Source organism: Ammodytes marinus, assembly GCF_949987685.1.
Source record: "Ammodytes marinus genome assembly, chromosome: 10".
NCBI lineage: Eukaryota > Metazoa > Chordata > Actinopteri > Uranoscopiformes > Ammodytidae > Ammodytes > Ammodytes marinus.
The window spans coordinates 12,594,689-12,736,465 of record NC_137214.1 but is presented as its reverse complement, the minus strand read 5'-3'; the positions used below and the strand labels follow the sequence as shown (position 1 = coordinate 12,736,465).

The window sequence follows — 141,777 nt, the reverse complement described above, 5'->3', positions numbered from 1 at the left end:
TTATGAGGTTTTGGAACAGTGAAAATGGAGATACGTGTTTTTTCCGTCAGCGGTTAGGCAGTAACGGCCTCATTGGAGACTGAGTGCGGCGCTCTCTCTGGTAGACAGACGGGCAGAGGAAGAGAGAGAGCGCACTTTAGTTTAAATGTTTTTTATTTTATATAGGCCTACTATTGAGTGATCGTCACTGAATGTATAAGCCTGACAACATCTAACTCCCTGTCCTTAACAGCCAGCATGTCAGACGTGTTTTACTTGCGTGTCTCGGACAAAAACTGCAGCTGACTGGGGCTCGCGCCTCAGCTGTGTCACACGGCAACGCAACCTGAATTGTGTGATTTGTGTCAGTACAGTAACCTCATCATCAGCGGGCGGGTTGTGGGTCAGAACCATATTTTACAAGATTAAGTGCTATAAACAGGCTATTAAAGACAGTAGGTTATTGGCTGTGACTAGACGGCAAAAACTAGACAAAACTGCACTCCAACCTACCGTGGTTTGGTTTGCCTGCACTCTTCTCTACGTCTCAGGCCTATAGATACATTCAAACTAGACTTTAAATAGCTTACATAATGTTTCTTGAGTAAATACAATGCTGTAGGCCTACTCAATCAGGTTATTTATTTACTTGCATTCAAACAACAAGATAGGCTAATGTCTCCATACTACTGTTCTATAGGCTACTGTTCCCTACTGGAGGATGCACACAACTGAATGCATGACTATTTATACAATTATGTTTCAATTTTTACAGACTCATGTTGCAGAAAACATACAGAATATTACTAAAAGAAGGACAATAAATAATGTAAACATTTCATGTGCATCTATTAAGAATGATACTTGTTCAAAATGTGTGTAATAAATAAGAATGGCACACCAACAATAAATAAATAGCATATAAACACAAAGTAAGTAGATCAATAATGATAACAGGTTGTAGATAAATATACAGGACATTACTATATACATTACTATAAAAAGCACAATAAATCTAAACATTTCACGTCTAAAAACACATCTATTACGAATGATACTTGTGGAAAATGTGCACAATAAATAAGAATGGCACACCAATAAATAAATGCCATTTAAATACAAACTAAGTTGATCAATAATAGAAAGATGAATTATAAATACATTAGCATTAATAGATAAATACATTAACTCTATACTAATAATACATAGATAAATAATAGCAATACATATGAATTCCTTATATTTTAATGTTAGATGTATCTGTCACGATGTGTGTGTGTTTGTTTCCTAGTGACTATTGACTATAGCTCAGCATTCAATACTATAGTGCCCTCTAAACTCATCACCAAGCTCATGGACCTGGGACTGAACACAGCCCTATGCAGCTGGATTCTGGATTTCCTGACGGGCAGACCCCAGGCTGTGAGGATAGGCAACAACACCTCCTCCACCTTGACTCTCAGTACTGGAGCACCGCAGGGCTGCGTGCTCAGTCCTCTCCTCTACTCACTGTTTACGCACGACTGTATGGCCACACACAGCTCAAATAAAATAATTAAGTTCGCTGACGACACCACAGTCATTGGTTTAATCTCCAACAATAACGAGACAGCCTACAGGGAGGAGGTGAGGGCCTTGTCAACATGGTGCCATGACAACAACCTCCACCTCAACGTCACCAAAACAAAGGAGCTCATAGTGGACCATAGGAAGCTGCAGGGAGGAGAGCACACCCCCATCCACATAGATGGGGCTGCAGTAGAGAGAGTCAGCAGCTTCAGGTTCCTTGGCGTACACATCACTGAGGACCTGTCCTGGTCACACCACACTGACACTGTTGTTAAGGCAGCAAGACAGCGGCTCTTCTTCCTCCGCAGACTGAGAAGGTTCGGTATGGGCTCCAGAATACTCTGCAACTTTTACCAATGCACCATCGAGAGCATCCTGACCGGCTGTATCACCAGCTGGTATGGAAACTGCAACGACCGCGACCGTAAAGCTCTGCAGAGGGTTGTGAAAACCGCTCAGCACATCACCAGGTCTGATCTGCCATCCATACATGACCTCTACACCCGAAGATGTCGGAGAAAAGCACAGCGCATCCTCAACGACCACAGCCACCCTAGCCAGGAACTGTTCACTCTGCTACCGTCAGGCAGACGGTATCGGAGCATCAAAACCAGAACCACCAGGTTCAAGAACAGCTTTTTTCCGAGCAGCACAAGAATGTTGAACTCCGCAAGTCCCTTAACTGCTGTCTGAGACACTTATATATATGTGTATATGTATTCTTTACATACATGTTTACATGTTGTGTGTGTGTGTGTGTATGTGTATATATATATATATATATATGTATATATATGTATATATATATGTGTGTATGTGTGTGTATATATATGTATATATACTGTACATATATTCTAGGTTTATTTTATCTAAAATTTGGTTCTTATTGCACTATACGTTGATACTCTTTTACTCTATACTATTTTTAAATTTTTTATTGTTGCATTATTGAGGAGAGCTTGGAACACAAAAATTTCATTGCCAGCTATGACTGCTTGCCTGTTATGTTGTGCATTTGACGAATAAACTAACTAACTAACTAACTAACTAGTGTTTTAGACTCTGTGTAGAGTGGCGTGACTGCAGGCATGTCGAAGGTGGTGTGTCGGAGCAGGTGCTGGATTTTGAAGTCCATCGTCCCACTGATGTTGTACCTAATAACATACAAAATAAATCATAATGTAAAAATCATAATTTTACATAGGATCATCAAACACTTAACATACAATACACAGTATCATTTTACGTATATTTAACAGTAATTAAATGTGCAACATATTTATTTTTGACCTGGACTGGTGAGAGATTGAAAGTCCTCCAAGCATCACTGTAATACAAGTACAGAGGCAGACAGGGAGAAGATGTTTAAACCTTTTGGGAGAACATGATCTGGGAGGAGAAAAGAATGTATGTGCGGGGTTTGATTGATGTCACTCCAGTACAGAGGAGAAGGGGGTTGGAAAATTCAAGGAGGTCAACTACACTGATTTTCTTTTTAAATGTTGATGGGCAGAGAAGAAGGGTGTGCAGGAGATTGTTTTTGGCTATGCTTGGCATTGGGAGTGGTCTGTGCTCAACTGGGTACAAGACGCCGGCAAAAAGCCGAAGAATACTACAGCACGACACAGAGGTGAAGCTCAGGATTTTATGCACAGATTTCTGCTGGATCTCCCTAAGCTGCCCTCCCACTACTGTCGGTCTTCATCATCCAAAAAATACCTGGAGCCTGTCTTCCAGACAATGGCAGATCTACATGGTGTGTACCGCCGTGCTGCTGAGGAGAAGATGGTCAAACCATTATCGAGGCAGGTGTTCACCGACGATTTCAGGAGGCCGAATCTGGGTCTTTACCATCCTAAGAAGGACCAATGTGACACCTGCTGCTCCTACAAGGCTGGCAACTTGCCAGATGACGAGTGGCAGGATCACGTACTCAAGAAAGAAGAGGCCCGTGATTCCGTGAAGCAAAATCCTATGACAAAAATCATGTAAACAACAAGTCCATGGTTGTCTATATGGATCTGCAAGCCGTCCTCCTCTCCCCAAGATTGAAAGCATCAGCTCTCTATTATAAAACTAAACTTGCAGTGCACAACTTTACCATCTATGACATGTCTGCACACAATGCCACGTGTTATGTCTGGCATGAAGGTGAGGGAGCTCTGTCTGCCAGTGAGTTCGCATCTCATTCTGTGGAGCGATGGTTGTGGCTACCAGAACCGCACCTTCTTCAGTTTGCAACCGAGAAGAAAGTGGTCGCCATGCAGAAGTTCCTAGAGAAGGGGCACACACAGATGGAGTGTGACTCGGTGCACAGTGTCAGTGAGAGGCGTCTGAGGAATCAGGGCATCTATGACCCAGCCGAATATGTGGCCTTAATGAAGAGAGCGCGGTCCCATGTAGCACTGTCCCCTCTTCTTCCAGTTTTCAACCTTCTTGCGCTTTCTTCCTCCAACTTCGTCCTCCTCAGCTCCATCATCTTAAAAAATTCAACAACAAAAAAGCATTAGTGTTATCCACTGTAATTACTGCTGTGAAATGTGCCCATCTGAGCATTCGTAAATTGTTAAAGCAATTCCTTTACAACCAGTGACGTGCAAAAAAATACAGTAAAAAAATACAAATAAAAAATAAATACAATTATTTAATTTTATTAACTTCTATTTGTATTACTACTGTTAGTTCTTGCAATTTTTAAATATAGGTTGAGATAAATCTGGCTTTCAGAACTCAGTGCCTACCCACTCACTGACCTCACCGCACGTCAAATGAGACCTTAACCATCTCACACATTTCCTCCAGGGACAGACATTGCTACTATAAAAAAAAACAAGAAAAAAAACGTTGCTATAATCAGCTCAGTTTGCTTCAACAGGTTAGGCTACAGTAGCATCATGTTTAGGCAAGAAATTGGATATAGATAAATAGATGACAAATCTGTAATCTTGTAATTTATAGAGGTGTTACTTCTAAACATAAACACTAAACATTTAGTATAATTGCCTGGCGTTTAAACATTAACTATGCTTTATTTTACATCGTATGATAGCCTAACGTGCTTCTATCTGCACAAAGCCACAGTTGTTGAGTAGGCCTAAATGTACATTTTTTGACAATGAGTTGGTTTATGACGAGCCGTTGGAAATAAAACACCCGACAGTGACATTAAGTAGCCTAATGCTACACCAGCTGATTGTCTGTTTACAGAAACAGCCCGTGAAGTTTTGCGGCGCAGCTGGAGAGAGGCTGAAGTAGGCAAAAGGTGTGCTACTGTAACAAAGTTAACATTGAAGATGACAGACGAGGCAACGCACGTCTCCGTCATGACAACTGTTTTCGCTCTTATCTCAACAGCCGACTAAATGTGTTTGGACGCATTATCATCAGCCTGGGACAGGCGCGATACCCCCCACGTGCTTAGCTTTTGAAACGTTTGTAAACATTACCGGGGCACGTTAAACGGCCCGACATTTAGGCTAAATGTTTAGCAATTTGGTCAGTTTTTTCCCCCCGACCACCTACTTGTAACCTTTGTTTTGTGTATTTCCAACAAGGTTTGCCGGTGTGAGCTACATCAATAGGCTACTATAGGCTAAACTAACATCTGTCTACATAGGGCTAACGGGACATTGATAGACAGGGAAATTAATAAAACACACACACACACACAAACCTCCCCCCGTCCCTTCAAATAAATCACGTCTAAGTTGTGACTGATTTAATGATAGGTTAACATTAGCCTGATGAGTTTTGGCTAACGTAACTTTTATAGCCCAAAGTTAACCGTTTGGCTAGGCTACTTTCATTTAGTCAATAATCGCCGTTTCAATAACGAACAGTTTTTACTGAGTTTTCTAAAATCACAATGTTAACTTCAGAGCTACATTAATGAATAGTTGTTACTGAGTTTGCTACCAACTGGCTCATTTGAAAACATTGTGTCTTTATAAAGAGCTCTGCTTACCTGATCGATTACCAAATCGCCTCGTCAAGTAGGCAAACTGACGGCTCGAGCTCAGCTACCGGTAGGCTACTTCATTCCGAATGGGAAGGGGGTGGAGTTACGAGGTTTTGCCGTCAGTTTGAGGATCCAATGGAGTTACGAGGTTTATGCTCAACCTCTTTTTAGTACTTTTAATTGGTTAAAACTTTATAAAACCCACACACAGACGTGAAGCGTGACCAATAAGTGTAATTTATGAAAAAAAAAATATATATCAAAAAATGCAGATACGAGGTTTCCGCCCGACAGCGACGATATGCTTTTATTTTGACAATGTCCTTGCCCGGATGTTTGTGACACCATTTCCGCCCGACCGCAGCAGGCTTTTCACGCTTGTTATGATTATCAAAGTTCATTTCGGACACTGAAACCATCGGTAACAGATAGGGGCGTAACGGTACACTAAAGTCACGGTTCGGTACGTACCTCGGTTTTGAAGTCACGGTACGGTACAGTACGGTACGGTTCATAGTTAAGGGAGAATGAACAGCTTTAGCTGTCAGTAACTAGCTGACAGTATGTAACATACAAATAAAATGCATAACAAATATAAAAATACTGCTGCAATTCTCCAATAAATAAAATACTTATTAAATACTAGTGTAGGTGCAGTAACTAAAATTGCAATGAAAAAATATACAGTAGGCTATTAATGGGCCTTTTTGACTTTAAAAAAATAAAATATTGAGGCAGCTCTCTTAACCCATTGATGACTATTGCAATCTAGGATGCATGTCCTTAATGCCTGAGGGTTTTCTGAAAAAATAGTACAAATTGTCAAGTCTACCAAAACCTTAATATCTAAGCCTGCGTAGCACATAGAAACATGAAATAAAATACATTTAAAAGTTAAGGTTCACAGGTTTTATTTAAACATGCTCCCTTAGCGCTTACAGACCAACACAGTTTTCTAAAAATCGTCAAAATTAGATGGGGGAGAAAATAAATAAATAATATAAAATATTTAAAAATAATGTGCTAAATGAGGTTATACTCCTGCTTCCTTTTAGCATGGATAGTAGTGACTGTGAGTGTGCAGTGGAGGGATAAAGATAGACAGATATAGGAAGGAGAAGATCGCTTTATTTTATCATTTAGTTCAGTTATCACTGGCACCATAAATCCGACTTCCCAGTAGGCTACAACTGGAACGCAGACTGACTCCTGCTGTCGGGAGCCGATCAGCTGGTCCAAACGGCTGTATACCACGGAGATGAAAACGAAACTGAAACTTAACTATCGCCTGGCTGGGCTGAATTTGAGTTGGAGCAGCAAAATATAGCCTAAATTCATAAATATTGTTAATAAATAGATGCAATGTGTTGTGTGATTTTCGTCAGTAGCCTATAGTAGACCTAGATGCTGCGCTCCGAACGCCACAAACTGTTCTGTAATACACTATTGCCCCGTATTTTTTTTATTATTATTTATTTGTTTTTAATTTTTTTGATTGGCGTGATTTTCGGCAAACCACACAACTTTTGGGTGATGGTCAAGTGGTCTTAAAAAATCAACAAAACCCACCTCACCAGTGATGGTGCACTCTATGTTGTGCACGCCATGAAAATTAGATAAAGTAACAATACTGCGTTACACAGCATCAGGCAGGAGATACAATGTGGCATCATTTTTTCTTCACAGTAACGGTGATAGTAACACCTGGATGTTGCCTTCTAAAATGCGCATGCATGTTCGACGTGTTGCCGCATAGGCGATCGCAGTGAAACAATGCCCCTTCTGCCGACATTGTTCCAAACGTCTAACACTGTTTTCATAATTCACCTGGAATCTTAAATTATCTCTCAAACGGGATTTGAATAACAGGGGGACGCCTCCAAGCTCCGGTTTCCTGTTGACTTTCGTCATGCAGTTCGCTCTCTGTTCGATAGCACTGTATAACATCTTTATTTGCACTACTGATAGACTGTAAACGAGGGGGGAACGCTGCTACAACTGCTAGTAGGGATGCAAACGGAACACTAGAGCGGAGATCTGTTTAGACTATCTCTTGCTCTGACCGCAGCTGGGAGGGACTGCTGCGTGAAAACTCGGCCGCCTGTCAGTGCTCTGGGACGGGGGGAGTGGCCGCGGAGTCACTCGCTGATCGTTTAGAAGTTAAGAGCGATACATGCTTTAGCGACAGCCAGGGTCTCCAAAAGTCACCAATAACACCAGAAGAAGCGGCTAGATTGGTCGCTTTTTTTGAAAAAAGAGTCGCCAGAGGGGTCTGAAAAGTCGCTAAATATAGCGACAAAGTTGCTAAGTTAGCAACACTGCCTGACCCTCATGCTCACCATGGAGATAAGAGACTCTCATTCGCTGGCTGCTACTGCGCACGTGCGAGCCGAGCCGGAGGCTAAATGGTCCGGGGGGAACTCCGACGACAAGTTTTAAGTTCCACACAGCAAAACAAGCCTGTACATTCGCCATATAACGCTATGTACGCCACGAACGGACCGCGGTCCACCTCTGTAACACCAAATACGTGCCTGTACCGTCACGGTACGGTACAAATACATGTACCGTTACACCCCTAGTAACAGACCTGTCGGTGTTTGCACCATGGGCAGAGGATCATATATCCCCGCTGACAGAGCAGTCGAGCCGGCGCTTACCGGGGCAGCGCGCCGCTCGACAGGCTCGCGGGGTTAGCAGCTGAGCTAGCGGGGCATTCGGCTGTTATCCCCGCGGGCTGTCCAGCACAGCGCTGCCCGGCTCGCAGTGTAAAGTTCCAAGAATGCGCGGCTCGGCTGCTCTCTCAGCGGTGAGAAGCTCCTGCGCTCCCCGGGGCGGTCACCCTCTCCCCGGGGTGAATTTACAAGCCACCGCAGCCTCAGCTAAAGAGGATAGCTCTATTAGGCTAATGAGCTAAGCTAGCGAGGAATCCACCAATTCAGTCCTGTGCCCTGAAACCCTACACGGCCCAAAACTACTCAAATGTCACTCCAAGCATTGTTTACTGCCACTACACCTTAAGATATGAATAATAGTAAGAGATTGAACTATATTAATCTTATGAAAGATATTAATCTTATGAATGATATTAAGCTTATGAAAGATATTAATCTTTCAATCAAATAATTCAAGCTAATATTTTTTAGCTGTATTTTACATAGAGGTATGTTATAAGGAAGTCCCCTTGACATTAAATAAAATGTCATCAAAAAGAGGGAAATAGCCGAGGTAGCAGCTTAAATTTGTTGTTTATCCTGTTAATTTCAAGATCTTTAGTGTTCAGAATGCATACAATGGATTAAAATTATACAAACATTTAAGAAGGCTATTCTATTATCAACATGTATTGTTAGATAACGAGATAGGCCATCTTGTGTTAAATGGGCATATAATATCGTCTCATATCGATCGCAGGCCCCTGAATCGAATCGAAATCGTATCGCAGCAGATTTTAGATATCGGCAAATATCATATCGTTGTCTAATGAATCGATTTAATATCGTATCGTGATGAAAGCAGCGATTTACACCCCTACCTGCAGTAAAGGTCCACGAGTCGGATTTGAACCCGCGACCACTGCAACGAAGGCCTGAGCCAATATGGTACGCGCTCTATCCACTACGCCACTGGAGCAACCGATCCAATAGTTTTAAACTTCAACAGACACCCGCCTCCAAGTGAGTGAATGTTTGCCAATTACAGCAGTTCCAGACCTTCTGTACAAATGAAATGAAGTACGATGGTCTGGTAGTACCAGGCTAATTCTATGGTACCTGTTTGAGGAACATGTTAGACAAATATTGTGCATGCCCATCTTAAAGTCTGTGCTGTTGCTTGCGTTCTGATCTAATCACAAAGCAACTTCTACCGTTGAATGCCCATGCAGAGGGGGTCACAAGTATGCACTGACCTTATACTGTATACTGCCAACTCTTGTGAATGCGCATCAGAAAGGGATTTTTGAAGAGTGCCATGTCAACATAATATGATGTAGAGTGCAGAGGTATCTGCACGAACTGCAAAGCATCAAGATGGTGTTTCTTCATTGAAATAAAATAAATAGACTTGAAGCGTGAAAAGAAAAGGAAATCATGGGGGTTTGCAGTCAGTATTGTTACATTGCTTATCTGTTTGTGACACAATAAGCCACAGACAAAATATTGCAAAGTCCACTCTGTTGCTGCATTGGTTTTGAAACTTGTTAACTTCTGCTCGGAGGAAGATCATTACATTCCAGTTCTAGGGCTGGCCCGAATTATTCAAATATTCGAGTATTCTTTTGTTACTGACATTTCAAAGTGCAACCGGTGATATCAGCTGTAGGCTAGCTGAAGTTGTCAGAGCGAGGCAAACAAAAAGCGGCACCAAGCGCAGTGGGGAGAGAGAGATGGAGGAAGAATGGATATTGTTTTACCTTTTAACTCTATACCACAACATTAGTGCGAGTTCTGAAGGAAAAGTAATGCTTGGCGAAATGCTAACGTTAGCTAAGCTTAGCTGTTAGTGTAGGCTACGTTCGCTATGCAGCGCTGCTACTGCCCATCATCAACAGTGACTGGCTAGCATCATCATGGGAATACCCTGTCAATAATGGATATACTATGGACACCAAAGACTATCAATATTGGATCTTTCTTTGTATGGATTTATAAGTCCCCAAAAAAGATGCACTTTCCTTGATGAATTGAAAAGCTCCTGTAAGGGTTACGATGGCACAGAGGCCAGTTGATTTGAAACGGAACAACAACTGTTCGCTTCCACAACGAAAACGTAAGGAACTCCGACGTAGGGCTACTTACCGTTCAAAAGTTATTAAATCATCAACAAACTACTCAGATTACTGTCTCGTGCCACAAACTCAGTTTCAGGGAGTAGCTACATTGGGATTATTCATGTTGTTTTTAATGGTGTGTTTTTTTAGAACGAGTATTCGAATACTCGCTCGGAAAAAACAACAGGGATTCAGGGTTTTTCCTGGCTCAGAATGGGCCTTTGGGGGGTCAGTACGCGACCTACTTTTTTTGGGGTCGCGACAGTAAAGGCAAACGGTTTGTGTATTTTAAGAGGGGTGTTGGGTTGGGAGAGGGGAGTTTCTGTCCAGCTCAAGAGCATTTCAGTCAGCCTGTCAATCACTGTGTTACCATGGAGCTCACTGACGCTTATGAAATCACAATAAACAACCTATATATGAAGTCAAAATACTAATAATGACTAGGCCTACCTATTTAGGCCTAATTCTTTAATTGTTTCTAATTGATCTAAACCATGGAAGAAGGTAGGGCTGCTCGATTATGAAAAAATCATAATCATGATTATTTTGAGTAATCACATTGTGTTATCACGATTATTAAAGACAGTTAATCATTGATTTAAGAACATTATGCATTTATTTTGCTTTTAACAAGGTTTTTTTCTAATAACACCATGACTTTGGACTTTAAACAAAGGCCTAATTGAACTGAAAACAGAGAATAGAAATAGGCTAAATAAGTGGAACATATTTTTAATAATTTAAAAAAAAATATGTCAAAATAAAAATAACCAGTTGTAAATGGTGTTGATAGGGCACGTCTTTTGCTAGCATTGAATGTAAGGGCATGATTTATTTATGTCATGGAGCTGGCTGGATAGGCAGTTGCATTGTAGTGTTGACAGTTGTGGTGGCAGGAGTCAAGGAGCTTTAAACTTCCTGTGTTTTTATTCATTGATTGCTTGGTCATAGACCACTATGACTCGACTTAAAGTGAATAAACAAATTGGTCGGGATGTTTAGAGGTGCAGATCAGGTCGTAGGCTATATCACTTTTCTTTCTCTCTCTCTCTCTCTGTCTCTCTCTCTCGGTCGCGTATGTCACGTTACTCGCGTGTGACAAATCTTGCACATTATTTTAGTCTGTTGTGAGTCTGAAGTGTTTTCAGACAACACAATTAGTTTTACCTTTATTCTCGTCATCTAGAAGTTTTTCAAAACACCCGGCAATGCGCAACATCTCCCTCCTACTCTGGACGAGCCGATAGCTAAACTCAGGTGAGGGAGGGGCCGAGCGGAGCTCACGGCTGAAAGGGTGCGCTGCATTTATAAGCCTGCATGCCCCGGCGAGCGGAACAATGATAGTTTAATAACGATTATCCCCGACCTGATTTATTTTTTTACAACTGAGATTGCAAGTAATATGACTGGAATGGCGCGGAAATGGAAACACATTTGGAGCCGTTTTAAGTAGATTTTTATTTATTTATCTATATATATAAAAAAAAAAACACTTTGGCGCTGAGGATTTTCCTTTGGCGGGCGCTAAAATTCCTTTGGCGGGCGCCAAAATTTTTTGAATGCAGGAAAAACCCTGGGATTATTCAAAGCCTGTAAAATGGTATTCGGGGCAGCCCTATCCAGGTCAAGTAAATTGTATCCATCAGACTGTCGGCATGGGGGGTTTGGTGAAAGGACAGCCCTTCCTGCAGCATTCCATACTGGATGATAAGGAATTGTCTGCTGATTAGTTTTTCTGACCCTCAATGGGGATTGCCCTTGGTCATTGAGGTATTTTCAAAAGAGCCCTTTGAGCACATTTGGTACATTTCTCAAGTCACTGGTAATGAAGATGATGTAACTACTAACTTTGACCGGAACAAAAAAGAGTGAGTGGTTTGTGCATCTTTAGATAAACCTGAGCTGCATATTCATTAAAGTGTGTCTGAGTGGTGCTACAAACAGGATCCATCCCTCTTGCCTGAAAACATTTAGTTCTAATGCATCAGCTCATTGCACTCAATCCTCCCACTTGTAAAGTAAGGAAGCAGGGACAGTAACAGAGAGGTTGAATAATTTGTCCCTGGAAGATGCAGTATCGAAATGGGATCCTCCTACAGCCCAGTGCAAATTCCTTGAGTATTGTTCAGGCATCAAGCCTTGTTCAAGTCAGCCTGTCTGGAACAGATGTGTGGTTGATTCCGCTGTCCATTCATCATGTTTACAGTCTGAAAGTTTCCGGGTCTGTCTTCAGAGGTGTGCTTTGCATTAAAGGATGTGAGTGAGGAACTTGTGTAGAGTCTTGGGGCCCACTCACACTAGGGCCGTTTGCCTGTTCCGTGCTGCAGGAAGATTCAGCACGATTCCCCCTCCCCCCCCCCCCCCCCTCCCCACTCCCCCCGCTGGCCCGTGGTCACACTGCTCGTGGCCTGGGCACGATTGCACTTTGCCTACGTCACCATGCGCGTTTAGGATTCGGAGCGTAGTCTACTTGTAGGCTATACGACTGTTTGTGAATATTTTCATCCGGCCAAATTTGCATCAAATATTCCACTTCCAAATTAGAGCAACGAGAATCCTTAAGCTATTGTTTTTTTTTAAATGTAGCCTTGACGTAATAGGTCGCGATGGACAGTCTCATATTTGTGCAGCACGCTGTTTATTATTAATATAACGGCCAGACCATACGTACCGGATGGTTTTATACACATCGATCGCTCCATCAAGTAATCCAAGTCAGAACTTTTTGTATGGGCAGAGATCGTTTTTTTAAGTGTCTTTATAACGTTTCTTGTTAAACCTTAGTGTAGGCTACTGTTTCCTTATCACCGGGCCGCGGAGTCCCGTTGTGTGTTGTTTTGTGTTCGTCTCCACCGCCATGCGTAAAGGCAGTATTATGACAGCTGACGGGAGGAAAAAGAAAAAAATCATCTGACGACCGTGAGTAAACACGAAAACCTTTTTGCTTTGCTTTCTGCGCTCACCTATTTAGCTCTCTCCCTCTTTTATTAGCCCACACCTAGGCCTACACACACGTTAATTCTCACACATTTTATGTAGCTATAGTCCAAGTGGTGGGCAATTCTGGTGCCTACTAGAAAGGCAGCGGACGTTAACGGACAATGCATCCTTAATAAATTCACGTCAGGAACGCCGCCTGTGCGCTTGCTTGTGCGCGTGTCATCTCATTAGCATCTGTACAAGTGTGCGGTGGCCAAGGGGCTGTTCCGTGCTGTAATATGGATGGCGTGGTCACACTAGCCAAACGTTTTAGACTTTACTATGCAAATGAGCTCGGGCACGGGGCCGCGGCCCTAGTGAGTGGCCCCTTACAGTGTTTATACACAGTTAGGAGCTCCACGTTTTGTCTATTGCTGGGGATCTTACATTCAACACAAGGGTCACCTTGTTCTTGGCTAGCTCCTGCTAATGATATAATATTAGCATATCATTACTGGCCAACCTGTTGCACTGTGAAAATAACAGTGTGTGGTGTTGGGCAGCCCCCGCAGGTATGGCAGTATAGATAGATGCAGCAGGGTATGTAACCAATGGTCTTAGCCTGTTAAACAAGTTCCCACAGCCCAATGGTCCCGGCCCCACAGCCCTATCATTAAATTGGCTATTAGGTTCAGGCATCACAGCTGGGTGGTTTAGGTTAGGGTGAAAGGGGACAGGGAGAGGTTAGAATAGGAGTGAGACCGACACACACACACACACACACAGACAGACACACTATTCTCTATTATATAGTTAGATCATTAAAAAATGTGGGAACATCAAGCTTTGGGAAGATAGGCACAATCCAGCTCTTAAGATGTGATTTGGGCTAAGGCACATGTATATATATATATATATATATATATATATATATATATATATATATATATATATATTTTTTTTTTTTTTTTTTTTTTTTTTTTTTTTTTAAATTCTACTCATTATACCCCATTATGACAACTTAAAAAAATGGGATACAAGTCTGGGCTCTGGCTGGGCCACACTAGGACATACACACAGTTGTCCTGACGCCACTCCTACGATATATTGTGCTTAGGGTTGTTGTCCTGTTGAAAGATGTACTGTTGCCCCAGTCTGAGGTCAAGAGCGCTCTTGAGCAGGTTTTTCTTCCAGGATGTCTGTGTACATTGCTGCATTCATCTTTCCCTCAATCCTGACTAGTTTCCCAGTTACTGCCGCTGAACTTCCCCACAGCATGATGCTGCCACCACCATGCTTCACTGTAGGGATGGTATTGGCCAGGTGATGAGCGGTGCCTGATGTCTTCCAAACATAACGCTTGGCATTCACTGCAAAGAGTTTAATCTTTGTCCCATAAGACCAGAACATTTTGTTTCTAATGGTCTGAGAGTCTTTCAGGTGCCTTTTGGCAAACTCGAGATGGGCTGTGGCTTCAGTCTGGCCACTCTGCCATACAGTGCCTGATTGGTGGAGTCCTGCAGCGATGGTCGTCCTTCTGGAAGGTTTTCTTATCTCCACAGAGGAACCCTGGAGCTCTGTCAGAGTGACCATCGGGTTATTGGGCACCTCCCTAACTAAAGCCCTTCTCCCCCAATCACTCAGTTTAGAGGGACAGCCAGCTCTAGGAAGAGTACTGGCTGACTGACAAACTTCTTCCATTTACGGAGATGGAGGCCACTGTGCTCATTGGGAACTTTAACGCAGCAGAAATGTTTCTGTACCCTTCCCCAGATCTGTGACTAGAGACAATCCTGTCTCTGAGGTCTACAGACATTACTTTGTAGACCTCAGAACCTTAGGGTTCGATCCCCCGTCTCCCCTCCACATGTCGAAGTGTCCCTGGGCAAGACACTTAACCCCGAATTGCTCCCGATAGTTAGCTTAGTTAGCTTAGCACCCTAGTGCTAAGCCTACCCTGCGTGGTAGCTGCTGCTATCGGTGTATGAATGTGTGTGTGACTGGGTGAATGTGTACAAAACCAATGTAAAGCGCTTTGAGTCTGTGATAAACGGAGATATAGCGCTATACAAGTCCATTTACCATTTACCATTACTTCGACTTCATGCTTGTTTTGTGGTCTGACATGACATTAGCTGTGGGACCTTATACTGTATAGACAGGTGTGTGTCTTTCCAAATCATGACCAAAAAGCTGAATTTACCACAGATGGACTCTAATTTAGCTGTAGAAATATCTCAATGATGATCAGTGGAAACAGAGTGGACCTGAGCTCAATTTTGAGCTTGATCGCAAAGGCTGTGAATACTTAATAATAATAATGGATTGGATTTATATAGCGCTTTATTTCTATGTGACTCAAAGCGCTTACAGGGTTCCAGGTTCCATTCATTCACACACAGTCATACCGGTGGTGGTAAACTACCATAGTAGCCACAGCTGCCCTGGGGCAGACTGACAGAAGCGAGGCTGCCATTCAGCGCCATCGGCCCCTCCGACCACCACCTCAAACATACAGCAGTCATACACATTCACACGAGGCAAGGTGGGTGAAGTGTCTTGCCCAGGGACACAACGACCATGACACAAGTGGCCGGGCTGGGATCGAACCGCCAACCCTAGGATCATTGGCCAACCAGCTTAACCACCTGAGCCACGGTCGCCCTTATTTACAAGTGATTTCTTTGTATTTTTATTTAAATAAATATACATATAAGGTATAACTGTGTTTAAAGCTGCAGACATTAAAGTAGTCTATCCCTATACACTCCTGAACCAAATCTTAAGACCAGGTGAAAACAGCAAGTATTTTTATTTTGCAGTGGTTGATCGTAAACAAGTTGTAAGTAGAGCTTCAAGATGAAACAGGAGCAAGAGTCACAAATAAATGACTGTCTTACTGCCTCTACCTCTGCAGCGATTGCGCGTTGCGAGAGGCCTTGCTTGTTCAGCTATTCGCCATCAGGAGGTCATGGCAGTGTGAATGTCTGACAGAAAATGACATGAAAGCTAGCCTGGAAATCCAGACCCACATCTAGAACAATATACGTAGGGTCTGGCCTTGATCAATAAACCTTCCAAACTCAAGGGACGTGCATTTCAAATATCACTGCACGCAATTGGATAGCACTACGACCAATCAGAGCAATGAACAAGGTGATGTATTAAGCCCCGTCTGTTTAGGGAATAGCGGGGTTAACTGGTAAATAAAAGGTTTTGCCGTGGTCGGTCGGCAAAAGAAAATTCTTCTTTCTGGCTAATTTTGAGATTTGAGTGCCGTCTTCCAAAACGCTAAGTGTCAGGCCAAAGCCGTTTCAAACAAACAATTTATCCGCATGCATCTTTGTTGTTTTCATGCCCAGCACTGTCGTCATATGGTTACGTCCGCCCAAGAGCCCCATACACAGGGCTCTGGCCTGCAATATCAGATAGAACAATTTGATTGGTAAGTCAGAACTTTCAGACATATTTAATGAGGTCCAATGGATTGTGTCCAGACCAAGAAGCTGACCATTTTTTTTTGCCAGCGGCAGGTCTGAATTTCCAGGCTACATGTAAGCCAGATGTTGGCACAATTTTTTTAGTTTTTTAAGGCTATGGTCTTTTGATCAGATGATGAACAGCCTGTTTGAGTTTGAATTCAGTTTTCAATAAATTGCCTATTTTTTATTTTTTTACCTCTTTTGCTCCCGTTTGCATTTTGAAGCTCAACTTACAACTTGGTTATGATCAACCACCGCAAAATGAAAATACTTGCTATTTTACCCCGGTCTTAAGATTTTGTTCAGGAGTGTATTTTAACTTAGCACTATTTAGTATTTTGTCTTAGACTCTCTTTCCAACATGATCTCCCTTATTGTTAAGCATATTTGGAGGGAGCCTCAGAACAAATAGTTGTATTGCAAACAACTAATTAAGTACAGGCCTTAAGTTGCGAACACACCAAACGCGTTGGGTGCGGTGGCAAAAGCGCCCAACGCACCTGATCTGGCGCTTGGTCATTTTGTGTCAAAAAATGGTTAAACGCGCCCAACGCTACGCAGCTAGCAACTTTGGTCTCCCCCCGATATATTTATTCCCCTAATCAAGCATGGCTGCGAGCAGACCCGACCCGACACAACAGCGTTCATGTCCGCACAAAAACAACAACAACACGGCCAACAATTGTGCCAAAAGACAAATAAACAGCAACTGAACGGAACAAATAGCCTTAAAACAGCTTACAGATTCACGCCACTCGGAAATGAACACAAACAGCAAGGCAGCACCATACCAAACACATTTACAGCAGCATTGTGCGCAGGGCAGTAGAAAATAAAGGCAAGTAGCCTACATTACCCTACCTGGCTGTGACGGTCCCGTGGCTGGCGTAGATATAGGCATACACACCGGTGCTTCGCTGTACTCGTTGTGAAAGTTTCCCGGACTTAGCCGTTATGTTTGGGTTCATTATATGGAGGTGGTGGCCGCACACAACCGGGTGAGTAACGCTATCCGACCGGTGCTAACTTGGATTATCGGCTAAAGCACAGCCGTACATTAATTCACTGAATTAACCAGGAAGCCCATTCTCCTGGCTCACTTTCCCCACATCTTCTAACCCAACCCCGAGCGGCTTCATATCACCAGCTAGCAGCAAATACATTTCCTCCTCGGTGTTTCTCAGCCTCTGTGTTGTCCTCCCACCTTGCCGATGTCCGTGACGTCGGGTCAAGCTCACCGCTGATTGGCCAACGCGGCTAAACGTCACGCGATGGAGCTTTAAAAGTAAAAAATGTTGAACTCGCGCGGTGGTGCGATGGTGCGGTGACGCTTTGGTAACGCGGCTACCGCACCCAAAGCGCCGCTTTACCGCGCCCAACGCATCATCGCGCCTAAACCAATGGTTCCCTATGCAAAAATAGGATTTTTCAACGCCGCCACAGCACCCAACGCGTTTGGTGTGTTCGCACCTTTAGAGATGTAAAAATTTCAAAGAACGTGCGTGCCCACTCCACGGGGAGTGCTATTATTCTGTTTTTTTATTTTCCACAAGGGGGCACTGTTATTAAGCCCCGACTGAAAAAACTCCGTAAATCTGATTGATTTGAAATTTCTCACACAGGTGTACTTAAGGGTGCTCTACAAAAAAGCCTCTGGGACCATAAAAGTCAACCTGGAAATATTTTTCACTGATTAGCATAAACAAAAAAATAGGTTTTTAACCACAACTTTCTCAAATGGAAATATGTTTCACGAATTAGCATAAACTAAAAAAATAGGTTTTTAACCATGCACAACTTTCTCAAATGTTATTGTATCGACGCAATTTCTCACAAAGCCTCGGGGGAGGCTTTGTGAGAAAAAGATTAGTAGGCTAGCTTGAAAAACATGGCCACCATTGACCAGAACGTGTATGCATGGGCAGGGCTTAGCAGCTAATTGGCCATAACTCATTGACCATAGGTCTGATCATCATAAAACTTTCTGGATATGTGCAAAAGACGTGTGGTAGCATGTCCCCCAAGCCTCGTCAAGATGAACTCATAGTGGGCGCCACAAATGCAAAAACCATAGCTCAAATGCAATGTTTGACAGGCCACGTCCCTCGCCCCCTGACTCCGACTTGAAATTTCTTACACAATGATGCGATGCGGGGCTGGTGATCGGCCCAGGGGGGCCTGTACTTTTAAAATCCCCGCAGGATTTTCTAGTTCAGTAATAGTACTTGTATTGTCATATTGCATGATAATTCTTTAAATGTGGACTTCAAAACATTCAATTGCATCATATTCATTAATACCTCTGGTCTTGTGCCTGTAAACAATATCCTTCCAGAGGGTCAGTCTCAGCCTTAATGTATCTCTTAACCCGAGTTCTTATATTCCAAGTTAGTCCTTCGGACGAATAAAAATAAACTATAGTCTTTTCTGATTTCCACACACTTATATAATCCTCTGCTGTTGTTTTTTGCATCACAAGCCAACACGCTTGGTGTGTGCATCTCCTTTTATCTATCTCTGTCTCTCTCAACTCGTATTCTCCACCTTGTCGTCTCCTTTTACTCACCCTCTCTGTGCTGGATCATCAGTTGTCTAGGTCCTCTCCCTCCCCTCTCTATCGGAACCACATACAGACACTTGGATCTGGACCATTATCCCCCAGGACATTTAAACTCTACTCTTTTCGCCTCTCTGTGCATTTTACCCTGTCCTTCTCTCCCTCTGTTTGTTTGTTTTTGTCTCTACATCTGTGTGAATGTGTTGCTTGCCTCTCTTGTGGTTGTGTGGCCCTGCCTCGTTACTACATCTCCATGGTGGAGAGAAGGTCTTGTGGTTCAGGTCCTATCTACCTGGCGACACCTTGAGTTGTTAAATGTCCTCCTGCATCCATATAATTCATGTTTTAAAATATACATGATTTTTTGACATGACATGACACATTTGTTGCACTTCTTTCATCATACAAATGTGGAAAAGCTGATGAAAAAATCTTCAATACCACATAATGTAGAGCTTTATATTGTCTATTGCTGTTCAAACACCATTACATCAAACTATGAAAAGGCTAGTCTTTGCCTTGCAGTACATAAGTAGGCTGTAATCCATTTGAAATAATACTACATCATAAGACAGTATTTTCAAAAAGACGCAAACAAAAGCTTTAGTTGAAAATGTAAAGTACTTTATGATAACAAAGCTTATAATTCTTAGTGTGTGGCAAACCATTCTCTTTCTTCCATTTGGTTCTCCATCATAGTCAAGCAAAAACACAGTTATCTTGATCACACTGTCTTTTCCACCAACTGTACACGTACAAAGCAGATCTTTATTCTCTTAGGGGGATAGAGATGTGCTGTCAGAGACTTTGATGCTATAACCCTACAATATAATGGTTACCTGATGCACAAGCTCTATTGTGTTAAAACCATTCACACAAGGCAGCGAAAATTATACTCAGTTAATGGAATGGCAATGTTCGATTAACTCAAAGGAGACACAGCAATTGAGTCAAAATGTGTTACTTTTTAGCAGCTGTACATCCGACCAGAAGCACTCGTAGCTTGAAGTGGGCTTAGTGCCACTGCCAATTTTGAAATGAATACCCTCTCTTAGCGTCCGATACCAACATTAGCAGGCAATTGGCTAGAGAAAATGGGAAAATGGATAAACATTATCTATCACTTTATGTAAACATAAACAGTCTGTTCACATTAGGTCTACTGATACAATATTTAATAATATTACAGCTCATCTCAGAGTAACACCTTTGCATATTAAAAAAGGCACCAATGGACAAAAAAACATGATCATTTAAATCAAAATGTTGTGTTTAGCTATTGCTACGACATTGAATGGCACTTGTTTCTGAATGGTCAATGTCAAGTAAACAAAAGGAAATTAATATGATAAATAGGCAGGATGATTATGGCAGCACATGATTTCCTCTAAAAACTAAAGCTTTGGTTTCTCTCCAGGGTTTGATTAAACCTGGTTGCCCTGTATGCATATTAATGGGATAAAAGTGGCCAAAAGTGTTTATCGTTGATTACTATACGTATTTTTGATTGTCATTACTTTTGATAGGTTGGCTTTTGCAACTGAAGGGAGGAAGTCAAGTTTGACACATAGTTATCTTATGTTTGGTAGTAAACACTTAAAATTGTACGGAGACCATTTTGGAAGGATCTGAAATAGCCAAGAGTGCCCAGGGAAACAAAACAAATAGTCCTAATTCTAACAAATTGTTGCGACGAACTGGGCTCCCCTCCCAGTGGTTATTTTATAAATTGGGACATAATGCAGCAGTAAGTCAAAGCATCCCTCATTTATGGGACAAACTCGGTGCTCTGTGTGCCAAGACACACACAAGTATGTTCAGACTCTCACAGGCACATACGGACACTTCACCTGCAGTATTGTAGGTCTTGCTAGCTGGCCATAGTGGGAGGGGATATAAATGGCCTGTAGCGGAACCATTCCCAGCGGGTAGATAGCAATAGTCAAGCAAGTTCAAGGTATAATCTCTGTTGGCCCATGAGGGGGACTAATGAGTGACTGGAAGAAGGGGGAGGATGATGATTATACTTTACATACTAACCTTGGCAACTGGGCCTGTCCTTTAATGACGGCATAATTCAGCGTTCACCTTGGGAGACTGCCATGGGTTTTGGTTTATGAGGTCACCCAGCTAACCTCAATCATTCAAGTGCATGCTCTGTTTTTGCTTCAGTGACTTCCTTTAGTGCACACACACAAGCACACACACTGCCCCCGTGTTACAGAGGCTGCCTTCCTCAACCACGACCAACAGCAGAGCAGGTCAGATCACAATCTTACTTTACTATCCCTCCCCGTTTGAGACACTTGTGCTGGGCTGACTCCTAGTCATGAGCGGATTGATAGATGTTCATATAACGCAAAATGAATCTCCCAGTTTGAGGAACAAGGCAGAATATTGATTTTTTATATGGATTGTATAAATAACCTATTCAATAATTGTCATTGAGCGTTGTTCCAATTCCACAAGATAAGTATATTTTGTCATCCAGTGATACTGTGTTTTCTCAACAAAAAAAATAGTTTTTGAATTAAAAGAAAGCTCATATAGAGTAAGGAATAACCATTGTGCAAGCAAAGGCCCTGTGACTGTGAATAAACCCAATAGTTTTAATTACTGGACTTATTGCTGTGCCTGCAATCATTTTGTCACTTTTGGCTCACCTGCTCAGTAGTTATGTTCATGTCTGCATGCACTGCAGACATAATTCCTTTGATCAATAGCGTGGATATAGCTGAGCCACAACATAATGACGCAGTAAATCTAAAGATTTCAATATTCCGGCTTCAAAATGGTACTTCTAAACATTATTGTGTGAATTGTTTATTCCTGATGCTGCAGTGTTTTTACTGTTGTCTTACTTACCTTTAGAGTTGTCATTTTTCAGCTGCTAAATCTCTACCCTCAACCATCACTAATTGATACTAGATCTTATTACATATTGATCAAAAACAGGCTGAGCCACGTCCGAGAACATCGTCTAATTAGATGATGTATATTTCATATGGCTCTTTTGCAATACAATACAACAGGCTGATGTATTAAAATATTCATTATTCATTCAGAACGCCAATACATCTGACATATTTATTTTTCAGTCTGCTTTGGCGGCCAAGCTATTTCAGAAGATGCATGCATTTGACCATAATTTTTGGATGCATTGTGCGGGTAGGGCAAAGTGGTTCTCTTGTCTACATTATTAAAGGCCTCAGATGTGTTTTTCTTGTTTTCAGCTGATGGAAATGTATTATGAAGCTGTGAAGAGCTGGAGCAGCACAGCAATGTATTAACAGCCTCTGACTTGCTCTGGTGCAAAGTACAGGATGAGTATGCTTGACTCTACAAATATTGCCTCTGCTCTGCGTGTATACAGCGGAGGCAAAGCTTGTGTCCGTGTGGTGATTGGAGCAGAGTTTATATTTCAAGTGTATGGAAGCATCATTCACACTTGCGACCTTAACTCTAAAATTATTATATATAGCTTCACATGACCAGAGGATTAGAAAATGGAACCGGGAAAAAATACATCAAATTAGAGTAGTTAAATAAGGGATTAACAAATGTATATTTGTCAAGTTACAAAGGAGTGTCCAGATGGCAAACAAAAGGTGTCCTTCAGTAGCCATTGTTATTTCTAAAGTTTCATAAGGCATTTCATAATGTAAAATGACACTGATTTCATCAGGCTCCTCACAAACTGAGGCTGCATTAGAGAACACAGTCCCATCATCCCTAATTGAAAAAACATCGATTCGGCTCATATTTACTCTAATGAAATTCTGGGGCTGTGAGGAATATTTGTTTAGCAACCAGACCTAACCAGCAGGTCTTTTTGTACATTTCCCAGCCTATTTCTATACAGCTTGTGAAATAATAAATATGTTGACTTTGTTTACTGATGTGCTTTTACAGATTTTGTTAATTAACTTGTACTTTTCAAACAGCTATGTCTAGCTGCAGTTATGAGCAGTCTAGAAACAAAGTTACTGATGGCATATTTTACTCTTAAAATGGAAACATGTAACCATGAATCAAGACCAACAGGATGTACCGACAGTGAATTTTGGAAGAAATTACAGCTATTCTATCACTCAATCTCTTGCCATGCCAATTACATTCAGTACTTAGTCTTGTCAGATTCAGCCATGCAAAGTCTCTTTAATGGCAACTTCTACAATTTACTGAGAGCTTTGATGTGAGTTGCCAACTTGGGTTGCATTCAAGCACCTGTCACTTTTCCACATTCAAAAGATGGGGAGACTCAGAGTGAGAGAGAGAAAGAAAGAAAGAAAGAGAGAGAGAGAGAGAGAGAGAGAGAGAGAGAGAGAGAGAGTGACCAGAAGGTGTGTGTGCTAAGTCTAGCAGTGTTCACAATATACTGTACGCACACGACAGAAAACAGATCCAGGCAGTCATCGACAGAGATGCTGTTAACATTATTGCAGGGTGCTACTCCTCAACCAGAAGACACACTTTTATTTGGCAAAGGTTTGGGCAAAACAGTGGAATTGATCTGGAATTGATCAAAACGCCAGTATGGCTCCCTCATCTAAAGGGGATTTCATTGATCTGCCCTAGTCCTTTGCTATAATTGCTTCAGTGAAGTGTAGGAACAGCAGTTTCAGGTGGGTAGGTATCAGAGGAAGGAACACAGCTTGGACAATTTACAGATCCTTCAAGTAAAAAGAGCATCTTATTCCTCACCGCCCAGACCCTTAGCTACAAGTGCATCAACAAGCACAGTAAACTATTAAAAGGAAATACAACTGATTAACATAGTCAGTAGCTTCCTGCATGTATTGAACTTCTAAATAAAACTAAGTTATTTTATCAAACCAAACATCAAATAATATATTCTGATACGGCTGTAAAACACCCAACTCTTGTTAATCCATATTATCGGCCCATCTCTCTGTTGATGTATGCATGCAGGATAATGTCAGCCAAAAGGTTTTATGTTACTAGACTGCCACCTAGTGAATGCTCCTAAAACATCCCCATCTGGTTTCCACTTGGGAAGCCACTGGTAGATGCAGCTGCGTTGAGCGAGGTGTCTAAGCTTGTCATCCACAGACCCCTTTTCATGGAAACACACTTAGACTGTTGCCATTAGTAACACAGAAAAATGTATTGTAAAAGAAAAGGTGAAAAAAAAATCACTAGGGAATCCAAACAATTTTCCAAGAGATGTTTGAATGCTGGATATTGTATTAATTATTAAATGTAAAGTGGAAGATTTTTCTGTCGTTTTAGAATACTCATAATATAAGCTTAAAATGCAGAAACTTGTATTTCTTTAGCAGGATTCTGTATCTGTCCCATCTGTCAACCTCAACATCTCTCTTTTCCTGTTTTGCTCTTTCTTCTTCACTCAATCCTATCAAGGAAAAGGCAAACGTACACTCCCCATTAATCCAATCCACAGCAAGGGAAAGTTGTCTAATGTAAAAAGCAGATGCAGTTGCTATTGTTTGGCCTTCAGAGGAATTAAATTACTCAGCATAGCTTTTATTGGGTACTTAAACCACAGTGAGTTGGCCCCTTGGTGTGTCTGACAGAGACTCGTAATAATGGTCAAAACACAAAAAGGAAGAGATTTACCGGGATATATAAAAGGAGGCAATGTACATAAACTGGATAGAGGAATAATATCCAAAAGGTCAGAAATACCAAGTCAACCAGTAAAATAACTGTTACCCCTCCAGTTAACTGGAGCATTTTTTAATCTCGTACCAAAACAAAAAATACATGTATAATTTTTAAAAACTAAGATAGTTAGTACAACTTATTTTCTATCCAAAAAGCCAGAAAATCAATACGCAAAATAAATTTAAGCGACATATTGTGAGGATTTTTTTTTTCAGCCTGTCCCTGCCACTTTGCAGTCCATCAAAGATTTTGTTTTTTGTGGCCAACATCTGAGCTTAACTTGACAAGCACAAACGGAAATGAATAATATGTGGCTTCAATAAGAAAGCTAAACCATTTTCAGTTAGTTTTGATGAATTTGTATATTTTTATGTCTCTTTTTCATCATCAGGAGACATTGGATTTGGATCTTTTTTTCATTAGACAGTACATTATGTTTCCCAAATATGTAAAAAATAGCAGTCACTATCTTGTAGAACTGAATAATGAGTAGCCCGGGTAAGTATTGTTAAGGGAATGTTGCAGCAAACCCAATGAATTGCACAGCGGGGGCTAATTGAGAGAGAGCGACTGAGGCATGATTGTGGCATTCTCCAGAGATGGCTTTGTCTGAGGCCAGACGAAGGGGATCGTTGCCTTATCTATGCTGTGATTAAGATGGGTCAAAAAAAATCAGATTACACTCATAAGGATTGCTAGGATACAACATTATCTATAAATAGCAACACGGCTTGGCAACTGGATTACTCTCTCTTTTATATTAATCAGATTTCTTATTCATTCACTATTCATTTCAGATTCTAAAAGGGATCTTAATAATAGATGAGCTATAGAACAACAGAAAGAAAGAGAGGATAACACTTGAATATCATGCCGATTCAGGTTCTTAATGTGCTGAAGTTTGGGGGGTTGTGCAGGCTTAAATCAGGGATAGATTACCCAGAATTTTATTTTAAGCATATATTCTGGCAATCTGTTGAACAATGGCATTTGTAAAGACATACTTTGATGAACAGCTGGTTTTCTGAGGATGCCTAATGATTTCCCATTCATCTTCCTCTAAATGGCTAAAGTGCAAGCAATTAAGTTTTTAATTAGCTGTGAATATGTTTCTGTCAATTGGAGTGATTCATCTCTTAACACGAAATGTATCACATGATTCCAGAAAGGGCGTTATTGGTTTTGATTTTTGGAACAAGTGTATGCCTCCTGGTTTGAAAGTTCTGTCATTAAAATATAGGTCTCGCTGAAAGAAAATGTTAATAATACTTGATATTGCTTTGTTCACCTCAGAAGACAACTGGATTATCTTAAAGCAATATTCATTCCTTCCCAATTGACAACATAACAAATTTAATGACGGAACACAAATGTATTTAATCATTGAGCCCCAGCCCAGCCGTTAAAACCCTGCTGTCTGCCACTCAAAGCAAATAAAGAAAATCTCAAGGTCCCTAATGAATAGTGTTTGGCACTTCCCAGTCTCCCAGACCTTTTGGACTCCTCGATGCGGTGCTGACAGTCATTTCTTCTGGCCCAATCACTAATTCCTCATTAGAAATGATGAGCTTCTTCATCACCTCTCTTTGGAAAAGGTTAGGCCTGGGCCCAGAGGAGAGCTAGGGAGTCCTTCACTTCAGACCTGACGGAAGATTCACAGGCCTGCTGCTATTGATTGGGTGCTTCAGGTTGCTTCTCCACCAATATAGGGGTCTGCACTGCAGCATACTAAGCTGATGTGTAATCAATGACTCATACCACAGCCGGCCTGTGCACAGACCCGTCAAATTATACAGTAGCCATCCAATATCTGACATAGTGTGTTTTTAAAACCTGCCTTCCGCACGAATGACACACACTGTGAACCCACGCCAACGCGCAGGTAAATACACTCTGGAGCGCTCACAAGCTAAACAACGGTATACAAGGACGTGCAAACATGTGAGAAACCTTGCCGATTTTCAAAGAAAACCCATATATACGCCCATGTACACACTCACTCACAGACTTGCTCAAACAACCACAGGGTCCTGAAGGGCTGCTTTGATTTTTTCCCCTCTGTCCAGATGAAATGTTTATCATCTCAAATATTGCAAGGGGAAAAAAACTAGTTATAAAACCCAATCCCTCTTAGAAACGGTTGCCTTTGGAGTCCAGCAACAGCAGCTGTGAGACGTGGCCTATCCGTGCACTTGGACTGGCAGCAGCTCCAACGTGCCCTCCTCCTCTTCATGGGGCTTAATGATATGCACAAGCACACTCCGGGGCCAGTTTCCCAGAGCATTTAATCCACAGAAATATGATACTATGCAGGATGTTGTGTCATTCATCACAATTTCTCTCTTCTTTCTCCCTCTATAACATCGTACCGTGGTCACATTGTTTGATTGGGTGCTCTGTCATCTACTTTTTTTGTCTGACTAACCATCTCATCTGTCTACTTTTAATTGATTAAGTTATCCCCATACTTTTAACGTTTAAATCTTATGACATTGCCAAAAAGGGTTTTTATAATATTTATTCGTGCTAAGAGAAATTGCTCTGCTTTCCGTATACTACGCTCCTTATTAATATTGTCTACATTCAAACAGTACGATTAGTTATTTTGCATCTTTTTACTTTCTCTTATGAAAATGCAAATCATTACCTTCTACGGACAGGACATGTAAAAGCTTTAACAAGATTCAAGATTCAAGATTACTTTATTTTGTCCCGAAGGAGATTTGTCTTAGACGTACAGACTGCTGCATAACACATAACACAACAAGACAGTAGAAAAATAGAATACTATATAGAAAAATACAGTGCCTAGCACACAAGTGCTGACAGTGCAATGATAAAGTGCATACATACATACAGACATACATACATACATACATACATACAGATCCACAAATGGCATTCTACTAACGGCCTGAGTTCAACAGAGTAACGGATAGTGGAATGAATGAAAATTTATACCTGTTCACTATCGTATAATGTACATGTAAATGTACTCGTAACAGGTATCAAAACACACGTGAGTTTTCATTCAAATGTAACAGATTACCACCGTAGGTTGATGCAAAAAGTTTGAGCTATTGTTGTATGAATCACACAAACCGCATTAGTGTTTCATGGGGAAATGTTTTTTGCATCAATATAAATTTTCCAAAACAATTGTGTTAAGTCAACACATGCCAATCGATACAATCCTTTATCCATTACACTGTCCCTACGGCTTCCCGACAAGCCGTTAGGTAACAAAATCTGGAGAAGGAAACCTAATATTTAACATTGGAGGGCAGGTCAGTTTGGAGCCTTCATCCCGATACGTTTCACCACCTTCCTCTGGCTTTTACTGCACCGTATGGAAGACAAATGGATGGCCATTAGTGGTGTATTAATTACATGTAGAGAATTACTTTGTTCATCAATCAAGCAATTTCTTCCTCTACTTGTCAAGAGCAATTTGGTAAAACAATGAACAAAACCTGGTAGGTCTGTTCTGTTCTGATCTCTGATGTTAACAGGCTGTGTAGTGTTGACAGACTGGAAGACTGAATGCATCTGCCTCTTGTTTCTTCTACAGACGAACACCGCCGTGCCATCCCGCTGAGCAAGGGTTCACAAAAACACCTCAAATAGAACTGACGAAAATGATCATGTCAAGATAGATTAATTGCAAAGATCGCTGAAAGTCTAATGATTACCACTGTCAGAATGCAAAGATGGCCAGACACAGCATCATAACCGCTTTTACTGGGTATCATATACAATTATCTGTTCTTCTCTGCAAGAATGAATGTCAAAGTAGCGAGGCAGCCGAAGCCAAATACCACAAATGATTAGGATGTGTAGACTTTGAGCCATCATTACAGAATAATGGGACTCTGGTGGTGAACTACTTCTAAGCTCTTTAATAATATAGTCCCACAATGATTTACTGGTTCAATGAGAGATGTAATGCATCATCCGTTTGTACATTAACACACCATTATGTTCCAAAACTGATAAGTTGCACTACGGATGGGCATGATTAATCGATGATCGATATTAAAGAATTTTGTCGATGGGGAATTTTTATCAATATAATAAAGGGTGTGTGAATCTTGAAGTAATGCAATGAATTTCACTATGTGGCAGCAATGAGAAAAATCTACCAGCAGGGGCAATATTAAACTAGTTTAGGAGACTTAGTAAATGGAACAGTCTACTCCGCTGCCACAGATATCAAACGTAAACAAGACTAATGCTGTGTCTGAAATCGCGCACTTAGGTAAGTGCACTTACATTGAGTGCACTTTATTATCCCTACAGTACACTTACTTATAGACGCAGTGCTCTCATTTATACAGTGCACTGTCCCAACTGCCGTCGCGCACCTTCCGGAAATGACTTTGCATTTTGACGGTTCTTCTTCGGTGGTATTTTTTTCTGCTTGCGTTACTGATAGCCAAAACAGGCACATTAGTCGCGGAAAAACAAAACAAATGTGTAATTTAACTTTTGTAGAGCGTTTCCTTCTCAACAGTTGCTTCAAGCTCCTCTATTTTGATTAGAATGTCCCGCCCCTCTCCGCTACGTAGGCAAGATGGCGGCCGTTGAGTGTGGAAAGTGTCCATCGCTCCACACTCAAGTTTTAGACCGTTTTGAGTGCACGACCGAGGAACTTACAGTGCACTGCGTTTTGGCACACTCTCCGGTTTTGCGCACAGTGCACTCAAAAAAGTAAGTGTAAGTACAGAAGTGCGCGATTTCAGACACAGCATAGGTCATGGCTAGGGACCATTTTGAACCAAAAGGTTACCACGTATCCATTTCAAGGTACCTCACTGTATACTCTACTCCAGGGGTGTCAAACTCATTTTGGTTCGAGGGCCACATACAGCCTCTCTGATCTCAAGTGGGCCGGACCAGTAAAATAATGGCAAAATAACGTACATATGTCAACTCCAAATCTTTAGCTTTGTTTTTCAGTAATATGCTTTATCATTTAGCCTACATATGTAACCTATATTATCACGGATCACAAGGGATCTCTGTACCCCCCAGGAAATGTCTTAGTAAAGGTTGCTGCTGGCCAAGGGAATAGGAGGTGTGGCGCGGAGCGCCACAGGAAAAATTTGGGGGATATTTTTTGACACAATCAATCATCAATATTAGCATGCTATTTAGCCACATATATTGGCCTATTTACAGCCCTCAGAAAACTGACAGCTCTTCTTAGACGCAAGTTCATCAATTCATGGCTTAAAATCCTGAGCTGTAGAACGTTCAGCAGACATTCCTAGCTGTAAGCCATGTAAGTTTCCTAACAGTTGGGAGTGTATGCGACGTGCGGATATGGCACAGGCTCCATGAAGAATTAATTTATTTTTTTTTATTTTTTATTTCCCAGAATTGATTCAAATCGGCCGAATTGATTCGCGGGCCAGATCAAAACGTGTTGCGGGCCGGCCTTAAGTTTGACACATGTGCTCTACTCTCTTTGGTATTGGGTACTTTTCTGAAGGTTGCTTTCCATTCACAGATAGTACCATAGGATAGGCAGGCCCCTGTGTTGATTATTGCACATTTTATTTTTTGGATGAAGTAATGTTAGGTCCGTTACCAATCAGAAAAACGCCGTGTCATAAGAGGCTCAATTGTGTTTAAGAGTGCTGTAGCGTTGGCTAATTGTTTGGATAAGAGGCTGTGCCTATCTGTTAATTTTGCCAATGACAGATCAAGAATTTTTTTTTAAAATGCCTGTCCCTTATTTCCACATTTCGGAATGTCTCTGCCTACTTCACACTTACAGCTCTTACTCTGAAATAACTTCAGTAGACATGTCTCTCTATCGTCGTATTTAAAATATATATATATATATATATATATATATTTCATATTATTATTTCTGCTTATGTTGATCGTTATGAACCATCATACCACAGCAACCTTGTATGTGTAAATGTACCTGGCAATACTTATTGTTTGATTCTGAATTTGATTGCATTAGGAAATTATTCAAATATATCTGAACACAAAGCATTTCTCCGTCATATAAAGCCATTATCACTCATTATCACAGTGATATAGGCCAAAGTGCCTGTAACTCAACATTAATGGGTACGTAATTTTTAGAACATTTACATAATGTAAGACCTTATACAAAATATTCACGTATAATTGACTTCATGTATAACACATGTTGACAATACTATTACTTAGTAGCAATATGACTGGGCTATTTCTATTCAATACATCAAGAATTGCGTCATTTCTATACATATGGTTACTTTTAGTATTTGCAGAATAGTAAGCAGAATATTGGATTGTCTCTGCAGAGGTATGAGGAACTCCCTGCGTGCCCTGAGGCACAAGTATGACAACAGAGGTAAGAACAAACATTTTACCTCCAGTGAGCCTCTGCACTGCAGCCTTGGCCGGTTTATTGCATACAGGGCCCCCTGCAAATACAGCGTGTGATACCATTGACACAGATTATGGATTTTACCTTCTTAAAAATATGCTATGTGGGAGTGTGGAAATGTCAGGGAAGGCACCCAGGCTCTGAGATTTACTGGGAATTTATAGATCACTAAAGGCTGCTCTATGATGAGACAGAGAGGGAAAGTCCATGCAGGAGGCTCGTCAGAATGCAACCACTGTTTCCTATTTCACCCCGAGCAAGAACTGATATCTGGCAAATTTGCATATACATGTATTTGCACAGATCCAATCAAACGTCAAGGTGCCGACACAATTCCAGGATTCAAAGTAGAATACCAACCAGTGTTTCAGCTGTAACTAATACCCGCAGCCCAAGGATGTAGAGGGGAGGGAGATTTATCTCTGGAGCCGATAACATTTAAACCACGGAGGAGTTTTAAGCAGACAGCATAGCAGCACAGGCCAGGTCACTCACTTGCTCTTGTTACAGCTGGAGTGTATCACGCAAGAAGAATGGATTAAGGGTGGACAAGCTATGCTGTCATGTTCCATTCAGTTCAATAGGGCATCTGTTTATGTATAGTGTTAAATGATTAATTATTTGTGGAAAGCATCACATGTCTGTGCGGTATATGCCTACTGAACAGGATTTTAACACACTTTCAATGGTCGATGTGGGAACGGTTTTAGATCATATCAAGATTACCTTGCATAAACATATGGCCGTATTGTTACTATATATCTTCGCAATAAATCTACAAACCTTCTACTGCTTATTTTGTGTTATTGTGCTGTTTCAGAGAATACTTTCTAGGTTTATTTTAGAGTAAGTGACCACATACTACAAAACCAAATAGCATTGCTTGTTAAAATCCTATCAAATCGAAGTGTGACGATTATTCAAATCTTCTTAAAATAAAAGCAATGAAACCTGGAAAACACATTGTAGGAAGGGAAATGGAACAGAGGTGAGTGAAAGAATGCATTAAAGCCCGAATGCAGAGATAGAGGAGAAATATTCCTCATACGCAGCCTTCAGAATGTGTTATTAGGGAATGATTTCAACAGGCTCTTAGTAGCTCTCATTAGATGGTGTATCAAACCAGAACAAAACTCACTTCTCCTAACTATGTGGAGGAAGTGGATTGGAAAATTAAATGGGGAAAAGGAGAGTGAGGGAGCAGTCTCTGCCACGCTCTTGTCACCGTGGCCCTGCTCCCACTAACAAGTCTGCTCAGTCGACTCGCACTGAAAGTCATTCACATGGTCTTTAATTTCACTTCATTGATTGGAATTTAAAGCCCCTAGAATATAGCAAGGAAGACATTAAGATTATCTATTCCCTAAACCGTGCGCAGTACATTTGTTTTTAAATTGCAGTACAGTAGCTATGGCTGAAACCTTGTTTTTTAAGTTTGCAGTTTTTAAAACTTTACAAACTCGGCTTGCACACGCTGCTGGGTACTGTGTGATTGCCGGCAATTTCTAAAGAAGTATATATTTATATACACTGCATGCTGTAGATCAATAAAAGTAACATTTCATTAATCTTGACATGCTGTTCCTGCTTGATGCCAGATGCTGGGGACACAAGCTGTCGAAACAAAAGACATGCTCTTCAGTGCTTACATTCCCAGTCCCCGTTTTTCTTTGTTTGCATTTCCAAAGACAGCATTACATCTGTCAGCAAAATATGATTTACATAAACATCAAACTGTTCTTATGAGTATCTGTCGAGGAAACTTGTGAGACTTGCAAAATATTAGCATTTCAAGGTTTCATTTACAGTATTTTCATTGCTATTTTGCATGTACTATTTTTGTCTGATTTTAATACAATTATATGGTTGCTTATGCTGACCAAAGCCAAAAAATTCACTTGGTCAACCAATAGCAATGTTACTTTTGAGTCCGTGAAACAAACAAGCATGGCCTTAAATACTGGATATAAAACAGTCCAAATATTGGCATCTTGTGTGGTACGACCCAAGAATTTTTTTTTTTTAAATCATGCCGTATCTAGCTGGCGATAAGTAAATCAATTTGAGAAAAGACATATAAACAGAATGACAATTCACTTCACTCCGCAACTGCATGCAATCACATATCAAATGGAAATTACATCTTCTACAAGTGCACGGCCATTTCATGGATTACCTTTTTCCACTGATTGTATACCACTCATGTAGTCTGATGGTTTCTGCATGACGGAATTGCTTTTAACGACAACTGGAAGTTGTGTGATGTTATGTCTCAAGTATGCATTGTTCATACAGTATGTTTGTGTTGGTTTTGTGTAGATGGGTAAATGCCTGTGTTGTGTGGGCACAGAGTGTAACCTTTGAAAGAGACAAAAGTGGCCCTCTAGAAGTCATTTGCATGATTAGATGTTATTGCTAAACAGGACTGAGCAGGGGACTGGAATTACAGTTTCACAGAGATGGCGAAATGACCAGCTAACGTAAACTCTTAAAAGTAAAAAAATATATATATATATTTAATAACTCATCTAGTTAGCTGTGAACACCTACTCTATGCCTATTTAGATATGCATTGTTCTTGCTTTTTTGTTATCTAGATCTACTTCAGTGCTCAACAACCTTTTTCTCTACTTGCTGTTGTACAGGTAAAACGATTCAGGGCGCACTCACACTAGGCAAGTTTGCCTGTTCCGTGCTGCAGGACGATTCCCCCCCCTCCCCACTCTCCCGCTGGCCTGTGCTCACACTGCTCCCAAAGGCTGTGGCCTGAGCACGATTGCTCCTTCATACATACGCCATCACGTCGTAATACGATACATATGTTATCACCAAGCGTACTCGCTGCCAGAGTTAGTAGAACAACAATGGAGAACAACAACACAGAGAACAATACTGCTGCATCTCGCGTTTTTTTGGCCACACATAGAACGTCTCAACCGTCTCAACTGCTCCTGTTGCTGCAGCGCTGCTTCTAAGGACTTCATCCAGCTCACGTTGCGTATCCGTGCGTGTGCGCATGTCATCTCATTAGCATCTGTGCCGTGCCTGGGCACACCTCTCCCAAGCGTTCCATGGCCAAGGAAGTGTTCCGTGCTGGAATATGGATGGCGTGCTCACACTAGCCAAACAATCTAGACTTTAGTATGCAAATGAGCTTGGGCACGGAACAAATGGCCTTTTGTGAGTGCGCCCTCAAAAACACTTGGATGTAGCCTACACACAGCCCTAGCACCTTAACTTTTCCCTTTATCTCCTCTGTCTACTGAAAAAGCCGTTCAGCACAGAGGTTAAGAGGGCGTGGGCATCACATGAGTAATGGCTGAGTCCAGAGCAGACCTCCTCTTGGTCCAACAATGTGTGGTGTTCTAAAATGATATCTTAAACATTATACTTCAGGTACTGTACACATCAATATTGCCTTTATATGTGGTGTTTTACTTTGCTTGAGTGTAAGGATCGATACTCTATGAATTTTTAAGTGCATTCTAGCTCCGGGGATAGCCTGTAACCTGTGGCACTGACAATCTCATCTGTGCCTTCAGTCCCCTTCAAAGCCCTACACTAAGTTTGAAGTAGCAAACTTATGCTGAGAAGACTTGATATTGTTGTGTTCAGTAATATCTAATTATATTGTTAAAACACCATTGAAATGATCAAAGAAATTAAAAGCATATTTCTTCTTTGTACTCCTGACCTTACTACTGGTTTAAAACTAAACTGTATTCTGTAGATGGGAACATGTAAACCACTTTTCCACAAATGCAAACCAGGTTCTAGTTCCAGGCCGGTCTTCATGCCGGTTCACAATTGGTTCAACTGAACCTTTTCCGTAGGCTAGAGAGACACGTCATAACGTCACTGTATACATCTGTATGTGTTGCCGCTCTACAAGCAAATGCTAGCACTAACTTTAAGCACAACAACAATAGCAGCGGATACATCATAATTGTGTTGCTTCTGGCTCTGCTTTGGTAGCCTACACAAACATCCAAACACGACAGCATATTTTTGCTATGCGTGATTGCTATAGACAGCAATTATGTTTCGATCATGTGTCATATCGCTGTTTAACTTTTTAAAGTTTTAGTTGGTGTGTCATGAGAATCCTGCCACCAGCCTGTGACGGAACTATTAGTGAAATGAACAGGGAACAGTAATCAAATGCAGGGTTAAGCTTGTAGCAGTATCACAATAAGGTAGGATTGCAGAACAGACTGCAGGTTAAATCTTCTGTTGAACCTGTTCCACTGCTGACCACTTCACATGTGTATTGACATGAACTTTATGTGTGAACAGTTAACACAACAACAACTGGCATGTTTGTGATGTATTTTCGACAAACACCAACTCACACAGACTACATAATTGGCTGCTTTACATTTCCTGGAGCTATTTAGAGTTGACATACTAGGGAAAATACAGAATCGTCCCATATTTGGAAAGTAGAAGACCCATTCCTTTGCTGTTCTCATTGATAAAATGTTGTCAGTGTTGCTTAGATACTCCTTCGATGCAAGTTTCAAAAACATGGCTGATGGGACTGAGTTAATCAAGTTGGCTGCTGGCATAAAATAAGAAACAGTTAAAGGAATACAGAACAGAATGGAAAAAGACCCCTTTTCCCGGGACCCCTAAAAATAAGTGTAAGAAGAAAGAAGGTCTGTGTTTGACTAGTAGCTAGTAGTAGGGAAGTATTGCAAAATGCCCTCAATGTCTGTGCTGATTTTAAAAACCTCAATGGTCATTAAAAAAGAGATGCCAATGTGAAGAGTAAGCAAGATTTGCACTGACTAAAAGAAATTACTGAATGATACATGCTCAAAAAAATGAAAGTCATTCAATTCAGATTTGTGTAGGCCTATTTATGCTTTGGCCTGTATATATGGGATGAATAAGACTTCTTACAACCGAGGATATTATATATTTATTTAGATACAGTAAGTGTTATAATAATGGTCAAACATGTGAGTGTGTTGCTGATTTATTCATTCAAACTGATGAAGGCTAGGCTATACCACCGAATAGAAACGCAGACCTCAGATGCACGCCCATCTACAAACCAATCGATACCCAGTATAGGGGGACGCATCCCACGTGGGTGATAAATCAGATGTATGTCATCAGATGTTCTTTAGTGCGCTAGCAAAACTGCAATGTGAAACCAAACCTAAGCGGATCAAATCTATACAGTCCTTGGTAAAAATGAGTCCTTGGTTCGGACCTTTGTGCAGACTTTTAGGTGTGAAAGCCCCCTCGTTCAGCGACAACACTAAACAAACCAACCAGGACAAAAAAAGATCAAAAATTGCAGGCAGGCGCTCTGCACAAGGTACAAATCGCCACACACAGTCAACAACTGACTAAACAACCAATAAATGCTCAATTAGATAAATTAGCCACAGTGGGCTTCTTCTTCCCAACTGTAAGCGCGTGCTTGAATGCGTGCGTGTGTGTGGGTGCGTTATGACAGCGGGAGTGACACAACATTTTCAGTGTTGCGCCAAACAACATAGAATACAATGCATAATATCACTTCACACAGCAGCAAAAAGTTAAATACACACCACAGAGAGAAAGTTAGCTGCCAGGAAACAAGCTAGCAGTTAAAAAAAGAGAAGGGGAAAAGAGACGGACAAACAGAGAGTTTCTGACTCACCGTTTTGAAGTCTTCTTTCCTTTCTTCCGTGAAGATGAAGTTTCCATGTTACATGTCCCGCTGCAGCATTTGACCTTTTAGATAGTCCTGTTTAAATGTGAAAACTTACCGTCTTTTTCTTTAGGGAAAAGGTAGTGAAAACAAAAGAAAGAAAAAAATACATATACACAAATCTCAATGTTTCACATTTATTCTTTCCCCCAACGTATTGTGTGTGTGTGTGTGTGTGTGTGTGTGTGTGTGTGTGTGTGTGTGTATACATGTGCACGTGTGCGTGCGTAAAAAGATGGCAGTAACACAGTGTCCAGCCATACAAGATACAATGCAAAATATTACTCAGCAAGAAGTCTTGGGTGTATTTACACACAAAGCCATCAGGAAACAAAACAGCTGACAAAAGAGACAGACAAACTGACAGTGTGCCTGACCCAGTTTTCAAGTCTGCCCTTTCTTTCACAAAGACACACACATCTCAAGGGTTTATCAAGAGTATCATTGCATGTACCAAAATACATGACTTATTCACGCTTATCCATAAGCCTTGCATTCAAACAATAGCCTTCAAATGGCCAACAATACTGCCGCAACAATGTAACAAATCAATTAAAAGTTCTCCCCAACTAATGGCAGACATTCTACACATTGCACAAACCGATCACAAAACAAACAATCATCAGGTGCAAAACAGCCAAATAAATGCTCAATTGACAAGGACAACAGTGATAATCAAGGAACTTCAGTTTCCAGGCAAACAATGCATTATAACACACAGTGAACCTAAACACAGTTATTGGCATTCAAACAACAGTCAATAAAAGGCCTACAATATTCTAGTTAGTAAAAGAATAGCGATTGACTCATTCAGCAACAACTAAACAAACCAACCAAGAAAAAAGAATAGATCACCAATTGCTGGTAGACATTCTGCACAAGGTACAAATCACCACAAACAGTCAACAACTGACCAAACAGCCAAGAAATGCTCAATAGGGTCGGGCGGTAATACAGGAATACCGTATACCGGGGAATCTATCTTCAATGCATAGTATCACAGAGCAGCAAAAAGTTAAATACACACCACAGAGAGAAAGTTAGCTGCCAGAAAACAAGCTAGCAGTTAGCAAAGAGAAAGGGAAAAGAGACAGACAAAACACAGATTTCTGACTCACAGTTTTGACGTCCTCTTTCTTTTCTTTCAGTTTCCACATCATTAAACGTCCCTCTGAGCTTTTTTGGCCATCTTGTTTATTGACAGGACTTCTCTCTCTTTATATATCGCTGTAAGGAAGATTGTTGAAGCATGTTAGCGCCTATAGTTAGCAACACTGGAAAACGTACAATATGTCAGTTACATGTCTCTATGTTTTGTTGTTAGTTTGACTGGCTTCACATTTCACTATTTTATTTAGTTTTGAAACAAGAAAACAATTTTTCCCCTTACTTAAACTAACACAATTGCCTTCACTGTAAGATTCAGTAATAGCTTTTTCACAGCAGACACAGGTGTGACGTTAATACAGGCCCCTGTTGCATTCAGGTTCCCCAGTAAGCCATGTCAGGGAGCCAGCTTAAAAAGGTGCTGTAAGCGGAATGGTTCTTTTAGCTAACGTCCTGTCAGTTACTGCAGTTAGCAGTCTCCTCGCTCATCCCTTCGTCACCACATTAATGCTCTGCGTCTTCAAGCAGCGAGTTATCTAGCATCATCTCAGATCCATAAGTGTGATAAAAACATGATAAAAACCATCAAAACAGACATTGGGAAGGATTTTTACCCTGATCCGCCATTGTAGGCGCATAAACATTCACCCATCTGTCGCTCTGGCGTGCACCGGCAGTGAGACCATGAGTGCACGGGTGTCGGTTTGTAGCGCTCTCTCTTGTGATTGGATATTAATTTCAGGATCCCCCGAAAAGTTTATTAGCCGATTACATGCAGAGCAGCTGACTGGGAAATCGTATGGTGGCCCTGAGAGCTCACAGCACTGCAACATCAGAAAACACATGCAAGAAGACAAATCACTAGCAAATTAAGAAAACATCTTCATCAATTTGACAACACATGTGCAGCATTTAGAAAACACACATGCAAGAAGACAAAACACAAGCAAATTAAGAAAACATCTTCATCAATTTGACAACACATGCGCAGCATTTAGAAAAACGCTGCAAATAGCCCAAAACACAACGGAAGTAGGCCGAAACACGACGGAAGTGCTTCCGTAAGTGTTTCCAGAGGACACTTAAAAGTGATGCACACGTCCAGACAGACTTGTTGTTTATGCAGATTTTGACCATGATTTTGACTCACAGTGCTATTAAGGTTATCTTTCCGTCTACACTACCTAGCCTACGCTGTGTAGCAAATGTTGGCAATCTAAAAGTGTGATTAAAGCCGTTTTACTGGACTGTGGAGGAGACTGTGCAGGAAGACTGAGACACCATCTGACCGAAATGTAAGTAGTCATATTTTTTTAATAATTATGGCCCATTGTTAGTTGAATGTCTGTGATGTCCTTTATCGTATCCCTCCTATAATAACCAACACTGACTGAAATGAGAGAATGCCGCTGGGTTTAGTTAGCGTTAGCGTCCGTTAGCTTAACCGTTAGCTTTAGGCTAACCGTTTGAGCTGTGGAGTCTTTGGCAACAATGACTGTTTGTTGTCGCCTGCGGCTCGTTTTTGTGAACTCACATTAGACCTACAATGAAAAACAAATGGTGAAACTGACTGTTGTGTTGGAAACTGTAAAGAGTATTATTTTTAATAGCGTCAGGCTGCTACCAGCTAGCTGTCTTACTGTAAGCAGCAGTGGTACAGGCAGCAGTATATATACACTGGAGATATATATATCTCCAGTGTAATGTGTATACAGACAAAAATACTGTAAGTTGCCTCTGCTGGTGTTTGTTTCCTGTCCAAACGGCACAGTATCACTCAGAACTAGTTGCTTATTGAGCCAGGGCTATACTGAATGTATTAGTAGCCTATCTTATTTTATAATGGAAGAAAACACTAATCTCCTCAGTTTGTAGCTTTGCCATAACTACAGATGTACATGTCAGCTACATGATGTTACATTGAATGTGCCATGTTTTACAGATACAAGTGACCTGAGGGAGCCTGTGTTTGATGAAGTGTCCGTTGACCCACCCGGACCTTCACACAGCTAATCTGTTCCATCAAAAACCGCAAAATCGGCTTTATGAAACGCGTTACGCGCACATTATGAAAGTGATCACTGTATGAATAAAGAGCGATTTAACACTTATATTATAATAAAAATTAACTTACTTCACCTTTAAACAGATCACACACACAGCATCTAAAATGTAACCCAGGTGCCTTTCCTGCTATGCCATATTTCTGCTGTGAAAAAAGGTCCACACCTACAGTGAGTTTTTTTAGGCAAGTGTTTTTGTTTGAGTTTTTTTCTTAACGCGTGTGGAGAACACTGCTTTTGGCTGCAGTTCAGCTAAGTAGTATGACCTTTGATAACTGGGATTCTGTTACGGTGGTGTCAGACAGGCAGGCAAGTAGGACCCAAACGCAAGACGTATCAAGAAAATGTTTGTTAAAAGTCAAAAAGTCCAGGAAACAAAAGTAAAGCAGGGAACAGCGGGAACACACAAGACAAGGACTCACTGACACGAACAACCATAATGCACAGACAAGGAACAAAGGAACACAAGGAGTATATATACAAGACACAACGAGACACAGGTCTAACACATTAGGGGAGGGAGCAGTAATCAAACAAGAAGGAAGCTTGACAGGACATGGGGAGGAACAAGACAAGACATACCAAAATAAAACAGGAAACCCGGGTAACACCAAAACAAGACAAGACAAAGACAGACCATGACAGATTCAGTCCTGAATCTGTCATGGTCTGTCTTTGTCATGTGTCATAATTTTTTCTTTGTTATGTGTCATAATTTACTGTAAAATGTAATACTTCTGCTTTAATACTATGTTACATCTTTCAGAGTGCATACAATCACACTTTTTATGATGGACTTCATGATGGAATTTAACTTTATGAAAATATTTTTTTCATCAGTGGAACGAAAATAACAATGAAACTATGAATGAACTCAATAGGTAGTCTAGATACTGCTTGATGTCAAAACATTCCATGTAAATGTTAAGTAAGACGTAGTTAATTTATGACATTAAAACATTTAAATTTGCTATTGCAATTTTCCATGGAAAAGCCCTCAGGTTATCTCCAGGCACCTGTTAATTTTCTTGGAATTAAGGCCAAAGGCTTTTGTCCCTGATTGCAAAGCTCTGGGACAGGAGCTGCAGATGAGTGATTTAAATACTTCTGATGTGGTGCCCAAGTTGAGAGTTAAGATCATGCACCGTATGGTTTTGAATACGAAAAATGTAGCCTTGATATGGATTTAGGTCTCATTTAAAAAAGGAAACAGCGACACAGTCCAAGTCTGTTTTGTGAAGCTGGGCCACTAAGGGAAAAAAAGACAGTTTTATAAAATATGCTTAGAAATATGAATGGATTGCCATTTCTTAATTTTTATTTACTATGTTTCCCCAAACACAAAAAAAATTGAAATGAGAGAAACAAAATGTTAAAAAAAATTGCAGTCATTTGTGAAATGACTAATAACTTGGTGCATGCCCCGGAACCTCATGTTGATTTAGTAAATCAACATTTAGGCCATTATTCTCATACTTGATATCCTGATCAGGAATTGTATTTAAAAAGAGAGAAAATTGTGTTTTTTGTATATAATGTAGATGAGAGGTTGATTTTTTTTAACAGGTCACTTTTTGTGTTTGGATTTCAAAACCGATATGGATTGAATGGAAGATACGCGGATTTAAAGGCTAGAGAAGAATTTACAGAGCTGCTGTTAAAACATGAAAAATCATGTTGTTTCTTAATAAAGATTATAATATGAGACATTTATTTTGTTAAAAAATTATAATAATCTGGTCTGTTAGTTATTGGTTATTGGATCTCCCTTACAAGACAATAGGCTTTGTTGATTTCTAATGGCATACTTTTGTACTGATGTTGTTTTGTCTTTGTGTCACTATCATATGTGATTTTCAACTAATTAATTGGTGTGTTGCTGTTTCTGTAGCTTATCATGTGATATAATTTAAAAGAATTAGAATCAGTTTCCTTTGAAAACATAAAAAATTTGTATAAATTTAACTACTTTTATTATACAAAAATGGGAAACCAATGCACAAAAATCCTGGTCATCCTGGCATTATTGTAGTCCAAAATAAGAACGGTCCCTTCTGAAATGGATGCAGTATGAATTTCCTGTGACACATTGTGATTTCTCGTCCTCATCATCAGCTCAACCTTTTTTAAGTTTGCTTGGCAGACAGAGGTAATACACCTTGGGACTGCTGGTACTATAATCCCTGTGGATACAGTGAATCTACATTGGCAAAAGGACAATAGTAATGATATTCAACTAATCTCCCTTGACAGATTCAGGACATGCTTTTCATTAACGCAAAAGTGGATAAGAGAGCAGTAAGCACTGTTTCAGAGTTTACCTAAATCCTTTAAAGCTAACTGAGATTCATATTCTGGTGTCGCCTGCCTCTGTCTGCTTGGGCTTAAGCCAATGCAGGCACCATATTTACAGAGCTCTTTAACATACTTTTTCAGCTGTATTTTTCAAGGTGTGACTATAAACAATGGCAGGTACGAATTTAATTTCACGGCTGGCCATGTGAACTTGAACTACATCCAGAGTTGTTCAAATAATGAAGATGCATGTAAGCAGGATGTTGTGCCTCTATTTTCTCACTTTAACGAGTGCTTTTGACAGTAAATGCGAATTTTTAAAATAACAGGTTACTGTAAAACTCATTCTTGTTAAGAGTCTGTAGAAAGCTTGCCTATTTCAAGATTGTAATGTTTCCCAATGTGCACTGCTTAACACCTTCATAAAAGCATTACTGCTCATGCAGTTGAAGCATTGAATCCGAAAGCATTAAAAAACAAATTGAGATTAAAACAATTATGAGACGATTTCATCAGATTATGATCTCATTCAGTTTAATTAAGACTCAGGTTCCAGTCTGTAAAGCACATCTACTTTGTCAACAGCATCCTTTCAGCATCAGATTGTGCTGTCAATTACTTGTTTGCTATGCATTGGCATTATATACAGTATATTTGTCCTTAATAAAACATAACTTGAATATAGAGAAATCAAGATAAGCAAAGAAATCGGCTACCGAGGCACCAGGGTAACAAAATTTACACAGGGAAAAGAGTCAATTGTCCAACCAGGCTTTTGTGTCTCTTAAGGTTTATTTTTCCATATTTTGCAAGCAAACAAACAAAAGGACAACTATGGAAATGTGCCACCTCTCCTCCTTTGTCTCTCTTGTTGGTATAAAAAATGCACGCCTACCCCTTATATTTAAACACTCAACATCTGCCCAATATCTTCTAAACCAAAAGCATAAACTGACTCTCAAATTGACTTTAACTGATGTCGATATAAACTTACATAATCATATCATTTAATACTCAACAAACAAAATCAATACATGTTGGGTTATTTAATCTTCCTATCCGAATTTCTCAAACAGTTTAGGAGAGATGTTTTTCATACAAAATCTAATTAAGAGATCTTCCAATTCACAACGCTTGGAGGAAAGAATCGGAGGCATCTAAATGAGAAAAAAAAGTCTATTTCTCTATTCTTCTTTTCTTACATAAAGTGTCCGAGTGTCAGTGGAGTTTCCATTCAAGTTGCAAAGGAGGCGTAAGAAGAGGGAGGATAGCACTTATTTTTCTTTTGAATTAGCTTCATTTGAGGAATTATCCGGCACTAATATAATGGCTCGATTCATCTCCCCACACCATCTGGCGTGAGGGCGGCTGTACCTCTGGAGCTGATTGCTTTCCCCCGGTGCTGTGTCGGGGTAATAGGCTGTTCAAAGGCTGCTGTGGGCTCGGACAGCTGAGCAGAGGTGGGGCAAGAGCAGCTGGCCTTGGCGCCATCACCTGCTGCCTGTCAGAAGGCTTTGGAACATGGTCCATCCAAGTGTATGTATCTGTGTGTGTGCGTGCGTGCGTGCCTGTGTGTGTGTGTGTGTGTGTGTGTGTGCTACATACCTGAGAGTCGACTTGAGGCAGGAGCAAGAATTTCAACCTCTTCCTGAAGTGTAGCGAGAGGGGGAGAGCGCATCATTAGGAGTCTCCTGGAACATCTGGGAGAAGTGAGACAGGTGACAAATAAGCAATAGTGTCTGGAGATGATACAAGTACTTCTGTTGGTTTGCACTTCTCTACACCTCATGGCAAATGACACAGCCAGGGAGACATATGATTTGCTGTGTGCATACAAATTGCTTTTGGGGTAAAAAATTGTTCACAAGCCTAGCTTTCAGGAGTATTTGAAACACTTGAGCTATATCGCAATTCGCAACATCCACACCTTGTTTTTTATTTGATCTCAATGTCTCTGAAGTTTTGCTTCAAATACTATATTTGTCGCAATGGCAGGGGTTTATTTGACAGTTTGACAACATCTGGTTTTCCCAAAGTACTCCACCAAGCCCATCCTGCAATGCAGTGCACACTCACAGCGTCTCTGCTTTGCTGACACCTGTTGACTGTGACCAGGTTTCAGTCAACAAACCTAAAAAAATCTAGTTGACTCAAAAAAGGATGAAGATACCCATGTTTACTGAATAAAAGCTGCCAGTTTTTTTTGCCATGTTGCTAAGCATGCCCAATTAATATTTTCCGCCTATAGGCCTATTCAAATTGAAATTATTACAACATGTAATGTTAAAGGTTTCAAACCATCAGTGAATTATCACCTGACACTGCGGATCCCTGGTTCAACGCTGTTTCTGTCTGGCACCCGAAGCCTATGGTGAAAAGTGTCACTTTTTCAAACATTATTGTCGAGCAGAATAGCTCTCTATAACCGCTCACAAAGTTCAAACTTAACTCACTAAAGTGAGTGACACACGGTAGGTAGGCTATAAATATAACCGTCAAATATATGGTGCAAAATATCTCCATGTAAACTTCAAAACAGACACAAATAATGGCTACACATGGCGCTATTATGGGTTGCTCTCTGTCACCGAGCGGGGGCTCCACTCACAAAGACAAACATAATTGCTTCACAATAGTTAAGATCAACGCATACTTTCATGATGCATCAACACTTAATTCACAGTGCACACATAAAATCATTATGGTCTAGTGACTCTGTTTACATCTGCAACATACCTGAAAATGGTGGTAAATATCACGAGAGTGATTTTTCGAAATTTCCCTCTAAGCAAACTTTCCGGAATTTCCCGCGATGGATTCTCCAGGTAAGTGGTTGGAGACAGAAGCAATCGATCTCAGACTTTCATATCCTTATGAGCCCTGTTTGTAGATCACAGATTAACACTGTAGCATTTTGAAGGACTAGAAGAAAATAAAAAGAATAATTGGCCTAAATAAAAAAGAATACGTTTGTTTTACAGAAAGTAATGTACATGTTTTTTTAAGTTTTAAACATGTTAGATTTAAAAAATAATCAGACACTTTCATATTTTGAATCCATCCCTATGAGTGGTTAGACTTCTGAATGTATGATCATATAAAGCATTGTTTAACATCCTTAGTCATTAAACTAAATAGACGGGTTTTGAGTGTATTATTTTAACATGTCACCTGCAAACAAGTTCCCAGCATTTTTCAGCAACAAAATAATAAATTGCTCTGATTAAGCCACTCTACCTTTCGAGGAGAAGCTGACAGCCCGAAAAATATCAACCAGCTAGTGAACATAGTGAACCATTTAACTTCAAAAACAGTCAACTATTTAGTCTGAGACCAAAACAGGCAGAGTGAGTACTGGAGTGTCCGGTCATTCCTCCAAATGAAAGCTATCCTACTGTTGCTGTCTTCTGTGCAACCTGCTTCTGTAAGTGCAAATAGGTAACTGTTTGCTTATAGGCTTACATTTGCCATATCAACTTTAGAAGTTGCAATTTAATGTTTTTAAATGTTGTGTAAAGGATTGTTGTGGTGCCCCCAAGTGGCAAAACAACCTAAATCAAGAACAAATGCAGGTTTAAAGGTGAAGTAAGCGATTTATTTATGTTAATACAAGTGTTAAATCGCTCTTTATTCATATAGTGATCACTAACATAGTGTGCGCGTTTCATAAAGCCGAACTCTCAGTCAACCGCTCTGCATGTAATCGGCAAATAAACTTGTCGGGGATCCCCGAAACTGATATCCAATCAGAAGTGAGAACGCTACAAACCGGCACCCGTCTCACTGCCGGTGCACGCGCAGAGGACAGATGGGTGAATGTGTATACGCCTACAATGGCGGAGCAGGTAAAAATCCTTCCCAATGTCTGTTTTGATGGTTTTTATCATGTTTTATCACACTTTCTTATCTGAGGTTATGCTAGATAACTCGCTGCTTGAAGACCGCATTAATATGGTGACGTGGGGACGAGGGAGGGGACTGCTAACTGCAAACAACTGCAGTCACTGACAGGAAGTTAGCTAAACTGACCATTACGCTTACTGAACCTTTAAGTAACAGTTACGTTTTTTTCTTACAACATGCTAATACAATGAGATAATGTTAGCTTGTTAACTTTGGAGAATAACTGTCGGGGAGGCTGTTGTATCAATATTTGTATCTTTTAGTTCAGCATTTTCAGCTGTTGAAAGAAGATGTGGTGAATTAACTGAACAATGTTGGAGGTGGAGGAATCGAGTGTGTGTGTTGGAGGTGGAGGAATCGAGTGTGTGTGTGTGTGTGTGTGTGTGTGTGTGTGTGTGTGTGTGTGTGTGTGTGTGTGTGTGTGTGTGTGTGTGTGTGTGTGTGTGTGTGTGTGTGTTGTGTTTGTGTGTGTGTGTACGCAAAGGGGAGGTGGTGGGGGTTATTGAGGGTGTCTTATCTAACAGTTGAGCAGCTTTATGGCTTCTAATAGGCACCCTGTCGGATTGAATTGTAAATATGGAGCACCATTGTGCATCCAGAGGTGTGTACATCCTCTGTATCATTTAGCAGATGCTTAGTCATGACCAACCTGTTTATTACAGCGTGCAATCCACAATTAAAATTAAGAGAGGCTTGAAAAGGGAAAAAAGCCATTTACCTTAGGCCAAGCAGCACTTACACACCAGACACAAATTTCACTGTTACTTGAAAACTTTCCATGCATGGAGCACATTATCATTTGATTTCCATCCAGAGTTCTCAATTAAAATTATACAGAGGTTGCATTTCATTACCTGAGCTCGGGGCAATTTGCAGGCCATTAAGCTTCTACCTGTATCAGTGGAGATGTTTTTGAGGTGAACATCTGGGGTTGAGGAGGCAGAGCATGAAATGAGATGCCCCTGGCTCTCTGCTCTGCCTTTTTTCCAAAAAACGGGCCAAGGGTATTAGAACACATGCATAGTCAAGAGCGTGTTTCTACGGGCTGCAGCAAATTGGTCTGGGATCTGAATTGAAACAGAAAATCGACCGTACAGCCACCAAAAAAAGCCACACAAAAACATTTCAATATGTGCTATTACCGTATGGCACTTAATTCATGGGATGCATGCATTATACTGGGGATTGTTTTGATGATGATTATCATCATTATTAGTAGTATTATCAAGACACTTGTACTAGCTCCAAATCACCTTGAACATGTCACCAGTGAACATTTTCTTTGCTGTCTAAATCCTGACATAAAATGCAAAGTGTTCCTTGCTGAATTCCCCAACAGGGATCAAGAATCTCTATAAAACTCTAATTGATTTCTGTGCCACGCCATAATAAAGACTTAGCATGAGGAAACTACTCTTACGAGACCTTTTAAGAACCCAACCTCATTACACCTCTGATCTGATGTTTCCCTCTCTACATAATGATTTAAAATACAAACTGTGCAATTGCTTTACCTAATGATATAATGAAATTTCCTTGTTAATCTAATAAAAGCTGCGGCTTGCAGTATTTATTCTCTAGAATTGTCTGATATGTATTCCTCGTTCATATTTTGCTGATTTTGAGATGAGACCGAAATATGCCCACAGACTGCAGCGGTAGATAAAAAGAGTAATCATATAAAATTTTAATTTCAAGTTATTCAAAAAGCAAATTGATGTGGGTTGCATGAACTTCTCCTAACAAAACATTAATCTTGTGATACTTCAACAATGTTTATAGAAATTAACTAATCTGATGGGTGGCCTCAATTTCTACAAAGTTGTAATGATGCAAGCAGTCACCCACTGCCCTCTGACTCCTAAACAACAGATAGGAGTCTGTTGTTGTTGTTGTTGTTGTTATTGTTATTATTCTACCGCAGGACTGCTGCCACTGTTTACATATTTTTTTTTACATTTGTGGTTATACACATCTGCACACTTTCTCGGATTTGCACCATTCCATTTTATTTTATTCTAACTTAAATGTGTTGTTTTATCTAGTTGCTGCTCTTCTATTTGCCTTGTAAATGGTATATTCTGTATTGTTGTACAATCAGACTAAATAACTTTTTCTTCCCCACTGCCCTCAGAGTCCTAAACAACAGATTGAAGTCTGCTGTTACTGTTGTTATTGTTATTATTCTACCTCAGGACTGCCACCACTGTTTACATTTTTACATTTTGGTTATGCACAACGGCACACTTTCTTGGATTTTCACTATTCCTTTTTATTTTATCTTAACTTAAATGTGTTGTTTTACCTAGTTGCTCCTCTTCTATTTGCCATGTAAATTGTATATTCTGTATTATTGCTGCTTTTTTTCTATTTTACTTGTATATTGCATATTTTCATGTTTCCTTCTTGGCATTCAGTCTGTGGAAAACAAAGGAAGAATTTCATTGTATGACTGAGAACATGTTTCTTATTGTGCCTTTGACAATAAACACTTTGAATCTTGAATCTTGAATAATGGAAGAATATTTCCATTTGAAATGTTTTTACCAAAAGCCTTTAGTTTATTTTACCACATGTAAAATTGCATTGATCAGTTTCTGTCATGTAAGAAGCAATATATGCAAAGAGCTGTTTTATCCAGTGTTACTGTGCTTGCTATTGTGTGCCACCCATCTTCTGTATGTAAATTAGGTGAAAATAATAATAAAAACAACTCTGATATTTATCAGGAAAAAATAGAGAACAAATGATCAAAACCCCATTAAAAAAAAGCACAGTTATAGCAGGCCAGCTTTGGCGTCTCTCTTTTCACACTGTTATGTGAATAATAACATTTCTTTTTTGGGGATTATAGGTTCTTGCTACAGGGTGTTGCAAATGATTTCGCTTGTGACAGCCTGGAATGGCTTTCAGTTTGTCAAATAACTGCAGAGTCGCTGTCTAAGTCATGCAGTGAACATTTCGAATATCACTTTCCTCAACACAGCAAAGCAGCTGCTTTAAGAGAGCCCCAACACAAACTAGCTTTTCATTTCTGTTATCATCCTCCAACAGTATGGGGATCTCACTGGAGATTTGTGTGGTACAAGTTGTATTCTAGATGATATGCAGTAATCAGGCCCTTTGAGTCTCCTTCTGTCGTTCTCCCTCTCTCTCTCTCTCTCTCTCTCCAGTCTGTCTCTTCCTCTTTCCCCTGCTCTCACTAAAGCTAGTGAGCACTCAAGTTTTGCAGTGTTTTAGCATTACATCATTCCGTATAGCACATTATTAAGCTTTGGGGAACCGGGAAGACAGCCCAAGCCTTCAGATTTGTCATAGCATTGAGCTCCATTGTTGCACTGAATAGATGAATTGCATGCTGACCAAACCAGCACTAAGCCAAGGGAAATAATTAATGCACAGTCCTCTTTTTTCCCCCCTCTAATACATCGCACGGACAAGTGTTGGTGACACTGCGACTAGTTGTCAGATTCTGTCCCTTTCATGTCAACGTTGGAAAACACTTATTTATTCTGCAAAGGGCATGGCCTCCATCCACCTATCCCTCCCATCTGCCCATATGATATTCCATCCAGGTACGATGTCATGGCGACGCTTAGTTATGCAGTGGAATTTATTGTCTGCACTGCGGCAGATTACCATTGCTTAACATGCCACACAGGGGACTTAAAGAGGCAGCACCTTTTGCAGTGTTGCATCCTGCTGGCAACTATGTTGGAAAGCCTGAGGCATTCTGGGAAGCCCAGTCTGTATACATGTCTTCCCTATGCTGTGAAGGACATAAGGCATATAGTACAGCGCTGCAAAAGAGAAGATTAAGACGAAGCATATTGCTACAGTGGCATTCACTGTTTACCCAACACTATTTTCCCATTGTATTGTATTTTATTGTAATTCTAATATAGTGTTATAAATGTGATATATATAATACTGTATGTGGGGCTATTTTGCACACATTGACCTACTAATTTGAGCCTGACTATTTAGATGTTACAAACCTTCTATTTACAAGATCAATATATTGCATTTAGTTCCCTCAAAGCTGCAATCATGGCTGGTAACTTGATATGGTTTAGTATTCCTTCCAACTCTATAACAAAATACAGATTCTGCCTAAATAATTGAACACCTCTGCACGTCAAACTGGGGTATCAGGCAAGAGCCTCAGGATGAATTTGAAGGGAAAGTTCTTTACCAAGCTAAAGGCTATGTAACAAAAGACTTATGCTACCCTGAGTACAAGAGAATTTAGGGCAAAAAAAATGTGTAGTAAGATGGGAATTAATCTTTTCAAGTTCTTATCTACATACATATGCGATCAGATTCAGAAACCAGGATATAGGAGGATAAGAAAGGTTTAGCTTCTGTCCACCGGGGGCATCCCTCCTGGCAATTAGGCTGTCACGTGGCTCTTGCCTTTGTGAAGTTGATTGCCTGGGGTTTAACAAGAAACAAGTTGTTCTAATCAACCATGGTGTGTCTATGTTCAGAACCCCATAGGTAGTTGTATTATTACTATTGCCTACAGCTGAAATGCAGTAGTAATTTTTTTTTTGTTTGGTTTTGCAGTATCACCTCATTAATTACACATTCATTTAAAACTTTAATTTTTCTTGTTGCATTCAATAACTCTTATTCCATACCCATGTCTGTATTGGCGATTTAAAGTAGGTTTGACGTAACCTCTCTCTCTCTCTCTCTCTCTCTCTCTCTCTCTCTCTCTCTCTATCTCTCTCTCTCTCTACAGGATTTTGAATTAAGAACATAACGATACGAAGGATTAACAGTGATTTAAAGATTAAAGTAATCTGTCACATTTCTTAAATTAATTTCCTTCTTTTTACTCTAATCACTTGTGTCTGGAAGGACTTTCCTGGGGAAAAATCTCTGGCAGCACAGGAAGTAATATATTTTACTTTAATGGTTTTTATGGATTTTACTGTAAACAGAGAGAGAAGAGGCCGGGGCAGCACAAAAGAATGTTTTTGACACACTGGCTAAAAGAAAGGAGCAGAACCAACCAGCTTTTAGACTTATTACAACACCCATCATCATAAGCAGTCTCAGGGAAGTGATGCACCAAAACACAACAAGCTGGGACTAAAGATGGTGCCAGAAGAAAAACACTAAACTGTGGTACATGTTATGATTTAACTAGAATTTCTATGTTCATTTTTACTATCTCAAATATGACTCGGCTGTGATGTGTTTATTGGAGGCCAAACAATCAATAGACCATTTAGTTTGTCAGTGAGTCAAACAGCTGTCTCATTATCTATGACATGACGTTTAACTACCTGGTGTTATAGTTGTGAAATTTCCCTGAAATTATTTCAGTTACAATCAGACAAGCAGCAAAGCAGATTTACAACATTTTGCTAACTTGTATCGTATTATCTCCATTTATCTGTTAGAGACTTCAGTATCCAATCTATGGATCACATGACATTATTTGGTTTCATGAAGAGCAGTTTTAACATTAATATTGACCATTTAGGAATTATCGCCTTCATCGATTAGATTTATTTTATGTCTTCAGAAACCATATATTATGAGAGAGAAAAAATACTGCAATAGCAAAAAATCGATATGAGTATATCTTCACAATTCTTGTGTTTTGGCTGCGGATTTATAGCTGTGTGCCTTGAAGCAGTCCCGCACATTTCACGGGGAATTGCACCTGAACGCAACAATAATCAACAAGTAGAAAGCAATATAAAAGGATGAAAAATAATAGTGGAACCAGATATCACTGCAATTCTCTCATAGGGTATTAGTTTGACAATAACATATTGTTTGGGTAAAGTTTGGTACGATACAATGTATGTGTTAACATTTGCATGTCCCTCCTCCTTATATCCTCACGTTATAGTGGCAGAGAGAGTTAGGCTACATTACTCAATTAACACATCCCCAACCAGTCTCTCCATTGAACACTCAGGAACACAGTTGAATTCAACCCTCCATCAAACCCCTGGTAAGACACCAGAAAAGTCATCAAGTGCAATGCTGTATTATCCACACCAATTTCTAAAGTACTTTCATTAGCAGCCTAGCTGACCGTGATACCTAGCCTGGTGCTACCAGACCATCGTACTTAATTTAATTTGTACAGAAGGTCTGGAACTGCTCTACTTGGCAAACGTTCCCTCACTTGGAGGTGTCTGTTGAAGTTTAAAACTATTGGATCTGCCCAGTGCCACTCTGGATCAGTCAACCAATCGCATAACGTTTGGTCGTGACGTATGTCATGAGCCGGCTTCTGACGGTGCGTTCCAGTTGTACTGGGAACTCGGACATTTCCGACTTCACTACATATTGTAGTCTATGGATCTACCGGTACTTTGCAACGGTAACTTGCTAGAGCCTAACATTTATTTATTTGGATGAGAAAGGTTGTAGGCATCCATACTTTACCGAGCAGATGCACTGGAACACAGACAGAACTCGGAACTCTGAACTACCAAGTCGGACATTTCCGAGTTCAGAGTATGAAGGAACGCAGCATTCAACTGAAACTGGAGCGCAACTTTGACGTCATCGTTCTCAGCCATTCGCTCTGTTCGCTGATTGGACACTCAGAAATCTGTTGGAGCAGGAACCCACTAATGCACCCCAGCCCCAGACTGACTACTGAAGGGAAAATGAAATTTGGGCGGAAGTAGGTAGGCGGGCGGAGCCAGGCCACGTGATACCTGCTCTGGCTGGCTAATACAAAAGTCTAGCCTTCCTAAAAAAGTAATATTGACTTAATCACTGGCACAGACTGACATAACTCTGCTAGATGTTACCAATCTCACAGCAAAAGCTCTAAACTAACACTCAAAGCAAACTCCCTGCGTTTTTCCACTTTAGCTTACACACATACACAATCAGACTTAAAAAGACCGTTTATGCTTACCATTAACGCTGCGAATTGCTTATGGTTAACTCTAACGCTAGTCACTTATTCTAATGGCTAGTATTAATTGCTAACACATTACTGTAGTCTGCAAGCTCATGCTAATCGTAAATGATTCCTGCAAACCCCAGCATATCTGACATAGCTAAGCCCACAATGCCCTCTGTTGACCTTATTCCACACGAGTACAACTAATATGGTGAAATTACATAGGCATATTGTCTAATTGTTTAATGTTTCATTAAAGCGCTTAACTTTTTCATATAATGAATTTGGTTACATTCAAGCCATTGCCAAATGAGTTGACATGAAGTTGATTAAGGCTATCAGCTCCGCAAAACCCCTCTTAGGCCACAGTTACAATACAAAAGGAGGGAATCAGACTAATAGTCAATATTTTTTATGTTAGCAGAATCACCTCATCATATACATTTTTAGCAGATAGCAGATTTCAGAAAACCACTGACGAGAGTATTCAACATATTTGTCAGTTTACCTGGTGTGCACTAGACATTTCCATTGTGTTGTGTTGGATGGCAGCCTTTCTGTATGCTTGGTTATTTTTTTTAAATTTGCAATAGGCTACATTGCTCCTACTTCGTTTCACTGTGTTTCCATAATATTCTCGCCCTGCATCCTTCCGACCTCCAATATGTCTGTGTAACCCTGACTGACCCAAAGCGTACAGAGCGGTGGACATTTGTTGGCTCGTCATCCATTCCTGTAGGCTCTGCATTATGGCTGTGGAAGACAGATGTAGATACGGTGGTGCTCTCCCCCAGGCTGTAAAGCATGAGGCCTAACCTTCCTTCCAACAGAAGTAATGGTCCACACCTTTAATTGTCGTCGGCTGTTCATCTTCACTAACAATAGCTGTAAGCAATGGGTCGGGGAAAGAAAAGCAGCCATGTCTGAAAAAGGAAGTGATTTAGTTCTGGGGACAATTTGTATGCAGGCGTTGCAGGAACAGCAATAATGTGCAGAGCGAAAGATCATATGGGGTAAGAGGTGTAGCAGACTAATAGTGACACATGAGCGACACAATGAGGTTTTTTTCCTTCCATTGCAAAATTGTATCTGAAAAGAAAAGCAGTAAAATGTATTATGTGTGTGTCCTTTATGGAAGAAGAGCTTGGGTTATTGAAGTGGACATATGGCATTCTCTGAATTATGAATTCTGCAAAGGCTTAGAAATAAAGTTGGTTAGGGGCAACTTTGTCGCCATGGCTCAACTGCATGGCTGTATCAGTCAGCAAACAAATAACACATCTCATTTAAAAAATTGGGCTGTTGGCATTATTTTCCGATTTTGATGCTTCTCCTTTATTCTATTTGATGTCAAAACAGCATTTGATGCTCAGCTTTCAAAAGTCTGCTTTCAGTTCTCTATTTCATTATTTCATCCTTCTAAAGAAGCAAAACTGCTGTGAAAAAATGCGCTGCTGATGGGTCACCAGTTTGCTGTCTGAATTAGACACGTAAAATAAGGAATAGACAAGTGCAGTTAGCAAATTAAAATCGCTTTGCCTGGGAAAGTTGAGGGCCATTAAATTGATACATTGCAGTGTGTATGCAAAGAGACGCTTTACACCCACAAAATAGTCTAATTGCATTCATTCCTGTAAGAAGTCCACCGATGTTGATTCTAGATTCTCAGGCGTATTGGCAGCAAGCTGCTAGACAGCAGATGACTAGCTTCAAACAAGGAGTGAGGGGGAGGGATGTAAAATCTTGACAAACAGTGAGAGCCAGTGTCCACATCATCCCTGGGCCCTGACAGGCTTCCCCATGCATGAATTCAAAGCTGGTAAAACCGTGGCTGGATTCATTTTGATCTGACATCCATCATGTAGATCAGTGTTGTGGCTTCACTGTACTGTGTCGGCGATAAGATGTTTTGGCAATCGGTCCATGACATCTGTTGAAGCCAGTCAAGAGAAACTGGGACCAATTTGGTATTTGTGCCACAAGACATTGTTGGCTTTAAGCATTATTAGAACAGTCATACAAGTACTAAAAGTATCCGTGAATGTAATTATACTGTGTGAGTCTACATTGAAAAAGGAAAAAGGAAAAGCATGTTTAAAGTACTATCTATGAAGCTACTGTATTTATATTCATTTATGATCATTTTTTTATGTTGCAATTTGTCGTGCTGTTTCATCAGACTGTGCGATGGTGTCTATGGTGTCTGCTGATTTATTTACTTCCCCTATTCCCTATCTGTGCGTCTCTATGCCTCAGAGAGGATTTGCACATTGGGACTGCAGATTTTTTCCTCTTTTCGTTTGTCAGAAGGAACCAGAGAAAACCTTGCAGCCGGTTGTCGGGGGTAAATGGGTTTGTGTTCGAGTTTAAAACCATTAAGAAATAAACCACACATATGCTGCATTATTAATGAGTGCACGACTAGACGCATTTCTGAGTTTCAAGGGCTCTTTGAGGGTTAACCACTGAAGAAAATAAAAATTGCACGTTCTCATCTATTTAAGGTATTATCTTATTGCTGACAGTGATATTTAACCATTAACTGACTTAGTTAAAAGTCAGTGTCCCAAGCAGTCTCACAGCGGAGTTATAGAATTACGGATAAGCTTATACTTGCTGCGGTATTTCTGTACCAGCCAGCCTGTATGGCTAAGGCATGGCATCATGTGTGTGAAAGGCGTTAGGCAGATGGGATGTGTCTGATATCTCTCACTCAACATAATGAGACGAGAACGCGCTTCGCCAATCTGATGGCAAGAGACACGGGTGCCCACTCATACGGGAGGGATCTCTACCCTCTTCAAAGATAATGAGATGACAATGTGTTCAACTATCATTAGACAGAGACACGGTTTGGGGGAGGGGGAGGGGGAGGGGGGGCAGAGAGGGAGAAACATTCTACAGCACTTGTCTGCAGCCTTTGATCAGACCAGAAAAGCAACTGTCATTCTTTGTATCAATGCTGGACACATGAAAGCTTGGCTAACTGCTTCATCACCGTCGGTGTCGCTTAAAGGGCTATAGTTTGTTGTGTGTAGTTCCTCGAGCAGGGGGATTTTTCAAGTTCACCTGGATTTTTTTTTTTAGCTGAACAGGAACGCACACATCCCGCTACCTGTGTGTGATATGTTAAATCTGTGCGTCTCTCTCTCAGAAATCAGTAGCTTGACAAGAAATTGTTGCAGTGTAAAATCAATTTTGCCATCATCTGGGAAGAGAGAAGACACAACATTTTGCCTGACACGGCACTCCATTGCAAGATGTCAAAAGTGCCATGTTAACAGGCTTATATTGAAGCAGGCTCGGCGAGACAGTCTTATTCTAAGTTGACAGATTGTTGTGGCGCTTGTAAAGGGATCTAGCTCGTCTTTTGTCCCCGTGGCGAAGATGATCCCTCGCACACTGTTTTTTTTGTTTGTTGCTTTCTTCATTTTATTCTCTGTGTTTCTTAAAACACTGTGTTTTGACAAATAAACCATCCAAATCCCCCTTTCCAGCCATTCTTCAGTAAGCATTAGGCCAACTGATCTGTTCTGAAGTTCGGTGACTGTTTTCTGACAGCAAACAATTATGCAGCGTTGAAATTGCTAAAAGAAAAAGAAATTCTTTGAAATTCCAAATTTGTATTTTCTTCCTGATGCAGCAATTTTTATTTTATGAAAAACTTCCATTCCTCTAAATCTCAAATTACATTATATGTCATATATGTAAGACTGCAGCCTGGTTTACATATGGTATGACTTCACAACCTATAATCACTATAGTACAATGTTTGCAACTTCGTGCAGTGCTGTTGCATCTTTCTATCATCACTTTCCATCTCTGTTCCCTCTCACGAAAAAAGAATAAAATCGAGGGCGAGCAGCTCCCACCCTCCCTCCTTGGAAAAATAAAAAAGACTGGAAGCAGGGCCCAGAAATAGAACAATCTGTCTACATTTGTCACACAAAAGTGAGAGAGTGTACAAACTTTTGTGATGCCCAAATCCCTTTTAAAACCTGACAAATCAGCTCTGAAGAACTTGTCTACCTCGTAGGCTTCTTGCTTCCTTTTAAATCTCAGCAAGTTGCTCCTTTTAAAGTAAGACCGGGAGACGCCTCAACATCCAATTTCCCAACATTTCATCATCTTATCTCAATAATTATGCAGGGTTATTAGCTCAAGTATTTGTCCTTGGCATTCTTAATGCCCGTTGACATTTATTATGAACAGTAATGGTATTGGAGATCTTTGATTCGCCTTTTGCGGCGGCAAGTGTGGTATGGCATGTTTTCGGAGGTGCAACAGCACCCTCTATTGATAATTTATTGAGATGATTACATCACCAAGAAACCAGCATACAGCATTTGAGTGAGTGTGTGATACCGGTGAAAATGTATGGAAATCCAAACTGCCTTGATAAGCCAAGCAGAACCATCACTAAGAACATAATCAAATACCTTTGCTTTTATTACAAAGCTGAATTAAGAGACGTCATTGCAAAGTCTTATTGGGACCTCAGCACTAATGAAAAGCCTTTATCCCATTCCTACTTTCTGTATTATTTTCTTTTACACTAATTTCACAAAATCCACATTCATTGTTTCAAAGCTTAAAGCTTGTTCTCGTAATCGCAAATTTAACTTTATCACCATCTCCTCTTTTGTAATATGTCTGGGTTTAAAAAACAGATAAGGGACAATATAATGTATTCTAATTAATTCAGGGGGGAATCACAAAATTTGATGTTGGAACCGCAAGAAAAAAAGTGTACTTCATTCTCTGTGTTTTGCTTAATGCCACTGCAAAATGTAATTTACTGATTACTCTCTTATTAAATATTCTGAAAGTAGGCCTGTTTCATGTGAACTGCTATGTGATGTATTGTGATGGCATTGTTTTGTTTAAATTAGTGCAGCAATATTATCAATCTATCTATCTATCAATCTATCTATCTATCTATCTATCTATCTATCTATCTATCTATCTATCTATCTATCTATCTATCTATCTATCTATCTATCTATCTATCTATCTATCTATCTATATATATATATATATATATATATATATATATATATATATATATATATATATATATATATATATATATATATATTATTTAGCCAACATGTTACTGTAAGTTTCTTTCTTTCTTTTCTTTCTTTTTTTTAAGTAATACAATTCATCTAAATTGATTGAGGTCATGTTTAATAGCAAAGTGGGTTCAATAACAGGATTATAAGGATAATCATAATAGGATTTCTATGTCAGAGTTGTCCAACTTCAGCTAAAACAAATCTCCTTTGAGTTCAATCCGTGCGGTTCCACTTCATCCCTAAATTATCAGTAAAATGTAATTAATTAGGAATTTGAGCAAAATATAAAGCAATAGTCCAATGACTCTTGTGAAACTGTATCCATTGTGCAACTCTGTGATATGAAACAATGTTGTACTGTAAGCTTTCTCCTTGGGCCCTTTTTGCCCAAATCATGCTTGGAAACCTGACGACTTTGAGGTTATGTATTGCATCACACTCTCATCCTCTGACACTGACTTCCCCTGTGTTCAGATCAATGTTTGTTCCAAACTGCGGTTGCAAACCCTATGGGAGGCAGCCAGACTAATTTGGAAAAACAGTTTAGATGAGGAATTTAATATTGGGCAATCGTGAGCTGAAACCTCAGGAGAAAAATATAAATGGATGTAAAAATATCCAGTGCAGAGGCAAATTGAATGAAGTTATTTTCATTATGTTTCAAAAGCCATTAGACTATGCTTTTGAATTAACTGGGCAGAGATAACGTCGAGATAAGTATTCCACCCACTGGGGCTTTCAGTAATATTCTGAAGAGGTGAGCTAAGGTGAAAGCTATAATGCTTTATTGATTTCCATTATGATATCTGACAGGAGCAGATGCAGATAAACAGATATGGAAAGTTAGAGAAGGAGATTCGGCTTTACATCAACTGAGATATAAGTGGGTTGTGCAAAATGTCCCATACCTCAAAAGGATAAAAAGGTGTGTCTAATATTTTGTGTATTCTGAAATGGCCTGCGGGTTTCTGAATTGAAAACTGTACACATGGACACATACAGTGAGCCACTATTTTGTATGCACAAAGCATCAAAACCTAACCAAACAAGCAAGAGGCGGGTGGGTTGGACGGATTGTTTGGAGGGTAAGTAATGAAAACAAAACAAAGGCAAGCAGAAGCAGTTGGTCCTCAGGCTGTTGCCGTGAGAGTGAAATAAAACCAAGTGATATCAGATATCACGTTTGATTGATTTAAAAAGCGGGTGCTGACAATGAGTTTAGTCAAAGAATCAGTTTAGTTTACTTAACTAAGAACAAGAGAAAACAAAACCAGCTCTTTGAGGGGCCACATTCAGCTATTTACATGGATTAGAACACACAGTGAAGACTGAAGTCATTTTATTTATAGGTTTGCATGCTGTACAAAATTATGATAAAAGCATCAAAAGTAACATTTGGCCCCCAAGACATGTTATAATTACACTTACAAATTGTTCTCAGTGTGATACAGCTGGTAAAGGTTTTTCACTTTCATGAGCAGAACCAACTACAAAGCTAGAAATATGAATCAAAGTCACATTACTCAAGTGCTGTGGAAATCAGGCGTCCAAAAGGAGCACTGGTGCCAGTTTGTCCTTTCTTCCAGGTTAATCCAAAAATCACCTACGAGACCCAAAAGGCATCACATTCTTTGAAAAAAACAAAAACATAACAGACAGTGATCTTGATATATAATATTGTATAAATCAAATAAAACATTCACTCCGCTAGCATGCTCCGAGAATAAAGACAGGATAAGTGTAGTCACTCGAGTGCGCTGGTTTATACAGTAGGCATGATTCTATCAACACTAATGCAGATTCAGAAAAGATCACCCAAATCTGTATAACAATGTGAAATATCAATATGATATATTTTCTGTAAGTCACAATCGTGTTAACTTTTATTCAATGCGTATAACAAGACATCTAAGACAAGCAAATGGCTTTGGTGTTTCGTAGCTACAAGCTCAATAAAGAACTCAAGAAAAACGTCCAAATATATTTTTCAGGGAAGAGTTTGATTTCCTTCCTGATCTTTAAAACCAGCCAGGAAAAACTCATCGCCCCCAGCCACCCAAAAAGGAAAAAGACACTGGTACATCTTTAAGTTTATGTATCATAACAATTTTCATTAGAGAGGCTACAAAGTGAAGTATGAACCCAAAAATATACTGTATGTGATGGCACTGATAAGAAAAGTCTCTGTTTTGCAGCCTTTTCTTTTTACTCCAAATGTAACTTTTTAGATCTAATTTTGTGAGCATACACCAGACATTTTCATTTAAAACTAGTGTAACAAACCAGTACAACAAAGGCTTGGCTCTTGGAAGTCTTGTGGAAAATTCTTGATCGGTTGAGAATGTGGAGAATGTGCAGTCCACCCCCTTGGGCAGCAGACATGCTCTACTAATGATAGAAAACAATGGTTTTATGGACAAGGCTTGTGTCTGCATTTGAGAAAGGGAGGAAAATAAAATGAAAATGTGTCTCTCGAAGAAAGTGTCCTTGATCCGTTGGTTTGTTTTGTCCACTCTTCTTCTTCGCTGCTCTCTCATTTGTTTCCCAATGCTGTTGTGAGACCAACACGCTCAAGGCAATTTCACCACCACCACGCAGGCACCGGCCCTGCCAACTTTGAGAGGGACCTCCTGCAGTAAAGAAAGGGAGGTTAACATGCAGACTTTAGTCGGAGGCCACATTCAAAAGAAAACCCTGTCTTATTTCATGCAGATAAGAGGGTTACAGAGGTGAGATTGAAGAAGAAGAAAATATATTGCAAAAGAATAAAAGCAAGCTATGAAATATTGAACACATTCATTGACTTCAAGAGATTTATTCTAGCACCGAGGGTGCTAACTGGAACCCTGATGGGACACATAACCAGTTCTGGCTAAAAACAAGCTACAACTTTAATGTTTGCCTGAAACAGACTTCACATTGTAAAACTTTTTCTCTATATTTACAACTATAAGAAACATAATATTTAAAGCTATTGTGCGTGACTTCTGTCGCCCCCATGAGGAATTCTGAGGAATGATTGTGCATGGATTTTAGTTTTTACGCCCTACGTCAAGGGGTTTTCTTAGCAGTATAGAATCAACAACTGAAACATTTTTTATGTACTTCTTGGGATTTTTCTGAGCTCCTGCGCCAGGGTGACACCTGTTTGTAAACGCTGCTATACTGAGAAATACAGTTCTTACAGAGTTGTTTTTGGCGGTGATAGGCTTAATCAACTTAGTGCCAACTCTTTTGGCAATGGTTTGAATGTAACCGACATTGATTTATATGAAAACATTTTATGCATTATAGCTTTAAATGGTGTTGTGTAACTGTGACAAATGAGTTTTGGTTGATGAGATTACCTCAGTCCATTCATTGTTCTGTGCGTCGTAGGACTCAACAGTGTTCAGATATGACTGGCCATCGTATCCACCCACGGCATAAAGCTTGTCGCCCAGCAGGCAAACGCCCACCGCGTCCCGGGATACACTGAGGGACGACACAGTGGTCCATGTGTCCGTTTTTGGGTCATACCTGCAGGTGCAAATAGTTGGTCAAATGTTTTTCTATGTTTATTTGGTTGGTTTTTTTGGGGGGACAATTTTTCATCCTGAAACTCAAGAGGAAAACAGTGTACCATCACAACTAAGAAAGACGTCCTTGTATTTGGTCTCTTTGGTCATTATTGTCTGGATGGTGCTTGTGTCAGCTCCCTTCAGCACAGACAGAGAGCCAAAAAACAAATTATCTCTCGTAACAGCAGCTGCTGCCTGCTGGCACTGGACTCATCAATGGAGGCAGAAGATGGAAAGCAACTATGTTGACCACTTAGATGAGTGAAATGAATACACACATCACATGATTTTCTTCTAATGTTTTCTTTCTTCTGGGAAATTAAGTCATTACAATGTCCAAACATTCAGATATGTCTTTCTGACTGATTGTGAAATATTATGTATACCAGAAGATAAGAAGGTAAGCACGGTACAAACACAGTACAACACTGTATGAAAATAAGGGAAACAACTTGTGATCTCCAAATATATGAATTCAAAGATTAAAGCTGTTGTGATGTTCTTTGAGACTGCTGTATTAAAGAGGCTGATCAATAATTAAAAAGCTCTGTAAAAATCAGACAGCCCTAAAAAGGTATTAATCAATTGTTATTAGAAAAATGATCATAGCCTACAGAAATTATGTTAATTTTAAGGGAGCAGCAGAAATTGCATATATATTTAATACATAAATATATCGAAAGCACATAAAAATTTTTGGCATAATTTTCCAATTTGTCACTGAAATGGAAAAACTTATTCTCAGCAGTGAATTAAACTGAAGGTGCTTTACTGTGAGGCACTCTAGGTTGAGAAGCTTGGGATATTATGGCCACCAGATGGTGCCAGACACTGTAAAGTCAAACCATGTGTGGAAACTATGATCTCTTCAATTGAGCATCACGCAGTATAACACAGATATGTCTCAAAATACAAGAACAGGATGGGGATCGAGAGGAGTTTAACTCCCTTTTGTTCTTGTGAGGAAGTCGGGAGCCTCTGCCCCACCCAAATCCACTCTAATCCTTTGAATGCAACCTGAAGCTCACAACACAACACATTTTGTTTTTGTGTATTTTCCTCCAGATAGGAAGCGTTCACTGACCTCTCAACACAATCGGAGAGTCTGGAACAGTGGTTGGAAGCCGGCGCGTCGTGTCCGCCCACGGCATACAGGAAGTTGTTGTATGTCGCCACGCCAACGCCCCCTCGCCTCTTGGCCATAGGTGCACACATGCTCCACTTGTTGGTGTGCGGATCGAAGCACTCCATTGACCTCAGGCACGAGCTGCCATCTCGACCTCCCACTGCAAACAACCTGGGAGAAATTAAACATAATGGCTTTGGAATCTCATAACATAAGTCATGTCATGATGTGCATAAGGTAGTACTGAATCGGGCAGGAGTCACTCGCTTCCTTTTTTCGAATTTTTGTAGAAATGATGACACAGCAGTGATAATGTGACAGCTTCTATGAGTAACAGAAGTGAGCAGTGAATATCATTTGTCAAAAAGCCTGTTCCTTGAGAGTTATCTCTCCCAGAAAGATCACATCGGTGTTTTAAGTGCTAGTAGCTCACAGGCCCGACAGCAAGAAAATGGAGGCTAGGGAAACATTTTCCTTGCTGTCTATTTTTGACCTAGATGCAGAAATAACTCAGCATCGACTTTAACACTGAATACTGGATGTAGCCGAGCATCAGCTTCATTCCTTCTTTCAGCACACACACATATTTAAATTAGGCTGAGAGCTGGTCTGTTCCTCACTTAATTGACTTGTTAAATAGTGTTGTAAGGCATTTAATGCATACAAATACACAAGCGTTTTGCTTTCATAGAGTCTAGATTGCTCTGTATAAATTACCTCACTTATCAGACCACACTTTGCTGTGAGACAGCCAAATTTATCTCACAGATGCAATAAGGGCAGATACTACATTCAACTATTAACATTTTGTCAAACTATTACTGAACTAAGATTGCATTTCATCTTTGTACTGGATCAGTGCACTGGAAGTTACATAACCATGCCTGTGTTATTGCATGCCCTATTCCAAGTTACATTAATGCCAACCCTTTTTCCGAAAACAAAAACACGCTGCAATGTAATTTTCATATTAATTTGTTAGAACACAGTCTGCAAATCAACTTTCAAAATGTTTAATGGTGGTCTTTTTTTCTAGACAAGATGTGCATATTTATTTTAGAATCTATTTATATTAAAACAATACAATTTCCTAATAGACTGGCTAAAACATGCACACAAATGCACAAACACTTGAGGCTGCGTCGTAATTTGAACACTCGAAAAAGTTCACTTTTCTACTTTTTAAAAAGCAAATTTATCTTTAAGGCAACACTGGCATTCCTTTTACTGCAAATTGCCTGGGCTTGTCTGCCCCTTCGGTTGTCTGTTGTGGCTTCTCAGATGCCAGCAACCTCAACCCTCAGGCTCCATGATATTTCAAGCAGAAAGACAACAATGTGCTTTGCCTTGAAGTGTTAAGTGTACACATTTTAGCCTTAAGCCGAGCTGGGGTGGCTTGAAGGTTTCGATAAAAGCAACTTACTTTCCGTTGAGTGCCGTCACTCCCATGGTGCTCCTTGGCGTTGACATACTGGCCACGTAGTTCCACTGTCTGGCCTGCGGGTCCCAGCGTTCCACTGTGTTGAGATAGCTCCAGCCATCGTGGCCTCCCACAGCATACATAGGGCCCTCCAGCACAGCAATACCTACACACATGGAAACAAAAGATAGTACACTTAACACAAAATAAATCATCAGATGACTACTGATAATTAGTAAGTCTTATTGCACACTGTGTATAAGCGCACAGTAGATGCTGTATTTCATACAGTACATTCAACTATTGGTGTAATGCTAAATGTCTAAAATAATAAAAATCAATATATGATCTCAAAGTTGGGTGTCTCAATAAGCATTTACAAAAATCTGATTGAAAATAAATGTTCATCCATATTATAAAACGTAGTTTTAAAAAACAGCTTTTTTACTGTCCAGGGCTGTGTGGGCGTGGCAGTATGAAAACAGTCTCCAAGGCAACAGTCATTGTTTTTATAGAATGTGGGGCAAAGAACTGCCATGATTTGTTCAACATACTTAATGTGTCATACTCATAGGAACGAGACCATAACATGCCTCATCTTAACCAAGTGTCTGTACATTTTAACAAGGTTACATGACAATATCTTTACTTTGGATTGATAAATGTGTCTAACTCTTTCCAGATGCTTACTTTCATGCAGCTTTTGTTTGCAGACTTTTGATTTTGTAGATTTGGGTTTTGCAGGGACTTTCACACATAGCCTAGTTAAACCCACAATAGGCCTATATTAAATACCTCATCCAGTTTTTTTCATCTTTTCTTTATAAAATCTCTTCATTATGCAATATCAGTACAAGGTAATGTAGACCATGAGTAAGTGAGTAAAGAATAAAGAATAATAAAATGCCATTTCGAAAACAAACTAGTTTTTTGTTTCTTTCTACGGTTCTTGGAGAGAGCTGAGGCGGGGACGTGAGCAGAGTGAGTCATACGGCCGACCACATCTATTCAGAAAAACAGGAAGACGATAAAACTGCATTGTTGTTCCTCATTCCCCAGTCACAGAGGAAAGCGGTTTTTCGCCAGCAACACAGCAGAGGATGTTTGAAACACAATGGATTTTTATATTGCCATCCTCATTTCCTTTGCTGCAAGTTCAGATATTTTGAGGGAACATTGGGGCAGGACTGCATTCGGAGAACCTAGAAAGACATAAACACTGCCGGACCAAACCAAACTCTCTTTCATTGCGGACTGGTGGTTTTGATATATAAAAAATAAATATCTTTTATTTTTTTCTAGTCTTCACCCATAATGCACACAGCAGGCAATGGCCGGGCGGGGATTGGTTGGTAGACACGAGCCTCAGATGTAATCAGACTGTACATATGCACGCCACAAGCTAAAGCAGTGAGAGATATTTGCAACGAGGAGATAAAAGACGACACAGGTAATCTGTACACTGTGATCTCCTGGGCTCACTGATATCTCCGACCACACTGGGTGAGCGAGTCGAACGCTTTGACAAGATCTCCCTGTTCTGTTACCCAGACCTGTTTCAACTGTGAACCAAAACGCTTCTGATATGAGATGTATTGGGCAGGGAGTGGTGAGGAAGAGCAGAGCCTGTTAGGCTTTGATAGGGGGAATAGGAAAATATCAAAGGATCTGTCTCGAAAAGAAAGGTGTGATTTTTTTTATTTTATTATTATCTTTTTTTTTTTACAACATGTCAGATGCGACCCTCCTGAGCATGCCTCCTGCAATTTCTGGTGTTTCATAACACCAGGTAGTCTGGTTGGGCTAAAACTTCAACCATAGAAATACTTGAAAGAGCTGTGTCATTTATTAAGCAAAAATACTAAACATCAACCATTTCCAGTTTCTGAAATGGGAGGATTCGATGATTTTCTTGGTCACATTAAATATTTGAATGCATAATGCTGAACTCTATGACTTATAATTGTTTTTTTGAAATATTCTGTAATATTCTGAAAAGATTTAGATATTTTATTTTAAAGGGACAATGCAAATGAATTAAACTGTGCATCAGAGTCCATCATGTGAATGTGCTAGATTAAGCCGTACAGGCTCAATTTCATCTGCAGTCCTTATAGCAGGTTAATGGCATAAAAAATAACAACAAGCATACAAGAATAGAACAAGGAAGTACTAAACAACTTTATTATTTAATTGAAAAAATTATTGGCAGACTGATAACTATAGTTATAATAATCATTAGTGTAGCTCTACTGATAAAAGTGTCTTTATGATTTAGGAGCATTGTCCCTTTGGAATTCATTGGCTAACAAGGCAATGTATGTATGCCTGCATTATAAGATTCTCCAATAGTTTATTACTTTTATTTTTAATTTAACATCTTAAGCTACGTTTTTCCAGCAAGACACACTCACCAAGTCCGTGTCTGTGTGTTGACATAGGGGGCATGGTGGACCACACTTTATTGTCTGGATTGTAGCACTCCACCATGTTGGATGTCTTGAGTCCATCCCTCCCCCCGACCACATACAGCTTGTTGTCTATCACCGCCACGCCAAACTGCAGCCGCCGCCCATTCATGACTCCTACCTGGACCCAAGTGTTGGTCCGCAGGTCGTACTTCTCTATGGTGGTAGAGCCTTGAACCATGGACACAGCAAGCATTAGACTTTCAAAAAAACAGTGTTAATGTTTGTTGACAGTTAATGCATAACCGGTCAATACCTTTGCTAGCATCCATCCCTCCTACGGCATACAGTGCACCCACAGTGGACTTTCTAGGTTTGGTTCTTGGGCTCTGAAACATGGGGCGTCTCTCGGGCAGAAGGTGGTACTTCATGGCCTCCATCAGCAGCTTTTGGCATTCCAGATCGTCAGAGAACATCTTGTTGTTCTCCAGATCTGCAAGAAGCTACATCACAATGAATCATATTAATGGGCTGCATCATAAGGAACAATGTACTCAAAATGTAAATGAACTCATGTGAGGAGAATGTGTTTCCAGTGTTTATACAAATCACCTTTGACAGGATGCAATGAAATGCCTATTTAAGTCAAACCTGTCAATTCTAAAGCATAAAATATTATTTTCAAACTGTGGTTTCTATGAAATGTTCAAAATCGACTTTAATAGAAAACCATAGGTTGCCAGTATAATAGTCACATTCTTCATCATTCAACAACTTTACCCTACTTTTTGAAAATACCCATTGAGGAGCCATATGTTATATACCTTTATATAACATTGAGCTTACATAGAAGGTTGGAGCAGTTGCACCTGATGTATGTGTTCAGTTTTTATGTTTCATTGAAAGTTTCACCACAAATTAAACGTTTCATGAATGCGAGTTTTAAAAATATTGTATAATGCAACATCGGCTTTTGCAAATACAGTGATTCATTTATGTTGTTTATTTGCCCCACAGCAAAAATATCTCCCCAGCCAATGGATTAAAATAATTAATGTATTAGATTGTGCTTTAGTTCATAGAAACAGTTTCTTAATGTGTGTTTGCAAACAACAATGTTGCCTGTTGTTTTTCCTGAATGTGTTCACCTAATATGGATAGAGTGAAATTCACATACTGTAACATTCACCTAATTAGTTTTGGAAAAATCTTCTGTTAGTGAAAATGAAACTGATTCATTTCCTAAGGGAGATACATGTTCATTCAGATCTGCCAAAATTGATCACCTGGGTTTGATGCTGTGCAAATTGGGATGACACATTTGTAAAATAATTATACTAATTCTCAGAAATACAGCATTGATAAAACATGAGATGAAGTGTTGAAATCACAATAATTCAAAACACAACCAAGGTATTTATAACCTGTGCACATAAAAACTCATGTGTAGAAATCAAATGGTCAGTTTGATTTAGAACTGAAAGGGGCCTAGGTTTATACATCAGCCAACATAAACAATGGTGATTATTGACAATGCAGTAGTTCATTGCCTTTCAGTGGTCATTTGAAATACTGAGGGTGTACGGGGGTGTTAGCTTGCAGTAAATGAGACTTAAAGCTGAAACAGGTAGTCCATTAACCAATTAGCAGATTGACAGAACATTAATTGGTAACTATATTTAGAGATGATACACCATTTCAAAGAACCGAACTCTGGTTCTAGTAGGCCTATCTCAACCATGAGGATTTGTTGCTTTCTTCTGGCTCACATTAATCATTGTCCTTGTTTTTATTTTATTTTAATATTTTTTTTGTTTTATGTCTACTATGTATGATCCCTGTATTTTTATTCATGTGAATTTTTATTTATTTTTACCTGGTTACCTGGGCTGCCACCAGGCGGTCGAATTAGGCATAACAATACAACCAAACAAACAAAAAGGCCGAATGCTCCTTTTGTCTTTTGACAATGAGGACACCGAAAGTTTCTGACAGCTTAGTTCTCAGCAACAAACCCAAGCAGAGGCGCAGTATATGTTTATGCCCCCCCTCCCCCCCCCCACACACACACACACACACCTCTACCCAAATATCTTACCTGTGGAGGAAGAAGAGGCAGACGGATGAAAGAGAGAAGCACCCCGAGGTCCTGCTGTCGATGCTGGACGTCGTGGCGCACCCACATCATCAGAGCCTGGAAGATGGTTTCCTCATCGGGGACGTTTATGTCATCGCTGGAGAGCAGCTTCACGATCTCGGCTGTGGGGAGCAGCAGGAACTCCTGATTCTGAATGACCTCCAGGAAGTGTTCCTGGAACACAGAGGAGACGCAGAGGTCGGAGATAATCATCGCTCATTAGCCGAGGAGGGTGTGTGCTCTTGGTGCAGCATGGCATGTTTCTGTATATCTACGAGGATCAAATGGCTATAGGGTGAAGAGAAATGAACGTAGATAGAAAACAGATTTGGAGGTTTCTAGCAATCAGTCACATATATATATATATATATATATATATATATATATATATATATATATATATACTTTTAGATTATTTATCTTTTTTTTATATAATAGTCTGAAGTCATTTGTGTTGCCTTCACTGTCCATGAAAAGTGTTATAGGCCTACAAATCAAGTTTGATTTGATACAAGAAACCGTTTTCAAGGTGTAGTGTCCAGAAAACCCTTCATCTTTTCCAACAGTTGCTGAATCTCTTATTTTCAGACTCTGTCTGTCCATTTTAGAGCATGTCTCTTAAGGACCCGCCCTCCAAAAAGCCCAGTCTGCTCTGATTGGCTCTGGATCTAACTTCCGGTTTGAATCTAACTGCCAGTTTGATTCAAGGGTATCTGGGGGTGTGCTTATCACAGGTTGAGGTTGTGTTCAATTATATTGGTAATGATACTCCATATGTTGGGAGTCTCTTGTCACACCGGGGTCCCATATTGACATTTAAAAAATATGAAAAGTGAATTCCGCATAATAGGTGACCTTTACTTTCCATTCCTCAAAACATTTGAATGAACAGTTGAGACTGCTGCCTGCTTCACTTAGCTCACTTAATAAAATGATCCACACAACAGAAGGCTATAAATCAGTCTGGCATGAAACATCTCCAAAAAAGTCTCATAATCTTGTGAGGGCACTTTTTCTGCTGATCATAAATGACCCCATTAAGCCTTTTTAAACGAGAAACGGAAAGACTGTGCACACTAACATTACCATCACATCCACACAGTGTCCAGCACAAGTTTTGTGGAAGCTGTTCTCTATTGCCTTCCTAAAGATTGATCTTCCATTCACTGGCCAGAAGCCCAGGACGATATTACAGCACTGCATCGCTACCTCTTCAAGGACATTGTCTCTGGGCAGATCCATTAGAGATGATGCTATATAACACACACACACACACACACACACACACACACACACACACACACACACACACACACACACACACACACACACACACACACACACACACACACACACACACACAACCACAAACACACACACACACACACCCTCCTCTAAAGTATGGTGTGTCCAACATGAAAGCACAAAGATATAAAGAGCAGTCTGTGTTCATAATCACACCCTGTTTCAGTTTTTTTCTTAAACAAGGCGGCTGACCATTAATTATTCAGATGCCACAATAACTTTGACAAATCAAGCGTGCACTGTTTTATTGATCATCAACTGGCAGCAAATTACAGTGACTTGGTCTGATCTATAATCAGAGCAGGTTTTAAGAGCTTAACACAGGCCGGCTCAATGAAATGAGGGACATCTATTGATCTGCTGTGGCAAACACTGAGGGCGAGAAATTTCCATTCAACTCTTTGACGTTGCTTTAGACCAATTATTTGTAATTACCAGTCCCAAACAGCTGACAACAAAATTGAAAGCACAAGAGCTTGTTTCATATGCATTAAAAAGGGACGTGTTTTCAAATTTCGGCAAACTCATTTGTGGGTAAACTGCTCGGAAAACAAGATCAGCGGGAGAGGATACTAATTGATTATTGCAAAAAAGAGTATTTGTGTAATAACAGTGTTTTCTGAGGAGGAGGAAGGCTGAAGCTTAAACGGAGTCGGGCTGGGGGAATTACCTTTCAAGAACTTTTCGATTACCATGTCCTATAGGGCGGGCACAGACCAACTGAAGCACTATGTTTTGTTTTCTTAATTTGGATCCACTCCTCGAAAGCCTAATTCTATAGTATTTACAGAGTTATGCGACTGAAATCTAGTTTTATTTCCCAAACAATTAAATATTACATGTTCCAACTACTGCAAAAAGGGCAACTCTTCCATAAAGGAAAAGGACGTCAGCGACCGCTCTCTGATGCCATGCTCAACCAGGAAAAATAACAAGCTTATCAAAACACAACTTGCTTCAAACACAACCCCAGAGGGTGGACTTCCAGGAAGCCCAACAGCTCTTGCCGCTCATTACTGAGGTGATTGAACAGGAAGTTGGCCCTCTTGTGCAGTTTGATGATTAGATTAACCTCCTGGTCCTGGACCGGGCCTATGTAAACAGGCTGAGCAGATGTCCTTTAGGAGATAACGCTTACCTCGTGCTGTCACTCCTGCATGGCCAGCAAGACGTTATCTGACAAAAATGTGCATGAATCTTAATCCAAAGCAAACATCCCCCGCAGATATATAAGGAAATTGCATTCTCACGAGTATGGCAGCCGCACCAATCAACATGCAGCAAAGGTGTCGTTTCCAACTGACAGCCGCATAGCCAAATTAGATAAAGTGAAAGCGTGAAACTATTCCATTTCTATTCAAATGGGCACATCAACCCATTCCTCAGCTGAAATCAGATGATATAAATAATGATGACACCTACCGTTGGTTCTGACACGTGCTTTGACTACGACCAGGTTATTTAAATAAACTAGCATTAAAGCAGAGGACGGTCACAAATATTTTAATGTGTTCCATGAGGTTATGTTGCATTTAGTGACTGAATTAACAAATAAAGAATGGTTATTATGCGGGGTATAATCAGAGTCAACGTGAGAAAAATAGAAATCAGATGCACACTCAAAGAGGGGCTCCGAGTAAATCCTGTCATTACCTTCGATTATGTGGAGCAGAGTTAATTTGATTCATAAAGTGTGTGGGCAGCCTTTTCTTGCGACAGTAGCCTACATATAGTGGTGATTAAGCTACATTTTTAAATACTCCTGTCTCTGTTATAGCTCTCATTACTGCTGGTGCCCTTGTGTATTCATGCATGATGGAGCGAGTCCCCTTAGTGAGTGCAATCCCCTTAATACAAAATAAATAATTTAGCCCACCCAGCCATGTAAATGTGGTCTTGCTCTCTCCGCCCCTCCTCCTACCATGGTGTAGTTATGAGCCACGTTGAGCAGGTCCACGCAGCCCTGGGCGTCTGCAAACGAGCGTATGCCCAGGCAATTGGAGGGATGAAGCTGTTTCATCAGGAAGTTACAGCAGACCTGGATGACTTGTGAAAGCTGGAGGAGGCAAGCCGCCGCCAATAAACTCTCAATGGTTTCCTCTTTCAGCTCAAGGACGCCTGCAATGTCAGGACAAGCAATATATGACTTTGTATGTCACCATCGGACGGTAAACATAATGGCATACACGGTCAAATTACCCATAGTGAATAATGGTTATTTTTCAGTGTTTGATTACTGAGGCAATAACCCGCAAGCTGTATTTAAATAAATAAATAAATAAACAAATAAAAAATAGGACAATGTATCCTATCGTACTTAAGGAGAGACACTTCAGGTGAATAGGGTAAAAAATGTAACTTGTTTTTGAAGAAATATGCAAATTTGGCAATAGGCTATCTAACTAATTATGTGTAAATTTGCATCCCGTCAAAAAACAAATATCTATTGGTTGGATGACGTCAGCCTTAAAATCTTTATTTCAATTTCACAACATATTAGAGTCCAACGTTTTTACTGAACAGATTTTGGATACAGCCTTTGTTAATTTTATAAATAAAATAAAAATATATATGTTCAGGCCTTAAGATGCATTTCTGCCAGTTTGTTAGAAGAGGTATCATAAATCAGACAATTAACAATATGTTAACAAATCCTTCTGTAACAACCAAGCCCCAACCTCAGCGATTTTTACCAGCATCCAATAAGGAAGTGACACACATTGTAGTACCTTCCGGTGGCCACTGGGGGTGGTACCAGGACTGAGCAATTTTCCTTTGACTCACTTGCTAAACAGGCCATTTTGACAGTCTTATTAAACCTATTTACAACCTGGTCCACAAAACCATTCTAGTCTGTATGTTTAGGTCATATCTCCATGACAACACTGAGGGGTGAATTTCTTTCTACCAGGCTAGTTTTTATTCGTTTGGAGGTTAAAATGTATTGGCGCGATCTCTTGAGTGACAGCTCTCCACCCGTTGTCCCTCACTTTGCCTCGGAGGTATACGTCAGCTCGATGGGCATATCTCCCTCCCCCCGACGTGACGTCAATTCCCTTTTTCGGCAAGAGGAGTGAGGCGGAGTAAAAATCTCACAAGATGGCGACGCGCATGAACCAGGATTATTGGATGCCGTGTGAATAACTGAGGTCAGCCCGGATGCTACATCCATTTTAATATACTATCTATGGTTACAACCTTCAGAATAGTGCCTAGACGGATAATGGGAAGTGTAGTTGATTCAAGTGCTTCAGAAGTTCAGAAATATGCTTCTGGGTATTGAAAAAAACTATTGCGAGATGATGGCCGTAATAAATTGTTGTATAACAGAAATATACAGACACAAACAGTTTAGCAGAATCAACATCTTAATGTACATGTTGGACCTTTTATGCTCGAAGAAAATGTGTGTTTGCTTGCAGTGTCTAGATTAACTGAAATACTTCCTAAAGAGAAATAAACTGGATAATCATCATTCTATTATTTAATCTTATTTTACACTAAGTAAATATTTCAACAGCATTTATCAAAGCGGATTTGTCCTGTAACATAAAACGATAATACATTGAGGTGCTGCCAAGTCGGTCAGCCCAGTGATGAATTGCCTTATTGATCCATTTTAATCATGCTGCATTTTCAGAAGTCTCATAACTGCTTACAAGAGCCAGTGAATGCCTTTTACGAGCACTCACCAGTGTAGGCAAAATGAACCAGGGATCTGAGAGCGTCCGGGTCGACTCCCTCCATCTTGACTTCCTCCTGCTTGGCCTCCCTCACGTCGCTGGTGAACATAGCGGCAAAGTAGTCCGACACGGCACTCAGGACCAGTCTGCCATAAAGAAAAAAAAACCTATTGAATTAATGTTCATGTACTGTACATTAGTTTACTTGTCAGTGGGGAGATCTATACTCTGATTAATTTGAGTGGTAAGCAAATCAATCCAGAGATTGTGTTTCATGCCTCGAAAGTAACATGTTCTTTTACACGGAAGGCCACATATTCACAGCATATGGTACCACTGTAATAATTATGATTTTATGTAGTTCTGTTTCTACCTGATTTAACACTACTTTAGGTCACTGTGAGAAATGTAGTAGCACATATCCATATCATTCCACTTTGTCAGTGTATGATAAATGAAAGTATTCCACATACTTCATGTTGCTAATAGCTACACGGTTCAGACTTCTAATTATGTTAGCTCATTTGTCTAGCTCACATAACGCACTGGTTGATTCAGGAAGGGAAGGAGAGATCAAATGGCACCGCAAGGAATTGATATTCAATGGGAGAGTCCAACAGTCTACACCCATATCTCCACAATGTTGCGGTTTGTAATATTTATAAATGTATTTATTAGGCCTATGTTAAATGTCATGTATTTTGAGTGTAAACCCTCCTTGCTTTACTTGGTTGTGTCCTATGAGCAAATATATAGCCACATTAAAACAAGCATAGGGCCGATCCTTTTACCCAACAAAATCAGTTATTAAGGCTTTTCTCTCTCTCTCTCTCTCTCTCTCTCTCTCTCTCTCTCTGTCTCTCTTTCTCTCTCTTTCTCTCCCTCTCTCTCTATCTATCTCTCTCTATCTCTATCTCTGTCTCTGTCTCTGTCTCTGTCTCTGTCTCTGTCTCTCTCCACCTCTCTTCCTCTCTCTCTCTCTCTCTGGTGCATTGTGGTTTCGGTTGTATGAGTCTAATACGTCAGTGGACAGACATACAGCACATGCACTCGATGGCGCACAGCAATACGGGTGATGTCATGCGATCTGTTCTGTTCAGCCATTCAACCGAGGGCCTGGATGCCTAAATATTGACACCTACATGTAGTGGATCACAGTGCTCTTCCAAGTCTCAAATGTAATGTGGAAATGAGCAGGGGCAGAGGTGTGATTAGATCACAGCTGTTTTACATTATTTAGATACAAACCAGTGAATGTGGAGTTTGCATATATAATTCCTGTCAACTAAAGATACCTTTGCATTTTCAAGTATATTCAATTATTTATCAGATGGATCAGAGGCAGAATATATGTTCCAGCATGCAAAGACAGAGGTCCAGACCAACGCCTGGATGCGTGTAGCTGCATCGACGACTTAATGAAGTGAATACAGCGGAGCTTCTGTATCTCTTAACTGAAGCCGATGTGCAGGTTTAATTAATGGAAATCAAAGCGGACAGGAGCACAAAAAACAACCTGTGAGCTGGTATCTTATGATCCCCTGCTATCAAGAGGACGTCACACAGCTGCTTGTGCTGGAGGTAGGTCTCCATCTTGCGGAAGGTCTGCTCTGCATGATTTGTGGCCTGGAAATACTCGTCGGAGGAGTTGGCGTTCATTCTGGAGAAGGTGCTCAGAGCCAGCCTATGTGTGGAGACAAGCAAGCAGGGGATGGGGAAGAAGAGAGATGTAATAAACCCAATTCAGTGGAGCCTGTCTGTTTTTGCATCCTGTGCACTTTCTGGACTTGGGCTATTGGCTTCAGAACTTGTAGCATGTAGTCTCCTTTGTAATTAACAGAAAACTACTTTGAGATGGGTTGCATTACTGAAATGCCTTTCCCTCAACCTTTATTTTGGACATAGAATGGTCTGTAAACAGTTACTTCACTTGACGAGGACTTCACAGAACACAATTAATAAATAAGTAAATAGGACTCATCAAGGTGGAATTAATAAGGACATTTACATTTAGGGAGACAAAGTAATGTAACAAACAAATTAACTTCACCCACTCTTTTCCCATCCTGTCCATTATCATGAGCATGCAATACATAAATACACATCCAAAATCTGTGTAAACAGCATGATAAGCAACACATTATTCTGGACACAAAGGGGCTTATTTAGACACATGGCACTCCTGGCTCCTCTATTCCGTGGGGTGTATCTGTATCTTTCTTGCCACTCTAAACTGAAATTATAACTGTCATGGACTAAACTCCATACACAAAGTGCATAACTAAGCGCCGCAGTCCAATGGGGACGAGCAGGCACCACAATCTACGCAACAGCTTTCCAGACAGAAGTTCCCTGTGTCTGTACGTGGGCATGCCATTGTGTCTGGTCCTCCGTGTGCATCTCCATATCTGTGTGAGCATGTGTGTTTACCAAATACTGGGACTTAACAAGTGAGCAAGTCTGTTCCTCGTCCGCGTCCCCGCAGGCTTGCTAGATTACATGCTGTTTTACAGGAATCCAAGTAATCCCTCAGACTCGAGGCAAATAACGCAGCCCAGTCTCTTGGTGTCCTTCACAGAGCTAAGTCCACTCATTGACATTTAGGGTTGTTTGTTACGCCACATAAACAGAGCCAAGCTGCCTCTCCCAGGGAATTGACTGTCATCTCATGGTCCTTTGGCTGTGTAAAGACTGATGGGGCCGAAGGAAAAATGTCAATGCTATTTAAAGCGACACTTTATGTCCCAGCTCATTACTGTTCATATGCGGATATGATTTGAGAGCTGCATAAACACATACAATTACAGATGTGTCAATACAAATGAACTGAAAACCCTGTGGTGCGTTGTAGCACAACGTATTGGCACATACTAAGATTGATAACGCAGGAAGGATGGCGGCGAGGGCAATGGCTCTATATTTATGTCCTGATTAAAATACTATTACAGTACAAAGTTGTTGTTGTTTTGTTGTTTTGCCAAGCGTGTGTGTTCCACCTCTTTGATTACCAAAAGAAACAACATTTTCCCTCGGGGATATTTTTATATTGCCCTCCCCGTCACTGCAGTATCCTACCGTCTAATCTTTATTGGGAGACTTTATGCTAAATGCAAGGGTAATTTATTGCCCTGTCACAATAATTCCCCACTGACTCCAGAGTCTTGGAGAGAAACGCCGAACAAGAGTGAATAAGCAATGGGGCCGTAAAACTGAGATGCATTGCCTTTGTATGGGCTCCTAGGCATGCTGTAAGGATTTCTCATACCTACCAATCTCCCCGACACTAATTGCTTTGGTATCACATTCTGGGGAGCAGTAAATTAATCTGAGGTGTATATTTCACTTGCAGCAGTGGGTTGGATCATCAGAGGTATAGCCCAATTTTATTGAGGCACTAAAAGCCCCAGAACACCTTACTCTGGAGAAACCGCTGTAGGGACATTGCTGTACATCGCATATTACGAAGCAATTTCAAAGAGAGTCACAGACCCTAACAGGGCCTATAGCTTTATTTTCTAGTCTACAAACTATTACAATGCAGCAACTTGCATCGCTAGAGTGGCAACAAAAAGATATACAAAGGACCGAACTGAACCAGATTTTGGGCATCAATTTCCCATCACACATTATCCGGCAAGCCCACATGACGTTTCCTTTTCAGTGAGCACATATTACCAGAGGTCTTGTCAGCTGCTCCTCACACCTTCCCAAAGATATCACACCACAATGTGACGAATTGGATCTGAGGAAAGACACTGCATACTAAAAGTGGCCTGCTATTTAGGTGAAGCAGAGCATATGCCGTTCTTGGAGCCTGTTTTTAAGGTTGCACAGTGGAAACTCCAAATTCTATTTTAGAGCAAAAGGAACAAGAATGGAGTGTTAATACAAGGAATATATTCTTATTAATTATAACTTATTCTAAATGTTATCTAGTTTCCCTTTCTCTACTCCATCTGTTGTAGTCACTCCAACTTTTGAGTGTGCTGAAACTGCCCTCTTAGATGATGGTTGGCCTATTCAAAATGTGCTTTCAATAGCCCAGATTAGCCCTTATAGCTGTGAACGGTTGTGAGTTGGACGTGTTGCTTAGAATCTCAGTCTTAATACAACTCGTGTCAACCCCATCCCTCTACAAGAGGGAGAGTCGTGCCTGCCAGCGACAAATGGTAAATGTCTCTTTCAAAATGGATTATAACAGCCATTTGCCCCTGAAGGCTGCTGAGTTGCTTGGGTTGGGTTGAGAATCCAACAGCTCTTACAAAGCCTCATGCTGCGTGTGCCAACTCTTTATATTCCATGAGATCTTTATGCCTGTGTGCTTTCACAAGTCGGTATACTGCCATTTCGGCTTGGTGAAGAATATACACACTGACTGTAATAACTTGATACCAGCAGTAAGGCTGTGATGATAACTCTGTGAAGGAATAGATTTGTCCTCTCTGCACTTTTCCTATCTCACCGAGGCTCACGGCAAATATTCTGCTTCTGACGCCGTTGTTATGCCGGACATACCTGCTTAATATTGATAATGTGGGGAGGAAATGTAGCCGCATACAGGAAGCGTTTCTTTTGAAATCTTCCCCCGAATGTCGGCCAGTGCGCCCTTTATGTCAGGGAGAGCAGTGGAAAATTGCCACAGCTATTAAGAGAAATGAAATATTGCCTCCCACTAGCTTTTCCCCTCAGCTTTTTACCAAAACCGCACACGTTGTAAAGAAGAAGTGTGGTGGAGAAGTCATGTCAGCACAATGTCTGCGGACACATAATGAACATCTCGATTGGGATAATGATTCCTGTTTGGAATATTATGAAACTACATCTAGAGGAGTGAAATCCTGAATGGGGAAAATAAAAAATCATCAGTCAAAATATCTGTAAGTTGAATAATGACATTTTGCATAGCTCACTTGCATACATAAATAAGATATCTGAAGCCACTAAGAAATAATGTGCCACGGGATGAATATATTTCAAAATAGTGGGCTGCCTTGAAATGGAGCAGGTATGGTATATTTGAAATCCATATTGAGATTTTCAGTCGTTGCGCGGAGATTAATTGTGATTTAAACGCTGAGCTCTGCATTTTCATGCTGAGGAATTTAGTGTATGTTGTGTATGTATTTGTGTGTGTGTGTGTGTGTGTGTGTGTGTGTGCGTGTGTGCGTGTGTGTGTGTGTGTGTGTGCTGGGGCTTAAGGGCGTCATGTAAGTGAAAATGTGCAGATCTTATCAGAAAGCTCCTCACTGCTTTGCTGATGGCAGGTTAACTTGTTTAGTGTACATACAGTATGAGTCTGTCATCATAGTCGGACTGTCCGTAATTTATTCATATTTCATGTTAGTGAGTAAACAAATTAATCCACTTTATTAAAGCAGTGGATCCTTGGTCGCACACAGTCTACTGTATAAATATATAAGATATTTAGAGAACTATGTTTTGAGACTGCATATGCATTTGCAATTTAGCCCGCTAGGATTAAAATCGAAATGAAAGGTCTTAATATTTTCATGTTAATGGATGGGACTTTAAAACTGGGTGAATTAGATCACCAATAATTCAGTTATTTGTGTAATTTTTCCAAATCCTACCACAGATTATTGTTTTCATACATTCACAATTTAGAAAAAATACTTTCGTGCAGTTGGATATGATTAAGTTCCTTTTTGGTCCACACCATCTCATTTACAGCTTTCTAATAGTTATCTGTATCTCTATGATTCCTTCTAATGCAGATTACTTGAAGTGGGTGCCTCAGGACACTGTTGAACTAAGTCATGGCCCCTACTAATAGCACCCATCTAAAATTTATAGTGAGCTTTCGGGGGGATTATTTTCTTAGGAACATTTATGGGGGGAAATGAACCACATTTGAATAGAAATAGGGACATGTGTCAAGCATATAATGCCGCTGTATCTCTTATCAACCCTGTGCAAAGCCTCCGCTAAATCAAATCGATTGCCTTGTTGCTTACAGGATGCTGATTTTGTGAGGTTAAACAACAAAGAGAATCCATTAAATGCACAAAATCTGAACATCTCCTATCGCCTCAAAATGTCATTTTATGTTTACAACACATGGACTGTATTTTGCAATTTACAGCATTTTGAGGACGCCACCGCATGATGTGTCAGACACGCACACTGAGACCCCATAAGCCCTGTGGTGTTATGAGGCATCCAACAAATGTCTGAATTACTGCTGTTGACAGGGGGAGAGGTGGTGGTGGTATTTCTTCTCCAAGGCGGCGGAGAGGGAATTGAGATATCATTCAAACTAAAAGGCCGCTGACTCAAGCCTCTGTTAGTGTTTACGTGGGAGAGGTCAGGGTTTCCATTACATTCAGGTTAACTTACGTGATATATTTTCTCTGCCAACGACAGGGAGAGGTTATTTGGATGAGAGTCATGAGGACAGAAAAAAATACAGTGTATAAATGCATTAGGTGCAAGGGTATAGGAAAAGCAATGAATTACATCCTCCTTGCTCCATGTTTGATTGGACAACTCTGTGTATGCGTCCAAGTCAGTCAGATGAGAAGGTTAACTAAGGTCAGGAGAACGCTCCAACAATGAACATAATTATACCAGCATAGACCACAACATAAATGAGCCAGTGATTTTTTGAGTTATTTTCCATGCTAATGGCACCATCATAGGATTTGCTATAAAGCAAGTGAATCAGTAAAATAATGGAAGAAACTGATGGTCTGTTTATCCTTCAGACATTGTGTGAATGAAACTAATCACCGTGGGGCATGCACCACAAAATGACTGACAAGTATTTTCCAACTACAGAGGAACAGCGAAAACTTTTGTATTTTCTTTTTTCTTTTTCTCACAGCTCATTTCTACATTCAGCCTGTGGTATTGTGACAAATTATGTGTCAAGGATTTATGATGTGAGACGTAATAGGGCCACCCAGCCGGTGGAGTAAATGAATGTGCATATCTCAGTGACATCCACACATCTGCTTAGCCGCCGATGAACATGCAAGTGTGGTGTGTGTGTGTGTGTGTGTGTGTGTGTGTGTGTGTGTGTGTGTGTCAGTCACTGGGCCTAATTCACGGTGCAACTTTCCACATCTAGACGCAGAGCTTATCCAAACATCATTCCCTGCAACTTTTCCTTTGCAGTTATCGAGTGACTGCGTTTCCAATGAGCACAACCTTGATTGAAAGGTGACACATTTATTTACATGAAAGAAGGAAGTGATGTTACTGTCTATATTTGTTTCCATTCTTCAATGCTATTTACAATGGATAATGTATTACATATTCGGATGGTAAAATGAGCTATTAAAAGCACAGAACCCATCGCTGATTATCAGATTCATGAATGAACATAACTACTGTAAAATCAAGAGCCAAGGATATATGTTATGATCCAACGGAGTAGAACCGTTTTAATATTTAATTCTCATTGTCAAAATGTGACGAGTGTGCTGTATTTGCCATGGCCGGCGTGAACTCAAGGTCCCCCTGAGAGTCGGAGAGTAACACATTTCTACCGTGAGGCACATCTTTAATGCATGCACTTTTGACATATGGGACCTCAAAACATGAACATCTGCCAATTATGCCAACATGAGGAGCAGAACCTGGAACTGAATCCAAAACTGTATCTTAACTCAGAATAATTCATGTTCTTCTCGGGAACCCGAGCGTCCACTGCCTGTGGCGTCCACTTACATTCACGTTGGCACACTTTTGGCTGTAGACTGAGAGTGTGTATTTAGAATTACCCGTTCAATCACGGCGAGCTCCTTACGAAACAGAGAGAGTTGGTTCACTGCCATTGTTCATTTCATCACCAGGTGCACCGAACAAAAAGCATGCAGGAATCAGCAAAGCTTAGAGGGGAAGCAATCACCTTAGAATGTCACGGACAAGATAAAAGGAGACTTGGTCTTTTCATCCTTGATGTGAGGAGCTTTTAGTGTGCCGCCAGACAGAGCATGCACCCACATACGCACACATGCACCCGCACGTACACATCTCTAACCTGTTTACTTCCTGGAAGAAGATGTAAGATCACAAGGGAGACAGGGGGAAATAAACAAAACCTGGAAAAGCAGGGGAATTTATCTAGAAAATTTGGCATCAGGGTTTAAAAAGAAATTATAATAATTTTGGTAGGAATTAGCTTAAACTGCGAGAAGTAGCTATGGTAGCTTTTATGATAATAGTTGTGGTGCCAGTCCAGATAATTCATGTGATTTCATGGCTTCCTCTTTTTATAGGGTCCGGTACCCAGTTACGTGATGTAATGGCTCTTTCCTGCTATCCCCTTTTAGCTCTGTGGTCAAATGCATTAGTGAAATGTGTAAAAAACTAAATACACTGAGGAATCCCAGCAAAGTCATAGTGTGCTTGTAAACTGGACCACAACACTGACAAGGGAAGGGGGAGCCTTGGCTTTTGCTCCACTGAATAATTAAAAGGATGCTTTATTGGTTTATCCTGCCTAACATGCTGTGTACGATAAGAGTGAGCTGTCCCCAGGTGAGCCATGGTGGCAGCTGCAGAGTCTGAGTAAATGGCAGTGCAAATGAGTTCCTTTAAGCTTCATTTACAGATCTGCATGCCGCGTGGCAGTGCAAATACAGAATGAAAAAAAATAATGTTATGTATTCCTGGATCTGTTGCCCCTGCAACCCGGATAAGCCGATATGACAATGGATGTATGGATGTTATGTACAGTATGACATTCCGACTGCTATGTAGTAAGAAAGCAAAATGTACTATTTCAAGCAGGATTGTGCTCATCTTTCCTAATCAAAACAAAACCTTCAGAGTTGATCATCCTGTGCTGCTGCCTCAGGCACCAGACTTTTCAATCAGATGCAGATTCTTGTTCGCAGCTAAACTTTCACTATTGAACGTGAGAGAACTACTGTATGTGATCCCATAATCAGCCAACTGAGCAAAGTCACTGATGGGTGCCACAAAAGAACATCTGTGTCTCCTTAGTATCTCACACCTCATAACAGTCATACCTCTCTCTGGCCTCCACCTCCGCGGGTTCCTCTTTGCTGTTCTTCACATCCTGCTGGCCAGTGTTGGTGTCCTCTTTCCGTGTGGCGCTGGGTGAGGAGGAGCTGCTCTTATGAGAGTCCTGGTTGTTGACCTGGATGGTGTTCTGCTGATGGTGCCACGATTGATTATGACCCTCTCTGACATGGACAGGAGTGGGCCCCGGCGTCGGCGCTAAGATGCTGTGCACCGGGCTGTTGGTAGACTTCCGTAGCCCTCCGGCACCTCTCTCCCGGGAGTGACTCTTGAGCCGGCCATGGACCGGCGTCCCTCTGTGCTCCAGGCCATCCTGCTGGATGTAAGCCCCCACACTCCCTCCACCCCCACCTCCACCTCCGCCAGCCGAACCTTGGGATGAATGGCTGAACCAGCGCCAGCGCAGTCTGAGGATCTGCTTCACGTCAAAGTCCTTCTTCCCCGACACGGACATCCTCCTCCTCCTTTGGGTTTAGGAGACGAAGGTAATGGTACGTTGTTGTTGAGTCCCCGAAAACATGGAGAGCAGAACAGAGAAGAGAAGAGCCAAATTGCTTTCAGTTCGCACTGGCTACATAGAGTGTTCCTCTTCTCCTCCGGTATTTTGTCTTCCTACTATCATGACCACCCCCTCCTCCTCCTCCTCCTCCTCTTCCTCCTTCTATTTCTCCTCCGTTGTTCTTTTAAGGGGAGATGGAAAGCAGCCCTCTGCAGCTTTTGTTCCTGTGCCTCAGCCTGTACTACCCTCCCTCCAACTCTCCCTCTCTCTGTCTTTCTCTCTTTCAATCCTGTGCCGCTGCTGCTGCTGTTTCTGTTTGCCGCTGCTGCTGCTGAGCCGCTGGAGCTGAGTTAATACACATACATGATCCACACTCCCTCCCCTTCGCCTTCCCTGTTTTGCTATCCCTCTCTCTCTCTGCCTCTATCCCTCTCTCTCTCTCTCCCTCTCTGCTTGTCTCCCCGTACACACACACACACTCCGAGAGATAGACATATATATTCTGGATATGAAATGAGAAAATCTCCCAAGCCCGCCCAGACCCCTCTGCCGTTGTTCTGTATCTTGGAGCCAGGATGATGAGGTCACACCTTAACAAAGTAAATCACTGCTTACCCAAAGGGGGGAAGAAGACAACTAACTAGACATGTATTACCAGGACCATTAGTGGCTTCTTATTTAAGTGGGTACACACACACACACACACACACACACACACACACACACACACACACACACACACACACACACACACACACACACACACACACACACACACACACTCACTCACACACACACACACACACACACACACACACACACACACACACACACACACACACACACACACACACACACACACACACACACACACACACACACACACACACAAATGCACATCCATAAACAGAAAATCAGGGATACATTAATAACCATCTCATAAATAACCAACACACACTCTCTTGGCAAAGGCAAGTGAAATTTATCTCGCGCTAACACACATCTGTGCAGGCTGCTATATTCTCACATCAAACCCAAATCCCGTGGGGGAATGTCTCAGTGAATGTAGCCATGCAGAAAAAATATTCTCCTTCAGTCGCCGTCTTGAAAGCCCCCTGCGATTACGAGTGAAAAACTACATGCTGATGAACCTTCAAGGTCAGTAAGCTTCTCCAGTCAGGGCTTCAGGAAAAAGTATTTTACATTTCAAAGTTAGATCCCCCTCCCGCGTAAGCTTAATACTGCACCAGGTTTCTTCACTTATACTTAACTAAAGACAAAGGCAAAAGGACGGTGGAACAATGTACAAGGTGATTTGAAGGTATTTCGATCAATGCTGACACCATCACCAGCATATGAAAAGAGTCATTTGATTCATATGCTGTAAGGATATTGAAAGACAGTGTAGGACCGTTTGTTTTTATATTCATCCACTGAAGCCTCACATCTTGGAGAGACACCTTGTGTGCAACATGCTTGCATATTCATTGATTCATCATTTTTGAACGACAAGGAACAACCCCAACCCCTCCTCAACCCAAGTGGTAATTGGATTTGTGAACCATGAAAGATTTTGAAACACAGCAAGCCTGAGCCTATACCTGCTTAATACTGCACAGAATCCTGTAGGGATTTATAGATACATCTACATTGGAATAACTCAATCAATGTTAATGTTCTGCACCTGAGCTCCCGATTAACACTGTGTTTTCATGTTTTTATGATCACTGCAAGGTTATCCAACCGTCCAAGATCATAGATTCGCAATGAGATTAACTTTGATTCCTGTGAAATAATTGAAAATGAAAACAGAGAGCGGTCGTTCTGTACTCGTTCCTAATTTCCACCTCCATGACAAAGGAGAGAGAACCTTGCACTTCAACTGCTGGATTTTACAATTGTGTAATCTCTCATCCGCCTCCACCACCTCCCACTGCAGATTTGGAAGAGTGGATGCAACCAGCTACTGTATCCTCTAGTATTTCCCTTAACCATTACCATCAATGCTTTGTATTTATTTTATAATGCAGGCAAGTATTGATCGGACACAGATACAAAATATATTTAATAAATATATTCTCCCTAACAGACTGCAAATCTCCTGCCCTCTCTCATTATAAATAACATTCACAAAGCTGAAGATGACACTTCACCAATGTGTGTGCTTCATTGACTATTGGTGAGTGAGTTACAGCTATAGTACTTCCTGCTAAAGTTAGGGGCTTTTTCTCTCATTCCGTGTGTTCTTCTGCAGATAATGCAAAACAACAAAATAGAGAGAAATATTATGATTAATAATGTAAAATGTGCAGGTCAATGCATAATTTAAATCAAGTCTTTGTAAGGAACTACGGGGGAGGTTGAAAGACTACATGGGTCTGGATCATCCTTTGTTTATATCAAAGTGTTTATGTTAATGACATAATAAGAATGGATGAGCTCCAAACATTATTTTCACAGTCTAGAGGCAAATCAACGTATTATTAATATGAGTTTCTTTTGCTTATAAAAATATTGTACTTTCTATTATGTTAGACTGGAGCCCAACATTGCCTGTGTAGAGTACAGCATCAGTCCTTGCTGGGATTCTGAACACCCAAAGGGTTCACACAAATATATTGGGTTTGTTTGTCCACCAGAGCATCATTGCTCTAAGGTTTCCTTTGTCCAAAAAAGTAAGCCATCTTGGTTTGCTGGACCTAAGGCCTTCATCTTTTGACATTTACAGTGTCTCAGCAGGGATGGTGATCTTTAATGTCACAACTAAATAATGATTCCATTGATTAAAAGCAGAAAGACATTTTGATATACAGTATCTAATAATAGTACTGGTACACATAAGTGTGGTGTGACTAACCTCACCCTGTTATATGATACAGCCTTTATCACAGGCATAACAATGCAGATAATTTGTATTTAACCTAAAGCAACAAAGAATATTCTTGCCCATTGTATTGCCCATGCTGAGGTTCATTTTATAACTTGCACCATTTCTTGGTTACCTCACCAACTACTAATCTCTTTGGACAGACAATCACTAAATGTCATAATCATCGCAGGTAATATCAGCTGTGCATGAACTATAAACTGAAGACTTTAATGTCCTCCCATGCGTTTGTTATCGCACAGAAATGTTCATGTGTCCTACATGCATTTAATGTAGTCCAGGAGGCACTCAATAATCCTTTGTACTTAATTACTTAATAGGTTTTTAAATCCAACATGATATGAAAGCAGCCTTTACATAACCGCCTCTTAAATAAAGCTGTATATGGGCTGCATTGTAGCTGAAACACTCATTATGAAAAATTACATGGAAGAAAAAGTGTGATATCTTAAAATTAAAAAAGGAAATCTTATCAGAGAAAATGTCCCTACAGAAACGCAACAAAAATACAGTGTATATGCATTATCTAACATGTACTGGTGGATAATGCATTACATATAAATATGTTTGCATAGAATGAATATAGGGTATCTTGAGGACACTGTCTACGTGTCTATGTATCATAAAAATATAGGCCCATTACAGTGAGATGAGCTAATGTATAGTAGCAAGCAATCACACTGGATAACCTCTTTACTCTGGCAGGAGTCAAGGACACCATCTGGCTGCACTCTGCATGACACATGAGATGTCAGATGTCAGACCGGTGTAGTAAACCACATTACCATCACACACCTGCCTCCCCAGCTAACATACCTATGAGCCTAGACGGCGATTCATTGAGTGTGTAAGACTGGTAAATTGATATCTTTGCACTAGCAACCATGCTGTAAGTTAAATCCCTTTTCTTGGTCTTATAAATGATTTGTATTAAAAAAGGGGGTTGTGTTTATGGAATATGAATCAACGAAATGCCAAGAACAGTGAAAGATAAACAGAAGAGCTACTAAATTCACATGTTGGTAGAGATGTTCAAAATTGGTAACATGAAAATGTTTATATTGTATTCACAGGGTGTGTGGCGCATTCTAGATAAATGCAGGATATAAGAATGAATAGGGACCAACCTTTGCCCCCAGGAGTAACTGTAAAGCAGTTGGGTGTGTTAGATCTAATTGGCCATTGTCCACATTCATGATTCAAAAGGATATAGCTCAGCAAATTGAATACAATGACAAAAATACCACACACGCCCACATATCCAGCACTCGCACAGCATGCAAACTAGCAGTCACATTTAAGATCCGTTTGAAATATCAGTTTTAATTTGTTAAGTAATTATTTGCTGTAGAACCCCTAACCAGATGTGTCCATGAGCACAAATTGAAAATAAATACAATTATTTTTTTTTCTACTTATGGCTGAACTGGCAGATATAGGTTACTCCTCCTGAATCTATAGCACACACTATCATAGACCCATCTGATCTTAACTGAGGACATACCATAACCGGTACGTATATTAATTTTAACTTACAACATTTGTGAATACAATTGTAAATACATCAATCTTTCTTACCTGAGAAACAGATTCTATGAGTTACTCCTCAGCATTCAAACGGTGGAATTATCTTCTAAAATGTATGGCCAGCAAGGACAACCTGCATGTAATCCAATGACTTGCACATCTCAACTGTGCAGGACTATTCCAACTTTTTCTTCTCCGTGTCTCTTTCAGCACAAAAATGTTTGCCTCTCCAAAAAGGAAGGGGGCACTTTCCTCTACTAAAGGAAACTCATGATAAGTTCCTTCCTCTGCACTATCATAACAATTGCATGCAAGCAACCAGGAACACTAGGGTCACATCCTGTGATGGAGGCAAAACACTGCTCCCACAAACCAGGTTTATTGTTATCATGGAGTTTCTACTCAGTAAAGCAAATCATTAAATCACTAATAATGTCAGAGTTATCAAATTTTCAAAAACAATATGCACATTTTTATGAATCTCAGAGTCTTATAAAATATGGTGCAGAATACAAAGAAAGAAAAGTCCATTTGAAATACTTTGAAAGACCCTGTGTCACCAGAATTAACCACACAACACAGTTTGAGAATATGCAACTTGTTTACTCATATAAGTTTTGTATCGCTTTGCTTTGCATAGCTTATATTTTGTGTTAGCTTTATAACAGTTCTATCACTGTTTAGGATTTTGGGTAACTTGGGACTGTTATTGAAGCTACTGGGGTTGGACATTACATTTGTATTAAATACTTTTGTATTAGTTCCTTTTCTTTAGGCAAGAGTGGATTGCCAAACTGTAGGGAGACTAGGCACACATTGTGAGGTGTCTCTTGTAAAATCACTAGGACAAAGTTGGCCTCAGCTTTATTTTATTGGTTTAGTTCTAGGTTGGACTAGCCATTTTAGATGAGGCTGTGTAAAGATTTTAGATATTATATATAAGAAATTGTATCTGAAGATAGGATAAAGATTATTTTATCTTTGCTAATTAATTTGGCCCATCAATCCTTTCTCGCTCAGAAGTTCCTGTCCTTTCATATTTTGATTGCTTATTATTTAAATAGGAAAACAAATCTGCTTGCCTTATCAGCATTATGAATACTATACAAATAAAATCAACACCCCCTTTTACAATATTTCATGGAGTGCAATTCCCCAGGTGGCGTTGTCAGTCCCCCTCCACTTGCCTATATGCATTAGCACAGAAACTAGCATTCACCAAACAAACCCCATAATATTTCTTAAAATCATTGAATCAATAAATCCAAAAGGCAAAACTATATACTGTAGCTTAGCACTGAAAAGGTGCCTATTCCACCTCACTAGCTAAAACAGAGTGTTAGCCAGTGAGGTGAAGTGAAGCCTCCTCAGTCTGAGTGAAGAACAGCTGGTCTTCGTGAGCGACCTTGAAGTGTACAGATTTCGGCTGCTGCTGAAATGAAGAATGGAAAACAAAGAGTTCTGCATATGCTATATTTCCTCCAATAGCAGTCTCTCACTTTTAATTGCAGCAGTGGGAGTGGTGTTCTGTGAGTCGGTGGGCTGGGGGCTGAGGAGGACGAACATCTGAAGATTGTCTCAAACAATTACATCTTAAATAATTCTCGATTGCTTCTTTTTTCTCATAAGGTATTTAGTGTGTACTTTTGACCCCATTCTAACGTATTGGGTGCTGCATCACACCTTGTTTGTTTGACAGGCTTGTAATGACACAGCCATTTTTATTTTTTTTATTTTTATTTTTTTGAGTAAAATTAACAAAGATAAGAGAGATAAGTAGTGTTAACATGACACGGTAGGAGGCCTCCTCCCCAATTTTTTGAGTAACCAGCCACCACTGAATACGGAGCCCAATTGCAATGGCATTGGATTGTGTGTGCTGGAATTCTTTATGATTATTATCATTATGAAACTGATTTTCAGCTAAACTGATTATATATTTCTCAACCAAGATACATCAATAAAACTGCTACATATTGCATACTAAATAGTCAACGTTTTTCAGGGAATTTAGAAAATTCAGAATCAGCACATTTTCACAGATGTTTAAGCATTTTACAACTCCTCATTCATACATTCAAGTAGAAACTCCATTCAAATGATCATTAAATTTGGGATTTTTTTCATTAATTCAACTTTTAACAAATGAAAAGGAACTGTAAAATCTGAATATCTTTTGAACTTGTTTAAACGCCACAATGTTCACTCTTCATCGCTTATTTTTTACTTCAAAATAGTTACAAATTATTTTTTAAACCATAGATGTGGGGTGGAAAGCAGACAGTGATGTTTTTCAAACCTGCTCTTTTTCTCACATTGTTGACACTACACACTACACACATTTTGCACAACAAGTTCTGCATAATCTCCTAATCTAGTGGAAAAGATTAGACCCTTTGAGTATCGAGCTGTACTGACTTTCATGTTTTCCCGTTAAATGATAAGTCTGGCCCAGGACTAAGAGAGTAGTTGAATGTGGGTTGTCAAAATCTCTGACATCTTTACCGTCTTCCTACTCATTATTTTTTTCAATGAGAAACTTAATTTAAACCGTTAACTGTTTCACATCAAGCATTTCTGTTTAGTGTCAGTTTTCAGCATCCAGTATTCACGCCACAATTGGTATAAGAAATGTAGTTAATTTGGCTGTACTGGTCTTTAAGAAAGTATTTTCTATTCATGAAAGTTCATGAGAATAATATACATATATATTTTTTTTTTCAATACTTACTGATGAGGCAGAGGGGCTGAGATCACCTGATGGGTTACCTCATCGTGAGATTACATGTGACATGTTATTTGAAGTATCTACATATCCGGAATGGGTGTTGGCATTATTTCCTTTGCTTTATGTGATGGATGTGATGTCACAGATCCAGTGTTTCTGTGGTGGTAATCTGTTGTCAGAAGGATGCACAGAAGTAACTGCTTTTTATTTTTTGGATTGCATTAAGTGCCCTGTCATATATCAGTTACACTCCATATGTTTTTATTGGAAGTTTCTTAAAAAGATAATGCTGCAATATCTCTGCTATTTCAAACAATTTTCAGTTCAGAGTAATATTGGACAATAAAAGCAATGAACCTTTGGGGATATACTCTTAAAGGGGCCTACCATCTAGAAACATACCTGATACCACTCATTAAAGTTTGTTTCAATGTATCTTTCTGGTAGTTTCAACCTTACTGTTGTATACCATGCTGTATGAATTTATAGGACATATTATATATATATATATATATATATATATATATATATATATATATAAAGAACATTTTTTAAAATATAAACATAAATAAAGTATATACAGTATAGTAGGGGAAGGTGGGGTGATTTGTGCATTTTGGAAGTTGCAAAACCCCTTGTTTCTAGAAAACCGTGGAAGAAATTGGAAATGTGACCACATATTTAAGAAGAGCCATCCATTTGACTCATCCTGTAAAGAAGGGAGACACAAGGAATAAGATATAAGCACATTTAAGCTAAAAAAACTGTGTTTTGCCTTTCAAAGTAAAATTTCCATGATCAAGGTTTTTTGATTATTGTGTCTGAACAATTATAGACACGTTTGAAAACATTTGACACATGTTTTAGTGCTTTGGTATGCTACACTTTGAGTCTATATAGTTAGCACAATGTCAACCCTAAATTGCTGCATCATGCCTATTATCCAAAATTCTGGGGATGGGGTGATTTGTGCGCAAGGGCCTGGGTGAGTTATAAGTAAGTAAGTAAGTAAAATGTATTTATAAAAGCACATTTATGACAGTTTGCACTGTCCAAAGTGCTGTACATAGTGCATTCAGTAGGTAAACAATGAAGGTAAAATAACAATAACCAAAATAAAAGACGTAAAGCCCATACATCCACATAAACACAGATAGTAGTGCAGAGGTAAGTAAGTAGTGCAGAGGTTAATGGGGAGGAAACACCAGGGTGTACATATGGGTTTTGAGCCTTGATTTAAAGGCAGAAATGTAGGGGGAATCACATTTGTCAGGTGGCAGTTGGTTCCACAAGCACGGAGCAACTAGTGCAAAGTACATTTCTGAGAGTTGTGCCAGTGGCATGGCTGTATACGCTGGTCACCAAAAGAAAGTGATAGTCTACAGTAGCTCAGGAGAGAGTGACATCTCAATTCCACTTAACGACACCACTGATGAGAGTTCAGATAGCCAGAAAGATGATGATGGTGACTTTGTCATTGTGACACAATGACGCACAAATCACCCCACTACGTGGGGTGATTTGTGCGACAAGACAACTTTTTTTCCGAAAGCTATATTTCTTAAACAGTTTATTCCAGATCCAAAGTTTTTATTGCCAGGGATGCACAACATCCTGAAATATATGTACATATTTGAGTTGGAGACATAACTGTCAAGGCCTCACTTTAAAATCACTTTGAGTAAAAAGTTGCACAAATCACCCCACCTTCCCCTATATATATATATATCCTATCATTTTATTCTATATCTTTTGTCTGAATCTAATGTTTTGTATGCCTCTGAAAAGCACTTTGATTTGCCTTGTGTCTGAATTGTGCTAAATAAACTTGCCTTGCCTTCTATGCTTTGTGTAATGGACTGTTCCCTGGATTTATGTAACACTGCATCCAGTCTTAGCTGTTATAGATGAATGTATGGAGACTATATCATTATTTTAAAGTAAGTAATAATAGCTTAGATAAAATGTGTGTAATAGTCAAGGGCATATAGAGAAACCCTGTCAAGTATTACAGATGTATCAAGTTATATCGTATCATTTCACATCATATCATATCATATCATATCATATCATATCATATCATATCATATCATATCATATCATATCATATCATATCATATCATATCACAGGATTAAGGCACTGGTAAATATGGATTTAAGAAACCTTGTAAATTGTATAAATCTTTTTATTTTGTTTATTTGGCAGACTGCACACAAAAGAATAGACCCAAAGAATTATGCTCAATTCCAATCAACTCTCTATCAACACAGATTTTATTTGCGAACCAATTACATCAAAAAGTGACTGTTTATTTGTAACAATTATTTAAGGTGTGTGAACAAAGACAGAGTGACAGGAAATCAAGGAAAATACATAAGATCATCATCATCAACGGGTAGGAATTAAAATGATAGGATTAGGAAGCAAAACATGTTTAGAACAAATTAAGCAATTGCATATTTGGGGCAAATGGTACAGAATTTATGGTTGAATAAAATGTCTTAAAAATTAAAAGAAAATTTCAACAGCATATTGGAGTTAATCATTTCCAAACAGTGATTGTCTCTGCAATTATGGTATATACAACACCATCACTAAGTAGAATGTGTTATAACGGGCCAGATCTGCATTTTGTAAATATGCCTCTGCACTGATTATAAAATATCAAAGCTTGAAAATAAAATTATTTCATACATTTAAAAAAAATTAAACTGTTTCTATTTGTGTGTAGGTGTATAAACAACATTTTTCCTTCAAAATAATTATTGTCATTATCTGTCCTGTGCAGTAGACCCCTGGGTACAAATATACCACACACGTTCATTAACAACATTCATTTAATAGAATGAATAGGACATAATCTGAAACCCTGTAATAAACTATTGGTTTAAATGTCGTGAGATGGCCTATGTTCAATAAATCTGGACTATGTACAAAAAAACAATATTTATTATTACAATACAAATTAATCTTATTTACAGTTTGAATGGATTTTAAACAATCTCATGCACTTCTGTCTAATTACTGAAAAAAATAGTAACTTGTAGCTAAAGACATTGAGATGACTCTGTACGTCCCCATAGGTGTTAAAACCTTAAAACATTTCATATTTGAGGAGGTCATTTTGGTGCACATGAGAGAGTTTAATTTGCCTCATTACCAATTATTTTTTTGGTGAAACGGATAGTTCAAGTCTTGGGAATCTGAAACCACCTCTTGAACCACTGTCACTGCTGGAAGATGACGACAATCTAGATTTCTTAGAGGGTAGAGAAACACCTGCACTTCCCTCCACTCCTGCTTCACTGTCCTCGCCAAGTGTCACTTCATATGAGCCCTTTGACTTTGAACCAAAACCTCCAAAGGTGCCAAACTTCAACTTGCCTTTCTTTCCTTTCACCTTGCTGCCTCCTAGGTCTAATGAAATATCGCCACTCTCAGCCCCTAAGTGAGCAGAAGGAGAGCTAACTGCAAGCCCACCCTCATCACTCAGAGAAGAGGAAGACTGATGCCTTGATTTCTTCAATAGATCCAATGAAGCTGACTTGCCTTTAGTTGACACACTGAGTCCAGGATCACCCCCTAATTCCAATGTGCCACCCCTAAGGTCTTTAGAGACCTTACCACCTTTTCCACTTACACTCAATTCTACCTCTGGTCCACGAATATCCCCTGTACTGCTGCCCTTTGCTTTGGATTTGCCAAACAATTTCGAGACCTTTGTCTTTCCTTTCCCTTCACTGAGCCTCAGTTCTGGACTGGGAACCTCAATATTTTGCGAACTGACTTGGCTACTAACAGATGGAGACTGTATTTTTATGCCTCCACTAGCTGAAAATCCTGATTCAACATTTTTGCCACCTTGCTGGTCTTCCAACTGAGGCAGAGCCATGCCAAATTTTGGTACCTTCATTTTGGGAAATGTTACAGTACCCTCTGGATAATGAAGGCCACCAAATATCCTGCCCCCTGAAACACGTGTGTCAATCTCTGCACCACTTCTAACAACTCCTTGTCGGTTTAGATTTGCATCAAAACCAGGAGTCTTTAATTTCACATCTTTCCCTTCCAAACTGACATTTGGGCTGTCAATACCAGGGCCCTTAATTGTGGTGTTCCCACTAGCAGATGGAAAATGTAATCCCTCTGATAAAGATCCGTCGCCTTTCACTTTTGGTGATTTGATATCTAATTCCACATCAGGAAAATGAAGCTTACCAAAAAGAGGCTTCTTGACCTTTGTGCCTTTGACATGGATATTGTGTGTATCTACATCCAATTCTACTGCCGGTGTTTCTATGTCAACATCAGGTTTCTTTGCCTTTCCTTTAACTTTAGGGAGTTTAAACTTCCCCTTTTTCCCCTTTACATGTATATCAATATCAGGAGCATCAATACTTGCTTCAGTATCTGGGAGACTTACTTCTGCTTTGGAACCCTTTGCTCCTACACTGAACATAGGTGTCTTAACCTTGGCTTCACGCCCCTCCACTTCAGGGGATTTCACTCCAAATTTAGGACCTTTGAACTTCGGAAAGGTAACGCCTGTCTTTACAGGATCAATATTGGGGAATCCAATATTAGCATTTAGACCTTTGTTGGATTTGGGAAGGTTTATATCCACTTCTGGACAATCGACTTTTGGCCCTGTAATGTTCAATGATGGCATGTTTATTTTAGGCATTTCAAATCCACCTTTTGGACCTTCAATGTCAACCTTTGGACCTTTGATGCTAAAATCAGGGGCTTTTATGTCTCCCTCAATCTTTGGAACTGACACATCAAAATCTCCCTTCACTTTGGGCCCTTTCAGATTTATATCCCATTCTGGCAATTTGGGTCCGTGTAATGATGGCATTTTGAATTTGGATCCTTTGATATTTGCATCAGGTCCTTCAATGTCAAGCTCTGGTCCTTTGATGTCAAGGTGAGGTGCCTTCACATCAATGTTTGCTTTGGGAAGGTTTATATCAACATCTGGACCCTCCAGTTTTGGACCTTTGAAGCCAAATGATGGCATTTTTATTTTGGGCATTTCAAATCCACCCTTCGGCCCTTCAATAACAATCTCTGGACCTTTGATGTCAACTTCAGGCATGTTGATGTCTCCCTCAAACTTTGGAGCTGACATATCTACATCACCTTTGAGGTTTGGACTTTTCAGATTAAAATCCACATCTGGCATAGATATTTTTGGCCCTGTGATGGATGGCATTTTGAATTTGGATCCTTTGATTTTACCGCTTGGACCTTCAAAGTCAATATCTTGTCCTTTGATATCCAATTCAGGGGCTTTAATGTCAATATCAGCTTTCGGGAGGCTGACATCAACTTCAGGCACTTCAACAGTTGGACCTTTCCCTCCAAAGGATGCCATTTTAAATTTTGGCATTTTAAAACCTCCTTTGTGACCCTCAATGTCAAGATCTGGTCTTTCAATATCGACCTTGGGAACTTTTATGTCACCCTCAATCTTTGGAACTGACACATCGAAATCTCCTTTCACTTTGGGCCCTTTCAGATTTATATCCCAATCTGGCATTTTGGGTCCATGTAATGATGGCATTTTGAATTTGGATCCTTTGAGATTTGCATCAGGTCCTTCAATGTCAAGCTCTGGTCCTTTGATGTCAACGTGAGGTGCTTTCACATCAATGTTTGCTTTGGGAAGGTTTATATCAACATCTGGACCCTCCAGTTTTGGACCTTTGAAGCCAAATGATGGCATTTTTATTTTGGGCATTTCGAATCCACCCTTTGGCCCTTCAATATCGATCTCTGGACCTTTGATGTCAACTTCAGGCATTTTGATGTCTCCCTCAAACTTTGGACCTGACATATCTACATCACCTTTGAGGTTTGGACTTTTCAGATTAAAATCCACATCTGGCATAGATATTTTCGGCCCTGTAATAGATGGCATTTTGAATTTGGATCCTTTGATTTTACCGCTTGGACCTTCAATGTCAATATCTTGTCCTTTGATATCCAATTCAGGGGCTTTAATGTCAATATTAGCTTTCGGGAGGCTGACATCAACTTCAGGCCCTTCAACAGTTGGACCTTTCATTCCAAAGGATGGCATTTTAAATGTTGGCATTTTAAAACCTCCTTTGTGGCCCTCAATGTCAAGATCTGATCCTTCAAAATCGACATTGGGAGCTTTTATGTCACCCTCAATCTTTGGAACTGACACATCAAAATCTCCCTTTGCTTTTGGCCCTTTAAGATGTATATCCCAATCTGGCATTTTTGGTCCATGTAATGATGGCATTTTGAATTTGGATCCTTTGATATTTGCATCAGGTCCTTCAATGTCAAGCTCTGGTCCTTTGATGTCAACGTGAGGTGCTTTCACATCAATGTTTGCTTTGGGAAGGTTTATATCAACATCTGGACCCTCCAGTTTTGGACCTTTGAAGCCAAATGATGGCATTTTCATTTTGGGCATTTCAAATCCACCCTTTGGCCCTTCAATATCGATCTCTGGACCTTTGATGTCAACTTCAGGCATTTTGATGTCTCCCTCAAACTTTGGAGCTGACATATCTACATCACCTTTGAGGTTTGGACTTTTCAGATTAAAATCCACATCTGGCATAGATATTTTCGGCCCTGTAATAGATGGCATTTTGAATTTGGGTCCTCTGATTTTACCGCTTGGACCTTCAATGTCAATATCTTGTCCTTTGATATCCAATTCAGGGGCTTTAATGTCAATATCAGCTTTCGGGAGGCTGACATCAAATTCAGGCCCTTCAACAGTTGGACCTTTCATTCCAAAGGATGGCATTTTAAATTTTGGCATTTTAAAACCTCCTTTGTGGCCCTCAATGTCAAGATCTGGTCCTTCAATATCGACCTTGGGAACTTTTATGTCACCCTCAATCTTTGGAACTGACACATCGAAATCTCCTTTCATTTTGGGCCCTTTCAGATTTATATCCCAATCTGGCATTTTGGGTCCATGTAATGATGGCATTTTGAATTTGGATCCTTTGATATTTGCATCAGGTCCTTCAATGTCAAGCTCTGGTCCTTTGATGTCAACGTGAGGTGCTTTCACATCAATGTTTGCTTTGGGAAGGTTTATATCAACATCTGGACCCTCCAGTTTTGGACCTTTGAAGCCAAATGATGGCATTTTTATTTTGGGCATTTCAAATCCACCCTTTGGCCCTTCAATATCGATCTCTGGACCTTTGATGTCAACTTCAGGCATTTTGATGTCTCCCTCAAACTTTGGAGCTGACATATCTACATCACCTTTGAGGTTTGGACTTTTCAGATTAAAATCCACATCTGGCATAGATATTTTCGGCCCTGTAATAGATGGCATTTTGAATTTGGGTCCTCTGATTTTACCGCTTGGACCTTCAATGTCAATATCTTGTCCTTTGATATCCAATTCAGGGGCTTTAATGTCAATATCAGCTTTCGGGAGGCTGACATCAAATTCAGGCCCTTCAACAGTTGGACCTTTCATTCCAAAGGATGGCATTTTAAATTTTGGCATTTTAAAACCTCCTTTGTGGCCCTCAATGTCAAGATCTGGTCCTTCAATATCGACCTTGGGAACTTTTATGTCACCCTCAATCTTTGGAACTGACACATCGAAATCTCCTTTCATTTTGGGCCCTTTCAGATTTATATCCCAATCTGGCATTTTGGGTCCATGTAATGATGGCATTTTGAATTTGGATCCTTTGATATTTGCATCAGGTCCTTCAATGTCAAGCTCTGGTCCTTTGATGTCAACGTGAGGTGCTTTCACATCAATGTTTGCTTTGGGAAGGTTTATATCAACATCTGGACCCTCCAGTTTTGGACCTTTGAAGCCAAATGATGGCATTTTTATTTTGGGCATTTCAAATCCACCCTTTGGCCCTTCAATATCGATCTCTGGACCTTTGATGTCAACTTCAGGCATTTTGATGTCTCCCTCAAACTTTGGAGCTGACATATCTACATCACCTTTGAGGTTTGGACTTTTCAGATTAAAATCCACATCTGGCATAGATATTTTCGGCCCTGTAATAGATGGCATTTTGAATTTGGGTCCTTTGATTTTACCGCTTGGACCTTCAATGTCAATATCTTGTCCTTTGATATCCAATTCAGGGGCTTTAATGTCAATATCAGCTTTCGGGAGGCTGACATCAAATTCAGGCCCTTCAACAGTTGGACCTTTCATTCCAAAGGATGGCATTTTAAATTTTGGCATTTTAAAACCTCCTTTGTGGCCCTCAATGTCAAGATCTGGTCCTTCAATATCGACCTTGGGAGCTTGTATGTCACCCTCGACCTTTGGAACTGACACATCGAAATCTCCTTTAATTTTGGGCCCTTTCAGATTTATATCCCAATCTGGCATTTTGGGTCCATGTAATGATGGCATTTTGAATTTGGATCCTTTGATATTTGCATCAGGTCCTTCAATGTCAAGCTCTGGTCCTTTGATGTCAATGTGAGGTGCTTTCACATCAATGTTTGCTTTGGGAAGGTTTATATCAACATCTGGACCCTCCAGTTTTGGACCTTTGAAGCCAAATGATGGCATTTTTATTTTGGGCATTTCAAATCCACCCTTTGGCCCTTCAATATCGATCTCTGGACCTTTGATGTCAACTTCAGGCATTTTGATGTCTCCCTCAAACTTTGGAGCTGACATATCTACATCACCTTTGAGGTTTGGACTTTTCAGATTAAAGTCCACATCTGGCATAGATATTTTTGGCCCTGTAATAGATGGCATTTTGAATTTGGGTCCTTTGATTTTACCGCTTGGACCTTCAATGTCAATATCTTGTCCTTTGATATCGAATTCAGGGGCTTTAATGTCAATATCAGCTTTCGGGAGGCTGACATCAAATTCAGGCCCTTCAACAGTTGGACCTTTCATTCCAAAGGATGGCATTTTAAATTTTGGCATTTTAAAACCTCCTTTGTGGCCCTCAATGTCAAGATCTGGTCCTTCAATATCGACCTTGGGAGCTTTTATGTCACCCTCAACCTTTGGAACTGACACATCGAAATCTCCTTTCATTTTGGGCCCTTTCAGATTTATATCCCAATCTGGCATTTTGGGTCCATGTAATGATGGCATTTTGAATTTGGATCCTTTGATATTTGCATCAGGTCCTTCAATGTCAAGCTCTGGTCCTTTGATGTCAACGTGAGGTGCTTTCACATCAATGTTTGCTTTGGGAAGGTTTATATCAACATCTGGACCCTCCAGTTTTGGACCTTTGAAGCCAAATGATGGCATTTTCATTTTGGGCATTTCAAATCCACCCTTTGGCCCTTCAATATCGATCTCTGGACCTTTGATGTCAACTTCAGGCATTTTGATGTCTCCCTCAAACTTTGGAGCTGACATATCTACATCACCTTTGAGGTTTGGACTTTTCAGATTAAAATCCACATCAGGCATAGATATTTTCGGCCCTGTAATAGATGGCATTTTGAATTTGGGTCCTTTGATTTTACCGCTTGGACCTTCAATGTCAATATCTTGTCCTTTGATATCCAATTCAGGGGCTTTAATGTCAATATCAGCTTTCGGGAGGCTGACATCAAATTCAGGCCCTTCAACAGTTGGGCCTTTCATTCCAAAGGATGGCATTTTAAATTTCGGCATTTTAAAACCTCCTTTGTGGCCCTCAATGTCAAGATCTGGTCCTTCAATATCGACCTTGGGAGCTTTTATGTCTCCCTCAATCTTTGGAACTGACACATCAAAATCTCCTTTCATTTTGGGCCCTTTCAGATTTATATCCCAATCTGGCATTTTGGGTCCATGTAATGATGGCATTTTGAATTTGGATCCTTTGATATTTGCATCAGGTCCTTCAATGTCAAGCTCTGGTCCTTTGATGTCAACGTGAGGTGCTTTCACATCAATGTTTGCTTTGGGAAGGTTTATATCAACATCTGGACCCTCCAGTTTTGGACCTTTGAAGCCAAATGATGGCATTTTAATTTTGGGCATTTCAAATCCACCCTTTGGCCCTTCAATATCGATCTCTGGACCTTTGATGTCAACTTCAGGCATTTTGATGTCTCCCTCAAACTTTGGAGCTGACATATCTACATCACCTTTGAGGTTTGGACTTTTCAGATTAAAATCCACATCTGGCATAGATATTTTCGGCCCTGTAATAGATGGCATTTTGAATTTGGGTCCTTTAATTTTACCGCTTGGACCTTCAAAGTCAATATCTTGTCCTTTGATATCGAATTCAGGGGCTTTAATGTCAATATCAGCTTTCGGGAGGCTGACGTCAACTTCAGGCCCTTCAACAGTTGGACCTTTCATTCCAAAGGATGGCATTTTAAATTTTGGCATTTTAAAACCTCCTTTGTGGCCCTCAATGTCAAGATCTGGTCCTTCAATATCGACCTTGGGAGCTTTTATGTCACCCTCAATCTTTGGAACGGACATATCGAAATCTCCTTTCATTTTGGGCCCTTTCAGATTTATATCCCAATCTGGCATTTTGGGTCCATGTAATGATGGCATTTTGAATTTGGATCCTTTGATATTTGCATCAGGTCCTTCAATGTCAAGCTCTGGTCCTTTGATGTCAACGTGAGGTGCTTTCAAATCAATGTTTGCTTTGGGAAGGTTTATATCAACATCTGGACCCTCCAGTTTTGGACCTTTGAAGCCAAATGATGGCATTTTTATTTTGGGCATTTCAAATCCACCCTTTGGCCCTTCAATATCGATCTCTGGACCTTTGATGTCAACTTCAGGCATTTTGATGTCTCCCTCAAACTTTGGAGCTGACATATCTACATCACCTTTGAGGTTTGGACTTTTCAGATTAAAATCCACATCTGGCATAGATATTCTCGGCCCTGTAATAGATGGCATTTTGAATTTGGGTCCTCTGATTTTACCGCTTGGACCTTCAATGTCAATATCTTGTCCTTTGATATCCAATTCAGGGGCTTTAATGTCAATATCAGCTTTCGGGAGGCTGACATCAAATTCAGGCCCTTCAACAGTTGGACCTTTCATTCCAAAGGATGGCATTTTAAATTTTGGCATTTTAAAACCTCCTTTGTGGCCCTCAATGTCAAGATCTGGTCCTTCAATATCGACCTTGGGAACTTTTATGTCACCCTCAATCTTTGGAACTGACACATCGAAATCTCCTTTCATTTTGGGCCCTTTCAGATTTATATCCCAATCTGGCATTTTGGGTCCATGTAATGATGGCATTTTGAATTTGGATCCTTTGATATTTGCATCAGGTCCTTCAATGTCAAGCTCTGGTCCTTTGATGTCAACGTGAGGTGCTTTCACATCGATGTTTGCTTTGGGAAGGTTTATATCAACATCTGGACCCTCCAGTTTTGGACCTTTGAAGCCAAATGATGGCATTTTTATTTTGGGCATTTCAAATCCACCCTTCGGTCCTTCAATATCGAACTCTGGACCTTTGATGTCGACTTCAGGCATTTTGATGTCTCCCTCAAACTTTGGAGCTGACATATCTACATCACCTTTGAGGTTTGGACTTTTCAGATTAAAATCCACATCTGGCATAGATATTTTCGGCCCTGTAATAGATGGCATTTTGAATTTGGGTCCTCTGATTTTACCGCTTGGACCTTCAATGTCAATATCTTGTCCTTTGATATCCAATTCAGGGGCTTTAATGTCAATATCAGCTTTCGGGAGGCTGACATCAAATTCAGGCCCTTCAACAGTTGGACCTTTCATTCCAAAGGAAGGCATTTTAAATTTTGGCATTTTAAAACCTCCTTTGTGGCCCTCAATGTCAAGATCTGGTCCTTCAATATCGACCTTTGGAACATTAATGTCACCCTCAATCTTTGGAACTGACATATCGAAATCTCCTTTCATTTTGGGCCCTTTCAGATTTATATCCCAATCTGGCATTTTGGGTCCATGTAATGATGGCATTTTGAATTTGGATCCTTTGATATTTGCATCAGGTCCTTCAATGTCAAGCTCTGGTCCTTTGATGTCAACGTGAGGTGCTTTCACATCGATGTTTGCTTTGGGAAGGTTTATATCAACATCTGGACCCTCCAGTTTTGGACCTTTGAAGCCAAATGATGGCATTTTCATTTTGGGCATTTCAAATCCACCCTTTGGTCCTTCAATATCAATCTCTGGACCTTTGATGTCAACTTCAGGCATTTTGATGTCTCCCTCAAACTTTGGAGTTGACATATCTACATCACCTTTGAGGTTTGGACTTTTCAGATTAAAATCCACATCTGGCATAGATATTTTCGGCCCTGTAATAGATGGCATTTTGAATTTGGGTCCTTTGATTTTACCGCTTGGACCTTCAATATCAATATCTTGTCCTTTGATATCGAATTCAGGGGCTTCAATGTCAATATCAGTTTTCGGGAGGCTGACATCAACTTCAGGCCCTTCAACAGTTGGACCTTTCCCTCCAAAGGACGGCATTTTAAATTTCGGCATTTTAAAACCTCCTTTGTGGCCCTCAATGTCAAGATCTGGTCCTTCAATATCAACCTTGGGAACTTTTATGTCTCCCTCAATCTTTGGAACTGACACATCGAAATCCCCCTTCACTTTGGGCCCTTTCAGATTTATATCCCAATCTGGCATTTTGGGTCCATGTAATGATGGCATTTTGAATTTGGATCCTTTGATATTTGCATCAGGTCCTTCAATGTCAAGCTCTGGTCCTTTGATGTCAACGTGAGGTGCTTTCACATCAATGTTTGCTTTGGGAAGGTTTATATCAACATCTGGACCCTCCAGTTTTGGACCTTTGAAGCCAAATGATGGCATTTTTATTTTGGGCATTTCAAATCCACCCTTTGGCCCTTCTATATCGATCTCTGGACCTTTGATGTCAACTTCAGGCATGTTGATGTCTCCCTCAAACTTTGGAGCTGACATATCTACATCACCTTTGAGGTTTGGACTTTTCAGATTAAAATCCACATCTGGCATAGATATTTTCGGCCCTGTAATAGATGGCATTTTGAATTTGTGTCCTTTGATTTTACCGCTTGGACCTTCAATGTCAATATCTTGTCCTTTGATATCCAATTCAGGGGCTTTAATGTCAATATCAGCTTTCGGGAGGCCAACATCAACTTCAGGAACTTCAACAGTTGGACCTTTTCCTCCAAATGTTGGCATTTTAAATTTCGGCATTTTAAAACCTCCACTAGGGCCCTCAATGTCAAGATCTGGTCCTTCAATATCGACCTTGGGAACTTTTATGTCACCCTCAATCTTTGGAACTGAAACATCAAAATCTCCCTTTACTTTAGGCATTTTCAGATTCATATCCCAATCTGGCAGTTCGGGTCCTGATAATGATGGCATTTTGAATTTGGCTCCTTTGAGATTTGCATCAGGTCCTTCAATGTCAAGCCCTGGTCCTTTGATATCAATGTCAGGTGTTGTCAAGTCAATGCTTGCTCCGGGAAGGTTAATATCAAGATCTGGACCCTCCAGTTTTGGGCTTTTAATGCCAAATTTGGGAATTTTCATTTTAGGCATTTCAAATCCTCCTTTTGGCCCTTCAATAACAACCTTTGGACCTCTGATGTCAACTTGAGGGGCTGCTATTTCTGCCTCAGTTTTTGGAAGTGATAAATCCAAATCACCCTTCAGTTTGGGACCTTTCAGATGGAAATCCACATCTGTTCCAACTTTAGGAAGATTAATGTCAACGTCTGGCATTTCAACCTTAGGGCCTTTGAAACCAAATTTAGGCATCTTGAATTTGGATCCTTTAGTTTTAGGACTAGTCAGTCCCAGGTCAAGATCAATACCTTCAGAACTACCATTCTTCCCCTTGATGTTGATATCCCCTTTTACCATTTTCACATCGGTTTCTGGGGCCTTTATTTTTGAACCCTTAAATCCAAACTTTGGCATTTTAAATTTGGTTTTCTTTGTGCCGATTTCCGGAGCATCAATTGTTACATCTGGTCCCTCCATTTCCACTTTGGGCAATTGAACATCCCCTTTCAAGTCACCTTTCAACTTTGGTACATCCAGATTGAAGTCAACATCTGGAAATGATATTTTTGGTCCAGATATTTTTGGTAACTTCATTTTCGGGCCACTAAGTTGTCCCTCTGGAGATTTCAAGTCAACGTTAAGACCTTTGATCTCGACCTCAGGTGTTTTTATGTCTCCTTCAATCTTTGGAGCTGATGCATCCACATCACCTTTGAGTTTGGGACTCCTCAGATTAAATCCCACATCTGGCATAGAGATTTTTGGTCCTGTAATAGATGGCTTGTTGAATTTGGGTCCTTTGATTTTACCGCTTGGACCTTCAATTTCAATATCATGTCCTGCGATATCCAATTCAGGGGCTTTAATGTCAATATCAGCTTTAGGGAGGTTGACATCAACTTCGGGCCCTTCAATAGTTGGACTTTTCCCTCCAAAGGTTGGCATTTTAAATTTGGGCATTTTAAAACCTCCTTTGTGGCCCTCAATGTCAAGATCTGGTCCTTCAATATCGACCTTGGGAACTTTTATGTCACCCTCAATCTTTGGAACTGACACATCGAAATCTCCCTTTGCTTTTGGCCCTTTCAGATTTATATCCCAATCTGGCATTTTGGGTCCATGTATTGATGGCATTTTGAATTTGGATCCTTTGATATTTGCATCAGGTCCTTCAATGTCAAGCTCTGGTCCTCTGATGTCAATGTGAGGTGCTTTCACATCAATGTTTGCTTTGGGAAGGTTAATATCAACATCTGGACCCTCCAGTTTTGGACCTTTGAGGCCAAATGATGGCATTTTCATTTTAGGCATTTCAAATCCTCCTTTTCGCCCTTCAATATCAAACTCTGGACCTTTGATGTCAACTTCAGGCATTTTGATGTCTCCCTTTAACTTTGGAGCAGACATATCCAAATCACCTTTGAGGTTTGGACTTTTCAGATTAAAATCCACATCTGGCATAGAGATGTTCGGCCCTGAAATGGATGGCATTTTGAATTTGGGTCCTTTGATTTTACCGCTTGGACCTTCAATGTCAATATCTTGTCCTTTGATATCCAATTCAGGGGCTTTAATGTCAATATCAGCTTTTGGGAGGCTGATATCAACTTCAGGCCCTTCGACAGTGGGACCTTTCCCTCCAAATGTTGGCATTTTGAATTTCGGCATTTTAAAACCTCCTTCTGGTCCTTCAACATCAACCTTCGGAAGTTTTATGTCACCTTCAATCTTTGGAACTGACACATCGAAATCTCCTTTTACTTTGGGCCCTTTCAGATTTATATCCCAATCTGGCATTTTGGGTGCTGATATTGATGGCATTTTGAATTTGGATCCTTTGAGATTTGCATCAGGTCCTTCAATGTCAAGCTCTGGTCCTTTGATGTCAACATGAGGAGCTTTCACATCAATGTTTGCTTTGGGAAGGTTTATATCAACATCTGGACCCTCCAGTTTTGGACCTTTGAAGCCAAATGATGGCATTTTCATTTTAGGCATTTCAAATCCTCCTTTTCGCCCTTCAATATCAAACTCTGGACCTTTGATGTCAACTTCAGGCATTTTGATGTCTCCCTCAAACTTTGGAGCTGACATATCTACATCACCTTTGAGGTTTGGACTTTTCAGATTAAAATCCACATCTGGCATAGAGATTTTCGGCCCTGAAATGGATGGCATTTGGAATTTGGGTCCTTTGATTTTACCACTTGGACCTTCAATGTCAATTTCATGTCCTTTGATATCCAATTCAGGCGCTTTAATGTCAATATCAGCTTTTGGGAAGTTGACATCAACTTCAGGCCCTTCAACAGTTGGACCTTTGCCTCCAAAGGATGGCATTTTAAATTTAGGCATTTTAAAACCTCCTTTGGGGCCCTCAATGTCAAAATCTGGTCCTTCAATATCGACCTTGGGAACTTTTATGTCACCCTCAATCTTTGGAACTGACACATCAAAATCTCCTTTAACTTTTGGCCCTTTCAGATTTATATCCCAATCTGGCAGTTTGGGTGCTGATATTGATGGCATTTTGAATTTGGATCCTTTGAGATTTGCATCAGGTCCTTCAATGTCAAGCTCTGGTCCTTTGATGTCAACGCGAGGTGCTTTCACATCAATGTTGGCTTTGGGAAGGTTTATATCAACATCTGGACCCTCCAGTTTTGGACCTTTGAAGCCAAATGATGGCATTTTCATTTTAGGCATTTCAAATCCTCCTTTTCGCCCTTCAATATCAAACTCTGGACCTTTGATGTCAACTTCAGGCATTGTGATGTCTCCCTTTAACTTTGGAGCCGATATATCCACATCACCTTTGAGGTTTGGACTTTTCAGATTAAAATCCACATCTGGCATAGATATTTTCGGCCCTGAAATGGATGGCATTTGGAATTTGGGTCCTTTGATTTTACCACTTGGACCTTCAATGTCAATTTCATGTCCTTTGATATCCAATTCAGGCGCTTTAATGTCAATATCAGCTTTTGGGAGGCTGACATCAACTTCAGGCCCTTCAACAGTTGGACCTTTGCCTCCAAAGGTTGGCATTTTAAATTTAGGCATTTTAAAACCTCCTTTGGGGCCCTCAATGTCAAAATCTGGTCCTTCAATATCGACCTTGGGAACTTTTATGTCACCCTCAATCTTTGGAACTGATACATCGAAATCTCCCTTTGCTTTTGGCCCTTTCAGATTTATATCCCAATCTGGCAGTTTAGGTCCTGATATTGATGGCATTTTGAATTTGGATCCTTTGAGATTTGCATCAGGTCCTTCAATGTCAAGCTCTGGTCCTTTGATGTCAACGTGAGGTGCTTTCACATCAATGTTTGCTTTGGGAAGGTTTATATCAACATCTGGACCCTCTAGTTTTGGACCTTTGATGCCAAATGATGGCATTTTAATTTTAGGCATTTCAAATCCTCCTTTTGGCCCTTGAATATCAACCTCTGGACCTTTGATGTCAACTTCAGGCATTTTCATGTCTCCTTTCAATTTTCCACCTGATAAATCCACATCACCTTTGAGGTTTGGACTTTTGAGATTAAAATCCACATCTGGCATAGAAATTTTCGGCCCTGTAATGGATGGCATTTTGAATTTCGATCCTTTAAGTTTAGCATCAGGTCCTTCAATGTCGAACTCTGGTCCTTTAATGCGAATATCAGGTGCCTTCACATCAATGTTTGCTCCGGGAACGTTTATATCCACATCTGGAACTTCCACTTTTGGACTTTTGATGCCAAATTTAGGAATTTTCATTTTAGGCATTTCAAATCCTCCTTTTGGACCTTCAATATCAACCTTCAGACCTTTGATATTAAAATCATGTGTTTTCATGTCCCCTTCCAACGTTGGAACTGACATATCCACATCACCTTTGAGATTTGGACCTTTCAGATTAATATCCACATCTGGCATAGATATTTTCGGCCCTGTAATGGACGGCATTTTGAATTTGGGTCCTTTGATTTTACCACTTGGACCTTCAATGTTAATATCTTGTCCTCTGATATCCAATTCAGGGGCTTTAATGTCAATATCAGCTTTTGGGAGGCTGACATCAACTTCAGGCCCTTCAACAGTTGGACCTTTGCCTCCAAAGGTTGGCATTTTAAATTTCGGCATTTTAAAACCTCCTTTGGGGCTCTCAATGTCAAAGTCTGGTCCTTTAATATCGGCCTTGGGAACTTTTATATCACCCTCAATCTTTGGAACTGACACATCAAAATCTCCCTTTGCTTTTGGCCCTTTCAGATTTATATCCCAATCTGGCAGTTTGGGTCCTGATATTGATGGCATTTTGAATTTGGATCCTTTAATATTTGCATCAGGTCCTTCAATGTCAAGCTCTGGTCCTTTGATGTCAACGCGAGGTGCCTTCACATCAATGTTTGTTTTGGGAAGGTTTATATCAACATCTGGACCCTCTAGTTTTGGACCTTTGATGCCAAATGATGGCATTTTCATTTTAGGCATTTCAAATCCTCCTTTTGGCCCTTGAATATCAACCTCTGGACCTTTGATGTCAACTTCAGGCATATTAATGTCTCCTTTTAATTTTGGACCTGACAAATCCACATCACCTTTGAGGTTTGGACTTTTCAGATTAAAATCCACATCTGGCATAGAAAGTTTTGGCCCTGAAATTGATGGCATTTTGAATTTTGATCCTTTGAGTTTTGCATCAGATCCTTCAATGTCAAACTCTGGTCCTTTAATGTGAATATTAGGTGCCTTCACATCAATGTTTGCTCTGGGAACGTTTATATCCACATCTGGACCCTCCACTTTTTGACCTTTGATGCCAAATTTGGGAATTTTCATTTTAGGCATTTCAAATCCTCCTTTTGGACCTTCAATATCAACCTTTGGACCTTTGATATTAAAGTCAGGTGTTTTCATGTCCCCTTCCAACGTTGGAACTGACACATCCACATCACCTTTGAGATTTGGACTTTTCAGATTAATATCCACATCTGGCATAGATATTTTCGGCCCTGTAATGGACGGCATTTTGAATTTGGGTCCTTTGATTTTACCACTTGGACCTTCAATGTTAATATCTTGTCCTTTGACATCCAATTCGGGGGCTTTAATGTCAATATCAGCTTTTGGGAGGCTGACATCAACTTCAGATCCTTCAACAGTTGGACCTTTGCCTCCAAAGGTTGGCATTTTAAATTTCGGCATTTTAAAACCTCCTTTGGGGCCCTCAATGTCAAAATCTGGTCCTTCAATATCGGCCTTGGGAACTTTTATGTCACCTTCAATTTTTGGAACTGAAACATCGAAATCTCCCTTTGCTTTTGGCCCTTTCAGATTTATATCCCAATCTGGCATTTTGGGTCCATGTAATGATGGCATTTTGAATTTGGATCCTTTGATATTTGCATCAGGTCCTTCAATGTCAAGCTCTGGTCCTTTGATGTCACCGTGAGGTGCTTTCACATCAATGTTTGCTTTGGGAAGGTTTATATCAACATCTGGACCCTCCAGTTTTGGACCTTTGAAGCCAAATGATGGCATTTTTATTTTGGGCATTTCAAATCCACCCTTTGGCCCTTCAATATCGATCTCTGGACCTTTGATGTCAACTTCAGGCATTTTGATGTCTCCCTTTAACTTTGGAGCAGACATATCCAAATCACCTTTCAGGTTTGGACTTTTCAGATTAAAATCCACATCTGGCATAGATATTTTCGGCCCTGAAATGGATGGCATTTGGAATTTGGGTCCTTTGATTTTTCCGCCTGGACCTTCAATGTCAATATCTTGTCCTTTGATATTCAATTCAGGTGCTTTAATGTCAATATCAGATTTTGGGAGGCTGACATCAACTTCAGATCCTTCAACAGTTGGACCTTTGCCTCCAAAGGTGGGCATTTTAAATTTCGGCATTTTAAAACCTCCTTTGGGGCCCTCAATGTCAAAATCTGGTCCTTCAATATCGGCCGTGGGAGCTTTTATGTCACCCTCGATCTTTGGAACTGACACATCGAAATCTCCCTTTGCTTTTGGCCCTTTCAGATTTATATCCCAATCTGGCAGTTTAGGTCCTGATATTGATGGCATTTTGAATTTGGATCCTTTGAGATTTGCATCAGGTCCTTCAATGTCAACCCCTGGTCCTTTGATGTCAACGCGAGGTGCTTTCACATCAATGTTGGCTTTGGGAAGGTTTATATCAACATCTGGACCCTCCAGTTTTGGACCTTTGAAGCCAAATGATGGCATTTTCATTTTTGGCATTTCAAATCCTCCTTTTGGCCCTTCAATATCGAACTCTGGACCTTGAATGTCAACTTCAGGCATTTCAATGTCTTCCTTCAACTTTGGAGCTGACATATCCACACTTCCTTTGAGATTTGGACTTTTCAGGTTAAGATCCACATCTGGCATAGAGATTTTCGGCCCTGTAATGGATGGCATTTTGAATTTGGGTCCTTTGATTTTACCGCCTGGACCTTCAATGTCAATATCTTGTCCTTTGATATCCAATTCAGGGGCTTTAATGTTAAATTCAGCTTTTGGGAGGCTGACATCAACTTCAGGCCCTTCAACAGTTGGACCCTTGCCTCCAAAGGATGGCATTTTAAATTTTGGCATTTTAATACCTCCTTTGGGGCCCTCAATGTCAAAATCTGGTCCTTCAATATTGGCCTTGGGAACTTTTATATCACCCTCAATCTTTGGAATTGACACATCATAATCTCCCTTTGCTTTTGGTCCTTTCAGATTTATATCCCAATCTGGCAGTTTGGGTCCTGATATTGATGGCATTTTGAATTTGGATCCTTTGAGATTTGCATCAGGTCCTTCAATGTCAACCTCTGGTCCTTTGATGTCAACGTGAGGTGCTTTCACATCAATGTTTGCTTTGGGAAGGTTTATATCAACATCTGGACCCTCCAGTTTTGGACCTTTGAGGCCAAATGTTGGTATTTTCATTTTAGGCATTTCAAATCCTCCTTTTGGCCCTTGAATATCAACCTCTGGACCTTTGATGTCAACTTCAGGCATTTTGATGTCTCCTTTTAACTTTGGAGCTAACATATCCACATCACCTTTGAGATTTGGACTTCTCAGATTAAGATCCATATCTGGCATAGAGATTTCCGGCCGTTTAATTGATGGCATTTTGAAATTGGGTCCTTGGATTTTACCGCTTGGACCATCAATGTCAACGTCAGGTCCTTTCACACCAATGTTTGCTTTGGGAAGGGTTATATCAACATCTGGACCCTCCATCTTTGGACCCTTGTTTCCAAATGATGGCATCTTGATTTTAGGCATTTCAAATCCACCCTTTGGCCCTTCAATGTCAACCTTTGGTCCTTTAATGTCAATGCCAGGTGCTTTCACATCAATGTTTGCTTTGGGAAGGGATACATCAACATTTGAAACCTCCATTTTCTGACCTTTAATGTTAAAAGATGGCATTTTGATTTTAGGCATTTCAAATCCACCGTTTGGCCCTACAATATCAACCTTTGGACCTTCAATGTCTACTTCAGCTGTTTTTATAGCTCCCTCTATCTTTGAAGCTGGCACATCCATAGTACCCTTGAGTTGTGGACCTTTCAGATTAAAGTCCCCTTTCGGCATGGATATTTTTGGTCCTGAAATGGTTGGCATGCTTAATTTTGGGCCTCTGAGTTTTCCATCCGGTCCTTGCATGTCAAACCCTGGTGCTTTATTGTCAACATCTGGTACTTTCACATCAAATCCTGCTTTAGTAAGGTTTATATCTACATCTGGGCCCTCCACGTTTGGACCTTTAATGTTAAAGGTTGGTGTTTTAATTTTAGGCATTTCAAATCCGCCCTTTGGCCCTTTAATATCAACCTTAGGACCTTTGATGTCAACTTCAGGTGTTTTTATTTTTCCCCCTATCGTTGAAGGTTTTGGTTTTCCCAACTCAATCTCTGGCCCTTCCACATTTGGACCTTTAATTTCAACTGATGGAATCTTTACATCCAGATCTCCCTCAACTTTTGGGCCTTTCGGGTCAAAGGATGGTATCGAGGAATCTGGCTTGTTGAATCCACCTTCACGTCCCCGAATGTTAATTTTAGGGGCTTCAATGTCAACCATAGGTGCCTTGACATCAATTTCAGGTTTGGTAAATTGTATATCAACATCTGGAGCTTCCACCTTAGGACCTTTAGAGCCAAATGATGGCTTCTTGGCCTTAAATGATGGACCCTTAATGTCTACTTTGGGAGCCTTTATTTCTCCAACAGTCTTTGGAACTGTAACATCAAGACCTGTCACAGGTACTGACATATCTGCATCACCACTGAGTTTAACCTCAATACTAGTTTCCTCTTTTTTAATTCCTTTCATTCCAATCACAGGCATCTCAATAGTTGAAAGTTTAATGCCGCTCTTAGTGCCCTCATTTTCATTGCCTTTAACTTGAGTGTCAATCCCAGAAACTTTTATTCCTCCCTTTGTACTTGGTAGGTTGGCATCAACCTCTCCTTTCAAGTTTGAACCTGTAAGGTTGACATTCACTCCTGCCATTGAAATCTTGCCTGGTGCTGAGGAAAATCCTGAGCGAACATTTCCTACAGTTATTGCTGATCCTCCCATCCTGCCACCTCTCCATTCTGTATCAATACCACTTGACCCTCCATCAAGTCGGACATTCAAATTATCTATGTCTGAACCCTTTGCCTGCGGGTGACTGATGGTGAATTCAGATACCTTCATCTTTGTCCTTTCACCTAAACTGGTGTCAACACTTCTCTCATGTGCTTTATCTACTGTTGAAGTAAACATCTGCATGCCTTTTCCTGGTAAAGACAGATTAATTGACCCTCCATTCTCATCACTGGATGTTACCATGGCATCTCCCGACCCTCCTATTGTAACCTGCCTTCTTTCAGTGTTGGTGCTCTCTCTTAGTGTTGTGCTTGTTTCTGACACCTGAACGCTCCCATCTGCTTGCTCTCCACTTCCTCTTGAAATCTCAAAGCGCCCCTGATCGCTACTACCTGTAACTCCAAATTTAGACTCTTTAAATCTGACACCTGTACCTCCTCCTCTTTCTACTTCTCTTGTAATTGTCTGAACTCCTCCACTGCCCCAGTGTGTCTCTGTAGAGCTAACTTGAGGCCCAGTGTAAGATACATCGCTTGACTCAAAAAAACCCTCTTCTGCTCCAACTTTACCTGAAGGGGTGCCATGTGTGATTCTGATATGAGGAGAGCCATCTCCAGATTCATGCCTTAGCCCCTTGAACTCTGGGCTTGAAAGTTCATGTTGCTCACTCATGCCACTTGGCATATCCACAGTGTAGGTAGTGATGCGGCGGGTGATGGTAGTAATTGTGTTGCCATCGCTGCTTGTGCTGCTATGCCGCTCTGTGCGAACATCCACTCCTTCTGCAAGGTCTTCAGACTTCAGTCTTGGTTTAATCTTTTTTGTGTATATTCTCTTATAGTCCTCATCATCGCCACTCTATTGATAAAAGACAGGAAAACATATAACGTGAACATTTAACCAAATCATGTACTTTATACAGAAAGGTAAAAAAAACAATGATCATATAATTTACCCAAATAACTTACAAGGAGGATGTCTGGATTGGAACCTCCAAACCGGGTCTTCCCTTCCCATGTCAGGGTGCCCATTGGTGAACGACATGGTGTACTCAAGGGTGAGTAGCAAGGGGATTTGTCGCCTTTGTTTTGTAGTTTCAGTCCAACCTTGTGGCGGTTCAATGTCTTTAATAGCTCAGCTGTTTCTTCTGAGCTCATGTTATCAAAGTAGACTGTGGCACCCACAATCTGGTCACCTATGATTTATGTCAAGACAGCAGCAAACTATATATTAGGAATACTAGAGATCAGTAAATGTAGATACATATCCTACTACATCCTTGTTGAGTTGAAAAAAAGAAGAAGCCAATTACTACCTTCATATACTTGTCCAGACCGTGCTGCAGGTGACTCTCCTTTCACCTCCTTAACAAAGATCTCCCCATCATGCCGTTCAATGGTCAAGCCAGTTTTGTCTGGACCCTCCCAATCTGGAAAGAGCACCTCCCTGGTTTCCTCTTCTTCAGCCATCTGTTGATAACCATACAAATAAAGGGTTTATGAAAAACAAAACAAGGTAGCTGGCAATAACATACAGGATATTGATATGCACACAGATAAACTGAATGACATGTGGAAAGTACAAGGGATTTATTGGGACTTTAATTTTACAAGTACCTTGTTTTTGCTTTTCTCTATTTTAGTCTTGGTGTGGTGGAAACTCAATCTTGGTTTTCCTGCACAAAGAAAATATAATAATTATCATTCAGACAAAATTATGACAAATAAAGCCATCAGTTTATTTTCTCAAAATACTTTATTTTGTGACTAATTCATTTGTGTGTGTGTGTGTGTGTGTGTGTGTGTGTGTGTGTGTGTGTGTGTGTGTGTGTGTGTGTGTGTGTGTGTGTGTGTGTGTGTGTGTGTGTGTGTGTGTGTGTGTGTGTGTGTGTGTGTGTGTGTGTGTGTGTGTGTGTGTGTGTGTGTGTGTGCATGAATTCAACAGTTGCCAAACCCCGCTCTGTAAGTAAGTGTGGCTTGTAGGGCCCAATAGTGAACACTAGATGGTGTTAAAGCACTTTTAGAGTCCACCCCCCAAAACAACGAGCAAACCATCAGCCCTTTTTGGGCACTCCATGTTTTGGAAATTTGGTTGAAGTCAGACCACACCCTGCCCTAAGAAAAGCAGTCCAATCCTGCATCCACACCTCAACTCCAATATCAATAGACAGAGCAATGCTGGTTAAAGCTGTCTTACTTTATGAAAACACACAGAAATTGCAGCAATACACGGTAAAACATACAGCACACATTGTTTTAGGTGGTGCACATCACATTTTGTTGTAGTATTCGGTGCAATGACAATAAAGAGTTTTATATATATTCTAACACAACTGCACATCCACAAAAAATAGTCCAATACTAAAAGATTCACATTTGCTTATGCTCACAAACATACTGTCCATCAGGGTCCTTATATTGTTGGTTATTTGCTACATACATATCACTTTGGATCTAGGTTGACCATACATTTCTTGTAATTGTATTTTTTAATAACAATGCCTCACAGAGTTGAAGATCTTGAAAGTATACTCAATAGCAAATACCATTATAATAATTGGTTCTGGTCATTAGACTTTACTAGATATCTCTGACGATTACACAGAATCCCTTTTAAATAGCAAACGATGATGCAACCATCCACTATATGTAGCCAATTTCCAAAATGTTTAGCTTTCCTGTAACTCTTAATGTGCACTGTAGTAAACACATTTGAAAACATCACAAAGGCAATCAAGTTTGTTAACATTAGTTTGAGTGAGACCTTCCTCTTCAAATACACTGACCTGTCCTATCCACTGTCCTGCAACACACCGTTTCATAAATACATAACTCTCAACAACCCACATCTTCAATTACACAAATCTGTTTAAGCCACATGTCTCCAGCTAGCCACCAATGATTTCTACGTGATAACTTTGCATTTATTTGAAAAATCTGCTATTTTTCTTAAATCAGCCAGTATAAGTAACATAAGCTTATCAACAGGTTGGCTCAGAAGAAACAGGATGTGAGTCATAGTGGTGACTGGGTGCCTGTTTTTTTTATGTTCTGGACATGACAACCAGAGAAATGGCAACTTGAAAGAAGACTGTGGTGTATTCCTGTCACTGTACTCCAATTTTTAACATCGCAAGATACAACGCAGGGTGGTCAGTGAAGGCCTTAATTTGGGGGAGGGGAGGGCTGTAACATGTTGATTGAGAAAAATTAAGAAGTCAGTTAGGTGGAGGAATAAATGGATGGACAATGCAAGGTTTTTAGTTGTGAAGCTTGATTTACATGTAATCATAAACAACAATTTAAGGTCTGAGTAAAGGCCTTTACAGTCTAAACTAAAGTCACTTTATAGGAAAACTGACTTAGAAAGAACTTGACACAAATGTTTTTCCTGGCTTTACATCCTCACCTTTTTTTTTATCTCTCTGGCAAAATATTGTAAATCTGATAAATAGATACTACAGTTACACATTTTGCGTAATATGTTGCACCACTGTAAATAACAAATAGTTATTATGTAATATAAACAACTACAGCAGCAGGACAGACATTCCGTCCCCATTGACTGAAGCTGCCATACTGTTCTGCAAGATAACAACTTGCTGGGAACAAGAGGAACCTGAGGTAAAGATAAATGAACAGCTGTTTCAAAAGGGCCGGTAACAAGCATCACTTGGTCAACGGCCATCTGTCACTCACACACACTGCCAATATACAGTACAATATTTTTTAAACTTAGAGAAGACAACACTGATGCTACGTCTAGTTAGTAATAATGTTGTGATGTTAGACGGTGCATGTTGTCAACTTTGTGTATGTGTGGGTGTGTGAGAGGGAGGGAACATTTTGTATCCTGACTTATTTTTACCCCAACCATTAACAGAGCAATATGTGTGTGAAAGTTAGGGTGTGTGGAAGAGCATTAGAAAAACAGACAGTTTGGAATGCAGAGGGATTTGCAAACTGGTCTCCCTAGTTTGCTGTACCCTGTCGAAGGGCATACAACGTGCAATGTGGTAATTAACGCAAGACAATAAATAGACTGGTCCTGTGTGAATGAGAATACTTGAAAATGCATGCAATGCTTTGAGGTAATATTAAGCCCTCTCTCTCTCTCTCTCTCTCTCTCTCTCTCTCACACACACACACTCTCTCTCTCTCTCTCTCTCTCTCTCTCTCTCTAAAATAGCCTTTTGCACACTGTCAGGACTGAATAACAAGGGCCAGAGCCACTGAGAGTGACAATACCACAAATAGGGATGGTGTTTATGCCAAAGATGACGGCAACTCTTCGCAGGCATATACAACTTGAACACCCCCCCCCCCTCTCTCTCTTTTCATTACTTCTATTCCTTCTCCCTCTTTCTGCCTCATTGTCTCTGTCAGTGTGAACTGCCTGAAGCTGGTAACGTGAATCTGTCAAGACCCCAAGCATTGCAACACTATATGCATCAAACACAACTGAATGGAGGGGACAAGCAAGGCAGTTTGCAGTGCCAAAGACCCAGCTTTACCTAATTAACTCATGTAGATCAAATTCCACTCATGTCAAATGCCACTGCCATTTATAGTGTCTTGAGAAGACCCTTCTGATCCCAGTCAGAGAGTATTTAGACCGAATCAAAATAATTGTTTTTTCCCCATGGGTCACAATGCGTCTCCTTTTACACATCCACCTCCTCTCTTCATTCAGTCAATAAAAACTGATAAAAATAGCAGACAGAAATTTCACATGATCTTGGTTCCCTCCCTTTTTTCCTTCCACATGCTTGTCAGAGGCTTGTTGACGTTGCATAGAACTATGTACCGTTTGACAGGGGGCAGTGATAATGAAGAATTTTAACTCTAAAGCAAAGTACATATTATTGTTGGCTGGATTGGTTTATAGAAAGAAAACAGGCTCACAGAGGGAAGGGGAAGACAACTCCATGCGTTCACAAAAATTAGCAAAGAAAACAGTTTATTTATTTATTTCTCCATCTCTCACTCAAAGGGATAACCTCAGGATACAACTCTCTGGTTTCCCTAGTCTTTGTTTTACTCCCCTATCAATCATCAATCTATCTTTACACATTATCACCTTTAATATATAAACATCTTTTTCACCTCCTGCATTTCACCCTATAGCTCCGAGGCTCTCCATAATCGAGAGTGAACAATTTGCGCTATCCTTGTTCTCACAGCTTTGACATATTTCTGGCAGCAAGCAGGGAGAAGCTAGATAGGAGGGAACTTGGAGGGAAGGAAGGAACTTGTGGAAAGGCTGGGAGGAAATGGTTGTGAAACTTGTCTGTGGAATGGTAGCCTATAATTTAACAGTAAGAGGGGGTAATACAGACAAGGAGAAATGGAAATATGGGGCTGTCACTGAAAAGTCCCCTTAGCTGCTACCATAGGGTTATCCTGAGTATTTACATACTTCAACCTCTTACTTCATTCTTTATCAAACTCAGGCTCACAACAAACCCCTCCTTTACAAGCTTAGAATATGCCCAAACATAGCATAACCTATTTTGGAAATAGAGCAATTGAAATGAATACGATCAGATGATTTGATTATATGGATTGTGTTGTAAGCAGATGCTAAATAAGTAAGCCTCTCTTCTTGGGATCATAAGACCGGCAGCCGGTCTGTGATTCAAAGCAACCAGGCAACATGACAATCAACCAGTCATCTGTTTTTTCCCCCATTTAATTTCTTTGACATTCCTGAGAGTGACATGCCTGATGTCACATTTTTTAATATCATTACTGATTTCACCAAAAGCCTTTTTGAAGAACATGTGGACTAATTATTTTAGAAGTTCAGTTAAAGGGAACCATTTTGGAAATTAGGGCAAAGGGAAGCAGACGAGTCTGTTTATCTATCATGTTTTATTATGGCCTGGTATGTGAGTGGAGCAAGGGGGGATGCGGGGACAGCCAGTCAGACAAAAGCTGCTGCTAACTAGAGTGCGACCACAGAGCATTTCTGGATCCGCCTCTTTTATGGCCTGCCTTTGGCCTGCATATGGTTTGGGCTTGCTATTGCTTCGTTTGCAAGCTTTTCCCTCCACTCCTAAGGAATAAATTGTCCACAGCTGCCGACTACAAAACAGTGTGAGCTTCGAAGGCCTTTGACAGGGTTGTTTCATAGGAAGGGAAAAAAGGGTTTCGCGCGGAACAGGTGGTGTCTGGGGGGAGGAAGGAGGAGTGCAAAGACGGGTCACGGGGGGGCAGAAGCAGCAAAGTGTCAGGTTTCCCCAAGGCAGGTCGTTCAAAGCAGAATGGTGATGGTATGACCTTTCACGTTCAAAGGAGGCTTTGCAACAAACATTCCTACAGACGTTTGGTGTCCGGCTGTATAATAGAACACTGTTGTAAAGTGACACTCACTAGATGGGAATAATACATTAAGGGGCGGTTTTGCAGACATGGATTAAGCCTATTCTGGATTAATTGTACTTTCAATGGACAATCTCCATTCAAAATTCCATTTAGTCCAGGACTAGGCTTAATCCATGTCTGTGAAACTGGCCCTTAGCTTTCTACCCTGTTACTTGCAAAGTCGCAGAATCTGTTGTGTGGATTTCTTGCATTTTGTCACAGGACACTTACCTCAGATTGCTCAAGCAAAGGCCAAGGGCTTCAGTCTGTTGCTGCAGTTTCTTGACTTCTGTTGAAAGAAAAACAGAAACACGATTAATATTTAGTGAATATAATTAAAAATCTCTTTAGAAAATAATGAAACTAATAAATATAATAATACGTTATTTAATTCTATATAGGTCCCTTTCAAAATAAACTTCATCATGCTGCTGATCATGCTGCTCTTGTATGCACAACACAAATCATGTGTCAGTTGCAAAACCTGTTCCTTGCAGACATGCCACTGTAGCCTTAAAATGGTGTGTCATAACACACATAGCCCCATATACTATGTTTACATTCTGGATTTACTTATTTCAGCCTGCAAGGTTTACCAGCCAATGGTTGCAGTATTGACCCTGAAAAGTAATGAAGCAAAAGACTCCCTTTTGGTAAATAGATAAAAACTAGTTTGCAGATGAGAAGACAGACAAAGTATTCACAATCTGTCCAGGCAATGTCTTCTAAAATATGCCTGTGAATTCCTCTGCTGATGTTTCATTGATGAGCGTGAGACAACACTGCACTGCCAAAGGCGTAAAGTATAACACCACTGTGGTATAAAAGCATAAATGGGCGTACACGTAAGCCAACATAGCAATACAATATTGTTGTAGCAACTGTGTTCATCGGATGGATTGTGTCATTTTGCATTCCAAGTCAATCTGACTTTTACCCGCTGTGACTAGCCCAAAATCTTCCAGGATCATTGCTCCAACCCACCGGCGTATTGTGAAACAAAGCCTAGTCTTTGTCAGTCCTAGTACAAACAGAACCAGACTTGATTTGTGTACAGACATACATCTACCAGTGGGAACATGTCCCTCAGTAAAACTCCTTTGAGACAGGCTGTCCAACCCCGTCATTAACCTTCCCCTCCCCAGTCCCCCCACACTCAATAAACTAAATTGCTCGTCATTTTGTTGAAAAGCATGCCTAATAACTGGTATTGAGACCATTTCTAAACAGTATTATTTTAAATGCATGAGCTAAACACTCAATGTAATTGACAGAAAGTGAGTAAACATGCTCCTTAAAACCATGCAACATTTGCACAAAGATTGTACAACTTTTGTAAAGTTTTGCCTAAGAATGCATTGTTGTCTACTGCCTTTTTGAACGGATCCTACACTGAAATAGATGGGACATAGCTGGGATAATGGTGGCCAGTATGTGGTTGTCATTATGTTTGTGTAGGGAGACTTATGCCAGCAGCTGTGTACACTCTCTACCCCATACTCTTGTTACAGAGACATATTAATCAGACTGCCATGACGGAAGTCATTCAGGTAAAGGGATGACAGAATGACAAAGCACAAATATCAATCTAGAGATAATGTCAGAGAGTTTCTGCCTGGATCACAGAAGCCCACACCAAGTAGATGAAGGGTACGGGAGATCAAAAGGGATGCTTGTGAAATACAAAACTAGTCTCATGCAAGTGGAATGTTTCAGAATGGCCATATCTGAGCACATAACCTCAAACAGATAAGAGACTGGCTGCCCCACATTTTTTTTCTCTGTACTTTAGTGAGACCGCACAGATAATCACCACACACACACACACATACACACACACACAGACACGCACACATACACAAAGGTGACGCGTGGTCACCAACAGTGCGTAAAGGGAAATCAAAACAGTAGAAAGTACCACACCACGAGGTGGATCCCGTTGCCTTGCCTCCGCGCTCTGCTTGCAGAGGGAGCAGCTCAGTGCACACAGCCCCACCCAGGCCTCCAGTCACACACATTCCTTGCTAGAGCTGTCAGGCCAGCTGGAAGGCAGCCCAGCCTCTCCCCACGGTGACTAACTCTAAAGAAATGTCCTCTTTCTTTCTGACTCCAGCGCCATTCTATGTCGCCCACCCTCAACTCTGCCTGAGTGCCTCCCCACCACCCCCCATAGGAAGTCCACCTCACAGTCCCCAACCTCCAGGTCCTGCTGAAGTAAACCAAAAACAGCACTTTGTACTCGGATATGCACATTTAATGGCACACTGAAATGCACACCTTCGAATGAACACTAAGAAGAAAACACAGAATCAGCTGAAGGGATTCCTTTTTCACCATCCATCATTGTTGCTGTCTGCATATGCACCACCAGATAGATATTACAAACAGCACTTTACACCCAACAGCTATCAATTTCCTCCCTGCCTCTTCTAAGCCTTCAGGGCACATACCTGGACTGTTAAGATGTCGTAGTTGTTTGCCTAAAGAGGTCACGGCATGCTGGAAACCGATCAAAGCGGCTGTAGTCAATGAATCAAGAAGATGGCAAAATCCAATCAATGAATCGGGTTGATTGCGAAATCCAATCAATTTTGCAAAACAGAAAACAGGAGCGGTGTGACAATGATTAAAGCTCAAAGTGAATCAGGCACAGTGGTGCAAGCGGGTGGGTGAGCGATAAGATTTGATTATGAGCAAATAAAAAGGCCTTAGTCCAGAGAGGGAAAGAGGGAGAGAGAGGGCGCAGTGACCAAATCAGTATTGCTGTCAAAACAGAATAGACTCCCTGTTCCTCTGTTTTCATTGTAGTGTGACAGAGAAAGTACAACACACACACACAAATCGAGACAGCGCAGGCCCCGGCGAAGGTTCACTCTTCCCTTAAAAAATAACTTAGATAAGGCAATGCATGTGTGACGCATATACAAGGAATGCACATCAAAATAAATGGTTCTTTTCTGCACTCCATAGTCCACATAGCCCCAAACCAAACCACAAGTCCTACACAAGACCAAAGCCTGCCCACTGACGCCAACATGGCCTGCTGCTGATTAAAACCATTGTGACTTTGGCAGGAGTCAAGCACAGAATGGAAAAACTGAAGGAAACTAGACGATCACAGACAACACAAGGGGTTGCATTGAAAAAACACTTCAACTATGTCCTGATCTTAAATGAAAAACCAATGTTCACATAAGGACAGTTAAAAAAAATAAAAAAAATGTGTATGCCGTGTGGGGTGGTAAGTATCAGATAACTCACAGCTCCTGTCATTACTCATTGTTCTCTATTACACCCCTCGACATCCAAGAAGGGAGGATCTCACTTTGGATTTCCTCTCCCAGGGTTACTTTCATTTTTTCCTTATGCGCTAAGATTTTAAGAAGAACATTTCCATGTCCATGAACTGTTGTTTTTGTGGGCCTTCAAATCCCACTGAGGCTGTACTATTGGGCTATGCAAAAACACTACCATTTTTGCAAAAATGAAACTAAGAATTTTGGCAATTGCTGAAATAAGAAGTGATCCTGGGGTGGTGCCTAGGGCGGTTTCAGAGCCAAGAACATTGGACAAATAGAGAAAAATATATAATGAAGAGAAACCGTGCCACACTGCAGAATAATAGTTTGAGGTTGAGAATGCAAATTTTGATCTGAAATAACGTGTAACTAGGACACAAAGTGTACATGTTTGCCACATTAATACAATATCACATGAGGTTAACAGACATCAATAGCAACCTTACATGGGCCATATATTCCACAATATGTAACTTAAACTTAAGTTATTTTGCCGATTTAGTCAGTGTTGGTTTCATTCTTCCACGGCTTCTGTTTTAACAAGAACAAATGCAAGTTGATTCATTGAGCAGGAGACAAGAAGGTTAGGAGAAGGGCTACATGGTAACCAGGAGCAGGAGAATGTACACATGGACATAAAACTTCCTTAGCTGTAGAACTTGAAGAATGAGGCTATGTGTTCATACATAACATGTCAATCACACCAGTGGCACAGAGCTGTTTAGAGCCAGAGAGAGAGAGAGTGTTAGATTGTGACGTTGGCCATCCTTGAGTATTGTGTGCCAGATAAAGAAAACCTAAACAAAGCTAAATGTATTTCTGAAATTACATTCCAAGCCCTGCTGCCCTGACATTTTGGCTGCCTCGCTCCAAACAGAGTGTTTGTAACAGATGCCGTGTGTCATTCCTTGAGGAGGGCAACACAACGGCTTTTGTGGGGTCTGGGGTGTGGACCAGACGGTTAGCGGGGGACAGGTGGGCTGTGCAGTATGGGCAAAAGTTATGTAAGATGTGTTGTTTTTGTATGCTTTCGTATAGCAGATGTTTGGCAGAGCAGTGGGGAAAGTTATTTGGCTTATCAGATGAGTGATTCACACCCCCGCTAGAGTCCCACTGAGCTTGAAGCTACAACACGTCTAAATTGCATGCATGTGCCTGGGTGTGACTTACAGTGCAATAATGTGATGACTGTCAGATCATACCTCTCGAATCACTATTTCTCAACAACAAGGCGAGCAATGCTAATGATAGGTGCTTCCCAGAGAATACTGGGGATGTGCTGTAACATTCCAGAATAGCACTGGATGGATGAGAAGGGTGTGGCTGTTGGCTGGATTGCCTAGAGAGACTTTCTAAAATCGCACACTACAGTTAGATGTTCATTTGCAGCTGAAGGAACACTAAACTTCCCTTAGTGGAACAGTTGTGTATCTACAAATTGACATATTGGTGTAGTCAACCAATCTCTAGGGTGCAACTTCAGTGAGTCTGCTGGTAATGTAGGGATGTCCGAGAGCTCAGCTCTAAATGAAAGCCAAGTGTGAAAAAACATTAGCTTCAGGAGATTGCAATCACCCTCCCCCTTTTAAGCGTATTCACTACATCCACCTCCCTCTCTTCGCCCCTCGATGCTGTCCCCCCATCCAACCACCCACTCAACAAACCCATGAGGAAATGACAGAGGAAGTGCGCTAGAGACCGGTTTCTTTCCGTTTCCAAGGGCACCGCTGAGTAACACCACTGCTCTCGTCTGTCAACACGAAAGGAAGGATATAATGCGGTTTTGGTATATGAGCGAAGTGATAAATATCTTAACATGGTCGAGCTAAGACTCCAAACTGTCATGAAACAAGTCCTTTTCTTCAGGCTAGCAGAGATGCTTGTTGTCACGTGGGTGGCAAACTGCAAGAAGATCAACATGAAAGGCAGTTTGTGAACTGCCAAAGTGGGCTTGTATGACGGCTGAGCAAGATTTGATCAACGAAGCCTCTAAAACATTTCAGTGTTTTTTTTGGAATTCCAAATGGCCTACATTACTTCAGGTTACAACATAATGTAGCCTCTGTACTGCTGCATTTGTGGACAGTGGATGTATTTAGGATAACAAACCGCCCAAGGCAGAGATGAGGCCGTGTTAACCGACAAGCGTTAGAGCTGCAGGCAATGAGGAACCAGTTCTGGTTGCCTCAGCAACTGAAATATATCTTCAATATCATCATGTTTGTTAAAGCCCATACCCTTGCCTGGAGCAAAATTCTACACATATAAAAACAGCAGGCAACTTCATGCCTTAAAGTAGAACATGTAAAATTTTTAAATAATAAACATAACTTAAGTGACAGTCTCAATGGCATTTTAGCACTGTGTCACCATTTGGCGTTTCAGGCAGCCTGTGTCACAATCAATCACCTTGACAAGAGCAATTTGAAAAATGACAGACGTTTCCAACCCGGGGGCGCTCAACATGAGTTAAGTGCGCATTGTAGAGAATACTGCGCAAAGCTGAGCGAGAAGCAGTTCTCCCTAACACTCCGCTGAAATGACTTTTGGGTGTGGCAGGAGGGAGTTCTCGAGGACAGGCAACTACACACGGACACATTTTACTTTCAACTGAGATTCAACAAAAGGTTATGTCAGGTCTGCCTTTTTCAAAAACTTCAGAAATGCACACCTACGATACATCATACCAACTGAGAGCAGACCCTATGCAAGGCTTTTAGTTTGAACCACACCTGGAAAAGATGCTTGTTTGTACTTTAGTTATATTTGGTTGATTATACGCAGAAAAAAACAGCCTCTCTCAACTTCTTTAGGCAGATAAAAATGCTTTTCTCTCTTTATCCCAATGTGCGAACTCTAAGATTCCCCCTCCATGCCTCAAACCTGGTTTCAATTAGCTTGTCTTTCCAAACCACCACATTCCATTACTCCCCTCCTCGCCCCCGTCCCGCCCATCCCCCCTCTCTAACTCACTCCTTCACTCTCTTTTCCCCTCTGTCCTCCCTCCTTCCTTCTCCCCCTCCTCCTCCCCTCTCTCTCCTCCCCTGCACACCCTGGCCCGGAGCCCAGGTTAAGAGACCCGAGGTAAGAGCAAAAAAAAAAACAGGCAAAATCTTTCTGTGTTCCAAGTATTACCAAGTAAGTACGTCACAAAAAAAAGATACATGCGAACAGTGATAGTTTCCAACTGTCTGAAATGCAACACTGGCAGGAAAGGAGGAGGGCCTATCATATCAAGGACCTTCAGACAAGTTCACTGCATTCCAAAAAAGCAGACTGCATCAAAAAAACCAAGGTTTTCTATTGTTCCATATCCCTTATAATGATACATCACAGTACATTTCAGTGGATACACTGTAATACACATATATGTTGTTGTAACACCCAGACTTTAGGACGTGTTTGGATGGGTGGGGGAGGGTGAGTTGACCCACTGCGATGACTTGTCAGCAGCATGTATGGGTTTTTTTTTTTACTGTAAAGGGTGTGCCTCTGTGAGGAGACAGCGAAGCAGGAAGAGAGGGAGAAAAAAAACGAGAGGGTGGAGGGAGGTGAAAGGGAGGAATCCACACCCTAGCTAGTTGCTGCCGGCTCTCACAGAGATGGACCTTTACTTTTTAAACTTCAAATTCTCAGCAAAGGACGTGGAAAGATAAGATAAACTCCATGAAATATAATATTAACATGATCAACCTTGGCTTCTTCTAGTCAACTTTCAACTGCAGTGTGATATCCCAGTACTCCAAAACAAATAAATTGTCTATCCAAACGTGTTGGGATTATGTGTATGACAAAGACATCCACACTCTGAAATAGTCAAATCCCTACACAAACGAAATAGTGGTTTTAGGTTTTTTAACGTTTGTATCTCAATAGACTTAAATCATATGAACAACAGTGGGTGCAGCACTTTTATGCACATTGGATAACAACCTTTGTTTCCACTTGAGAAAAAGTGAAGTGCGCAACTCCAGTCAACTCCTCTGCATTCATGTGGTAGCTGTGGGTACACACCCACCTCTCATGTCCTGCTCTATTTTAAAACAGTTTCTTAAACTTGAGATGATGATAACACAGAATAATTACCACTTTTACAGAAAAACACTTTGGTAAAAGTATGCAGTGTTTTCTCTATATAGAAAACTTCCCTATAGCAAAGCTTTTCTTGAAGAAAAACAACATATGCTTCCAGGGGAGATAAACACATGTTATAAAGTAGGACAAAGTCACTGGAAATGAACCACCGATTAACACACGCACTACGAGCAGCACCAATTGGAATTTTCCAGGATGGGAAACTTTGACACATTGCAAATCAGTTGTTTCAACTTCGGCAAAGTTATCGTGAATTATTTGCTTTTTCTTTTGACATATAGAAATAAAAATAAGTTCAGAAACACAGTTAAAAAACCCATTCACTCAAAGTAAGAAACAGAAAAAAGTGCATCATTACCTGTGCGCAGTCTGTGCGCCCGAGAAGCCTCACACCACCTTGAGCATCCTTGAAAACGTGTCCTCTCCCCTTCTCCCCAGCCCAAGAAAAGCTCTTCTTCCAGTCACAGCTTTGCAATGTGTAAGGATTCTCTCACTTTTTTCCTCTATTTCGATCAAGTTTCCAGGGCGTTTTCTTTCCCCCTCTCTCTCCGTCCCTCCTCTTCTCTGAGTTGATTTAAACTTCTTTTTTTTTCTGCTGTGTGGCTGCTCCTCCGGGCTGAGCAGAGTGGTTGGGCAGGGAGCTGGGTAGGGCTCCTGGTCTGCAGAGGGAGGGGTGTGCTGGGGAGTGGTTCTCAGCAGCAGTAGGACCACCCACTGCTTCACAGGGAGTGCTCCAATGAAATGCAATAGCAAAAGTAACCCAACATAAACTTTAAAAAGACAAGTTAATTCACTATAAAAGAGTTACATTAAATATCCAAGTACTAACATTTATCGCCAATATTTTACCAGCAGTCAGTGCTTCCATCAAATGTCCGTCAAAGTGAGCAACTAGCAGTGAGTGATTGCCTTATAATATATTTTTCAAACAAACAAAACAACCTCAATAGGACATGTTTGGCTTTTGAGATGTTTTGCTTCATCTTTGATAAAAAAACGACAACTGAAAGACAATATTTGGACTATTTCAGGGTGATTCAAGGCACATGACGCACATAATAATACCCAAGTGACAGCCATGCACAGGAGGCAGCATTTAGCAGCCTTGCATAAATGCTTACACAGTGATCAACATTCAAAATCCAGTGTGTCATGTCCTTCAACCTCTTGTTATGATATAATATAAAGTTTGTTTTTTTACCTTTATGAAACTGTGCAATAGTTTTAAATAGTTGTTTCATTCATTTTCTTATCACATTTAGGAATAGGAATAAAACACACACACAGTGACACACCAAAAGTTATGTATCATATGACAATGACATAAACATGTTATTACAGCATATAAACGAGCGCCCACAAACTGGCACACAGTTATCATTTACTCAATGAGTCAGGAGTGAATCCTTTACTTATGTTCAAAAAACAAAGTGTGTATTTACAAAGCAGGATTTTCGCAATCTCCTTGTTTGACCAATGTCGGACCTGAGCCAAGTCTGGATTATTGAATCGTAATAGCTGCATATGTTATGTTAAAGGTTCAGTAAGCAGAATGGTCAGTTTAGCTAACTTCCTGTCACTGACTGCAGTTAGCAGTCCCCTCCTTCGTCCCCACGTCACCACATTAATGCACTGCGGTCTTCAAACAGCAAGTTATCTAGCATCATCTCAGATCCGTAAGTGTGATAAAACATGATAATAACCACCAAAAAAGACATTGGGAAGGATTTTTACCTGCTCCGCCATTGTAGGCACATACACATTCACCCATATGTCGCTCTGCGCGTGCACGGGCAGTGAGACGGGTGCCCGTTTGTAGCGTTCTCTCTTGTGATTGGATATCAGTTTCGGGATCCCCGAAAAGTTTATTTGCCGATTACATGAAGAGCGGGTGACTGAGAAACGGCTTTATGAAACGCGCACACTATGTAAATGATCAATGTATGAATAAAGAGCGATTTAACACTTATATTAACATAAATAAATCGCATACTTCACCTTTAAATAACTTTAATTTTATTTTGGATTTTAAAATATATTCAATATTGTGACGGCATGTTTCACATGGTTTGTTATTTTTATCCACTGTTACATGAGCAGCAAATAGCCATTGTAATATTAATCTCAGTCATTGTCAATAAGATCATACTCTGTTCCCTGATTTTGTAATGGACAGAGCCACATGAAATATTTTTATTTATTTATTTTACAGTGAAAGTCCCCTTATTTTCATAGGCACTGTTCCATTTGCACTGCAATGTTATCTCAAGTAATTTAAGAGTACATAACAGCCACAATGTCCTGAATGATGTTTCAGTTTTCCTCCCTCCATGCAAACGTTTCAACCTGCACATAGTCACTGGCTTTGTCTCTACACGCTCTAGGGCAGTACCAGCCAAAGCAAACAGGGCCCTGCCTATCTCACCTACAACATTAACTACACCTTGTGACTTGTTTTTTAAGAAAACTCAAAACATTGCAAGTGATCACTGAAAGTTTTACAATGTTAATGTTGAATTTGTGCATCTGTTTCAATGTGGTGAAGAAATAAAAGAAGAAATTAGTCATCAGTTGAGTTGCTGAGACTGAGTCATATGGGTGGTGCCTCAGACGGATTCTGCCTGGGATTATGGGTAATATTGGGCCAGCAAATTAGCCCCTGCAGGCTTATAGATGCAAATGTATGATAGTAGTTCTGTAACGGCAACAATATTTTACTGTAGTGATTTACAATTTTTTTGTCTACCCCAGCAGTCCTGTCACATGAGCCCAAGTAACCCAACCTCAACTCCACCCACTCCAAATATGTAATTTTTAACTGTTTTTAATGGGTCTGGCCATATATCCATTAATTTTAACAATTGTAACAATTGTTGTAGAACGTTCAGGGGAGAAATGCCGTGATAGGTTCAAAATACCTATTGTGTAATAAGAACCGCCTCCTCTAAACCACATTTCTGTATAGTTTATCAAACTTAAATGAAAATATATTTAATTTGGATTGATATGCTATTTGAACCACGTATATATTATTGTTTAGCTATATTTAACAATTATCCATTACTTAAAACTATTTCATTAAGTTATCCATTACGTTTAACTAGTTAACCCTTTCCCATTACTTTTATCTCAACCATGAGCACCCCCCCAGCTATTTTTTCAACAGTACTTTTACCTTAATGTTTTTGCCTTACTCTTAGCTATGCATTTAAACTATTTATCCATTACTTTTGACTGTTTCGACCACTCTGGTGGCTTGCAAACTAGTTTTTGTTTATAACATTTATAATGTTTAGGTAAATTAATTTATATTCATTTACAGCTGATTCTATAATGTGTAATATTGCTATGTTGCCCCGCCTCAGAAATCCCAAAGGGTTAAAATATGTCTACACTGTGTGCAAAATGTTTAGGCAAGTTGTATTTTTGAGGATTAATTTTATTATTGAACAACTACAGTGCTCTCGGTCAATCCAAGATGTTAAAGAACCTAAACCTGAATGTTTACGAAAGTAAAAGTGAGGTTTTGTCTTTCTTACGAGAATATATATATGTTTTGCTGTTATTAGGCAACTATTAGTATGCAGAATTATTCTGCAACTAAATAAAAAAACTCAAATTTTCCCATCTCACCTATTTTCATCTGTTAAAGTGAGAATAGTAGTAGTTGGACCTTTCCGGGTTGAAGATGGCCTCAAAATCAACTCCCAAACCTACTGCCAGTTTCTAGAAGATACTTTCTTCAAGCAGTGGTACAGGAAAAAGTCTGCATCTTTCAAGAAGACCATGATTTTTATGCAGGACAATGCTCCATCACATGCATCGAAGTACTCAATTGCATGGCTAGCCAAAAAGGCCTTAAGGATGAAAAAATTATGACATGACCCCCTTCCTCAGCTGACTTAAACCCTATTGAGAACCTGTGGGCCCTGCTTAAACAGGATATTTACAGTGAAGGAAATCAGTACAGCTCTCGGAACAGTGTCTGGGAGGCTGTGGTTGCTGCTGCACAAAAAGTTGATCGTCAACAGATCAAGAAACTGACAGACTCCATGAATGGAAGGCTTGTGACAGTTATTGAAAAGAAGGGTGGCTATATTGGTCACTGATTTTTTTTTTTTTTACATGTCGGAAATTTTTATTTGTAAATTTTGAGTTGTTTTATTATTCTCACTTTAACAGATGAAAATAAACAAGTGAGATGGGAAAATTTAGTTTTTTTATTGAGTTGCAGAATAATTCTGCATACTAATAGTTGCCTGATGATAGCAAAACATATACAGTCATATGAAAAAGTTTGGGAACCCCTCTCAGCCGGCATTATAATTGACTCTGCTTTCACAAAAAAAATATGAAAGTGGTATGTCTTTAATTTACCAGGAACAGCTAAGTACTGGGATGTTTTCCAAACAAAGATTTTTTGAAAAACAGTATTTGGTTGTATGAAATAAAATAAAATGTGAAAAACTGGCTGTGCAAAAATATAGGAACCCTTGTGGTTTTGTTGATTTTAATGCCTGTAACAGCATGTAAAACTGATGACTTTAAACACAAAGTTGGTTGGATTATGTTGTTAAGCCTTGAACCTCATAGAAATGTCTGTTTAATCATGAGAACATTTATTTTAAGTGCCTAAATGCAATTTGCACTTCTCTTTGACTCTCTGCTGAAGTGAGACAGAATGGGATTATCAAAACAGCTCCCAAAAGATCTGAAAAACAAAGATTATTCATTGTCATGGTTTAGGGGAAGGCTACAAGAAGCTTTCCCAAAGGTTTCAATTGTCAATTTCGACTGTAAGGAACGTTGTCAGGAAATGGAAGGACACAGGCATAGTGGCAGTTAAACCCAGGCATGGCAGACCAAGAAAAAAACAGGAGCGGCATAGGTGGAGGATTGTGAGAATGGTTGCACACAACCCACAGATCACCTCCAAAGACCTGCAAGAACATCTGGCTGCAGATTGTGTATCTGTACATCGTTATCGTTCAGCGCAATTTGCACCAAAACATCTGCTTTTTATAAAGACCAAATAACTTAATTTTTGTCTCATCAGTCCAAAGCATTTTCTTCCAATATGAAGCTGGCTTGTCTAAATGAACTTTTGCATACTCCATGCAACTGTATCTGTGGCGTGGGCGCAGAAAGGGCTTCCTTCTCATCACCCGGCCATACAGATGTTTTGGTGCAAATTGCACTGAATTGTAGAACCATGTACAGATACACAATCTGCAGCCAGATGTTCTTGCAGGTCTTTGGGGATGATCTTTGGGTTGTGCGCAACCATTCTCACAATCCGCCGCATATGCCGCTCTTGTACTTTTCTTGGTCTGCTAGACCTGGGTTTAACTGCAACTGTGCCTGTGTCCTTCCATTCCCTGACAACGTTCCTTACAGTAGAAATTGACAATTGAAACCTTTGGGAAAGCTTCTTGTAGCTTTCCCCTAAACCATGACAATGAATAATCTTTGTTTTTAAGATATTTTGGGAGCTGTTTTGATGATCGCATTCCGTCTCACTTCTGCTGAGAGTCAAAGAGAAGTGGAACTTGCATTTAGGCACCTAAAATACCTTTTATCATGATTAAACATACCTTTATATGAGGTTCAAGGCTTAACAACATGATCCAACCAATTTTGTGTTTAAAGTCCTCAGTTTTACATGCTGTTACATGCATTCAAATCCGCAAGACCACAAGGGTTCCCATATTTTTGCACAGCCAGTTTTTCACGTTTTATTTAATTTCATAAAACTAAATACTGCTTTTCAAAAAATCTTTGTTTGGAAAACATCCCAGTACTTAGCTGTTCCTGATAAATGAAAGACATAGTACTTTTATCTTTTTTTTTGTGAAAGCAGAGTCAATTATAATGCCGGCTGAGAGGGGTTCCCAAACTTTTTCATATGACTGTATATATTCTCGTAAGAAAGACAAAACCTCACTTTTACTTAAACATTCAGGTTTAGGTTCTTTAACATTTTGGATTGACCGAGAGCACTGTAGTTGTTCAATAATCAAATTAATCCTCAAAAATACAACTTGCCTAAAAATGTTGCACACAGTGTAGTTGGGAATAGCTGATTTAAGATATGTGCATCTGTTTTTTCAAAGGGTATATCATGTAAGATGTGCCTATAGAAAGTCACCATACCCTTTTGAAAAAAGTTACTTTTTTTGGTCTTACAGTCTGAAATGAAATTCCATAAAAATCTATATTTTTCCAGCCTTATTTACACATGTTTATTTACAAAAAATAAGTGAAATGTTTCCCCCACATTTTCTGAACATTGATAACAAATGAAAAACTAGAATAGCAGGGTTAGAAAAGTGATCAGTCCCTTTAGAATAACCATTATAAACATCCTCGGGTTGTCAAAGTTGTGAATAGGCACATGTTAGGAGAAGGATATCAAAAGATTTCTAAGGTTTAACCTATCACTGAGTACTATTCAGATCATTGTTAAAAAGTGGAAGGCATACAGCCCCATCCAAATCTTGCCAAGATCAGGCCACCCCTGCAAACTGGATGACCTACAGCAGCTGTGAAAAGATTGATCAGGGAAGACTTTATGCCAGAGGTTGGTCAATCTGTCCATATGACAACAATCTCACAAGTTATACACAATGCTAGCCTGTATGGCAGGGTGGCAACAAAGAATCATCTTCTGAAAAAGTGTCACAGTCTCTAGAAAACACATAGGAGATTCTGATGCCATGTGGGACAAGGTTATATGGTCAAGTACACCCACAAGTTTGAGGAAAATCTGTGGCCCTCTGCTAGACAGTTGAAGATGGACAGGTGGTTGCCTTTCTGCATGACAACAATCCAAAACATACTGCCAAAAAAAGCAGTGGCTAAAGGACAGGAAGATGAATGTCTCTAAGACTTAGAGTGACTTAGTCAGCCCTGACCTAAACCATAAAAAATATGTGGATGGACTCGGCGCTCACCACAGAATTTAACTAAACTCAAACCCTTCTGCAAGGAAGAATGGGGACATATTGCCCAATCAAGGTGTGCAAAGCTGGTAGAACCTTACCCAAACAGACTGGTGGTTGTGATTAAAGTAAAATGTGCCTCCACAAAGTATTACATCTGGGGAGTGATCACTTTTCCAACCCTGCTATTCTAGTTCTTAATGTATATTCATTTTCAGAAATGTTGTTTTACTTGAATGTTGTTAGTCAAAATGTGTAAATAAATCTGGAAAAATATGGATTTTATGTTTATTAATTTCAAGCTGTAAGACTACAAATAGTGACTATTTCAAAACTATTACATATGTGTGCCCTTGGTGTTCACCTCCATAAGACTCCACTTGCCTCGATGTCCACATGTCCGACAAACAACATGCAAGGAGTACAGCAAACACAATAAGAAGTTACTGCGTAGCTTTGTAGGGATCGAAAAGGGAGCGGCACACATGCACGTATATATACACACACACACACACACACACAAACATACTTTAATATACCACATTGCACCACCATGAGTCAAGGAGTGATCTGATTTTGTTTTCTCGCAAAAACAAAGTGCAGCTTTATAACCCTAAAAGAATCACGCAAGTGCATAGACTTCACCAAATAAGCTGTGCTGCTTCAAGTGTCACATTTAGAAACAATAGACTATGTTTTCCCTTTTTATGGATAAGTGCAGCACAGCAAAAAACGTTTTTTTTATAAGTCTGGATTTCCTTTGTTTCCTTCCTTTTCTTTAATAAAACATAGTACCGCTTCTCCAAAGTTGGATCTACAGATCCGTGTTGCATGATGGTTGCAAAGGTTCCCCATTATCCTATTCACACAGTGTCCAGCTACAACACCTGTTTGCACAGCTCCACGCATGTTTGACTTCTTGCTACCGAGGTGGGGCTGCTGCTGCCTTTGAAGAGCCGTTTTAGCAGAGTAACTGCTGCTTCCAGACAGACAACTCCTTGTGTGCACATGTAAACAGATGGACACCTGTCCGGGTTGTGTGTGGTTCAACAACATTTCTGACGTTTTTCTTTTGTTTATGGTCACATTAAGTGCTGCGCTGTGTGCTCTTCACTGCTCAGATTGACCCTATTTTTGAATTGTTCACTGTTACCCAACAGCTCACTCTGACACAGATGAAGAGAATCTAGATAAAATAAGTGTTTATTGATTTGCCTGTTTTAAATCTAAATCAATCGACAGCAGGAGCTGGAGTTTGAGATAAGCAGATACAGATAGGTTGAAGAATTGGAGAATAAGGCCGCTATGGATTGAGCAAGAGCAATGAAGCTAGGTATTTGGGATGTATGCTGAATATTTTGCACATCCAGTGCATGCTTTTACAAACTGTATCCCCTCTGACTGTCACCGCAGGTCATTCTACTTGAATACAAGGATATGTGGGAATGGGTGTGTTTCCTGGCCTTAGGTGTGTCAGCCAGTGTGAACCAGCGCGAACAGCTTGGCTCAGATGTGCGATGACTCACAGCCCATGACTACAATGAAAACAAGGCAGCTCAGACTGTAAGGCAGAGGAAAATCAGAGGATTAGATGTGAATGGACGTTGGTTGAATGTGTGTGTGTGTGTGTGTGTGTGTGTGTGTGTGTGTGTGTGTGTGTATGTATGTGTGTGTGTGTGCGTGTGATTAATGCCTCCCATGGCACTGGTCTGAGAAAAGTTGTGAGCTGTGATCAAATAATAATTACACCACACTTTAGATTTCCTTGAGCAACTGGGATGATATGCATAAGAGTAGGATGGGTAGGAGTTAAATTGCACATTTAATGGTGTAACACAAAAGACTATCTTAACACATTTCAATAGAGTTTGTAAAGGAATCTGTAAAAGTTTGGAAAATAGGAGATAGAGGTCGGAATGTGGTAAGAAAAAAAATATATATCAGTGATTCTTGAGAACCGGGACAAAAGGCCGTCTTCTGTAACTGCTGTTATGTTTAAAACAAAAAATATTTAAAATTGTAGATGTTATTAGGGATTAAGAGAATGTCTGGAGCACAATTATCCCCTTAAATTTAATTTGATCATTATTATGTCAAATATATGACACTTGTTATCTTCTCACAACGTCCAAAACAGTGTGTCCTCAGAGTAGGTTTCAATCTTTCATATGCAATAAAACTTATTAAAAATTGACTTTAATGATTAAAAGGAGTTTTCATTAATGGCAACACTAAATAATCTCTCATATCAATAAAAACAGTTTTTCTACAACACATTCATGTTTTATAAGGATTCTAAGTGGTAAGTCAACACCGTCAGACATTTCATTAAGTAAAATGTAATAAAATCAGGCGAAATAAGGGGCAGCTGTCACTTTGAAGGACCTTTTGTCAAATTCTACCTCTGCAGAGTACATTAGAGTCAGACAGGCTCTGATAAGTGTTGTAGTTTTAGAATATTTTACATTCCGAATCTTGAAAGTCCTGTGTCACAACCATGATATGTCAACACCGACTTACAATTTCTGAAGAAGTTATTTGAAATTTTTTGATAATTTTATTTTCCTGAAGTAGTTCATACTAGCACCTAACATCAACAGAAAAACCAAATGGCTACTAGATAAATTCCATTTGTCATGTTTAAGAAACGTTAAATCTGTCAACACCGTCAGACAGGAAATCTGTCGGAGTTGACATCTGACGGTGGTGATAGGCCAATGACGGTAAAAAAACAAAAGCTGGGAGGTTATGTCAAAGCTTAGCTCAGTAGCTTAGTATATGTTGGATACATAGCCTACATGTAATTTAATTTGCCGAAACACAGGGTTTGTATTTTTTCAACATTGCACCCTGTTTTGTCCCACTTCTCAAGAATCACTGATATATCGTATTATAGTAGCAAAATGTCAAAATTATCAGTGGAAATTCTTTCCTGAATACAGACAAGGCAAGCAGTGTGCTTGGCCAGCAGCTTGTTTCTATGAGTCATCTAGATAATTTGTGAGAACATGAGATACAATAGAAGTTAAGAGTTTTCTTCACCCTTGTGAATTCAACTCAATGTTTGCTGCCCCCCCCCCCTGTATGTTTACTAGAGAGAACTCCTACAAAATGCATTTTGTAAGTACTCTAAGGTCTAACCAATAAATTATAATCCCATAATTGCATGAGTCGCATTTTTAAAATGCCGGTGTCAGTGGTATCACTCATCACCTCCGTTCTGAAAAAAAAGATATGTAGCGACTGAGTAAAGCTTTCCATGAATCATGAAAAGAACAGTGATCAACACAAACAGCAAACTGGGAAGCATTTCACTGAAACTGATCTTGTTTGCTGCATTTGTGGTCCCTTGAAAACGTCAATGCGCTTAAAAGCGTTTTAGCAGCCCAGCTTCAATCTGGAGAGATCATTGTTAAAAGCAGACAATCCCTACACAAACCATATGTGGTTCAAAAAGAAGAGTTATTTGTATACAAACTTCGTTATATATTTTTTTTACTCAATGCAACAATCTCACTATTGTGCCAAGGGTCTGACCAGCCAATGGCGAAGACAGTCAGATAAACATTCACAAAAGGCACTGTCAGTGTCAAAGCAGGTCAAAGGAAATGCACCACATATGCAGTGTGTGTTCTTCATAAGTGAATAAAAGCACTATTGTTGCAAATAAGTCAATAAGTCAAAAAAAAAATGAAGTAGAACAAAAAAGGACACATCATATGTTCCTACTGCTGTTTCCAGGTTATTCATAAATTGTGCAGTCCCTACTGTTTTTTCTATTATGGCTTGGTCTAGTTGCTGTTTATTTAATCAGCAGTGGACTTCATTGTCCTTTATCTAAACAGGTAGTCCCATAGAGATCGGGATCTCTTTTTCACATATACAGAAAAAAAACAAGGACTTGCAGCACAGGGGTAAAGACTATTTTTAAAATGTTGTTTCTTTTCTGCATTGCTGATTTAATATGTTAATTAAACCAAATTATTGACCACACAGCCAGTTGTTGAGTGTCTTCATAATAAACAAAGCAATTGTTGTGTTAAAGCTCACATATTATGCACTTTGCTGTCAATTTTATATGGTCTAAGTAGTCCCTAATACTTATTTTTTTAGATGTTTGCTGAAAAACCCATTCAGATCATTTATTGTAGCAAGCCTCTATACCCTGATTGTCCTCTGGTCTCAGGATGACCTATATTTGTGCAATCTGGCTTGTCCTCTGGTCTCAGGATGACCTATATTTCTTTATATGTCTATGGGGCTCTCCCACCGTCTCTGCCGTGCTCTCGCGATACTAGAGAGACACTGTGTGACTGCGAACACAGTGTTTACCCGAGCTAAACCATACTTTTAACAATTTGACATGACCTGACATGATTAAAACCAGTGAAAACAGTAGCTTCAAAGTTTGATTTCTACATGAATATCTTCCCATCCTTTGTCATGTTAAAAACGAGTCATTATTAGACTGTAAGGGGAAAGCTAAGTTAGTGTATTAGGAGCAAAACTTGGTGCTACAACCGAAGCTACATGGGCGCTAACGCTAAAAATAAGACTTAAACCAGTGAAAACAGTAGCTTCAAAGTGTGATTTCTACAGGAATATCTTCCCATCCTTTGTCATGTTAAAAACGAGTCATTTTCAGACTGCTGTGGGGAATATAAACAGCGTGTTATGAGCAAAAGCTGGTTGCTTGTCCCAAAAGCTAATAGCTATACACCAGTCAGGCAAAACTACCAATAAAAACTATTATTTTAGTTTCACCGTTTAAAAAAAAGCACAAGTAGCTTCCTATCCGTTGTGTTATTAAAAACGAGGCATTAATAGACTGCTGTGGTTGAGATAAATTAGTGGAGTATGAGCAAAAGCATTCTGTGTTGGTGTATGTAACATTCAGGCTGTACTAAGGGCATCTTGTCGCCAGTGTTGCCAACTCTTCAGTAAGGAAAGTAGCTATTGGCTGTCCAAAAAGTCGCTAGAAGTCGCCAGATGACGTCATCGCCTAATTTGCATATTTGTAGATGACGTCATCGCCTAATTTGCATATTTGTAGACAGGGGTTTTATACAGTAATATTTGAATAGATGAGGTTCTAGTGTTATGAACGTGACAATCGCATAAACAACCAACATGGTAATGTTAAGTCTAGCAGTAATCATACATGCTCATGGTTTAAAAAAGCACTGAAAAACATTTTGAATTGCACTACTCGTAGACTGTAGAGGAGGTGGGAAAAGCTGCTAATTGCTAATAGTGATGCTAACGGAACACGAGCGGAGAGGTGTATCTCCTGCTCTGACCGCAGCTGGGAGGGGCTGCTGCGCGAGGACCGGGCCGTCTGTCAGTGCTCTGTGACGGGGGACGGGCCGGGAGGCTCCCGCTGCTCGTTGAGAAGCGTTAAAAGTGATATTTGCTTCGGCGAAAAAGTCACCAATTACACCAGAAAAAAAGCTAGATTTGTCGCTTGTCGCTGTTTTGAAAAAAAAGTCGCCAGGGGGGCTGAAAAGTAGCTAAATATAGCGACAAAATCGCTAAGTTGGCAACACTGCTTGTCGCTTAGCGGGGAAAACAACATGGCTGTCGCTCGAAAATTTTCCATCGGATCTCGGGGCCGTGGACCAATAAGAAATGGGGGGGTGGGGTTATCATAGACAACTGCACGGTGGACGTTTCTGGGGGAAAGCATGGACATATAAATGCTATTACGTAATAGTCGGCGAGAATTCTGACTGGAGTAGGGGAAGGTGGGGTGATTTGTGCAACTTTTTACTCAAAGTGATTTTAAAGTGAGGCCTTGACAGTTATGTCTCCAACTCAAATATGTACATATATTTCAGGATGTTGTGCATCCCTGGCAATAAAAACTTTGGATCTGGAATAAACTGTTTAAGAAATATAGCTTTCGGAAAAAAAGTTGTCTTGTCGCACAAATCACCCCACGTAGTGGGGTGATTTGTGCGTCATTGTGTCACAATGACAAAGTCACCATCATCATCTTTCTGGCCATCTGAACTCTCATCAGTGGTGTCGTTAAGTGGAATTGAGATGTCACTCTCTCCTGAGCTACTGTAGACTATCACTTTCTTTTGGTGACCAGCGTATACAGCCATGCCACTGGCACAACTCTCAGAAATGTACTTTGCACTAGTTGCTCCGTGCTTGTGGAACCAACTGCCACCTGACAAATGTGATTCCCCCTACATTTCTGCCTTTAAATCAAGGCTCAAAACCCATATGTACACCCTGGTGTTTCCTCCCCATTAACCTCTGCACTACTTACTTACCTCTGCACTACTATCTGTGTTTATGTGGATGTATGGGCTTTACGTCTTTTATTTTGGTTATTGTTATTTTACCTTCATTGTTTACCTACTGAATGCACTATAGGTGAGTCAATCTAGGGAAAAAAAGGGCTTAACCCCAAAAAAATTGATACAAAAGGTTTTTCAATGGATTCCAGTAGTATTTGGTGTGCTGAATAACATACTAAAAGTCTACCAAAATCTACCCCCCAGAAAGCCCTCATTTCCAAGATGGCGGCCGAAATGGCGGAGGGGAGCTTGAAATGGCTATATCTCAAATTGAAAAAATGTTGCAAAGGAATTTTCAACTGATTTTGGTACCTCTGGACATGCTTACAAACATACTAAAAATCTAGGAAAATACACCTTCCGGAAAGGCTTCATTTTCAAGATGGCGTCCAAAATGGTGGCCGGCCAAGCTTAAAATGGCTATATATCTCAATAGAAAAATATTATTCAAATGATTTTTCACTTGATTCTGGTACCTGCAAATATGCTTATGAACATACTAACAATCTAGGAAAATATACCTCCCAGAAAGGCTTCATTTTCATAATGGCGTCCAAAATGGCGGCCGGGAGCGTAGAATGGCTATATCTCAAATGGAAAATGTTACAAAAGAATGTTTCAACTGATTCTGGTACCTCTATACATTAAGAAAGTGCGACAAATCTAGGTAAATATAACTGCTAGAAAGGCGTAATTTTCAAAATGACTGCCTGATGGAATAGGGGAGGGCTGGGCGATTAATTGAAATTAAATTTCGATTACGATTTTGGCGTCCTTCGATCATGAAAACAAGATAATCGTAATAAATTGATTATTGTGTCGCACGCCGTGTCTTGTGTGGTAAATGCAGCGACCCCTTCTGTGCCCCCGCCCAAACACTTTCGCTTTCAGCGATTGCAATGCAATGGTTTATTCAGCATAAAGTTAAAGTACTCGCCCAAGACTGATGTTAAATCGAAACACAAAAGCCTTGCGTGAGCGAAATAGCGAGTTGCCAGTTGAAACTCCGTGACGGTGGGTAACGGTGTCATTCACAGTGACACCTCGCCAGTGTGAGCCGCCGCACAGAAAAGCCCTGTGGCTTTACGGCTAAAATGAACCGGGGATATCCTGCCCGTTAACGTTGTTGATGTGGAAGGCTTCAGCTCAGATCTTGTCATCGAGACGACATTGATGAGGTCATTGAAGACTACCGGTGGTATGACGCATGGAAGTGGAATGACTGACAATCAGAGAGCCCTTTGGACCATGTCAAAGTGCATAACATCACAGTACAACACCGCAATGCAGGAGTTCACAAACCAGACATATACAACATCAGAACAGCACACGGACTCAACAGAGGCAAGGATGAAAAGGGATGCTGCTGACCTGGAGAAGATCACTTCAAAACTTGCTATATGGTCACCTTTCTCTCCAGACTCTTCTTTAAGGAATGTTGTTACAGGTGTTGTTGCTGAGGACGGAGTGAACGTGCATGATTATGACTCTGTTGGACGCAATATCATGCACAAAATTATTGGACAGCCTGCATTCACGTTCTCATTTAGTAGAAAGGATAAAGCCATAACCCTTGAACAAAAATCGTCTATCAAGGTTGCTCCTGATCGAACAATTGATTCTGCACTTCTTTTTCAACGTTTCCTGATTGTCTCCCAAACTGGAGAGCTATCATTGGAGGAGGTTATGCGTTACGAACTCAGTCCTTTCCCTCCTGCCCTCTTTGAAGCTGGAAACATCTTCCGCAAGGCTGATAAACCACAACTTGCGCACGCAATCTGTGATCATGCAAGTGATGCAATCCTAGATTCTGTACCAGAAACAGATCATTATGTTCTTGATGGAGGTTCACTCCTTCACCGAATACCATGGAAGCACGGACAAAGCTATAGTAAAATTGCGCAGTCATATGCAGACTTCACCATCCAACATTATGGCTCAGCTACAACCATTGTGTTCGATGGCTATGGGGATGGGCCATCCATTAAAGACAACACACATCAAAGAAGAGGAAACAATATTCATCCCATTGTCAACTTCACTGC

At 40.3% G+C, this 141,777-nt stretch overlaps 2 protein-coding genes across 3 annotated transcripts; both read right to left on the bottom strand.

Moving 5' to 3' along the window:
- Nucleotides 1–59,679: 59,679 nt before the first annotated feature.
- On the bottom strand, nt 59,680–88,069 carry klhl4 (kelch-like family member 4; the record flags this gene model as incomplete). 2 transcript variants are annotated; one of them, XM_080035286.1, is made up of 11 exons in its annotated part: nt 59,680–60,950; nt 61,668–61,839; nt 62,965–63,177; nt 64,430–64,592; nt 66,841–67,065; nt 67,151–67,337; nt 68,933–69,145; nt 72,198–72,394; nt 73,969–74,105; nt 75,476–75,643; nt 87,936–88,069. In XM_080035286.1, 10 exons carry the CDS (start codon nt 75,616–75,618, stop codon nt 60,891–60,893), a joined length of 1,710 nt encoding a protein of 569 aa, XP_079891412.1. In that variant the 3' UTR covers nt 59,680–60,890. The 2 variants fall into 2 exon arrangements, with proteins under 2 accessions (XP_079891412.1, XP_079891411.1); XM_080035285.1 differs by lacking the exon at nt 87,936–88,069 and adding an exon at nt 82,959–83,425.
- Nucleotides 88,070–92,868: 4,799 nt separating this feature from the next.
- Nucleotides 92,869–127,104, bottom strand: ahnak (AHNAK nucleoprotein). The gene is made up of 6 exons (XM_080036156.1): nt 126,839–127,104; nt 119,318–119,375; nt 114,338–114,396; nt 114,037–114,190; nt 113,690–113,916; nt 92,869–113,579 (listed from the first exon to the last, which is right to left on the bottom strand). Exons 4-6 carry the CDS (start codon nt 114,188–114,190, stop codon nt 93,777–93,779), a joined length of 20,184 nt encoding a protein of 6,727 aa, XP_079892282.1. The 5' UTR covers nt 114,338–114,396; nt 119,318–119,375; nt 126,839–127,104; the 3' UTR covers nt 92,869–93,776.
- Nucleotides 127,105–141,777: the final 14,673 nt, after the last annotated feature.

What these genes read in the sequence shown, in the direction of transcription:
- ahnak (XM_080036156.1), bottom strand. Translation starts at nt 114,190, where the DNA reads ATGGCTGAAGAAGAGGAAACCAGGGAGGTGCTCTTTCCAGATTGGGAG. An exon ending in GTCTGGACAAGTATATGAAG is followed by an intron (nt 113,917 to 114,036) that starts GTAGTAATTGGC and finishes CATAAATCATAG; the next exon opens with GTGACCAGATTGTGGGTGCC. An exon ending in CCAATCCAGACATCCTCCTT is followed by an intron (nt 113,580 to 113,689) that starts GTAAGTTATTTG and finishes TTTTATCAATAG; the next exon opens with AGTGGCGATGATGAGGACTA.